Here is a 144,179-nt window from a genome sequence, read left to right on the forward strand (position 1 = left end):
GGCTGAGATAAACTCTGCATTCTTGACTGCAGATCGGCAGTTCCAAACGCTGCCAGAGACCAGGAATTGCACATGGGTTGTGCGAGCAGGGTACACTAAATTAGAAGGGTTGCAGCCAAGGGGTGGGGAGCGTCTGTAAAGCCTACAGGGAGAGGAGTGAACAGGTATAGAAAACACACACATAGTTGCCAAAGCTTCAAAAGAGCAAAATGAGATCTGGAAATAACTAGGTAAGATACTAAAGTGAGGGTCTCCAGAGTGGCGCAGCGGTCTAAGGCACTGCATCGCAGTGTTTGAGGCGTCACTACAGACCCGGGTTCAATCCAGGGCCCAGTGTCGTCCGGGTTAGGGGAGGGTTTGGCTGGCTGGGGTGACCTTGTCCCACCGCACTCTAGTGACTCCTGTGGCGGGCCAGGCGCATGCACAGTTGCCAGTTGTACGGTGATTCCTCCGACACATTGGTGCGGCTGGCTTCCGGGTTAAGCGAGCAGTGTGTCAAGAAGCAGTGTGGCTTGGCAGGGTTGTGTTTCGGAGGATGCATGGCTCTCGACCTTTGCCTCTCCCAAATCCGTACGGGAGTTACAGCGATGGGACAAGACTGTAACTACCAATTGGATATCGAGGAAATGGGCAAAAAAAAGAAATACAAAATTAATAAAAATATACTAAAGTGAGAGAGTTCTCTCTTTCCTTCCACGAATAGCTATGCAGAACCGTCTTTATTTCGGCAACAGTATTAGTTTTGCGATGAGATCGCCGTTGACACGACTGCCGCTTACAGCTGCGAAAACAGGAGACTGAAGTACTAATTTAATTGCTAATTGCCTTGCAAAGGTGAAGCACAAAAAATACAAATAAATAAATAATAAAACGCTTGCCTTTCTTTCACTAACACACATACTTGTCTTTTCTTACTAGCACTGACTTTGCTGATAGCTATACTTTACAGAGGAAAAATGTACTTACTATAACTGTGAAAGGTGGTTGTCTCTCCTAGCTACCTTGACTATAAGTCGCTCCCCACTGCGCACAGACGTCAGTTCAATGTCTAGTTTTGATTTACATTTGGTTGAGCTGTCAACTATTGTGAATTCAATGTAAAATCAACAAAAAATGGCACAGTGTCATTGGATTTATACTGAACTAAAATATAAAACGCAACATGCAACAATTTCAACAATTTTACTGATATACAGTTTATATAAGGAACTCAGTCAATTAAAATAAACTCATTAGGCCCTAATCAATTGATTTCACATTGCTGGGCAGGGCCGCAGCCATTGGTGGGCCTGGGAGGGCACAGGCACACCCTTTTGAGAGCCAGGTCCACCCACTGGGGAGCCAGGCACAGCTAATCAGAATGAATTTTTCCACACAAAAGGGTTTTATTACAGACAGAAATACTCCTCAGTTTCATCAGCTGTCCGGTCGCTGGTCTCAGACGATCCCGCAGGTGAAGATGCCGGATGTGGAGGTCCTGGGCTGGCATGGTTACACGTGGTCTGCGGTTGTGAGGCTGGTTGGACGTACTGCCAAATTCTCTAAAACAACTTTGGAGGCGGCTTATGGTAGAAAACATTAAATTATCTGGCAACAGCTCTGGTGGACATTCCTGCAGTCTGCATGCCAATTGCACGCTCCCTCAAAACTTGAGACATCTGTGGCATTGTGTTGTTTGACAAAACTGCACATTTTAGAGTGGACTTTTATTGTCCCCAGCACAAGGTGCACCTGTGTAATGATCATGCTGTTTAATCAGCTTCTTGATATGCCTCACCTGTCAGTTGGATGGATTATCTTGGCAAAGGAGAAATACTCACTATCGAGGATGTAAACACATTTGTGCACAAAATTTGAGAGAAATAAGCTTTTTGTGCATATAGAAAATATCTGGGATCTTCTATTTCAGCTCATGAAACATGGGACTAACACTTTACATGTTGCGTTTATATTTTTGTTCAGTATAGGTTAAAAGCTAGTTGAAAAAAATATGAAAAGCCATTACGTTGATGACCTTTTGCAAATCAAATACGTTTTCCACATTAATTCAAAGTCATCACGTTGATTCAACCAGTCTTTGCTCAGTGGGTGTGGATAAGAGCGGCTGCTAAATTACTCAAATGTAAACATACTTCTACCCCCATCCAAAACCTCTCACCACTTTCTCACTGTTACGTCTCCAACAGAATCATGTCATAGCTTCCCGATCTGTGACAAAGGACAAAAAGGACTCCTTATCAATAGCTATCATACACAGGCCTGTGAATGTGTGCAACTAGATAGGGATGGCTTGCTATCGTCCCTATAATCATGCTTCTGTGTTAGGTCAGTGTGGCTCTGCGGGACCTGCAGGGACAGGGCTTGATAAAGTCCCAGGCAGAGTGACCCTCCCCCGGGCACAGCGACCTCCTGATTGTCCCGGCTGAAGAATCCCATTTACAGCTAATAATGAACAATTTGATGATCTGGTTGCTGTGAGAGAGGTATTGACAATAGCAGCACCTGTCCTCTCTTTTATTTTCCACTCTCTCTTGCTTTCTCTATGACCCCTGTAGTGCAGTAGCTAATGTACTCTGCACTGTCTCTAACCAGTGCCAAATCAAAGGGGGAGAGGGATGGTTGGTAGGGAGGGGGTTGAGTGTAGTGCCGTTCAGTCTGCACGTGTCTGTGTGTGTTTAGGGAAGAGGTGGCAGGTCACAAACGTCACACTGTTGCCGGGTGGGTGGCAGGAGGGAGTGAGTCTGTGGGTATCAGTACGCTTGGAGCATTAGAAATACAGAATATTGCTCATGGCTCTCAGTCAATCTCCGTTCCCTTCCTCTCCCTCTCCCTCTGTCTTCTACTTCTCCCTTTATCTATCATTCTGTTTATATCTCTTTTTGAGCATAAGCTCTCCTTATCCCCTTCCTCTGTCTGACCGATCAGCTCAGATGAACAAAGTTTATAATCTCGTTTTGCCCAATCTCTACTGGTCTTCTGGTTGTGATGAAGAACATTCACAAACAAACTGACCTTCTTAAAGTGAAACCGACCATCTTGCATGGCAGGATGTTAGTTTGCCTGATGTCTGAAAATGTACATACATTATGAGAAAACGTGTAGGAAATTATCAGACTTAATTGTAGTGTATAGGCTTCTTCAATTACTAGTTTTAGGATACACAGTACCGTAGGTAACTATCATTAATTGCTGTGCATTCATCCTTTTAAATGGAAAGAGGTACTGCATACAGATCATATGCTCAGAGACAAATTAAGATTTCTCTAGGAAATAGTATTTGCTTTGTTCCCTTTTCTATATCTCAAGGTCTGCCATTCATGCACATCCACTCATGCACCAATCTCTCTTACAACCAATGTTCCCTCTAAGCTGCGTGCGTGTATGGCGCGCAGTAGTCACCCCTGGGACTGCTGCACAGAGAGCAGAAGAAGAAATATCAGCCCAAGGAGAGAAACATGAGATTGAACTTCAGTCAACTTTCTAGAGTTTTCCCTGTTAGTTAACACTATCAATGTTTTTCTTTACTGTGGCAATGGTGATTGAATCAATGCAATATTAGCCACTTTCAACGCAACATACCGAAACAAAACAAACTATGCAAGAGATTTTGTTGAAGGCACAACTCTACTCTACACAGATTGATGCGGCATAACCAACCAGAGCTGCAGTAGGCCTATATGCAAATAGTCCATTGCCATATATGGATCTGTGCCATTTACTTTGAACTGGACTGTGTTTACAGCTGTGGTCGTGAGTAGATGTGCTTGTTCTGAGATCAAAGCGAGAGCTGCATGTAACCATGTGTGCATATTTTGTTCATATCCTTTGCTAGTTAGTGGGTTATTAGCTCGTTTATAGATAATTTGTAGTCAGCAATAGGGGAGTGATTGCTTCCTACAAGAGCACAAGTGAGTCAGGTAAAAATGTTTTTTTTTGTCTTAAAGGGGCAGTGTTGTATTTTGAGACAGGCTTGAATAAGCTAAGTAGCCAATAGTTAGAGGGTTGTATATTTTGTCTGATTCTCTGTAATAATGGTATGGGAATAATAATACATTTTATTTTGAAAATTAGTTTTTTGCATAAAACAACATTACATTTTTCACTCACCTCCTTGTCTGAAGAACAAGTGGATAAACAGGTTAATGTCAAGCCCTGCATGTTTTTTTCAAAAGTCTCATGGAATGTAGGCCTACATTGAACACCACACATTGGCTGTTACTGTAGGCTGAATGATAGAACAGCTATTTCCATGTTAAGATGTTATGGGATGCATTTTCTCCATTGTTTTTGATGGTAGGCCGCTCTGATAGGCCTACATTATGATTAAATAGCCAAATAGCCTACTTGGCCACTGATAACACTGTAACTTAAAACGGGTACAGCCTCAGTGTTCACAGTAAATGCGCACTGGAAGTTGCACAGAATTTTCACAACGTTCAAGTTCATTGCATCAGTAGACCTGAAATTTGCTCAGTGCTGAAACAAATAAGAGGGAACACTGCTTACAACCCTCTGTGACTTGTCCCCACATGTTTCGATCATAGTCACTCCATGTCGTCGTGTCATGTTGAGTCCCTCAATGCCATGACGTGCTTCCACATAGCCTAAACAACATTGTAGCACTTCCGTCCTATAAGCATAGCATCTTTCCGAACACATGCAGTGTACAGTGTACAGGCTACCACATGTCTTTTCGTGTTCACAAAGTTTTCTCACGATTACACCTGTTAAGTTTCACTCTTGGTGCACATGTTATAAACCGTGACTGATCTCCAGTTCAAAGAGCAAGACACAAAAATAAAAACACTAACAATGAATAAATAATAACAACATTAAAACGAAAAGGTCATCGACCTTCACATCACCTCTAATGGATGCCTATAGCTACAGTGCCTTGCAAAAGTATTCATCCCCCGTGCCATTTTTCCTATTTTGTTGCATTACAACCTGTAATTTAAATGGATTTTTATTTGGATTTCATATAATGGACATACACTAAATAGTCCAAATTTATCCAAATTTATCCGAAACTTTGAACACCCACGGAGCACCATTAAATCCATTATTAAAAAATTGAAAGAATATGGCACCACAACAAACCTGCCAAGAGAGGGCCGCCCACCAAAACTCACGGACCAGGCAAGGAGGGCATTAATCAGAGAGGCAACAAAGAGACCAAAGATAACCCTGAAGGAGCTGCAAAGCTCCACAGCGGAGATTAGAGTATCTGTCCATAGGACCAGTTTAAGCCGTACACTCCACAGAGCTGGGCTTTACGGAAGAGTGGCCAGAGAAAAGCCATTGCTTAAAGAAGAAAATAAGCAAACACGTTTGGTGATCGCCAAAAGGCATGTGGGAGACTCCCCAAACATATGGAAGAAGCTTTTTGGCCATCAAGGAAAATGCTATGTCTGAAGCAAACCCAACACCTCTCATCACCCAGAGAACACCATCCCCACAGTGAAGCATGTTGGTGGCAGCATCATGCTGTGGGGATGTTTTTCATCGGCAGGGACTGGGAAACTGGTCAGAATTGAAGGAATGATGGATGGCGCTAAATACAGGGAAATTCTTGAGGGAAACCTGTTTCAGTCTTCCAGAGATTTGAGACTGGGACGGAGGTTCACCTTCCAGCAGGACAATGACCCTAAGCATACTGCTAAAGCAACACTTGAGTGGTTTAAGGGGAAACATTAAAATGTCTTGGAATGGCCTAGTCAAAGCCCAGACGTCAATCCAATTGAGAATCTGTGGTATGACTTAAAGATTGCTGTACAATCCAACTTGAAGGAGCTGGAGCAGTTTTGCCTTGAAGAATGGGCAAAAATCCCAGTGGCTAGATGTGCCAAGCTTATAGAGACATACCCCAAGAGACTTGCAGCTGTAATTGCTGCAAAAGGTGGCTCTACAAAGTATTGACTTTAGGGGGGTGAATAGTTATGCACGCTCAAGTTTTTGTTTTGTTTTTTGTCTTATTTCACAATAAAAAATATTTTGCATCTTCAAAGTGGTAGGCATGTTGTGTAAATCAAATTATACAACCCCCCAAAAATCAATTTACATTTCAGGTTGTAAGGCAACCAAATAGGAAACATGCCAAGGGGGGTGAACACTTTCGCAAGCCACTGTATACGAATGTAATAATGGAAGGTGTTGATAGAAGTGTGCTCTGAGAAACATTTCCCCACTCATCAAACAGGATGTGCTATAGGATACTTTCTCAGGTGAAAAGAAAGAACATGTAGGAGGCAGCTACCTCAGAAAACCTTGAAGATGTTGATGAGTGAACACTCAGTCAGTAATGCTGGAAAGGTGAGTTGAGGTAAACGGAGGAAGAGGAAGTGGAAGACTGTCCTAATGACATCCCCTGTGGTTAGTCAGTGTGCTCTGGCCAGATGATCCCTGAAGATGATTAAGAAGATCATACCGTAAATGGCTAACTGACTTTAGTATCAGCATGGCGTCAGATGGGGGATGGTGAGACAATCAGTAACGTTACAGGGCTTTGGCTAGAGATATGGGATCACGGCTCTGTTGCTTTCTTAACGTAATCGTCCAGGGAAAATCAGTTCATTCTTTTATCATCATCCTCTGTGCCTATCCACATCTCATCCTGTCTACACCTACTGTCAATGCATATAGTGTCAAAGCCTGTTGACGTTTGTGGTCCTGTGTGGCTCAGTCTGTAGTGAATGGCACTTGCAACGCCAATGGTTGTGGGTTCGATTTCCGCTGGAGCCACCCATACGTAAAAAAAAATTTATGCACGCATGACTGTAAGTTGCTTTGGATAAAAGCGTTTGGTAAATGGCTTACCTTCTATGATTGTATACTGTATTATTTAGCCTCTGGGACTTACCTACAGTGCATTCGGAAAGTATTAAGACCCCTTCACTTTTTCCACATTTTGTTATGTTACAGTCTTATTCTAAAATGGATTAAATTACTTTTTTCCCTCATCAATCTACACACAATACCCGATAATGATTAAGCCAAAAAAAAAAGGGTTTTAGACATTTTAGCAAATGTATAAAAAATAAAAAAGACCTTTTGCCATGAGACTCAAAATTGAGCTCAGGTGCATCCTGTTTCCATTGATCATCCTTGAGATGTTTCTACAACTTGATTGGAGTCCACCTGTGGTAAATTAAATTGATTGGACATGATTTGGAAAGGCACATACCTGTCTATATACTGTAAGTTCCCACAGTTGACAGTGCATTTCAGAGCAAAAACCAAGCCATGAGGTTGAAGGAATTGTCTGTAGAGCTCCGAGGCAGGATTTTGTCGAGGCACATCTGGGGAAGGGTACCAAAAAATGTATGCAGCATTGAAGGTCCCAAGACTCTTTCTAGAGCTGGTCGCCCGGCTAAACTGAGCAATCGGGGGAGAAGGGCCTTGGTCAGGGAAGTGACCAAGAACCCAATGGTCACTCTGACAGCGCTCCAGAGTTCCTCTGTGGAGATGGGAGAACCTTCCAGAAGGACAACCATCTCTGCAGCACTCCACCAGTCAGGTCTTTATGGTAGAGTGGCCAGACGGAAGCCACTCCTCAGTAAACGGCACATGACAGCCCGCTTGGAGTTTGCCAAAAGGCACCACAAGGACTCTCAGACCATGAGAAACAAGATTCTCTGGTCTGATGAAACCAAGATTGAACTCTTTGGCCTGAATGCCAAGCGTCATGTCTGGAGGAAACCAGGCACCGCTCATCACCTGTCAAATACCATCCCTACGGTGAAGCATGGTGGTGGCAGCATCATGCTGTGGCTATATTTTTCAATGGAAGGGACTGGGAGTCTGGATCGAGGGAAAGATGAACGGAGCAAAGTATAGAGAGATCCTTGATGAAAACCTGCTCCAGAGCGTTCAGGACTTCAGACTGGGGCGAAGGTTCATCTTCCAACAGGACAACGACCCTAAGCACACAGCCAAGACAACACAGGAGTGGCTTCGGGACATGTCTCTGAATGTCCTTGAGTGGCCCAGCCAGAGCCCGGACTTGAACACGATCGAACATCTCTGGAGAGATCTGAAAATAGCTGAGCAGGGACGCTCCCTATCCAACCTGACAGAGCTTGAGAGGATCTGCAGAGAAGAATGGGAGAAACTCCCCAAATACAGGTGTGCCAAGCTTTTAGCGTCATACCCAAGAACACTCGAGGCTGTAATCGCTGCCAAAGGTGCTTCAACAAAGTACTGAGTAAAGGGTCTGAATACTTATGTAAATGTGTAATTTTCCGTTTTGTATTTTTATAAATTAGCAAACATTTCTAAAAACCTGTTTTTGCTTTGTCATTATGGGGTATTGTGTGTAGATTGATGAGGGGGAACAATTGAATCAATTTTAGAATAAGGCTGTAACGTAACAAAATGTGGAAAAAATGAAGGGGTCTGAATACTTTCCGAATGTACTGTAGGTTGTCTTGATACACAACTCAGCCCTTCTACCCAACTATATACTGCTGATGATGTTCACAGTACACTGCTCTCGTCTACTTGCATTCCAGGGTAAATTGTCATGAGAATGGGGCATCTGTTGACATGAAGGTACGGTCACACAACCTAGCAAATATGACCCAAATGGGTCATCCTTAGTTCTCCGCACATGGGGCCCGATCCCAACTTAGAAATGTATTACTTTCCTACGCACTCCTTCCTACGCACTTCTCAGTATTTGGCATTCAGACCTTTTTCAGTCACGTAACATGCTCTGCAGGTGCGGCTACCTTGCACGCTCTGAATAAATGTCATTCAACCGCTGAAAACCCTCCCACTAAAAACGTGGAATTCAACTGATTAACACAATGGAAAAATAGAATGATTTAATATTGAAATAGCATGGGCAACTGAGAAAAACAAATTGATACAATATAAGGCCAAGTGACAAACAATAATGCAGGCAGTAGGGATGGGGGTGTGAGCATGCGGGCCTGGGCAGATGAGATGTAGTCATTGTTTGTGTGCGTCTGTAAGTTGTTCGTATGTTTTTGACAACCCTGCACTTACTGGCCAACCGATTTTCTCGTGGAGTTTTCATTCAATGGGGTTTTCAATACATTTATCTTAAACCATCCCTTTAAATACGGTGTACCTTTAATTAGACATTTGTCTACAGACTCAATAGAATACATCAAGATAACGGGGTCATAATATCGGGATCAATGAAAGAAAGCCATCTATGCATATTTATCTCCATTTCAGCACCAACTGGTACATTTAAAAATACTATGATTTTGTAGATTATTTAGGCACATTTTGGGGTTAGGAAAGTCTGTATAAATACATTTTTAAAAACGGTTTGGAGAGTCTTTACGCACAAAATATATTGATGAATAAAAAAATAGTGGTTTGATTCATCCTGAAAGTAGTCATATTCAACTTCAATCCATAAAATATTGGAAGGTGGAAAGAAGTGTACAATAGGGGTTGAACAATAATCCTACAAATCTACCCTAATTCTCACTAATCATGGAACATGACAATGGTCCAGTCGTCGTGAATCGTGCGCCAGGCTCCAAGTTTAAACTGCTGCATGTGGTCTGCGTTCCATAATGAAAAGGGGCCGCAATACATCTCATGTTGATATGGTTTTCAGTTTACTTCCATATGGCTGGTTTCACATTCGTCTCCAGGGATCATAAGGAGAAATCATCTAAAACAATTGCTATGTGTATTTACAATCCCCTTCTCCAATCAGATTACTTATTTACCTAGGTCTTATCAATAGATCTTAACAATATATAAATTACAGTGCATGGAGAATGCTGTTATTTCTATCAGAAAAAATAAAGTATATGCTTTTTCCACTTGGAACCAGCAGGTTCACTTGACCTTATTCATGGTTTCCTCGCGCGTAAAGGTGATGGCATTATGAGGGAATTCAGTCAAGGTCAGAATACGCCCCTCCTTCATTTATTTGAGCTCCAACTCAAACGAATAGTGGGTGAATAGCATGCTATTTTCATGCTTATGTTCAAGGTCAGAATAGGCATAGAAAGAAAAGTGCATAAAAAATTATGTTCCATTTACGCACGCTCAACTCGGGTCGGAATCGGGACCATGATGATGAGCAGAGAGAGAGGAGTTCACGGGAACCAATTGAAGGTATCAGATAAGCTTTCATCCAGCATGTTTACCCATTGTTCTCTGAGAGATGCATTTTTCTGCTTGTTCCGGGCCATTAGGAATAAAATAAAGATGACTTTACCAGAGTGATAAATATACTGTTGCTATGCTACTGAATGTCATATTATTTGGAGCTTGCAAGAAAGGCATTTCACTGTACTTGTGCACGTGACATTAAAACTTGAAACTTCTTGTCCCCACATGTTTAGATCCCAGTCACTCCATGTTGTCGTGTCATTTTGAATCCCTCAATGCCATGACATGTGCTTCTATGTCCTGATCGTACCGTGAATGGTTAACTGCCAGTTCAGTATCAGGGGGTCAGATGGGGGATGGTGAGACAATCAGTGACATGTTCCCTGGCTACCCAGACTCCTTGCTCTGGCCAAACCCTACGCCACGCCCACGTAGCAAATGACAGAGCAGTGGAAGAATTGAGTGTGAGTCGTCAGGCTAAGAGCTATGGGATCATGCCTCTGTTGATTTCTTAATGTAATCATATAAATATCAATACATTTATTCATTTATCCATCATTGATTGATTGATTTTTATTTGCCAGTTAAAAAATTACATATACAGTACATTCATTTTTTTAAAGTGACCAGGATAGCACAATAAAGTCAGAGACTTATTTCCATTGTGGTCCCATTCATCCTCTGTTTGCCCATTCAGATCTAATCATGATTCACTGTCTACTTTAAATGCATGTAGTGTCAAAGCCTGTTGATTTTTCCTGCGAGCACTAATGGCAGTTGGCTAGATGGCAGTAGTGAGATCCAGATAATGTTTTTAGTAATAGCAATGCGAGTTATACAGCAAAGTGTTACATTGTGTCTGTCTACAGAACAATGGGTTTCATACTAAAAGGTTGGTCATTGAAACAGTGATTCTGGTAGATATATGGCCTACCTGGTTGTGTCGCGCGGTTCTGTCTTTCGTTACTCAATGATGATGACCTTTGAACCACGTTACCCAGAAAACACCGCGCTGTCGGCTTCAGTAGGTTCGAGTTGGCTGTCGAATGTGTTCTACTACCACTAATCTTGGTTAAGATGTTGTCATACATTTGGGTCAGTTATTGTGAAATGCGTTGCTATCAGCACATATAAAGCATTCACGTTCTCAGTCAGTCGTTCTTTCTACGGTGGTGTGTGTATGAGCGGCGTTGCCGACGAGAGAAATCCCGTGCTGGATTGTTGCGGAGGGCTGAATAACGTGGATTACAGTAAGGTACACGAGTGAGTGGTTGATAAATATGGCACTCGATTGTGCGCATGACATTCAGAGAGCGTAACAATTGGGATGGTCTACTCTACAACTATCGTTGTTTTGTTGTCTCAGGTTCAAATCTTTCAAGCGTCAAGCTTTAGACAAAGAATGTATCGAAACGAATTAATTGCCACACAACCGCTATAACGTGACATCGACCATTATTATCCATGACAGCGACAATGTGCAGTGAACACTGCGCAGTGTTGCATTCCGTGAGTGTCTGTGAGATGTGACCGAGTTGGCTTCTTAACAACACAACGCAATGCATAACACTTTTAGGTAGTAGGCTACGGTGTCGCCATGGTGTAGAGTCAAGCTGCTGGAAAGAGAGTTGTGGGTCTGACAGATCACACAAATAATATTGTAGCCTACTGCTTCTGAATGCTGCTGGAGCCTGCATGGCTGGAAAGTCTCTGGGTATCACTTTGCAACCTGGACTCAGGGGTAGACGTAACATAGTAAATCGGGGACACTCAAATTAGTATGGTATATTATGTTTGGTGTGGTAGGTATTAAAGGTAATGTGATATGTTCTAAATTGCAATTCGTACAATATGGTACAAATTTGCAATACGTATGATCAAATAAAAACGTATTTGTCAAATGTGCCGAATACAACAGGTGTTAACCTTACTGTGAAATACTTACTTACAAACCCGTAACCAACAATGCAGTTCAAGAAATAGAGTTAAGAAAATATTTGTAAAAAAAAAGAAACACAATAAAATAACAATAACGAGGCTATATACAGGGGGTACCGGTACCGAGTCAATGTGCGGGGGTACAGGTTAGTCGAGGTCATTTGTACACATTGGTAGGGGTAAAGTGACTATGCATAGATAATAAACAGCGAGTAGCAGCAGCGTAGAAACAATGTAAATAGTCCAGGTGGCCATTTGATCAGCAGTCTTATGGCTTGGGGGTAGAAGCTGTTAAGGAGCCTTTTGGACCTAGACTTGGCTCTCCGGTACCATTTGCTGTGCGGTAGCAGAGAGAACAGTCTATGACTTGGGTGACTGGAGTCTTTGACACTTTTTTGGGCCTTCCTCTGACACCGCCTAGTATATAGGTCCTGGATGTCAGGAAGCTTGGCCCCAGTGATGTACTGGGCTGTATGCACTACCCTCTATGTTACGAATTCCAATTTGTTGTGGCTAATGCTAATGTTAGCTAGGTGGCTAACATTAGCTATGCTATGGGTTAGGGGTTAAGGTTAGGGTTAGGGGAAAAGTTAGCTAACATGCTAAGTAGTTGAAAAGTAGCTAAAAAGTAGTAAGTAGTTGCTAATTAGCTAAAATGCTAAAGTTGTCCGTGATGAGATTCGAACACAAAACCTTTGGGTTGCTAGACGTTCGCATTATACCCTCACCCATCCACCCCGACCAACCACCCTCCTGACGTTCGCGTTATACGCTCACCCCAACCTTCTGTCTTTTGTAACCATACCAAACGTAACATGTCATACTAATTTGAGTGTCCTGGATTTTCATTTAAGATGTTACGTCTAGCCTATGAGACCAGCCTGTACTTTAGCCAGTAAGGTCTACTTATAAACTGCCTAGAACATAGCCTACCTAGCCTCTTACATGATTAACAAAGGATACTGTCCTTCATAATACAATGGTTTCGGATCTTGTTACTGAATAACAAGTGATATCTAGACTAATGTTTTACAAACAATCAGTGGATAAGAAATATCTGATAATGGTTTGGTTATAAGCAGACCTTGAAGTGAAGTATTAGCCCACCTGCTTAGAGCATGTTGGAAATGTAGGCTACATTTATTAGTACAAATTATAGCAGGTGTTTGACAGACAGTCAAACCCAGTAACACGTGCCAGTGGGTACACATGGTAAACTGATGTACTGTAGGCTACTCAAGTCAGTATCACCAAAGAGTAGACTAGGACATGACCAGTTCAAGTGGTTTGCCGGTCTTTCTTTGCAGGCTAGGTCATTGTGTGTGGGTGTCAAAAGCTCTTCTCAAAATGAAACATAAAGCTTTTGCCTTGTGGTAATGGAACTCTAAACGTTACTGAACCATGGTCCCTCTCCTCCCCCAGTCCAAGCCCATTTCAAAGACATATCTAAAAGCAACAAGTATCAGGTAAAGAATGCGCTATGCCTCACAGTGTGGGGAATCTCAAACAAGCAGAGACGTGGGTTCATGTTTGAGTTGGAGGTGGACATTGTGTCACTACTGAGTCGTGCAAGGGTCTTGGGTTTGCAATAAAAAAATAACAAATATTTTATTGTCACATACACCGGATAGGTGCAGTGAAATGTGTTTTACAGGGTATAGTAGTACGGCGCCCCTGGAGCAAATTAGGGTTAAAGGCCTTGCCCAAGGGCACATCGACCCAATGCTCTAACCGCTAGGCTACCTGCCGCCCTATAAATATACTGCATAAAGCCGTGAATGATATCCAAAACGTATCACTTAAGCCATATCAGTCATATTAAAATCAGTTATCAGTCATTATTTAATACTCTGACCAAATTAAAATATCTACAGTTAATTTTCTCTTCTAGAATAGGCCTACATCTCTGTTCATATACTGAAAGAAAACCTCTCTAGGCACTCATCAGTTAAAAACTCCAAAGTTCAAAGTGAAACTGTCTTTTGAACTTTGACATATCGTCTGAACATAGAATTATAATTCTATTTCTGTGCTTCTGACATTTCTTTGTTTCTATGTCTGTCAGGTGGACATGTCAGTAATGGAGGAGATTCTGAAGCACATAGACCTCTATGACCCCAGGTTCTGTGTTGCTGTCATCGCCATCATCTTCAACCCTTTCTTCTGGAACGTGGTGAGTAATCAAAGCATAGAAGTAACATTAATAGAACAGACATTATTTCCATTCAAATTAATATTGATGAGTAATGAGTAGCCAATGCATAGAAATATAATTCATAGAACGGACCATCACATTCAAATTCATGTTTAGTGGCTGTTCTGGCGTAATTCTATTTATCAAATAACTAGAGAGCAGTGTTTCCCGACTCCGGTCCTCGAGTACCCCCAACAGTACATATTTAAAATCAAAGTTTATTGGTCGCGTATACAGTTTAACAGATATTATAGCGGGGGCAGCGAAATGCTTATGTTACTAGCTCTTTACAACTAGCTCTCTAATATGAACCATCCAAATAAATAATTCCATAGTCTCCTTTTGTCCTCACAACGGCTATTCAAATGATGGTAGTCCAAAACACTGCAGCTATTGATTATCCCAGGTGATCATAATCACGTATAGCTTATCTATAATCTATAGGCTACACGACTTGCAAGGAGATGGGTGTTTGATCCAAACAAAGAAGTATACATTTTCCATTATCCAAAATTACATTATCACATTGACAACGCTCGCTCGCTGGCTCAAGGATGTTTTTCCCTGGCTTGGAAACTACTTGCATAATTTTCTAAAATGATAAAACTGTTAGACATTTAGTCTAACGAGTTAGTAATTTGAACATGTAGGCCATAAATGTAGGCTAATAATATGATATTAGTGCCCAACAAAAAATTGGACAGCGAACATAGTATTTACTAGAGGACTGAGCATGCCCCCATTCTCATCGACGGGACTGTAGTGGAACAGGTTGAGAGCTTCAAGTTCCTTGGTGTCCACATCACCAACAAACTATCAAACACACCAAGACAGTAGTGAAGAGGGCACGACAAAGCCTATTCCCTCTCAGGAGACTGAAAAGATTTGGCATGGGTCCTCAGATCCTCAAAAAGTTATACAGCTGCACCATCGAGAGCAACCTGACTGGTTGCATCACCGCCTGGTATGGCAACTGCTCGGCCTCCAACCGCAAGGCACTACAGAGGGTAGTGCGTATGGCCCAGTACATCACTGGGGCCAAGCTTCCTGCCATCCAGGACCACTATACCAGGCGGTGTCAGAGGAAGGCCCTATAAATTGTCAAAGACTCCAGCCACCCTAGTCATAGACTGTTCTCTCTGCTACTGCACGGCAAGCGGTACCGGAGCGCCAAGTCTAGGTCCAAAATGCTTCTCAACAGCTTCTACCCCCAAGCCATAAGACTCCTGAACAGCTAATCATGGCTACCCAGACCACCCTTCCCCATCCCCCTCTTTTACGCTGCTGCTACTCTGTTTATTATTTATGCATAGTCACTTTAACTCTAGCCACATGTACATATTACCTCAATTACCTCGACTAGCCGGTGCCCCCTCACATTGACTCTGTACCGGTACCCCCTGTATATAGCCTCCCTACTGTTATTTTACATGGACTCTGTACCGGTACCCCCCTGTATATAGCCTCCCTACTGTTATTTCACATTGACTCTGTACCGGTACCCCCCTGTATATAGCCTCCCTACTGTTATTTCACATTGACTCTGTACCGGTACCCCCCTGTATATAGCCTCCCTACTGTTATTTTACTTTACTGCTGCTCTTTAGTTATTTGCTTTTATTTCTTTTACTTAACACTTTTTTCTTTTACTTTTTTCTTTTTAAAAAACAACTGAATTGTTGGTTAAGCGCTTGTAAATAAGCATTTCACTGTAATGTCTACACCTGTTGTATTCGGCGCATGTGGCAAATAAAATTTGATTTGATTTGAGTTCAGGTGGGCCTTCGCACCTCAGCAATCATTAGTCCTTTTGGAATCCTTTTGGAAGTTTTTCTTGGTAAGCCCTTCTCATAGTATTTAGTAGTTTATTAGGATCCCCATTAGCTACTACTAAAGCAGCAGCTACTCTTCCTATATAAATCGCATTTCAATAGCTGCATGCATCAATATCTATTGGAACAGGTAAATTATTTTGAGGATGATTGTTTTTGTTCGCTGGCGGTTGTGGCATCTAGCCTTGTGAAAAATATGGGTAATACATTCTTTGAACAAATAATTCCTTTTAGCCTATATTTGTCATCCTATGAAATCTATCTGATTTTATTATATTTAATCAGTAGCCTACAGGAACCTTACCTGAAGGGCAGTGTTGATTGGCAGGTTGGATCATGTCCAATGAGGTTGCAAGGTAAAAGTGGGAGGTGGGATCAGGTCCAATGAGGTTGCAGGATGGGCCCAAGCACATGAATACCACGGAGTAAAAAAAATAAAATAACATTTTTCCATGTGCACATGCTGCAGGGCTTAAGAACAATGGGCCTCATTCACCAACCGTTCTTACGAAGTAATGTGTTCTTAAACCCCACTTACGCACTTTTTACGAAGATTCTGACATTCACTAATGTTTTCTCATCTTGGATTTGTTCTTAGCTAAGAACAAAATCCACGCACACTTGAGCATTCTTACGCACATTTGAGTGATGACAGTTTGCTCCAAATAATTGGTTACTGCATTTCATTTAATTCTACATTACAATGATAGTATTTTAGTGTAATGTATTTATGATCGTTTGTTGAAAAGAAAATCATAGTATGCAAAGAAACACTAACACTGCAATTTACATCAGCAATTAAGCTGATTAAATCCTGCATTATGTGGTGATTGATCGCGCTATTTATAGGGCCAAATTGGCCCTGTATCTGCACATCAGGCGTGCTATCAAAATGGCACATCTACTGCTGCTTGACAACATTGCCGAGCGTGCTCTGAGAAGGGAACGCATCTTTGAGGCTCACGTTGATTTATTTGCAGAGACTGACGAGTACTTGATCGGACGGTTTAGACTTCCAAGACACGTTTTAATGGAGCTGTGTGATACTTTGGAGCCAGCGCTGCGAAGCCATACCCAACTGTCCAATCCCGTACCACCTCATGTGCAGGTACTCTCCACCTTGGGATTTTTAGCCACTGGGACATCTCAGCGGGAGTTAGCAGACCGGGTGGGGCATATCACAGCCATCCATCAGCCGCGCTCTCCCACGAGTTGTGGATGGAATAAATCAACTGGCCACACAATATATTTTCTTCCCCTACACAGCGCAACAGCTGCCGGCCAAGAGAGGGTTCTACTCTATTGCGGGTCTGCACAACGTAATCGGGGCAATAGACTGCACTCACGTGCGCATTAAGGCACCCTCACCAGACCCATTCCCATACCTCAACCGCAAGCAATATCACTCAATGTACAAGTCATCTGCGACTCCGACAACCATCTCTTGAACGTGGTCTCCCGCTTCCCAGGAGGTGCACATGACTCTTATATTTTGCAGAACAGTTCTGTGGGAATGCGCCTGGAACAAGGAGCTGCTGGAGACGCATGGCTCATTGGTAAGAATCGTTCAGTCACTTCAAATTCCAATTGTTGGTTTCAAAAAGTGGGTTTCTTCATTAATGACTTGTTTCATGAGGAGATCGGGGTATGCCCTTGCGCCCTGGCTAATGACGCCACTAACAAACCCTCAGACGCACCAAGAGGCCTCTTATAGCCACGCACGCACCCGCTCCACCATTGAGCGAACCATTGGTATTCTGAAGGGACGCTGGATGTGCTTGGACACAGCAGGGGGTAAGCTGCTTTACAAGCCAGAGAAGGTGAGTAGGACTAGTTGTTTTATTCAGGTTTGAAAAATGGAGAACATGTTGTAGAATAATCTAATTCCAACAATTCATTTAGTTTTTCTAGCTTTTGATCATCTTTATACCGTTTTTAGGTTTGCAGAATAATCATGGCCTGTTGTGGGTTACACGACATCGCTATGAAGCGTGGTGTTCCACTTCCACTTCAGCCACCACACCAGGATGTGCATCCTGACCCATTGCTGGGACCAGACAACCGACTTGGCGTGGAAGTCAGACAACAAATCATTTCTCGTTTTTGATTTGTTTTGTCCTTTAAATACCACGAATTAAACACATGAAATGACAGAGGTTTCAGTGCGCGTTCTTTATATTTTTAAATGTGTGTTTGTCTTTGAGTGTTTCTGATATTGTGGCCAGAGTAGAAGCGATTTCACAGAGACTTTGCGCAATCCGCTCCTGGTTATCCAAGACCGCATCGGAGATGACACGTGCAGTTTGACGGGACCTGGGGGCACGTACAGAGGCAGGCCTACTGCAGGAAGGCCGAATGGTGTCAGGTTCCTCTTCACAGAGGGGTTGCCTGGATTGGAGATCTGTAAATAACAAAAAATTATACTGAAAGTAAAACAGTCACAGTGCACTGATTTTTTTTTCTTCTTTTAGATGTTTGTTTGTTCAATATAGGCCTACTGCAGAAGGAATAGGATTTCAAACTGAATAAACTAGGAATTCAGGTGAGGACTCATTCACGGTCACATAGGCCCACATTTGATTTGACCAACTGGTGTAAAATTCCTTTCCAATGGTTTCACCGTTGCTTTCAGTTAAATTATGGCATGAAATTGCATAAATTCAGAAAGACTTGCTTACCGTCTGATTCACTGGTGGGAGATGGCCTTGGAGGATATGAAGCGGTTGATATAGGGCCCTGGTCAGTGTCCAGTTGCTCCGCTGATGGCACACCTGAGAGTGCCGTCTCACCAATAATGGCCCCGATGCGCTGGTCAATCTCAGATAACTCAGGGCCTGCATGCCCCCCTCCAGTGGTCAGCATGTCTCTTATGTTTGCCAATTGATTTTTTGGTCTCTGATTTTAAGTCAAACTATTTCTTTTTTACATCTTCAATTGAGCGACGTTGTCCAGAAACAGAGTTCACGGAATCCGTGATCTCCTTCCATGCCTCCGTTTTGTTGGTGGCTTTAAAACCACTGGAAACACTACTAAATATTATGCCTTGTTTGGCATTTACCTGTTGCAGTAGAATTTATATTTCAGAATTACTGAAGTTCCTTTTTCGTTTGGTGATCGGTGGACCACCACCGTCTGTGCGTCTTTTGGACATTCTCCAACTTTTCTTGCACACGGCCCTGAAGTGTCATGTCCTTATATGGGAATTTGCGGGGCGTTTTCTTATGCTAATTAGGAACAACTGGCACACGCTTTCAATTACGAAGACGTGGGATTCATTAATCCTAAGAACACAGGTGCGAACAATTCTGTTGTTTAAGAACGTGTCATGAATCTGACGTATACTTTTCTTAGGGAGTTTATTAAGAACAAAGTTTAGAAAATTCTTAGGTAGATATTGGTGAATGAGGCCCAATGACATACTACACATATATGACATAGTACCCAATTCTCAGGGACCCGTTTTTCCTCTTGAGCACTGATTTCAGATCTACTGACTTAAAAGTGTACATAACCTTAAATAATTCAAGATATGAAACCTCCCAATTTTTCCATCACCTCCAAAAAAAATGCTATGAAATCTCAAGATTCCCACATGTTGAATTCAGACAACACCTCTCTCCATTGTACTGAGGTGACGGCTTCATCATCCTTAACTGTAGATAATGGTTGCTGAGGTGTAGAAGTGATTATTCATAATGTGTTGGTCTTGTTTGGTATTGTGTTGTGGAAAACATAGGCTCCATCTATTAATTTAGGATCTTTGGTGTCACCGGTACTTTCCCCTTTCCCCTACTTTCCCCTTTCCCCTATTTTAGAGAGAGAAAGAAGGATAAAGAGAGAGATAGGGAGGGAGAGAGTGATTCATAGGGAATTCAGGTCACTGGGGTCCTGCGTGTTTGCCTGTGGAGTCTGGGTTGCCCTCTGACGCTCGCTAATCTATGCTATACATATGGTACTGTAGAGACGTATGTCCAAATACACACGTAAATAGAACCCCTCATGGCCCATTGACTGAATGGCCTTCCACTGCCTCACTGAATAATCTCCAGCGTTGCTTAGCAGAGAGAGACCTTTTCCATCACTTTTCTCCCCTCCGTCTTTACCTCTCCAAGTACATCTTATATTTTCCTCTGTTCCCTGCAGGTGATACAGTGGGGAGAACAAGTATTTGATACACTGCCGATTTTGCAGGTTTTCCTACTTACAAAGCATGTAGAGGTCTGTAATTTTTATCATAGGTACACTTCCACTGTGAGAGACGGAATCTAAAAAAATCCAGAAAATCACATTATATGAGTTTTAAGTAATTAATTTGCATTTTATTGCATGACATAAGTATTTGATACATCAGAAAAGCAGAACTTAATATTTGGTACAGAAACCTTTGTTTGCAATTACAGAGATCATACGTTTCCTGTAGGTCTTGACCAGGTTTGCACACACTGCAGCAGGGATTTTGGCCCACTCCTCCATACAGACCTTCTCCAGGCAATACGGACTTTCAGCTCCCTCCAAATATTTTCTATTGGGTTCAGGTCTGGAGACTGGCTAGGCCACTCCAGGACCTTGAGATGCTTCTTACGGAGCCACTCCTTAGTTGCCCTGGCTGTGTGTTTCGGGTCGTTGTCATGCTGGAAGACCCAGCCACGACCCATCTTCAATGCTCTTACTGAGGGAAGGAGGTTGTTGGCCAAGATCTCGCGATACATGGCCCCATCCATCCTCCCCTCAATACGGTGCAGTCGTCCTGTCCCCTTTGCAGAAAAGCATCCCCAAAGAATTATGTTTCCACCACCATGCTTCACGGTTGGGATGGTGTTCTTGGGGTTGTACTTATCCTTCTTCTTCCTCCAAACACGGCGAGTGGAGTTTAGACCAAAAAGCTATATTTTGTCTCATCAGACCACATGACCTTCTCCCATTCCTCCTCTGGATCATCCAGATGGTCATTGGCAAACTTCAGACGGGCCTGGACATGCGCTGGCTTGAGCAGGGGGACATTGCGTGCGCTGCAGGATTTTAATCCATGACGGCGTAGTGTGTTACTAATGGTTTTCTTTGAGACTGTGGTCCCAGCTCTCTTCAGGTCATTGACCAGGTCCTGCCGTGTAGTTCTGGGCTGATCCCTCACCTTCCTCATGATCATTGATGCCCCACGAGGTGAGATCTTGCATGGAGCCCCAGACCGAGGGTGATTGACCGTCATCTTGAACTTCTTCCATTTTCTAATAATTGCGCCAACAGTTGTTGCCTTCTCACCAAGCTGCTTGCCTATTGTCCTGTAGCCCATCCCAGCCTTGTGCAGGTCTACAATTCTATCCCTGATGTCCCTTACACAGCTCTCTGGTCTTGGCCATTGTGGAGAGGTTGGAGTCTGTTTGATTGAGTGTGTGGACAGGTGTCTTTTATACAGGTAACGAGTTCAAACAGGTGCAGTTAATACAGGTAATGAGTGGAGAACAGAAGGGGCTTCTTAAAGAAAAACTAACAGGTCTGTGAGAGCCGGAATTCTTACTGGTTGGTAGGTGATCAAATACTTATGTCATGCAATAAAATGCAAATTAATTACTTAAAAAGCATACAATGTGATGTTCTGGATTTTTGTTTTAGATTCCGTCTCTCACAGTTGAAGTGTACCTAGGATAAAAATTACAGACCTCTACATGCTTTGTAAGTAGGAAAACCTGCAAAATCGGCAGTGTATCAAATACTTGTTATCCCCACTGTAGGAAATGAGGTAGCAGGGTAAAATGCATTGCGAGTCATATTCCCCAATATATATATATATATAGCCTGGTTAAAATGTCCTAAGATTTAAGGTACAGAGACAAATAAAGAGCATGTAGTGAGTTCTATTGAGCAAGCTCCTTCTCTTTCTCGTAATGGTACATCCTGATCCGTGTATTTACATGGCTTTGGGTACAAGCTGTCTTGAGAAATCTCCATCCTTTCACCAATCCTGATTGCTATGTCATGTTATCTATCCACCATGGCCCACTGTGACACAGGCTCAGAGACAGAGGAGTCTCTCAGGGTGAGGGTGACGTTTGTGTGTGTCCACATTTTTGCGTGCATGCCTGTGTGTGTGCGAGTCTATCCAGCCAGGGAACACTTGTGCCTCTCTGTTAATCATGGGGTGGGCGGGGGCAGAAAAGCAAAGGTACAGTAACACTGTGATCCTTGTATCGTACTGCGAGACTTCTGGAGCCTTGTCGTCCTGCACGGCGGTGCTCGTTGCATAACGACTAACGAGGGTGAGCACAGAACGCTGTGTTCCCCCCTGAAACCAAGACATGGAGAGATGTTTTCTTCTGGACACCCCTTGTGTATCTCAATATACTTTACAGATGCATGAAGATGCACCAATACACATAAATAAAAACATGATATACAAGCACAGAACACACATGTAAACTCATGGGCTCACACACACTCGCTCTCTAGCGAAGTCAGGACGTACCCAACCCCACCTAGCTATCACTGATGGCTGACCTTTTTACACTGTGCAGGGTGCACCATGTGTACATACAAGGCCCTCTCCTTCCCCACCCCCTGTCCCTGCCACCAACAGCTGGGAGAATGGTCTGGCTGGTCCTCAGTTTTCTGAGCAGCGGTTGTACTATTCAGGGTTGTGATATTCTTGGCGTACCACATCAAAGCTGATGTTTTGGCTTAGCTCATCAAAGCAGCACGTTGAGCTCCTTTATCTTGTCTCTCTACCAGAGGGTTAGGGTTACTGTGAATGGAAGGTGAGACCCCCCCCAGCCGCACCGCCGTAATAGGTGTGTGTGTGTGCGTGCGTGTTTCAAAGAGTTATCACGGTTAGGCGGAGTGCCACTTATTTCTTTAAAAAACTACACTGAACAAAAATATACACACAACATGTAAAGTGTTGGTCCCATGTTTCATGAGCTGAAATAAAAGATACCAGAAATGTTCCATAAGCATAAAAAGCTTATTTCTCTCAAATTTTGTGCACAAATCTGTTTACATCCCTGTTAGTGAGCATTTCTCCTTTGCCAAGATAATCCATCCACCTGACAGGTGTGGCATATCAAGAAGCTGATTAAACAGCATGATCATTACACAGGTGCACGTTGTGCTGGGAACATTAAAAGGCCACTCTGAAATGTGCAGTTTTGTAACAGAACACAATGCCACAGATGTCTCAAGTTTTGAGGGAGCGTGCAATTGGCATGCTGACTGCAGGAATGTCCACAAGAGCTGTTGCCAGAGAATTGAATGTTAATTTCTCTACCATAAGCCGCCTCCAACGTCGTTTTAGAGAATTTGGCAGTACTTCCAACTGTCACGCCCTGGCTCTGGGGACTCTTAAATGTTGAGCCAGGGTGTGTAGTGTCTATGTTGTATTTTCTATGTTGTTGATCTAGATCGTGGTGATCTATGTTGGCCAGGGTGGTTCCCAATCAGAGGCAGCTGTTTCACGTTGTCTCTCATTGGGGACCATACTTAGGCAGCATGTTTGGCACTAGTCATTGTGGGATCTTGTTCCGTATGGTTTGTTTTGGTGTTAACCTAGGACTTCACGTATCGTTTGGTTTGTTGTTTTTGTTTGTGTGTTAAGTACGTTAATTAAATAAAATGTACGCTTACCACGCTGCGCCTTGGTCCGCTTCATCTAACGACGATCGTGACAGCCTCACAACTGCAGACCACTGCTCCCCTGCCCAGTCATGTGAAATCCATAGATTAGGGCCTAATGAATTTATTTCAGTTTACTTATTTCCTTACGTGAACCTATGATTGGGTTTTTATGTCCCTTGTCTTTTGCTTTTACCAATCTTCCGCCCTCTGTATCATGTTGCAATAGGAGAGAATAAGTTAGGAGAATGTGCCTCACACCCGATTAAAGCTGAGGTGCAGGAGATGAAGAGTAATACTGTAATGGAATAAAGTCTCCGCACACTCAGGATCAATGCACACATTTCATTTAATTAGGCTAAGCTTTCTGTCACAAGACTTTCATCAGAGCATATATTATGATGTCTTATCAATGATTTTCTGAGAGAGAGAGAGAGAGAGAGAGGGAGAGAGAACGAAGCCTGGGTCTTATTCTCTTTTGAGGGGTTTGTTCTCTTCAAAAGCTCTCCTGGTCTTGACACTGAAATCCTTTCTTAAAGAGTCATACTCCTCTCTGTCATCTTAACAGGAGAAGGATGCTGCCGGATGAAATGAGTGGATGACGCATTACTCCTTTGCTCTGTCTTCCTTTATGTTACCCTGCCTCTTTTTTTATCTGTCCTCTCTCACTTTCCTCTGACCATTCTTTTTATCCTCACTCCTCTTTTCCGCCTCTTAGTTACCATGTTTCCATCCAACTATTTTATGCGGATGAATTACCTGACTCGTGAAAAAAAGCACAACAGGCGCCATGGAAACAGCAAATTGTCAGTAAATGTTCCTAAATGTCGACAACGCAAAATAGGCTAGACGAGGGTGGATAATTATTTTGTCGATTAATGAGATTATGTGACAAATTGCGGCGGAAACGCTTTTATAAGCAAATATGAATAGAGTTGGGAGTCACGCGTTGTTGTGTTGTCCTCCTATTACGTTGGAAAGCATAAACAGTATATCAGTCTTCAGATTAAATAAATGATGATGAACCTCACAAGGTGGTGAAAGTGCACGGTGATGAGCTTGATGCTAATTTTCATATAAATATCGAGGGTATTATTCATATAGGCTAGTTGTGACGATGATCGATGCTTGGCTGCCAATTGACAAATACAAATGATCTTGTTCTTATCCATAAATCCTCATCATGTTGGCTATCCTCCAATTTATCTCTGAATTGTTGTGTGTGCCCTGCCCAGACTGGATCTGAAGTTTGCTATTTATTACAACACTTCTGTGGCCCAAAAAAAAGTGGGTATATGGCTTATACCGGCGTATACCCTCCACTACACCACTGGCCCTTTTTGTTTTACAAAATGTGCACTCTCCTACATGAGTGCGCTGGTTTTTCGGTTGCTGTCCTTTCAGAATCACAAACCTGTCACACACTGAAGGAATATACACTGCTCAAAAAAATAAAGGGAACACTTAAACAACACAATGTAACTCCAAGTCAATCACACTTCTGTGAAATCAAACTGTCCACTTAGGAAGCAACACTGATTGACAATACATTTCACAGGCTGTTGTGCAAATGGAATAGACAACAGGTGGAAATTATAGGCAATTAGCAAGACATCCCCAATAAAGGACTGGTTTTGCAGGTGGTGACCACAGACCACTTCTCAGTTCCTATGCTTCCTGGCTGATTTTTTGGTCACTTTTGAATGCTGGCGGTGCTTTCACTCTAGTGGTAGCATGAGACGGAGTCTACAACCCACACAAGTGGCTCAGGTAGTGCAGCTCATCCAGGATGGCACATCAATGCGAGCTGTGGCAAGAAGGTTTTCTGTGTCTGTCAGCGTATCGTCCAGAGCATGGAGGCGCTACCAGGAGACAGGCCAGTACATCAGGAGACGTGGAGGAGGCCGTAGGAGGGCAACAACCCAGCAGCAGGACTGCTACCTCCGCCTTTGTGCAAGGAGGAGCAGGAGGAGCACTGCCAGAGCCCTGCAAAATGACCTCCAGCAGGCCACAAATGTGCATGTGTCTGCTCAAGCGGTCAGAAACAGACTCCATGAGGGTGGTATGAGGGCCCGACGTCCACAGGTGGGGGTTGTGCTTACAGCCCAACACCGTGCAGGACGTTTGGCATTTGCCAGAGAACACCAAGATTGGCAAATTCGCCACTGGCGCCCTGTGCTCTTCACAGATGAAAGCAGGTTCACACTGAGCACGTGACAGACGTGACAGAGTCTGGAGACGCCGTGGAGAACGTTCTGCTGCCTGCAACATCCTCCAGCATGACTGGTTTGGCGGTGGGTCAGTCATGGTGTGGGGTGGCATTTCTTTGGGAGGCCGAACAGCCTTCCATGTGCTCGCCAGAGGTAGCCTGACTGCCATTAGGTACCGAGATGAGATCCTCAGACCCCTTGTGAGACCATATGCTGGTGCGGTTGGCCCTGTGTTCCTCCTAATACAAGACAATGCTAGACCTCATGTGGCTAGAGTGTGTCAGCAGTTCCTGCAAGAGGAAGGCATTGATGCTATGGACTGGCCCGCCCGTTCCCCAGACCTGAATCCAATTGAGCACATCAGGGACATCATGTCTCGCTCCATCCACCAACGCCACGTTGCACCACAGACTGTCCAGGAGTTGGCGGATGCTTTAGTCCAGGTCTGGGAGGAGATCCCTCAGGAGACCATCCGCCACCTCATCAGGAGCATGCCCAGGCGTTGTAGGAAGGTCATACAGGCACGTGGAGGCCACACACACTACTGAGCCTCATTTTGTTTTAAGGACATTACATCAAATTTGGATCAGCCTGTAGTGTGGTTTTCCACTTTAATTTTGAGGGTGACTCCAAATCCAGACCTCTATGGGTTGATCAATTTGATTTCCATTGATAATTTTTGTGTGATTTTGTTGTCAGCACATTCAACTAAGTATTTAATAAGATTATTTCATTCATTCAGATCTAGGATGTGTTATTTTAGTGTTCCCTTTATTTTTTTGAGCAGTGTAGGTTCGCCACTGTGCAAATATGTCTATAATAGATATAAAGGCTGTTAAGATCATGTTTCAAGAAAGGAGTGTATATATCTGGCCTGACGGAGCAGTTTTATGCTCTGACTGAATGGAAGCTGATAATTATTAGTTTTTTACTCCACTGGTCTCGGCTAGTCTCGGGAACAATTGATGAGCCTTCACTGTCCGACACTGGTCTCGAGTACTACAACACTGATTATGTATACCATCTAGTTAAAAGCCTCTCTCACAACACTGATTCTGTAAACCATCTAGTTAAAAGCCTCTCCCACAACACTGATTCTGTATACCATCTAGTTAAAAGCCTCTCCCACAACACTGTTTCTGTATACCATCTAGTTAAAAGCCTCTCCCATCTTCTCTCTGTTACTCGCCTGTTTCTCCAGCCCTTCCCCTCCTCTCTTCGCTCTGTCCTTCTCCCTCGATTTCTCCCAACCCTCTCTTCTCCCCACTCCGTCTTTCTCTCTGTCTCTCTCTCTCTCTCTCTCTGTCTGTCTCTCTGTCTCTCTGTCTCTTTGTCTGTCTCTCTCTCTCTCTCGCCCTCTCGCTCTGTCTCTCTCTCGCCGTCTCTCTCTCTCTCTCTGTCTCTCTCTCTCTCTGTCTCTCACTCTCGCCGTCTCTCTCTCTCGCCGTCTCTCTCTGTCCCTCTCTCTGTCTGTCTGTCTGTCTGTCATGTGTTGTATCTTAGCAACACTCTGCACAGTGGGTTGTGTTATGTTGTTTTGTGTCGCCTCGTGGCTTTGGGACAAAACAAGGAGCCTCATGGGTAATGCTGTACACAAACCTGTTTTTCCACCATATTAGCACGTTCTGTTCCGGACTCACTCCACATTTGTCACTGCTGTAATTTACTGTGACCAATATTTATTTCACAGTTCCTTTTCACATATCAAAGCAATCAGTATGGATAACATGGTGAAATAAATCATCTGTTTTTAAGGGCATTCCTTCCACACATTTGCAGAGACAGAGTATCTGCCCCAGGTTTTGCAGTTACAAGGACAACATGACACTTTTATCTGGGCTGGTTATGTAAATGCAAGCCCTTAACATGCATTATCAGTTGATTATATAACACTTTTACCTTTTAGACTCAAATGTAATATTGAAACACCAAAACAATATTGACTTTGAGTGATTTCCCCCATCAATTGGTTGATAACAATAACGCTTGGCACACTAAATGTCATGAAAGCAGTCATATTTTATAGGCATTTCTGTTTTGTAGCAACCAATGGTATTATTCTAATATTAGAGTAGAGAGTTTCGGGCTAGCAACACCAAGACCTGGTGGTCTCTGAAGTTTGCAGGCTTTTTCCAGTTCGTCTGGTCTTTTTTGTGGGTCACTCAGATCTTTTTTGCCAGTCATTCAGATCTGTTGTTGTTCAGAAACTCTTAACACAAGAAACAAAGTCAGAGAAACACTCACCATAAGGAGAGACTAAGGAAGACAAAGGGGTAGAGAAATATCGACCAACTCTAAAGGCTCAGACTGTGAGAGAACAGCCTTAGAAGTATAGAATTCTATTGAATCGGTACAGCACATGTGTCCTCACTCTCTGTGTAAGAATAACCTAAAAGCATTCTAGTGGGGCTGCGAGAAAGAGGAAAATGAAAACTCAGACAGAGAGGCTATTCAAGAGATCTTTCATATAATTTTGGAGAAAAGGGTAGAGCTTTTTTCACAAACATCTTACCTACAGTTGAAGTTGGAAGTTTACATACACCTTTGCCAAATACATTTAAACTCAATTTTTCACAATTCCTGATATTTAATCCTAGTAAAAATTCCCTGTCTTAGGTCAGTTAGGATCACCACTTTATTTTAAGAATGTGAAATATCAGAATAATAGTAGAGAGAATGATTTATTTCAGGTTTTATTTTTTTCATCACATTCCCAGTGGGTCAGAAGTTTACATACACTCAGTTAGTATTTGGTAGCATTGCCTTTAAATTATTTAACTTGGGTCAAACGTTTCGGGTAGCCTTCCACAAGCTTCCCACAGTAAGTTTGGTGAATTTTGGCCCATTCCTCCTGACAGAGCTGGTGTAACTGAGTCAGGTTTGTATGCCTCCTTGCTCGCACACGCCTTTTCAGTTCTGCCCACAAATGTTCTATAGGATTGAGGTCAGGGCTTTGTGATGGCCACTCCAATACCTTTACTTTGTTGTCCTTAAGCCATTTTGCCACAACTTTGGAAGTATGCTTGGGGTCATTGTCCATACTTTTTCTTCCAAAAACAACGATGGTCATTATGGCCAAACAGTTTATTTTTGTTTCATCAGACCAGAGGACATTTCTCCAAAAAGTACGATCTTTGTCCCAATGTGCAGTTGCAAACCTTAGTCTGGCTTTTTTATGGCAGTTTTGGAGCAGTGGCTTCTTCCTTGCTGAGCGGCCTTTCAGGTTATGTCAATATAGCACTCGTTTACTGTGGATATAGATACTTTTGTACCTGTTTCCACCAGCATCTTCACAAGGTCCTTTGATGTTGTTCTGGGATTGATTTGCACTTTTCGCACCAAAGTACATTCATCTCTAGGAGACAGAACGCATCTCCTTCCTGAGCAATATGACAGCTGCGTGGTCCCATGATGTTTATACTTGCTTACTATTGTTTGTACAGATGAACGTGGTACCTTCAGGCGTTTGGAAATTGCTCCCAAGGTTGAACCAGACTTGTGGAGGTCTACAATTTTTTTTCTGAGGTCTTGGCTGATTTTCTTTTGATTTTCCCATGATGTAAAGCAAAGAGGCACTGAGTTTGAAGGTAGGCCTTGAAATACATCCACAGGTACACCTCCAATTGACTCAAATGATGTCAATTAGCCTATCAAAAGCTTCTAAATCCATGACATCATTTTCTGGAATTTTCCAAGGTGTTTAAAGGCACAGTCAACTTAGCGTATGTATGTAAACTTCTGGAATTGTGATACAGTGAATTATAAGTGAAATAATCTGTATGTAAACATTGTTGGAAAGATTACTTGTGTCTTGCACAAAGTAGATGTCCTAACCGACTTGCCAAAACTATAGTTTGTTAACAAGAAATTTGTGGAGTGGTTGAAAAACAAGTTTTAATGACTCCAACCTAAGTGTATGTAAACTTCCGACTTTAACTTGTCTTTAGGACCGTTCTGTGTGTCTTTTAGCTATGCCCGCCCTGCCCTTTAATGTAGAACTAGCTCACATTCCTCTGCAGTGTGCTCAGTCAGCCATGTTGACATTGAGGCAGGGTCAGCCTGTTCCTCTTCTTGTCTCATCTCTCTGACTCTGCGGCTAGCTGGCGGCACTAACGTCAACCAGATTACTCAATACTTTTACTGATTACACTCGGGTTACAGTGTCAACAAAGCTAGATTCACAACCTAGCATTAGACAATGTTGCCCTTTGCCCCAAAATGACTTTCTACACTGACCGTACAGCAGGGTTTCCCAAACTCGGTCCTCGGGAACCAAAGGGGTGCACGTTTTGGTTTTTGCCCCAGCACTACCCAGCTGATTCAAATAATCAACTAATCATCAAATAAAATGAAATAAAATTGTATTTGCCACATGCGCCGAATACAACAGGTGTAGACCTTACAGTGAAATGCTTACTTACAAGCCCTTAACCAACAATGCAGTTTTAAGAAAAAAAGTGTTAAGTAAAAAATAGATCAGTAAAAAAAAGAGCAGCAGTAAAATAACAGTAGGGAGGCTATATACAGGGGGTACCGGTACAGAGTCAATGTGAAATAACAGTAGGGAGGCTATATACAGGGGGTACCGGTACAGAGTCAATGTGCGGGGGTACCGGTTAGTAGAGGTAATTGAGGTAATCTGTACATTCTTTGAATCATCTGTGTAGCACTAGGGCAAAAACCAAAACATGCACCCCTTGGGGTCCCCAGGACCGAGTTTGGGAAACGCTGCCATACAGTAACAGCACAGCTTCTCCCACCAAGTTGAAGTACAGCTTCTACCATCAAGTTGAAGCATGAACTGCTACTGCACATGCTACATATGGTTCCTGCACATGCTGCACAAGGCTCCTGCACAACCAATGAAAGAAAAACATTAAATCACCCTAAAGGACCCTCTACATTTATACAGTAATTGCTGAAAAAGCAACATACACTCTGGTACAGCATGCCTTTTCACCCACACAGCGTCCAACACCTCACTAGCACAATAGCATACACACCCTTGTGGAGTTTTTGACATGACAGTTTTCACTCATTCTATAAGGTGAATGAGGAGGCTCGATGTAAAGTGGTGGGCGGCGGTGGTAGCATTGGAGTTATCAATGGGTGTTGATGAAAAACAACGTTGACGAAAAACTGCAGTCAAACCTCTCTCCCATCCACCTTACTACCACCACAGGTGCCTCACTCCTATCTCCATTTGAATAAGCAGCCTCTCAGGCCCAGAGATGGAAGTAGCCACTTGGGTAGAATGGGTGCCACGCCAGCCAGCCAATTAGCCAGCAGGGCCTAGTTACATAAGGACCCTTTTTCCCCCATCGGATGTCTTATAGAGTGCCTGAGTAGGCCTTATGCGCCATAGCCCAAAACAATCAGCCAGAGCATGAGTCAGCAAGAAAGAGAGGAGCTTAGGAGAACTAGCTGACAAAGGATTTAGAAAGGAGGGGTGCGGGGGTGAAGAGATAAGAGGAGAAGCACAATATGATAAAAGGCTAGCAGGGAGACTAAATGAAAATGTGGGCAGGTCAAAAATACGAAGAAATAATGAAGAATGACATGGTGGGTTTGACGGGGGGAATAGAAAGGAAGTAAGATTACTTTTCATTTCAGTGGAAAGAAGGGAAATAGAGGGGGGGAGAAGGGCGAGGGAAGCAAAAAAAATTCTAACAAAATTGAAGAGAAACATGATGGGGATTCTGCTTGAAGCCTCACATGTAATCGCCTGGTCTTCAAGGTTCCACCTGTGCTCATCTGAATGAATAGTTTGAAATCAGAGTTTTCACTGTAAAAGAGACATTGAGCAACTCTTCATCTTAGATGGTAGCTACTCCATGTCTTTCTATTGGCTGCCGATGTAACAGTCTATTCGTTGTATTAGTGCCAAGGTTACTTTGTAACTACTTCAGACTGTCAAGTGGACCAGGGACATTGTTTAGATTATTGTTGAATTTAATGGGGCAATCTGCAGTTCAAACAACAAGAAAGTGACCACCCCGCCAGTGTTTTGGTAAATAGCTGAGGGATGGGGCTGGAGAAATGTAATCACTCTCAAATTCATAGACAGAGCTATGAATGCAAGGACTGACTATCCATGAGATCAAAATTATAGTTTTAACCATGTTTTGAGGCTATACAGTGTTTGTTTACAATTTAATTATTTACATGGGGTAAAACAAGCTTATATTTTGGGTTCTTATGGGATACAACAATTGATCTAAACTCACAAGTTATATTCTGCAATAATCAATACCATTAATATACCATTAATTTAACAGTCCAAAAATGGATGCAGCAATCGCAGATATGTTGCAGCGATCACAATCACAAAAATATATTATAATGCGCAGCCACACTATACAGTCCTTTGCATATAATTGGGCCACCATGATCTTGTTGTCTTACAGCTAAAACGTAATTAGTTATATTTAGCCTAATGTATTAGCTAGGATGTTAGCGTTCCTTTAGATACGACAGCTATGGAGCATGTGTATGTGTGTACAAATTTTTAGCAGCTACCTCCGAACTCAGCCACACATGCACACACATGAACTCATGCGCACACACACACACACACCCACAGGTTTTTTTCTTGATCAAAAAGGGGCTTAAGTGGTGGGCGTGGCGGGGGCGTGGCAATGAGCGTGGTCAGCCCGTCGGCGTGGACAAGAACATTTTTGAGGCCCCCATCTTGCGGGCTAAGATCATTTTTGTGTTTTACAGCCAATTTCCTGCAATTCCCAAAATTAAATCATGGAGGTTAGAGAACTTTTGCAGTTTTAAAGCTCATTTCCTGCAATTCTACACATTTTACCATGGAGCTGAGATAAATTAAGCAGTTTTTTTAGCTATATTCCTGCAATTCTATACATTCTATGTTTTTATTCAAAAACATTACAACCAAATCAATACTACTGAATTAGTTTTTGTCTAGCTTCTATTTCAGTGATTGTTAGTTCTCAAGTATGTATTATAAAAAAAATATATAGGTCCATTATCTTTTCGACATACTTTATATCTGGTTTAAGTCGTTTAAGATAACACTTAAACAATTTTTCCATTCCAAAATTAATTTAAAATGTAATAAAAAAAAAAAAAAACTTTTGTTTAGTTTTTCACTGTTGGAACATAGGCGGCCCGAAAAACGTCCTTAGGCGGTCTGCCCAATACTTTTTTATGCAGAAAAAACCCTACACACACATGCACACACACATGCACCATCCTAACCCTGAAGGACTCCTTATTGAACTAGTGTCATGTCGGAACATAGCAAATAGCTGACATGGTTACCAAGTGGATCTGGTCATCAATAGTGTCCCTAGGCAACCTCCCACATTAACAATGTTCCGACATACAGTGAGGGAAAAAAGTATTTGATCCCCTGCTGATTTTGTATGTTTGCCCACCGACAAAGACATGATCAGTCTATAATTTTAATGGTAGGTTTATTTGAACAGTGAGAGACAGAATAACAACAAAAAAATCCAGAAAAATGCATGTCAAAAATGTTATAAATTGATTTGCATTTTAATGAGGGAAATAAGTATTTGACCCCTCTGCAAAACATGACTTAGTACTTGGTGGCAAAACCCTTGTTGGCAATCACAGAGGTCAGACGTTTCTTGTAGTTGGCCACCAGGTTTGCACACATCTCAGGAGGGATTTTGTTCCACTCCTTTTTGCAGATCTTCTCCAAGTCATTAAGGTTTCGAGGCTGATGTTTAGCAACTCGAAACTTCAGCTCCCTCCACAGATTTTCTATGGGATTAAGGTCTGGAGACTGGCTAGGCCACTCCAGGACCTTAATGTGCTTCTTCTTGAGCCACTCCTTTGTTGCCTTGGCCTGTGTTTTGGGTCATTGTCATGCTGGAATACCCATCCACGACCCATTGTCAATGCCCTGGCTGAGGGAAGGAGGTTCTCACCCAAGATTTGACGGTACATGGCCCCGTCCATCGTCCCTTTGATGCGGTGAAGTTGTCCTGTCCCCTTAGCAGAAAAACACCCCCAAAGCATAATGTTTCCACCTCCATGTTTGACGGTGGGGATGGTGTTCTTGGGGTCACAGGCAGCATTCCTCCTCCTCCAAACACGGCGAGTTGAGTTGATGCCAAAGAGCTCGATTTTGGTCTCACCTGACCACAACACTTTCACACAGTTCTCCTCTGAATCATTCAGATGTTAATTGGCAAACTTCAGACGGCCCTGTATATGTGCTTTCTTGAGCAGGGGGACCTTGCGGGCGCTGCAGGATTTCAGTCCTTCACGGCGTAGTGTGTTACCAATTGTTTTCTTGGTGACTATGGTCCCAGCTGCCTTGAGATCATTGACAAGATCCTCCCGTGTAGTTCTGGGCTGATTCCTCACCGTTCTCATGATCATTGCAACTCCACGAGGTGAGATCTTGCATGGAGCCCCAGGCCGAGGGAGATTGACAGTTCTTTTGTGTTTCTTTTGTATCCATTTGCGAATAATCGCACCAACTGTTGTCACCTTCTCACCAAGTCTTGTAGCCCATTCCAGCCTTGTGTAGGTCTACAATCTTGTCCCTGACATCCTTGGAGAGCTCTTTGGTCTTGGCCATGGTGGAGAGTTTGGAATCTGATTGATTGCTTCTGTGGACAGGTGTCTTTTATACAGGTAACAAGCTGAGATTAGGAGCACACCCATTAGGAGCACACCCACTAATCTCAGCTTGTTACCTGTATAAAAGACACCTGGGAGACAGAAATCTTTCTGATTGAGAGAGGGTCAAATACTTATTTCCCTCCTTAAAATGCAAAAATCAATTTATAACATTTTTGACATGCGTTTTTCTGGATTTTTTTGTTGTTATTCTGTCTCTCACTGTTCAAATAAACCTACCATTAAAATTATAGACTGATCATTTCCTTGTCAGTGGGCAAACGTACAAAATCAGCAGGGGATCAAATACTTTTTTCCCTCATTGTACACGTCTGCTGGTAATACGAGCGTCAAAATGGGACGCGCACTCGCGCTGGAAATCCAGCCTCCAGAGCTTTATCCCTATTTGCCCTGGCGTGAACATCCCCACCGGACACAATTAGTAGCTAGCTAGATGGAGCTCACAGAGGATATTTTCAATGAGTGTATTCAACTTTGTTTTCTATTCACCCAAGTTCACCCATATTAATTCCTCCATGACCGAGATGTCAAACTTAATCACGTCCGTCCATCACCAATGCACTGTATGCATTTTTACATAACATACATATATCCTACAACCAGATGCAGTGGGTTTAGAGCTAGACCGGTTTTTCAGGGTTTCCTATGAATTAGGAACTCACCTGGATAAACAAGCTAATGTTAAAGACCAGATGCAGTATGTTCGTGTCACGCTCGTTGAGTACAGGATTGGACCAAGGTGCAGCGTGGAATGCATACATGTTTATTAACTCAGTTAACACACGACAAAACAACGAAAGCAACGTAACGTGAGGCTCACAATGGCTACACACAAACAAGAGTCAAGATCCCACAACATAGGCAGGCAAAATGGCTACCTAAGTATGATCCCCAATCAGAGACAACGATCGACAGTTGCCTCTGATTGGGAACCACACCCGGCCAACATAGATCTAAACATACTAGATCTACACATAGATATACACATTACATAGATACTCACACCCTGACCAAACCAACTAGCAAACTCTATGTCAGGACGTGACAGTTCGCCTCAATGCCCATCCTATCTGTTCATTGATTCAATAAGTGATCGCCGATTGTGAGAATCTGCATTACTTATATGGATAATTAAAATGCTTTAGATTCATGATTTCACTCTTGATTTTAAAAGGATTACGGATGGATTACAGATTGATAGTCTCTATCCCCTACACAAATATTACAGTGCTTGTCTCCATAGCTGATTATTTTTCAGGATAGCCAGTGGAGTCATAATGTAGTAGCACAGACAACGGTTTGCATTCAGTCCTTCTGTGTCGTCGAGTGGGGATAAGGTCAAGGCTCTCTCTCTCTCAAGGCTCTCTCTCTCTCAAGGCTCTCGCTCTCAAGGCGCTCTCGCTCTCAAGGCGCTCTCGCTCTCAAGGCGCTCTCGCTCTCAAGGCTCTCTCTCTCTGTCTGTGTCTGTCTGTCTGTGTCTGTGTGTGTGTGTGTGTGTGTGTGTGTGTGTTTCATGACCATTTTATCTATGGCCCAGACAATTATAAACTATGCAGTGTACATTTATTATTTTTCCCAAGTCTTTGACTAGTCAGGGCTGCGTAGCATAGGTAGCCTAGTGGTTAAGGGCGTTGGGCCAGTAACCGAAAGGTCGCTAGTTCGAATCCCTGAACCGACTAGCTGAAAAATCTGTCTGTGCCCTTGAGCAAGGCACTTAACCCTAATTGTTCCTGTAAATTGCTCTGGATAAGAGTGTCTGCTAAATGACTAAAATAGAAATGTCTAGTGGAACAAAGGTCACGGTGTGATATAGATGAGGTTCACCTTGACGGGGGAGAAGGTAGTAGCATCGCTTTTTATACAGACAAAACAGTAATGGTATTGTCTTTGGTTGTTTAGTTAACACTATATATCAACTGTGCATCTAGGGGGGAGTTCTGTGTATCCTGTTATGCATGTCATTAGAGCATGTTCTGTTCCCTCTGTTTCCCTGGGCTGGGGACAGGGACGGCGCGCGGCCGTGCATTAATACGGGGCATGTGGTGATTACGCTGGTTCTAGGGCCCTGTCAGAGAACCGTGCCCCAGGGGACAGAGCCTGCACCCACTAAGACACTCAGTACATCTGTAGTATAGCCCACAAACACACATTTAAGAGCTCCTAATGCATCATATCAGAGGCGAGCCAGGACCTTGTTGTCAGAATTACATCCGTGGTAAGTAACTGGATGGAGTGGCCTGTCCAGGCTGTTACCTAAGCCTTGATTGAATCTGTGAAGGGTGCTGGCACAGAATGCATTCACATAGTGTGGTAATGCTTTGATCTACCTTTGTATTTATAGTACCTTCTGTCATAGAGCATACAGTGAGGGAAAAAAGTATTTGATCCCCTGCTGATTTTGTACGTTTGCCCACTGACAAAATGATCAGTCTATAATTTTACTGGTAGGTTTATTTGAACAGTGAGAGACAGAATAACAACAACAAATCGAGCTCTTTGGCATCAACTCAACTCGCCTTCTTTGGAGGAGGAGGAATGCTGCCTATGACCCCAAGAACACCATCCCCACCGTCAAACATGGAGGTGGAAACATTATGCTTTGGGGGTGTTTTTCTGCTAAGGGGACAGGACAACTTCACTGCATCAAAGGGACGATGGATGGGGCCATGTACTGTCAAATCTTGGGTGAGAACCTCCTTCCCTCAGCCAGGGCATTGAAAATGGGTCGTGGATGGGTATTCCAGCATGACAATGACCCAAAACACACGGCCAAGGCAACAAAGGAGTGGCTCAAGAAGAAGCACATTAAGGTCCTGGAATGGCCTAGCCAGTCTCCAGACCTTAATCCCATAGAAAATCTGTGGAGGGAGCTGAAAGTTCGAGTTGCCAAACGTCAGCCTCGAAACCTTAATGACTTGGAGAAGATCTGCAAAGAGGAGTGGAACAAAATCCCTCCTGAGATGTGTGCAAACCTGGTGGCCAACTACAAGAAACGTCTGACCTCTGTGATTGCCAACAAGGGTTTTGCCATCAAGTACTAAGTCATGTTTTGCAGAGTGGTCAAATACTTATTTCCCTCATTAAAATGCAAATCAATTGATAACATTTTTGAAATGTGTTTTTCTGGATTTTTTTGTTGTTATTCTGTCTCTCACTGTTCAAATAAACCTACCATTAAAATTATAGACTGATCATGTCTTTGTCAGTGGGCAAACGTACAAAATCAGCAGGGGATCAAATACTTTTTTCCCTCACTGTAAGTATTCACCATCCCATGTCTTTTCATCCTGAAAAACTCCCCAGTCTTTGTCGATGTCAAGCATATCCATACCATGATGCAGCCACTACCATGCTTGAAATTAAGTAGGCAGTTACTCAGTGATGTGTTGTGTTGGATTTGCCACAAACATAAGGCTTTGCATTTAGGCCAAAAAGTGTATTTCTTTGCTGTGTTTTTTTTGCAGTATTACTTTAGTGCCTTATTGCATACATACAGTGCCTTCAGAAAGTATTTACAACCATTTACTTTTTCCCACATTTTGTTGTGTGACAGCCTGAATTTAAAATGTATTAAATTGAGTTTTTTTTTTTTGTCACTGGCCTACAACCAATACCCCATATTGTCAAAGTGGACTCATGTTCAACAATATTGTAGTTACTCCACAATACTTACTGTAATGAATACTCGGACAGAGTGGTAAGATCCAATCGCAGAATAGCGATGCTTTATTAGAGTACAGACAAGGGAATAGCTTAATCGTGGTCGGGCGGGCTGGGGTCAAAACCGGGCCAGGCATATACAGGCAGAGGTACCAATGGAGCGGGCTTAGTCGTAGTCGGGGGCACAGGCACAGGATCAGAGAACGGTAATCACTGGGGTAGACAAGCAGAGGATTAAGCAATTTGGGGAGTCAAACAACAAGGCACAGGTCGGATACACGGGTAATCAAAAACAACAAACTCTCTCTCTCTCTCGGAACAAAACGCTTAGCAAGTCACAAAGGAACAATACCTCGCGCCGACTGAGCTTCTGAGCACACCTTAAATCCTACACTAATTACTGTCAGGTGTGCTCAGAACTCAGGTGAACCAGATCGAGTCTGATGACTCCCCCTCTCTGTAGATCGGGGAAGTGTCAGACTCTGTCTAGACCCTGCCAACCCCCGATCCCTTACACTTACCTAATTGACAGAGTGAAAATAAGGAAGCCTGTACAGAATAAAAATATCTCAAAACATACATCCTGTTTGCAATAAGACTGCAAATAATGTGGCAAAGAAATAAACTTTATGTCCTGAATACAAAGCGTTATGTTTGGGGCAAATCCAACACAACACATCACTGAGTACCACTCTTCATATTTCCAAGCATGGTGGTGGCTGCATCATGTTATGGGTATGCTTGTCATCGGCAAGGACTAGGGAGTTTTTGTAAATTTATTTTTATTCTCCCCAATTTCGTGATTACGATGTTGTGTCATCGCTGCAACTCCCCAACGGGCTCAGGAGAGGCGAAGGTCGAGTCATGTGTCCTCCGAAACATGACCCTCCAAAACGCGCTTTTTAACACCCGCTCACTTAACCTGGAAGCCAGCTGCACCAATGTGTCGGAGGAAACAACGTTCAACTGACGACCGAAGTCAGCCTTCAGGCGCCCAGCCCGCCACAAGGAGTTGCTAGAGCGCGATGAGCCAAGTAAAGCCCCCCTGGCCAAACCCTCCCCTAACCCGGACGACGCTGGGCCAATTGTGCGCCGCCCTATGGGACTCCCGGTCACGGCCGGTAATGACACTGGGATCGAACCCCAGGCTGTAGTGACGCTGCAACATTGCAATGCAGTGCCTTAGACTACGACTATGGAGTTTTTTATGATAAAAAGAAACGGAATAGGCAAACTCCTAGTGGAAAACCTGGTTGTCTGCTTTCCAACAGACACTGGGCGACAAATTCACCTTTCAGCAAGACAATAACCTAAAACACAAGGCCAAATCTACACTGGAGTTGCTTACCAAGACGACGTTGAATGTTCCTGAGTGGCCTAGTTACAGTTTTGACTTAAATTGGCTTGAAAATCTATGGCAAGACTTGAAAATGGCTGCCAATAGTGATTCTAATATCAAATCAAATCAAATCAAATCAAATTTTATTGGTCACATGCGCCGAATACAACAGGTGCAGACATTACAGTGAAATGCTTACTTACAGCCCTTAACCAACAGTGCATTTATTTTAAACAAAAAAGTAAGAATAAAACAACAACAAAAAAGTGTTGAGAAAAAAGAGCAGAAGTAAAAATAAAGTGACAGTAGGGGAGGGCTATATATACAATAGAATAAAGTGACAGTAGGAGGCTATAGCATAGGGGTACCGTTGCATAGTCAATGTGCGGCACCGGCTGGAGGTTGAGGAATATGTACATGTGGGTAGAGTTAAAGTGACTATGCATAAATACTTAACAGAGTAGCAGCAGCGTAAAAAGGGATGGGGTGGGGGGCAGTGCAAATAGTCCGGGCAGTTATGATTAGCTGTTCAGGAGTCTTATGGCTTGGGGGTAGAAGCTGTTGCGAAGGTCTTTTGGACCTAGACTTGGCTCTCGGTACCGCTTGCCGTGCGGTAGCAGAGAGAACAGTCTATGACTAGGGTGACTGGAGTCTTTGACAATTTTGAGGGCCTTCCTCTGACACCGGTAAGAGGTCCTGGATGGCAGGGAGCTTTGCCCCAGTGATGTACTGGGCCGTACGCACTACCCTCTGTAGTGCCTTGCGGTCAGAGGCCAAGCAGTTGCCATACCAGGCGGTGATGCAACCAGTCAGGATGCTTTCGATGGTGCAGCTGTAGAATTTTTTGAGGATCTGAGGACCCATGCCAAATCTTTTTAGTCTCCTGAGGGAGGATAGGCTTTGTCGTTGCCCTCTTCACGACTGTCTTGGTGTGTTTGGACCATGATAGTTTGTTGGTGATGTGGACACCAAGGAACCTGAAGCTCTCAACCTGTTCCACTACAGCCCGTCGATGAGAATGGGGGCGTGCTCAGTCCTCTTTTTTTTCCTGTAGTCCACAATCATCTCCTTTGTCTTGGTCACGTTGAGGGAGGGGTTGTTGTCCTGGCACCACACGGCCAGATCTCTGACCTCCTCCTATAGGCTGTCTCATCGTTGTCGGTGATCAGGCCTACCACTGTTGTAGTCTCGTCGGCAAACTTAATGATGGTGTTGGAGTCGTGCCTGGCCATTGGCCGCAGTCATGGGTGAACAGAGAGTACAGGAGGGGACTGAGCACACCCCTGAGGGGCCCCGTGTTGAGGATCAGTGTGGCAGATGTGGTGCAGTTACTTACCCTTACCACCTGGGGCGCCGCTCGAGGAAGTCCAGGATCCAGTTGGCAGAGGGTGGTGTTTAGTCCCAGGATCCTTAGCTTAGTGATGAGCTTTGAGGGCACTATGGTGTTGAATGCTGAGCTGTAGTCAATGAATAGCATTCTCACGTAGGTGTTCCTCTTGTCCAGGTGGGGGGCGAGTGTGGAGTGCGATAGAGATTGCATCATCTGTGGATCTGGGCGGTATGCAAATTGGAGTGGGTCTAGGGTTTCTGGGAGTTTGCTGTGGATGTGAGCCATGACCAGTCTTTTAAAGCACTTGCCGCTACAGACGTCAGTGCCACGGGTTCGGTAGTCATTTAGGCAGGTTATCTTAGAGTTCTTGAGGGCACGGGACTATGGTGGTCTGCTTGAAACATGTTGGTATTACAGACTCAGTCAGGGACATGTTGAAAATGTCAGTGAAGACACTTGCCAGTTGGTCAGCACATGCTCGGAGTACACGTCCTGGTAATCCGTCTGGCCCTGCGGCCTTGTGAATGTTGACCTGCTTAAAAGTCTTACTCACATCGGCCACGGAGAGCGTGGATCACATAGTCGTTCGGGAACAGCTGGTGCTCTCACGGATGCTTCAGTGTTGCTTGCCTCGGCGAGCATAGAAGTGGTTTAGCTCGCCTGGTAGGCTTGTGTCACTGGGCAGCTCGCGGCTGTGCTTCCCTTTGTAGTCTGTAATAGTTTTCAAGCCCTGCCACATCCGACGAGCGTCAGAGCCAGTGTAGTATGAATTGACTCAGGGGGTTGAATACTTATCTAATCAAGATATATTAGTGTTGTATTTTTCATAATTATTTTGCAAATGTTTGAAGTTTTCTTCCAGAGTATTTAGTGTAGATCGTTGACAAAAAATGACAATTAAATCTATTTTAATTCCACTTTGAAATACAACAAAATGGGGAAAAAGTCAAGGGATGTGAATACTTTCTGAAGGCACTGTATGCATGTTTTTTCTCTTCTTTTCATGCTGTCATTTAGGTCATTATTGTGGAGTCACTACAATGTTGTTGAGCCATCCTCAGTTTTCTCCCATAACAGCCATTGAACAAGAATGGCCTCATGGTGACATCCCTAAGCAGTTTCCTTTCTGTCCTGCAGCTCAGTTCAGAACGACGACTGCATCTTTGATGTTTCTGGGTGGTTTAATACATCATCCACAGGATAATTATTAACTTGACCATGCTTAAAGATATATTCAATGTCTGATTTGTTATTCTTAGCCATCCACCAATCACTGCCCTTTTTCATGAGGCTTTCGAAAAGCTCCCTGGTCTTTGAAGTTGAATCTGTGCTTGAAATTCAATACTTGACTGAGGGACCTTACAGATGTATGTATGGGGGACAGAGGAAGGGGAGTCATAAAAAAATGTCAACCCCAATTATTTCACACATAGTGAGTCCATATAACTATGTGATTTGTTAAGCAACATTTTACTTCTGAACTAATTTAGGCTTGCCTAAACAAAAGGGCTGAATACTTACGCAACATCTATATTTTAGTTATTACATTTGTGTTAATATGTAGAACTTTCTTTTCACTTTGACATTATGGAGTATTTTGTGTAGATCAATGACATTTTACAATTAAATCTAATTTTGTAACGCAACAACGTGAAAAAAGTTGATGGGGTGTAGACTTTCGCACTGTAAGCGCAGTATACAGTTAAAGGAGGAAGGGTGCCAAAAATACATTTCTATGCAAATCCACAATAAAGTATCGTATGGTATCATATCGTAAAAACTCTGTAATGCCTCGAGTTAACATCTCGCATTCACGTCTTACTCCTTCCTGCACGTGGAGCCATAGCCGAGAGATGAGATGAGTCTATTCCCACCAGAATTGGAGCCATAGTTCACTCAGCAAAAACCACATTGTCAAATACAAAATCTAAGTATGGGCATTATGGCTACTGTAGCATCTGGTCTGTAACTGTGATTGAGGCATGGTGCACCCATTGAACAAAGAGTCATTGTTTATTTTTCATTAGAAAAACATGGACAAAATGCTTTTAGAGAAAGAGTAAGAATAGTCACACAGATAAACCAAATTGCATATGCACCTCAACCTGACCGTCATAAACCCAATGAATATGGACTGACCATCTCAACCCAATGACCATGCTCTCTCTGACCACCTCAACCTGACCGTCATAAACCCAATGAATATGGACTGACCATCTCAACCCAATGACCATGCTCTGTCTGACCACCTCAACCTGATCATTATAAACTGAATGGCCATGCCTTCTCTGACCACCTCAACCTGACCTTCATAAACCCAATGAATATGGACTGACCATCTCAACCCAATGACCAGAGAGAGAGAGAGAGAGGGAGACAAAGTCACATTCCTTCTTCATGTGTGAGTGCAGCTATTATACCGTAAATACCATAGTATATAGACAAACAAAATAAGGATAGCTATTCAAACAACACAGGAGCTTCTCATCTAAACCATATTGCACATAGTGTGGCACACTATGCAATGATTCACAAATGTGTGGATCTTTTAAAAGCCTTTAATTTTGCTAACAGAGCAAAAATGCTGTCTACTGGTATTAAGGTAATTCTTGCAAGGACATGTGGTGTGGGAGAGGTGTTGTCGTTACACTAACTAGAGTTGCAAAGCTACCGGTAATTTACCAAAGTCTTCAGTCATTTCGGAAATTAAATCTATTGTAACTTTGGTAATTTATACTTGAATAAAAAATTGTATTCATATATATTATTAATTCATTATATCAGTGTCCATATTGCCCATTAGTTTCTAGTAGATAGACCATATGGTTCAGGGCGGCAGGTAGCTTAGTGGTTAAGAGTGTTGTGCCAGTAACAGAAAGGTCGCTGGTTCTAATCCCCAAGCCGACTAGGTGAAAAATCTGTCGATGTGCCCTTGAGCAAGGCACTTAACCCTAATTGTTCCTGTAAGTTGCTCTGGATAAGAGTGTCTACTAAATGACAAAACAATTTTAAAAAATAATCAAGAGAAAATAGCCTAATTAATGCAAAACGCATCGAATCAACAATGGCATTATTTTCAATTAACTCTGCAACTCTTCCAACTATTGACTTTTTTCCCAACTGCCACCAGTTTGACACCATAACATTGACAACAAATACAAATTGGCACAGTATATAAATATTAATGCTGAAACCCTCATATTAAACACCAATGGTATTCACAAAATTGATGGTTTATATTTAGGATAATGTTTTACAGCTTTGTCATTCTATTATTTTTTTTTTTTCATTTTATAATCATCTTATTTAATGATTTCATATATTCCACATGTGATAAGGCCACAGTGATGCTACAGATAATTGATGAACACTGCATTAGAAAGGAAAGAGAGAGCAGAGGAGGGATGGAGACAGCCAGGATGGAGACAGCCAAGATGGAGACAGACAGGATGGAGACAGTCAGAATAGAGACAGACAGGATAGATGGAGAGACCCGTTTCTGAGCCTTAAAAGTGCAAGCGTGGATGAGGAGCCTTTGTACTATACTGGCACCATAGAGCGAGTGCTCTCAAGCTTCTAAAAGGTTGGTGTTACTATAGAGAAATGAAGAGAGGATTTCAAATTATAGGGGAGGGATAAATCGAATGTATGTGGACATTTAGAGTGGAATTTAGAATGTGTGACATCTGATGATGAGGATGGAAGAAAACGTCAAGTGTTTGACAGATGGAACCAATCACACAATCAAATGATAATGGCATGAGGGATAATGGCCATCTCCTATCTCTCTTACATTTACATTTAAGTAATTTAGCAGACGCTCTTATCCAGAGCGATTTACAAATTGGTGCATTCAACTTAGGATAGCCAGTGGGACAACCACATCTTGATCACAGTAAGTACATTTCTTTAAACAAGTCAGTGCTAGCAGGTGAAATAAGTCAGGTGTTAGTTTAGACAAAAGACAATGATAGTAAAGGGGGGGTAGAATAATTATTATTATCCTATCCCATGTATTCCTTAAAGAGGTAGGGTTTCAAGTGTCTCTGGAAGGTGGTCAGTGACTCTACTGTCCTGGCGTCGTGGGGGAGCTTGTTCCACCATTGGGGTGCCAGAGCAGCGAATAGCTTCGACTGGGCTGAGCGGGAACTGTGCTTCTGTAGAGGTAGGGGGGCTAGCAGGCCAGAGGTGGATGAACGTAGTGCCCTCGTTTGGGTGTATGGTCTGATCAGAGCCTGAAGGTAAGGAGGTGCCGTTCCCCTCACAGCTCCGTAGGCAAGCACCAGTGGAGTGTGCAGAGGAGCGGGGTGACGTGAGAGAACTTGGGAAGGTTGAACACCAGACGGGCTGCAGCATTCTGGATAAGTTGCATGGGTTTAATGGCACAGGCAGGGAGCTCAGCCAACATCAAGTTGCAGTAATCCAGACGGGAGATGACAAGTGCCTGGATTAGGACCTGTGCCACTTTCTGTGTAAGGTAGGGTCGTACTCTGCGAATGTTGTAGAGCATGAACCTGCAGGATCGGGTCACCGCTTTTATGTTAGTGGAGAACGACAGGGTGTTGTCCAGGGTCACGCCAAGGTTCTTTGCACTCTGGGAGGAGGACACAATGGAGTTGTCAACCGTGATGGCGAGATCATGGAGCAGGCAGTCCTTCCTCGGGAGGAAGAGCAGCTCCGTCTTGCCGAGGTTCAGCTTGAGGTGGTGATCCGACATCCACACTGATATGTCTGCCAGAGATGCGATTCGCCACCTGGTTATCAGAAGGGGGAAAGGAGAAAATGAATTGTGTGTCGCAACTCAATATTTATATTTATTTATATAATAGACTGAATGTGAACCTGGTTACCTTTTGTGATTGAATAGGGTTGAGCGGTCCATAGTGTACAGAAAAGTACCAGACTCAATTGAAAAGGTCCATAGTGTAATAATAGCATGCTGACATCTGTGTGTTGTGGTTTGTTCCACGAACAATAGTGAGTGCCTTTTATGTCCTTGTGACAATATGTGTGTTCGTTTTGATAAAACACTCAATTTAACCGTTGGATCACATATATCTAAAGTACGCTCTAACGAAACTAAATCATGTTAGTAATTCCAATAGTAGTATGTTTAAAAAAATGTCATGTTTGTCCGACTTCTAGGAATATTTTAACCCACTTAACCTCAACATTTCCCCAAGTTTTCAACATACAGTGCCTTCAGAAAGTATTCACATCCGTTAACTTTTTCCACTTTTTGTTGTGTTACAGCCTGAGATGTTGTGCCTAAACACAATACCCCATAATGTCACATTTTTACCAAACAATCCAGCACAACACATCACTGAGTACCACTCTTCATATTTTCAAGCATTGTGGTGGCTGCATCATGTTATGGGTATGCTTGACATCGGACTAGGGAGATTTTTTGGGATAAAAATAAACAGAATATAGCTAAGCACATGCAAAATCCTAGAGGAAAGCCTGGTTCAGTCTGCTTTCCAACAGACACTGGGAGACAAATTCACCTTTCAGCAGGACAATAACCTACAGCACAAGGCCAAATATACACTGGAGTTGCTTACCAAGAAGACAGTGGATGTTCCTGAGTGGCCAAGTTACAGTTTTAACTTAAATCATTGCTGTGCAGCCATGAGCACCAACATCTTGACAGAGCTTGAATAATTTTTTAAGAATAAAGGGCTAATGTTGCACAATCCAGGTGTGTAAAGCTCTTAGAGACTTACCCAAGAAGACTCACCACTGTAATCGCTGCCAACAGTGTTTCTAACATGTATTGATTCAGGGAGCTGAATATTTATACATTACTATATTTTAGTTATTTAATTTCTATCAATCTAAAAAAATGTTTTTACAAAAATAGACATCTTCCACTTTGACATTATAATATTTTGTGTAGATTGTTGACAAAAAAAGAAAATTAAATCCATTTCAATCCCACTTTGTAACAACAAAATGTGAATAAATCCAAGGGGTATGAATACTTTTGCAAGGCACTGTAGTTTCAGTGCCAATAATGAGTTTAAGTACTTTCTGAATACCTGTTCAGAAGAGTGCAGAGAAAGTTGACAATGATAACGATTGTTTATTGCACAGCTGAGGAACATGCTTCATGAGAGTATACTTTTTCATATTTAACTTAAATGTCCACAGAATATATTTGAAGCATACAGGAAAAACGCATGTCAAAAATTGTATTAATTGATTTGCATTTTAATGAGGGAAATAAGTATTTGACCCCCTCTCAATCAGAAAGATTTCTGGCTCCCAGGTGTCTTTTATACAGGTAACGAGCTGAGATTAGGAGCACACTCTTAAAGGGAGTGCTCTAATCTCAGTTTGTTACCTGTATAAAAGACACCTGCCACAAAAGCAATCAATCAATCAGATTCCAAACTCTCCACCATGGCCAAGACCAAAGAGCTCTCCAAGGATGTCAGGGACAAGAATGTAGACCTACACAAGGCTGGAATGGGCTACAAGACCATCGCCAAGCAGCTTGGTGAGAAGGTGACAATAGTTGGTGCGATTATTCGCAAATGGAAGAAACACAAAACAACTGTCAATCTCCCTCGGCCTGGGGCTCCATGCAAAATCTCACCTCGTGGAGTTGCAATGATCATGAGAACGGTGAGGAATCAACCCAGAACTACACGGGAGGATCTTGTCAATGATCTCAAGGCAGCTGGGACCATAGTCACCAAGAAAACAATTGGTAATACACTACGCCGCAAAGGACTGAAATCCTGCAGTGCCCGCAAGGTCCCCCTGCTCAAGAAAGCACATATACATGCCCATCTGAAGTTTGCCAATGTACATCCGAATGATTCAGAGGAGAACTGGGTGAAAGTGTTGTGGTCAGATGAGACCAAAATGGAGCTCTTTGGCATCAACTCAACTCGCCGTGTTTGGAGGAGGAGGAATGCTGCCTATGACCCCAAGAACACCATCCCCACCGTCAAACATGGAGGTGGAAACATTATGCTTTGGGGGGGTTTTTCTGCTAAGGGCACAGGACAACTTCACCGCATCAAAGGGACGATGGACGGGGCCATGTACCGTCAAATCTTGGATGAGAACCTCCCTCAGCCAGGGCATTGAAAATGGGTCGTGGATGGGTATTCCAGCATGACAATGACCCAAAACACACGGCCAAGGCAACAGAGGAGTGGCTCAAGAAGAAGCACATTAAGGTTCTGGAGTGGCCCAGCCAGTCTCCAGACCTTAATCCCATAGAAAATCTGTGGAGGGAGCTGAACGTTCGAGTTGCCAAACGTCAGCCTCGAAACCTTAATGACTTGGAGAATATCTGCAGAGAGGAGTGGGACAAAATCCCTCCTGAGATGTGTGCAAACCTGGTGGCCAACTACAAGAAACGTCTGATATCTGTGATGGCCAACAAGGGTTTTTCCACCAAGTACTAAGTCATGTTTTGCAGAGGGGTCAAATACTTATTTCCCTCATTAAAATGAAAATCAATTTACAGTGGGGGAAAAAAGGATTTAGTCAGCCAACAATTGTGCAAGTTCTCCCACTTAAAAAGATGAGAGAGGCCTGTAATTTTCATCATAGGTACACGTCAACTATGACAGACAAATTGAGATTTTTTCCCCCAGAAAATCACATTGTAGGATTTTTTATGAATTTATTTGCAAATTATGGTGGAAAATAAGTATTTGGTCACCTACAAACAAGCAAGATTTCTGGCTCTCACAGACCTGTAACTTCTTCTTTAAGAGGCTCCTCTGTCCTCCACTCGTTACCTGTATTAATGGCACCTGTTTGAACTTGTTATCAGTATAAAAGACACCTGTCCACAACCTCAAACAGTCACACTCCAAACTCCACTATGGCCAAGACCAAAGAGCTGTCAAAGGACACCAGAAACAAAATTGTAGACCTGCACCAGGCTGGGAAGACTGAATCTGCAATAGGTAAGCAGCTTGGTTTTAAGAAATCAACTGTGGGAGCAATTATTTAGGAAATGGAAGACATACAAGACCACTGATAATCTCCCTCGATCTGGGGCTCCACGCAAGATCTCACCCCGTTGGGTCAAAATGATCACAAGAACGGTGAGCAAAAATCCCAGAACCACACGGGGGGACCTAGTGAATGACCTGCAGAGAGCTGGGACCAAAGTAACAAAGCCTACCATCAGTAACACACTACGCCGCCAGGGACTCAAATCCTGCAGTGCCAGACGTGTCCCCCTGCTTAAGCCAGTACATGTCCAGGCCCGTCTGAAGTTTGCTAGAGTGCTTTTGGATGATCCAGAAGAGGATTGGGAGAATGTCATATGGTCAGATGAAACCAAAATATAACATTTTGGTAAAAACTCAACTCGTCGTGTTTGGAGGACAAAGAATGCTGAGTTGCATCCAAAGAACACCATACATACTGTGAAGCATGGGGGTGGAAACATCATGCTTTGGGGCTGTTTTTCTGCAAAGGGACCAGGACGACTGATCCGTGTAAAGGAAAGAATGAATGGGGCCATGTATCGTGAGATTTTGAGTGAAAACCTCCTTCCATCACCAAGGGCATTGAAGATGAAACGTGGCTGGGTCTTTCAGCATGACAATGATCCCAAACACACCGCCCGGGCAACGATGGAGTGGCTTCGTAAGAAGCATTTCAAGGTCCTGGAGTGGCCTAGCCAGTCTCCAGATCTCAACCCCATAGAAAATCTTTCGAGGAAGTTGAAAGTCCGTGTTGCCCAGCGACAGCCCCAAAACATCACTGCTCTAGAGGAGATCTGCATGTAGGAATGGGCCAAAATACCAGCAACAGTGTGTGAAAACCTTGTGAAGACTTACAGAAAACGTTTGACCTGTGTCATTGCCAACAAAGGGTATATAACAAAGTATTGAGAAACTTTTGTTATTGACCAAATACTTATTTTCCACCATAATCAGCAAATAAATTCATAAAAAATCCTACAATGTGATTTTCAGCATTTTTTTCTCATTTTGTCTGTCATAGTTGACGTGTACCTATGATGAAAATTACAGGCCTCTCTCATCTTTTTAAGTGGGAGAACTTGCACAATTGGTGGCTGAAGCATGCATGAGAGCACCAGCTGTTCCGGATGACTATGTGATCACGCTCTCCGTAGCCGATGTGAGTAAGACTTTTAAGCAGGTCAACATTCACAAGGCCGCAGGGCCAGACGGATTACCAGGACGTGTACTCCGAGCATGTGCTGACCAACTGGCAAGTGTCTTCACTGACATTTTCAACATGTCCCTGACTGAGTCTGTAATACCAACATGTTTCAAGCAGACCACCATAGTCCCCGTGCCCAAGAACTCTAAGATAACCTGCCTAAATGACTACCGACCCGTAGCACTGACGTCTGTAGCCATGAAGTGCTTTGAAAGACTGGTCATGGCTCACATCAACAGCATAATCCCAGAAACCCTAGACCCACTCCAATTTGCATACCGCCCCAACAGATTCACAGATGATGCAATCTCTATCGCACTCCACACTGCCCTTTCCCACCTGGACAAGAGGAACACCTACGAGAGAATGCTATTCATTGACTACAGCTCAGCATTCAACACCATAGTGCCCTCTAAGCTCATCACTAAGCTAAGGATCCTGGGACTAAACACCTCCCTCTGCAACTGGATCCTGGACTTCCTGACGGGCCGCCCCCAGGTGGTAAGGGTAGGTAACAACACATCTGCCACACTGATCCTCAACACGGGGGCCTCTCAGGGGTGCGTGCTCAGTCCCCTCCTGTACTCTCTGTTCACCCATGACTGCATGGCCAGGCACGACTCCAACACCATCATTAAGTTTGCCGACGACACAACAGTGATAGGCCTGATCACCGACAACGATGAGACAGCCTATAGGGAGGAGGTCAGAGATCTGGCCGTGTGGTGCCAGGACAACAACCTCTCCCTCAACGTGACCAAGACAAAGGGAGATGATTGTGGACTACAGGAAAAAAAAGAGGACTGAGCACGCCCCCATTCTCATCGACGGGGCTGTAGTGGAACAGGTTGAGAGCTTCAAGTTCCTTGGTGTCCACATCACCAACGAACTATCATGGTCCAAACACACCAAGACAGTCGTGAAGAGGGCACGACAAAGCCTATTCCCCCTCAGGAGACTAAAAGATTTGGCATGGGTCCTCAGATCCTCAAAAAATTATACAGCTGCACCATCGAGAGCATCCTGACTGGTTGCATCACCGCCTGGTATGGCAACTGCTTGGCCTCTGACCGCAAGGCACTACAGAGGGTAGTGCGTACGGCCCAGTACATCACTGGGGCAAAGCTTCCTGCCATCCAGAACCTCTATACCAGGCGGTGTCAGAGGAAGGCCCTCAAAATTGTCAAAGACTCCAGCCACCCTAGTCATAGACTGTTCTCTCTGCTACCGCACGGCAAGCGGTACCGGAGTGCCAAGTCTAGGTCCAAAAGACTTCTCAACAGCTTCTACCCCCAAGCCATAATACTCCTGAACAGCTAATCATGGCTACCCGGACTATTTGCACTGCCCCCCCACCCCATCCTTTTTACGCTGCTGCTACTCTGTTAAGTATTTATGCATAGTCACTTTAACTCTACCCACATGTACATATTACCTCAACTACCTCAACTAGCCGGTGCCCCCGCACATTGACTCTGCAACGGTACCCCCCTGTATATATAGCCTCCCTACTGTCACTTTATTTTACTTCTGCTCTTTTTTTCTCAACACTTTTTTTGTTGTTGTTTTATTCTTACTTTTTTTGTTTAAAATAAATGCACTGTTGGTTAAGGGCTGTAAGTAAGCATTTCACTGTAATGTCTGCACCTGTTGTATTCGGCGCATGTGACCAATAAAATTTGATTTGATTTGACTAAATACTTTTTTCCCCCACTGTATAACATTTTTGACATGCGTTTTTCTGTTTTTTTTTGTTGTTATTCTGTCTCTCACTGTTCAAATAAACCTACCATTAGAATTATAGACTGATCATTTCTTTGTCAGTGGGCAAACGTCCAAAATCAGCAGGGGATCAAATACTTTTTTCCCTCACTGTACTTTCAAAAATGCATGAGCACAAACATTTGCATTTTCCCCAGCATCCTTTTCTGGAGTTGAAGTTTTTATTTATAATATGATATTGTTCCTAATATTTAGCTTATTGAAATGTTTTGATGTTCATTTTCAAACTCAATAATGTTGTACTTTTAATTACACATTACATATTATGCATTACACATTTTATTGAAATGTTAATTTATTACCGTAATGTGAACAACTAAAGTGTGAAATGCCAATGGTGCATAGTTCTCAAAAGTGTTATTTGTAAATTGCATGTTAACATTGGCTGAGAAGATGCCTTGGTCAATCAAGGTAATCTTTACATGGCTAAGTATAATAGCTAATGTGGTTAATGAGTAGAAGTGTACTTGTAAAAGTATGCTTGAAACACATTATAAATACACTTTTTTTTGTAAAGAAAATAGAGTAATTCTAAATCAAATACATTTTAGTATAGTTCTAATTTATGAGAAATATACGTACATAAAATGTACTTAAGTTGTATTTCAAAGTATATTTGTTTTGCACTTTATCTAATATACTTAGAATATACTTAAGTACAAAAAAATTGTTCCAATTTAGATAATTTTAAATACTTATGTAAATATAATATTTTGCAAAAATGTCAAAAAACATGTTTTTGAATTCAGGCTATAACTCTAGAAAATGCGTAATAAGTCAAGGGGTACCAATACTTTCTGAAGGCACTGTAATTGTTAAGCCCGAGTTATTGTTTTGCTTTGACAAAGTCATTTCTGAAGATATTTATTGATTTGATGTTTTGTGGTGGAAAACTGAGTGTGTCGAGCATAACACGTCAAACCTCTTGCCCATAGATAGGAAATGTTTTAACAAGTTCACATGTTCTTGTTTGCATTCAATTGCCCCTCCCTGTTGCACACAACAAGCTTCCATTCCCCGTGTCACAAGGGGAGTTGTGGCTGATTTAAGAAGACATTGTCAACCCTGTTAGAGACAACCCAGTCACTTTAATTGTCACCTTTTTATAGTAATTTTTTATTTAATCTCCGGAGATGGGAAAACATATTTGTTATTAAGTTGAACATATGCTTTTTATAACAAAATGTTGACATTTTGTGAAATAAATGGTTATTTTGACAAAATTACACGACCAAAAAGGCACTTTATTTGTGAAATGACACTTGTGTTGTGTGTTCCAGGTGGCGCGTTGGGAGCATCGTACGAGAGGTCTGACCAGACTGTTTGGGGGTCCCTATCTGGCCTGCTACTGCCTAGGCACCCTCATCATCCTCCTCAACGTCTACCGCAGCCACAGGTTGGTGCCCATCTCTAGTCTCTCTCTCTCTCTCTCTCTCTCTCTCTCTCTCTCTCTCTCTCGCTCTTTATCTCTCTCTCGCTCTCTCTTCCCCTCTTTTTCTCCTCTCCTCCTCTGTCTCTCTGTCACGCACTTTGCTATCCTCCTTGTTTTCTTTAAAGACCGGTGGGGGTTGGGTTTACTTGCGTTCGTTTGTGCATTTGTGTGTGTAGTAGTAGATCACTTCAATTTCCACTGTGACCAGTCGTGTCAAATCCACCATATGGTCAGTCTTATGGCTGAAGGCTTTACTACAGTAACTTTTTGTAGTGGAGACCTGTAACTGCTGATGATTTTCTGTCATGGTGATGCACATTTTAGTTCTAAATCACTGTATATTTCTGAAATATGTTGTAGTACAAGTGTGGCTCAAGGCTGTGGCTCCCAAGACAAAGTAATCTTAAGTTATAGCTAATACCATATATGTCTTTATCAAGTGTCACATGAAACAACATAGTATTGGCACAAAGTGTAGAGACTTCTAGGGATTTTCCTTTGTCTATTCCTTTATTCCAAATAATCTGCATATATGTCTATTATGATTGATGTGGAAAATGCTCTTTGGAAAATATACAACTTTCATTGAAATGAATGGAGCTCTCAGCTCCTCTCCATATTTGGACAGTATGACCAACAGTTTACTGCTGCTGGTATTTTCCTGTTTATGGGGAGTAATCCACAACTTTCCATTCATAGAGAGATACTCGTCTGACTTAGTCCATCAGTTTAGACAGACAGGCCCATTTTTACCTCACACCTTAGTGGAACTAAATGTTGCATAAGTTACTTATAGTTTCCTGGAATGAATGGCTTTCCCACCCAAAGACTGTCCTTGCACTAACCTGGTCGTGGGGGGTGAGTAGGGGTAGGGGTGGAGGGTGTGCCCCTTTTCCTGTTAGGCAGAGCTGGTTTTGAAAGACGTATTCAGCAAGTACCCGACACCAAGTCATCTGACAGTTTCAATTTCAAGCCTCCACCCTCCATCTCTCCCTGGCTGGCAGCACATGTAGACATAAATTAAATGTGTGAATATAAATATATATATAATATACATTTATAAATTGAGCTCTCAGAGGTGTGGGAAATAGAAGGGAGGAGGAACACAGCTTTTTTGCATTTGTTTGTAACCTGCCTTCACCTCTGACGCACTGAATGAACAGAGATTGACAGACGGTGTAGTGCGTTCAGTGTGTTAAATCCTTTAGTTAGAGCAGCGTGACCTGACCTCTTCTATTGCACAATATACTCACTCGCCAGCTCACCTCATGGCTTAGTCTGTCACTGGCATAACCCTTCTGTCCCAGCATGGTGCGTCTGAGCTCTGAGTATCCTAGAGTTAGAATGTTAGTTTGTCTACATTCACAATGACCACGGACATGCACAGCTTACAGTATATGAACATAAACACGCATGCACGCACACGCACACACACACACAACAAGATTGTGAATAATTGTGTGAATGCCATGCTAATTTTCTAAATGCCATGCCGGTCCCTCTTGCCCACGACGCCACAGCTATTTTCTCACCTCCTCCCTGTGGGCACAAGTCAACAATAATAGCACAGACAGAGCCTTGGAGAACTTCATAAATTAGCATTTTTTAATGAAAACATTTGTGAATAATTGTTCCCTCTGACCTTTAGGGATGAGGTAGGACTAAATTAGATACATAAAATAAAAGCTCATCAATGCCTATGAACAGCACTATAATTATCTAAGAGTTCTAGCCTTCGACTCCCTTGATGATGACTCACTTGAAGTGTCTGGATTATTAGTACTTGTGAAGAGGGATAGAAAAAGGAGGAATAGATGGAGAGATCTACACCCGTTTATGAGCCCTAAAAGCTCAAGTGAGGATGAGGGAGCCTTTGTACCGTACTGGCACCATAGAGAGAGTGCTCTCAAGTTTTTATAAGCATTTACACTGCGTTCGGAAAGTATTCAGGCCCCTTGACTTTTTCTAAAATGGATTAAATGGTTTTTCCCCCTCATTAATCTACACACAATACCCCATAATGACAAAGCAAAAACTGTTTTTTAGACCCTTTACTCAGTACTTTGTTGAAGCACCTTTGGCAGCGATTTACAACCTTGAGTCTTCTTGGATTTGACGCTACAAGCTTGGCACACCTGTATTTGGGGAGTTTCTCCCATTTTTTGGAACCCTTCCCCAGATCTGTGCCTTGACAGAATCCTGTCTCAGAGCTCTACGGACAATGCCTTCGACCTCATGGCTTGGTTTTTGCTCTGACATGCACTGTCAACTGTGGGACCTTATATAGGCAGGTGTGTGCCTTTCCAAATCATGTCCAATCAATTTAATTTACCACAGGTGGACTCCAATCAAGTTGTAGAAACATCTCAAGGATGATCAATGGAAACAGGATGCACCTGAGCTCAATTTTGAGTCTCATAGCAAAGGGTCTGAATACTTACGTAAATAAGGTATTTCTGTTTTCTATTTTTAATACATTTGCAAAAATATCTAATAACCTGTTTTTGGCTTTGTCATAATGGGGTATTGTGTGTAGATTAAATGTCATTTAATCCATTTTAGAATAAGGCTGTATGGTAACAAAATGTGGAAAAGGGGAAGGGGTCTGAATACTTCCCGAATGCACCGTATAATTCAACATGTGTGTGCTTGTGCGTCTATCTGTGCATGTGCAACGATACAACACTACGTCACATTTATAACACAGAGAAACCTGATTGGTCTTTGTGCTTCCAATGTGGACCGCAATAAACCAGAAACCCCCCCCCCCTCAATCCACCTCTCTGAATAGTGTATACAGGTATAGCTGTCTTAAATGATTAAATTAAGCTATTCAAGGGTCTGGTTATAAGAAGCAATTGTGGTAATAGTTGTATAGAGGCTTTGGTTATAATAATGTTTGTAGATGCTTCAGTATTTGATAGTGTTTTGTCATTTTTTTCTGAAGCCCTTAACATCATATGAGGTTGAATAATCACATCCCACCACATGAGGTTGGTGGCACCTTAATTGGGGAGGATGGGCTCGTGGTATTTGTATTTGTATTTATTATGGATCCAAGGCAGCAGCTACTCTTCCTGGGGTCCAGCAAAATTAAGGCAGTTATACATTTTAAAAAACATTACAATACATTCATAACAGATTTCACAGCACACTATGTGTGCCCTCAGGCCCCTACTCCACTACCACATTTCTACAACACAGAATCCATGGGTACGTGTGTGTATAGTGCGTATGTTATCATGTGTTTATGCATGTGTATGTGCCTATGTTTGTGTTGCTTCACAGTGCCCGCTGTTCCATAAGGTGTGTTTTTATCTGTTTTTAAAATCTTGCATCAGTTACCTGATGTGGAATAGAGTTCCATGTAGCAATGGCTCTATGTAGTACTGTGCACCTCCCATAGTCTGTTCTGGACTTGGGGACTGTGAAGAGACCGCTGGTGGCATGTCTTGTGGGGTATGCATGGGTGTCTGGGCTGTGTGCCAGTCGTTCAGACAGACAGCTCAGTGCTTTGAACGTCATCACCTCTCACAAACACAAGCAGTGATGAAGTCAATCTCTCCTCCACTTTGAGCCAGGAGAGATTGACATGCATATTATTAATGTTTGTGTACATCCAAGGGCCAGCCGTGCTGCCCTGTTTTGAGCCAATTGCCCTCTTTGTGGCACCTGACCACATGACTGAACAGTAGTCCAGGTGCGATCAAACTAGAGCCTGTAGGACCTGCCTTGTTGATAGTGCTGTTAAGAAGGTAGAGCAGTGCTTTGTTATGGACAGACTTCTCCCCATCTTAGCTACTGTTGTATCAATATATTTTGACCATGACAGTCTACAATCCAGGGTTGCTCCAAGCAGTTTAGTCACCTCAACTTGCTCAATCTCCACAATATTTATTACAAGATTTAATTGAGGTTTGGAGTTTAGTGAATGATTTATTCCAAATACAATGCTTTTAGTTTTAGAAATATTTAGGACTAACTTATTCCTTGCCACCCACTCTGAAACTAAGTGCAACTCTTTTTTAAGTTTTGCAGTCATTTCAGTCGCTGTAGTAGCTGACATATATAGTGTTGAGTCATCCGCATACATAGACACACTGGCTTTACTCAAAGCCAGTGACATGTCATTAGTAAAGATTACAAAAAGTAATGGGCCTAGACAGCTGCCCTGGGAATTCCTGATCCTACCTGGATTATGTTGGAGTGGCTTCCATTAAAGAACACCCTCTGAATTATGTTAGACAGGTAACTCTGTATTCACGATATAGCAGGTGGAGTAAAGCCTTAACACATACGTTTTTCCAGCAGCAGACTGATCGATAATGTCAAAAGCCGCACTGAAGTCTAACAAAACAGCCCCCACAATATTTTTATCATACATTTCTCTCAGCCAATCATCAGTCATTTGTGTAAGTGCTGTGCTTGTTGAATGTCCTTCTCTATAAGCATGCTGAAGGCTTGTTGTCAATTTGTTTACTGTAAAATAGCATTGTATCTGGTCAAACACCATTTTTTCCAATAGTTTACTAAGGGTTGGTAACAGGCTAATTGGTTGGCTATTTGAGCAAGTAAAGGGGTTGTACTGTTCTTAGGTAGCGGAATGACTTTTGCTTCCCTCCAAGCCTGGGGTCACACACATTCTAGTAGGCTTAAATTGAAAATATGGCAAATAGGACTGGCAATATCGTCCGCTATTATCCTCAGTAATTTTCCATCCAAGTTGTCAGACCCAGGTGGCTTGTCATTGTTGATAGACAACAATATTTATTTCACCTCTTCCACACTCACTTTACGGAATTCAAAATTACAACGTTTGCCTTTCATAATTTGGTCAGATATACTTGGATGTGTAGTGTCAGCAATTGTTGCTGGCATGTCATGCCTAAATTTGCTAATCTTGCCAATGAAAAAATAATTAAAGTAGTTGGCAATATCAGTTGGTTTTGTGATGAATGAGCCATCTGATTCAATGAATGATTGCATTCTTTCCCAAAATGTCATTTAAGGTGCTCCAAACTTTTTACTGTCATTCTTTGTCATTTATCTTTGTTTCATAGTGTAGTTTCTTCTTCTTTTTATTTAGTTTAGTCACATGACTTCTCAATTTGCAATACGTTTGCAATACTTATCCCTCTCAACCATACCATTTTTCAATTCCTCATCAATCCACAGGGACTTAACTGTTTTTACAGTCATTTTCTTAATGGGTGCATGCTTATTAGTAACTGGAATAAGCAATTTCAGAAATGTGTCAACTGCAGTGTCTGTTTGATCCTCATTCCACACCACGGACCAACATATATTATTTACATCAACAACACAGGAATCACTACAAAACTTATTGTATGACCTCTTATACACAATATTAGACCCAGCCTTTGGAACTTTGGTTTTCCTAGTAATGGTAATGTTTGCGTGGTAATGTTTGATGCCATTCCGTTTGCTCTGTTCCGGCCATTATTATGAGCCATCCAGCCCCCAGTAGCAACAGTGTTCTGTGTCTAAATGAAAACCCTGCTGTCCTCATCAAAGAGAAGCTATTCTCCCCAAACTAACTCAGCCTCTCCTGGCCATTATGGCGTCTGTATTTCTCTAACTAACAGGAAGCATTTGACGCAAGTGAAACGATAAATCAATAAAGCAATCAATGAATCCCTTCCTTCATGGGATAGGGGTTCTTTTTCCTCAATCTCCACTGTTCGTTCACGTCAATAGACAGGCTATGCTCGCTCTCAGTCTCTCATGATGGGACCGAAAAATGGAAGGTTCTCTTGAACCGTTGAAAGTACTGCATGTATCTCAATGTCAGGGGGATAAAAATCACTACTTACCTTCTCGACATCCCAGTTTCCTTCAGATGCTGCTTCAAGATGCTGTTATAATCAGGTCTAACTTTTTAACTATCACATATTGTTGCAGTATGATGACTCATTTTCTTAAGCAAATCTGTCATGTTTATCACCTAAGGTACCATGACAACTTTCTGTGCCTTAGGAGACCCTATTCAGTCAACCAAGTGACAGGAGTCTCTCAAGCTGTGAGAGTGCCTTGTAAAAGTATCGAGTGCCTTACAAAAGTATTCAGACCCCTTGGATGCCTTCACATTTTGTGTTACAAAGTGGGATTAAAATGGATGTAATTGTCATTTTTTTGTTAACAATCTACGCAAAATACTCTAATGTCAAAGTGGAAGAAAAACAATATATATATATATATATATTATATTATATATATATATATATATATATATATATATTAGATTAATAAATATGTAATAAATACAATATAATCATTGCATAAGTATTCAGGTCCCTGAGTCCATACATGTTAAACTCCTTTGGCAGCGATTACAGCTGTGAGTCTTTCTGGGTAATAAGTCTCTAAGAGCTTTGGACACCTGGATTGTGGAATATTAGCCTATTATTCTTTTCAAAATTCTTCAAGCTCTGTCAAGGTGTTGGGGATCATGGCTAGACAGCAATTTCCAAGTCTTGCCAAAGTATCTCAAGCAGATTTAAGTCAAAACTGCCACTCAGGAATATTCACTGTCTTCTTGGTAAGCAACTCCAGTGTAGATTTAGCTGTGTGTTGTAGGTTAATATCCTGTTGAAAGGTGAATTACCCTCCCAGTGTCTGGTGTAAAGCAGACTGAAGTAGGTTTTGCTCTACGATTTTGCCTGTGCTTAGCCCTATCCCGTTTCTTTTTATCCTGAAAAACTCCTCAGTATTTGCCAATGTCAAGCATACCCATAACATGATGCAGCCACCACCGTGCTTGAAAATAATGAGGCAGTTACTCCCCAAACATAGGGCTTTGCATTTAGGCCCAAAAAAAGTATTATTTTGCCATATTTGTTTTTGCATTATTACTTTGCATGTTTTGGAATATTTACATTTTGTATATTTGTGTTCTTCTTTTCACTGTCATTTAGGTCATTATTGTGGAGTCATTACAATGTTGTTGATCATCCTCAGTTCTCTCCCATCACAGCCATTGAACTCTGTAGCTGTTTTAAAATCACCAATGGCCTCATGGTAACATCCCAGAGCAGTTTCATTCCTTTCCAGCAGCTCAGTTCAGAAGGACGACTGTATCTTTGGGGTGTCTGGGTGGTTTAATACATAATGCACAGCATACTTATTAACTAAACCATGCTTAAAGAGATATTCAATGTCTGATTTGTTGTTGTTACCTATCTACCAATCACTGCCCTTCTTTATGAGGCTTTCGAAAAGCTCCCTGGTCTTTGTACACTGAACAAAAATATAAACGCAACATGTAAAGTGTTGGTCCCATGTTTCATGAGTTGAAATAGAAGATCCCAGAAATATTCCGTACGCACAAAAAGCTTATTTCTCTCAAATTTTGTGCACAGATTTGTTTACATCCCTGTTAGTGAGCGTTTCTCCTTTGCCAAGATAATCCATCCACCTGACAGGTGTGGCATATCAAGAAGCTGATTAAACAGCATGATCATTACACAGGTGCACCTTGTGCTGGGGACAATAAAAGGCCACTAAAATATACAGTTTTGTCAAACACAAATGTCTCAAGTTTTGAGGGAGCGTGCAATTGGCATGCTGACTGTAGGAATGTCCACCAGAGCTGTTGCCAGAGAATTGAATGTTAATTTCTCTACCATAAGCCGCCTCCAACGTCGTTTTAGAGAATTTGGCAGGACATCCAACCGGCCTCAGAACCGCAGACCGTGTATGGCGTCATGTGGGCGAGCGGTTTGCTGATGTCAACGCTGTGAACAGAGTGCCCCAGGGTGGCGGTGGGGTTATGGTTTGGGCAGGCATAAGCTACTTACAATGAACACAATTACATTTTGTCGATGGCATTTCATTTGAATGCATAGAGATAACGTGACGAGATCCTAAGGCCCATTGCTGTGCCATTCCTCCCCGCCGTCACCTCATGTTTCAGCATGATAATGCAGGGTGCGATGTCGCAAGGATCTGTACACAATTCCTGAATGCTGAAAATGTCCCAGTTCTTCCATGGTCTTCATGCTCACCAGACATGTCACCCATTGAGCATGTTAGGGATGCTCTGGATTGACGTGTACGACAGTGTGTTCCAGTTTCCATCAATATCCAGCAACTTCGCACAGCCATTGAAGAGGACTGGGACAACATTCCACAGGTCAAAATCAACAGCCTGATCAACTATATGCAAAGGAGATGTGTCGCGCTGCCTTAGGCAAATGGTGGTCACACCAGATACTGACTGGTTTTCTGATCCACGCCCCTACTTTTTTTTATGTATCTGTGACCAACAGATGCATATCTGTATTCCCAGTCATGTGAAATCCATAGAATTCCTAATTTATTTATTTCAATTGATTGGTTTTCTTATATACATTTTAACTCAGTAAAATCTTTAGAATTGTTGCATGTTGCGTTTTATATTTTTGTTCGGTATAGTTGAATCTGTGCTTGAAGTTCAATACTTCACTGAGGGACCTTACAGATATCAGAGGAAGAGTTAGTAATTTAATGATCATGTCAACCCCCAGTCCATGTAACTTCTTATGTGATTTGTTAAGCCAAACTGTACTCCTGAACTAATTTAGGCTCGCTTAAACAAATGGGCTCATAACTTATGCAACGATTATATTTTATTTATTTAATTTTATTTCCACTTTGACATTACAGAGTATTTTGTGTATATTGTTGGTAAAAAAATGACAAAGCCATTTTCATCCCACTTTGTAACACAATATAATGTGAAGAAATCCAAGGGGTCTGGATACTTTTGCAAGGCACTCAAGTCTCTTTTTATTTCACACAGTAAAACATTTTAGGATAAATTATATCTCTAAGCACGGAAAGCCAGAACGCGTCGTGACCAATCACAACACTCAGTTTGACCCACATCGTCGGTGTGCGTGGGTGGTCCTCTGCAATTCAGAGAGTTTTGTCCTACTGACCAACTTTCCAATTGTGAAATTTGTCCTATTAAACAACACCACCCACTGACCGACATCAACAGAAATGGCCTCTCTCTCACGTCGCCATAAGGCAACAACCATCGTCAAAATCGCAGGTGAAATTGGGGTGAATTGTTACAGCCTGTCTCTCTTGAATGGTCCCTCTTTTCCCTCCTGTAATGACGAACTGTGGACAGCTGTTTTTGTGAGTGGTTTTCTCTGATGTCACAGCCTCTACCTGAACCTCTGCTGGTGCCCATGTTATGGCGTAGGGCCTATGGTGTGACTTTGTCATCGGTGTCCCCGCCATTCAGCCAGTTAGAGTTGTGAACCTGACAAGTAAAATGGGATAAACATTGAATTAGAGTGAAACCAGGCTCACCACATCCAGTTTGTGAAATTAGTAATATCACTGTCATCAAGTTTTCAAGATACAGTGGGGAGAACAAGTATTTGATGCACTGCCGATTTTGCAGGTTTTCCTACTTACAAAGCATGTAGAGGTCTGTAATTTTTTTATAATAGGTACACTTCAACTGTGAGAGACGGAATCTAAAACAAAAATCCAAAAAAATCACATTGTATGATTTTTAAGTAATTAATTTGCATTTTATTGCAATTGAGGCTGTTCTGAGGGCAAAAGGGGTGTGTTTTGTACACTCAGTGTATATGGTGTAGGTAGAATAGCCCACAATTATTATTAGTCAAATATGCCAGCTCTGATATTTTCTTCAAGAACAGAAACAGTTGCGATGAAAATCAATACACTGCACGAAAACAGGTCCCTTTTCAGTTAAATAATTTGCTTGGATTGTCTTGTTATTGATCATGTCTGTTGTGTTCTATAGCTGTGTAATAGTAAGAGTGAAAACTTGCTGTGTCGATGAGGACTCATACAGTATGTGTTGTCTTGTCTGATGTCTTGTCTCTGCCTGTGTTCTAAGTGGTTTGGAGTGGGTTTAATTAGCTTTTTTATTCATAATGGCTCCAAGCTGACATAGTCTTCCAGAGACCTAGAAAAGAGGAGATTGAAGCAACTGACTCTTCTCTATGAATCTGGAGATTCGTCATTCCTTCCGTTTCTTAGTGCCCTCCATTCCACACCTACAGGCGGTCCATTCACAAAGCTTTTTATCAGGGCCAAAGTTGGAAAACAATTACCTGTTTTCAGCCTTTTGAGCAAACATAAAGTGTTTAATGTTGAAGCACCAACATAAAGTGTCTTAATAGGGCGTTGGGCCACCACAAGTTGCCAGAACAGCTTCAATGCGCCTTGGCATAGACTCTATAAGTGTCTGGAACTCTATTGGAGGGATGCGACACCATTCCTCCACAAGGGATTCCATCATTTGGTGTTTTGTTGATGATGGTGGAAAACGCTGTCTCAGGTGCAGCTCCAGAATCTCCTATAAGTGTTCAATTGGGTTGAGATCTGGTGACTGAGACACACACACACCCCTTAAACCCCCTATACTCCTTTGAGACCCCTCTTTCAATGTCACTGAGATCTCTTCTAGCCATGGTAGCCAAAATAATGGGCAACTGGGCATTTTTATACATGACGCTAAGCATGAGGGGATGTTAATTGCTTAATTAACTCAGAAACCACACCTTTGTGGAAGCACCTGCTTTCAATATACTTTGTATCCCTCATTTACTCAAGTGTTTATTTTATTTTGGCAGTTACCTTAGCAACGTGTCTGTAACTTATCTTCTCAATTAACCTTACCAGAGAGTTATGTTAATTGCTTAATAAACTCAGGAACCTGCTTTCAATTAACTTTGTATCCTTCATTTACTGAAGTGTTTCCTTTATTTTGGCAGTTACCTGCAGGGCTCTACAGTGCGACCATTTTAGTCGCATATGCTCCAAAATATGTTTTACTGTGCTCCTCAATTTCTTTGTGTGTGCCTACATTTTTCAACTTAGGCGCACGCGGGCTCTTTGTAAAAAAAAAGGTCAGCGTAGAGTACTGACCTGTATGTGTGTGCGCTCATAGCTTTTGTTTGTGTATGTGTACATTATGTATGGAAGACTGTGCCAGACCAGAAGGGGAAACGTGGTTGGTATTAGAAGAAAACTAGGTTAGTGTCACGGTTTCGGCCGGTCCATCCTAAATTCGAGACGCCGGATGGGGGGTCTCCAATATCTCGTGGAGTGGGAGGGGTACGGCCCGGAGGAGCGGTGCTGGGTGCCGAGGAGGGACATCCTAGACCCGTCTCTTCTGACCGAGTTCCATCGTGGTCATCCCACGCGCCCTGCTCCGCGTCTTCCTGGTCGTCCTCGAGGCCGGGGTCGGCGCACGGCTGGAGCCGCGCGTCAAGGTGGGGGTACTGTCACGGTTTCGGCCGAGGCTGCTCCTTCTCCTTGTTCGGGCAGGCTTCGGCGGTCGTCGTCTCCGGAGAACTAGCTGCCACCGTTCTATGTTTCGATGTTTGATTGGTTTTGTCTGTTTTGTTACACCTGTTCCTTGTTAGTGTTCATTATGCGTCCTATAAGTTCTCTTGAGTTTTGTCATGTGTTGTGTGTAATTGTTCGTTGTCACTGTGGTATGCTAGTTCGTTTTTGTCTCTCTGTTCGGTGTAGTAGAGAGCTCCGCACTTTTGTGCCTTTGTATGTACTTTACCGGTGTGCGTAAAGTTCGCTTGCCTGCCAGGTTGTATGTAGCCGTGTTTGGCTTGTTCTTTTTGTCTTCACTAAAGAAGTCAGTGCGAAGCCTCTGTGTGTCCTGCGCTTGATTCCACACCACTTCTACACTCAACTGTGACAGAATTACACACCTTTACTATGGAATCAGCAGGAGCAGCCGCACCTACCGAGATTATTGAGGAGCGCCTTCGTGGACAGGAGGACAGGATCAACCAGATCGGGCACGCTCTGGATAGGGTGATGAACACCCTCCATCGATGGGAGGCCAGCGGGGTACCCACGCCCCCACCTACCACACCATCACCATCGGTCAGTCCACCTGTCCAACTTCCGGAACCCAGTGGGATTCGGCTCTCGCTCCCGAGGGCGTACGACGGCACCGCGGCCTGGTGTCAGGGTTTCCTGTTGCAAATCGAACTCTACCTTGGCACCGTACACCCGGTGCCCTCGGGACACGAGAGCGTTTCTGCCCTCATCTCCTGTCTCACCGGCAAGGCGTTGGAGTGGGCCAACGCCGAATGGAGGAGGATAGACGCCGCAACGATCACCTATGCGGAGTTCTCCCGCCGCTTCCGGGCAGTGTTCGACCATCCACCTGAGGGGAAGGCGGCGGGGGAGCGTCTATTCTACCTCCGGCAGGGGATGAGGAGCGCTCAAGAGTTTGCACTGGAGTTCCGGACTCTAGCGGCAGATGCAGGGTGGAATGAGCGGGCCCTCATAGATCACTTCCGCTGCAGCCTCAGGGAGGACGTCCGTAGCGAGTTGGCGTGCAGGGACACCACTCTTTCGTTTGACCAATTGGTTGACATGGCCATTCGGCTAGACACCCTGCTCGCCACCCGCGGACGTCCTGGGTGGGGGTCGCCCATTCCACCCTCCAGCACCTCCGAGCCAAGTCCTATGGAGCTCGGGGGTGCTGGCGCTAGAGAACGGAGGAGAAGGAGCCCGAGGGGGGCCGTCCCCTGCACCAACTGTGGCCGTGGAGGGCACACCGCGGCTAGGTGCTGGGGAGGGTCTCCTGGAGGAAGAGACAGCAGGCCACACATTGGGGAGTCCTCCCAGGTGAGTAGGCGCCCCACTTACCCAGAGCTTTCTGTCGTGCACATAACCATACCTGTTTGTTTTCCACAGGTTGCACCTCGTTCCCAGCATAAGGCACTAGTAGATTCAGGCGCAGCTGGGAATTTTGTAGATCGTAAATGTTGTATAGAGTTAGGGATCCCTCTCCTACCGGTTAATAATCCCTTCCCTGTACATGCCCTAGATAGCCGTCCGTTAGGATCCGGGTTGATCAGGGAGGTCACAGTGCCACTTAGGATGGAGACGCAGGGGGGTCATGAGGAGATGATTCAGCTATACCTGATTGACTCTCCTGCGTATCCGGTGGTGCTGGGGCTTCCCTGGTTGATTACTCACGATCCTACCATTTCGTGGCGAGAGAAGGCTCTTAAGGGGTGGTCTGCCCAGTGTGTGGGGCTATGTCTGGGTTTTTCCGTAGGGGCGACCTCGGTGGAGAGTCCAAACCAAATGCCCGCAATGCATGTTCCCCCCCGAGTATGAGGATTTAGCACTCGTGTTTAGCAAGGCGAGGGCGGCGCGATTGCCACCTCATAGACGGGGGGATTGTGCGATAGACCTCCAGGCAGGAGCTGCGCTCCCACGGAGCCATGTGTATCCTTTGTCACAAGAGGAGAAGAGGGCAATGGAGACATACATTTGCTGAGTCTCTGAGACAGGGATACATACGGCCCTCCACTTCCCCTGCGTCCTCGAGCTTCTTTTTTGTGAAGAAAAAAGATGGAGGTTTGCGCCCGTGTATCGATTACCGCGGTCTCAATCAGATTACTGTGAAATATAGTTATCCACTCCCTCTGATTGCGACTATGACGGAGTCATTACACGGGGCACGGTTCTTCACAAAATTGGACCTCAGGAGCGCATACAACTTGGTGCGCATTAGAGAGGGCGATGAATGGAAGACAGCATTTAGTACTACCTCGGGTCATTACGAGGATCTCGTCATGCCATACGGGTTAATGAATGCTCCATCAGTCTTCCAATCCTTTGTGGATGAGATCTTCCGGGACATGCAGGGGCAGGGAGTGGTCATGTACATAGACGATATTCTAGTGTACAGTTCTACCCGAGCCGAGCATGTAGCCCTGGTGCGCCGAGTGTTGAGGAGGCTGTTGGAGCATGACCTGTATGTCAAGGCAGAGAAATGTCTGTTCTTCCAGGAATTCGTCTCCTTTTTGGGTTATCAGTTGTCCGCGTCAGGGGTGAAGATGGAGGTTGACCGTGTGTCAGCCGTGCGTAATTGGCAAACCCCAACCACAGTGAAAGAGGTGCAGCAGTTCTTGGGCTTTGCGAATTACTACCGGAGGTTTATCCGGGGTTTTGGACAGGTGGCAGCTCCCATAACGTCCCTTCTGAAGGGGGGTCCGGTGCGCTTGCGGTGGTCAGCGGAGGCGAACAGGGCTTTTGGGAGACTGAAGGACCTGTTTACTTGGCCCGTGCTGGCGCATCCGGATCCCGCTTTACCATTCCAAGTGGAGGTGGACGCGTCAGAAGCCGGTATCGGGGCCGTTCTCTCGCAACGGTCCGGCACACCACCTAAACTCCGCCCCTGTGCTTTTTACTCGAAAAAGCTCAGTCCGGCGGAGCGAAATTATGACGTAGGGGACAGGGAGCTGTTAGCCGTGGTACAGGCCCTAAAGGTGTGGAGGCATTGGCTTGAGGGGGCTCAACACCCTTTTCTCATTTTGACTGACCACCGTAACCTGGAATACATTCGGGCAGCTAGGAGACTAAATCCTCGCCAGGCTCGGTGGACTATGTTTCTAGCCCGGTTCGTGTTTAAGATCACTTACATCCCTGGGTCCCAGAACGAGAAGGCAGACGCCCTGTCTCGGCGGTATGACACAGAGGAGAGGTCCGTTGAGCCCACTCCCATACTACCTGAGTCTTGTCTGGTGGCACCGGTGGTGTGGGAGGTCGATACGGAGATCGAGCGGGCGTTACGCACCGACCCTAGCCCTCCACAGTGTCCGGTTGATCGGACGTACGTCCCGCTCGAGGTCCGGGATCGACTCATTTATTGGGCTCACGTCACCCTCCTTTGGGCATCCAGGTATTGGCCGGACAGTGCACTGCCTTAGCACAAAGTACTGGTGGCCAACGTTAGCCAGGGATGTGAGGATTTATGTCTCCTCCTGCTCGGTGTGTGCCCAGTGTAAGGCGCCCAGACACTTGCCCAGGGGTAAGCTACAACCCCTGCCCGTTCCACAACGACCCTGGTCTCACCTCTCGGTGGATTTTGTTACAGACCTTCCCCCCTCACAGGGGAATACCACCATCCTGGTCGTTGTGGATCGGTTCTCGAAGGCCTTTCGTCTCCTTCCCATGCCGGGTCTTCCTACTGCCCTACAGACCGCTGAGGCTCTATTCACCCACGTCTTCCGGCATTACGGGGTACCCGAGGATATAGTGTCTGATCGAGGCCCCCAGTTTACCTCCAGAGTCTGGAGAGCGTTTATGGAGCGTTTGGGGGTTTCGGTGAGCCTTACCTCGGGTTACCACCCGGAGAGTAATGGGCAGGTTGAACGTGTCAACCAGGATGTGGGTAGGTTTCTAAGGTCGTATTGCCAGGGCCGGCCGGAGGAGTGGGCGAGGTATGTTCCCTGGGCCGAGATGGCACAGAACTCTCTCCGCCACTCCTCCACTAAACTAACTCCTTTCCAGTGTGTGTTAGGGTACCAGCCGGCTCTGGCACCTTGGCATCAGAGCCAGATCGAGGCCCCTGCGGTGGATGAGTGGGTGCGGCGCTCGGAGGAGACGTGGAACGCTGCACACATCCATCTGCAGCGAGCCATCCGTCGACATAAGACGAGCGCCGATCTCCACCACAGTGAGGGGCCAGTGTACGCACCTGGAGATCGAGTCTGGCTCTCGACCAGAAACCTGCCCCTCCGCCTGCCCTGCCGGAAGCTGGGTCGGCGGTTTGTGGGGCCTTTTAAAGTCCTGAGGAGATTGAACGAGGTGTGTTACAGGTTACAACTGCCAATTGATTACAAGAATATTAACCCCTCGTTCCATGTGTCTCTCCTCAGGCCGGTGGTAGCTGGTCCACTCCAGGACTATGAGATAGAAGAGACTCCTCCGCCCCCGCTGGACATCGAGGGGGCTCCGGCGTACACTGTTCGGTCCATCCTAGATTCGAGACGCCGGATGGGGGGTCTCCAATATCTCGTGGAGTGGGAGGGGTACGGCCCGGTGTGCGTAAAGTTCGCTTGCCTGCCAGGTTGTATGTAGCCGTGTTTGGCTTGTTCTTTTTGTCTTCACTAAAGACGTCAGTACGAAGCCTCTGTGTGTCCTGCGCTTGATTCCACACCACTTCTACACTCAACTGTGACAGTTAGGAAAGCTGGCAGGAGGGTCTTTGTTGTGATTCGCACATTTCTGTAGCATTACATTCAACTTCAACGGCAGACTACCAGGCATTGTGTGTGGGTGCTGGTGACCTGGTAGGAACACTGAAGACCCACTGTGGCAGCTGGGAATGAGATGGGAGGGGAGGAGTGACTCACTGTTTTTGTAATTCTCTGGTACTGTCATTTTCATTGGTCATTGTTCATTATTTTTGCACCAGTTGAATGTGCAACATATTTTTTGTTGTTGTGTGTGTGAAAATAACTACAAAAATGAATGTCAACTTTAAATTCTGTCTGGTTAACATAAACTCAGGGAGATCGTTCAAGATTGACGTCGAATTTGGTGGCTATCCATGTCCTGAGGATGTCGGGAAATGCATTCAAAACTGGTCAATAGGGGCAACAGTGAGCGCTATTACCATCAAATAGGCTTGGGTTTTGCTAGGGCGTTGTGGATGGGGGTGGTGGATGGGCGTAATCCTATGATCCCAGTCATGGACACTGCTTTTACATTTTTTGTTTTAACCATATTCCAAACCTTAACCCTTACCTTAACCATTCAGAATGAGTGCCTAAACTTAACGTTTAACTTTGACGTTTGGAGCACTTCGAAATCTCTTGTTTGGAAAAAGTGGATGAAGGTCTAATTCTGAAGAGAGACTGTGAGAGCTTGTTGCATAGTGTCCATGACAACAGCAAAGAAATCACAACCAAATAAAGTCATGGGAAACTTTTCCTATCAGATCATGGGTTAAGTTGGGAGTCCTTCAAAGTTTTACAGTATAAATAAAATGAAATCAATATCTTTCTCCGTTATATCGCTGGTGTTCCCTGATCATTTATCATGAAACTCTAAACATGTTATGGGTATTACGTGCAGAGGGCTTAGAGTATACACAGTATCTGTGTTTTTCAATCTAAATCCCTGGGAAAGTTTACTTTTCGCCATCATTATCAGATAAATAGTTTAAATAGTTTGTGTTTGCTCTTCTCAACAAAACATTTCCCCACGTTTCATTTCAGTAATGCGTTGACCTTAAGAAACTAGGCCAGCTTTGTGTACTTCATTGGCATACATGTTGAATCATCTCTCCTGTTTCATATGTATGATTGTTAACAAAAACAATGCTGCCTGCCTGCTTATTTCTAACCTTATCTCCCCTTTCCCTCTTCTCCTCTGTTCTTCCTCCCCTGCTCCTCTATTCTTCCTCTCCTTCTCTCTTCTCCCTTCTATTCTCTATGTTCTTTCATCTCCTCTTTTCCTCCTCTCCATCTGCACCTTTACCTCTCCCCATCTATTCCACCTTTCTCTTCCTATCCCTCAATCCTCCCCTCCCACCACCTTCTCCTCCCCCACGCCCCTTCCCTCTCTCCAGTATGACCGTGGCGATGAAGGCCCAGGCGAGGTGGGAGGTGATGGCCAGCCCAGAGGTGTTCTACGCGGGGGCAGCTCTCATGGCCCTGGGCTCTATCTTGGTGGTCACCAGCTTCCTGGCTCTCGGATTCACTGGGACCTTCCTGGGTGGGTCTTAAAGTTTCACTCCACTGCTTTTCAGAATATATTATAGTCGTATTAAGTTTCTTAAATTTGTTTTTCATTAGTTTGAATTAAAAGTATTTCATTTGTTTTTATTGTGCTAACGTTTGTGCAAATGCTGTGATGAAGGCAGAACGGTTGAAACGTTAGCAAAGTAAATACGTGAGACTTAGAAAGTGCAGTGTGTGTGAGTTTCTTTTGATACATATACACTGAGTGTACAAAACATTAGGAACACCTTTCTTATATTGAGTCGCACCCCCTTTTGCACTCAGACCTGCCTCAATTCATCAGGGCATGGACTCTAAAAGGTGTTGAAAGCATTCCACAGGGCCCATCTTGACTCCAATGCTGTCCTTTGGGTGGTGGACCATTCTTGATACACACAGTAAACTGTTGAGCGTGAAAAACCCAGCAGCGTTGTAGTTCTTGTGCCTGGCACCTACTACCAATATTCCCGCTAAGCCGTGGGCATGCAGCTCCCCTCGGACTGCCGCGCAGAATAAATATCAGCCCGCGCAGAGAAGCACTAGATTGAACTTCACTCAACTTTCTAGAGTTATCCCCTTTAGTTAACACTATCAACGTTTTGCTCAACTGTTGGAATTGTGATCGAATTAACTCAGTATTAGCCACTTTCAATGTAACATACTGAAACAAAACTAACTTTGCAAGAGATTGTCTTGTAGGCAGAGCGCATTGGAGTAGGATTCTATTGCATGAACAAAAGCTGAAGAACATACGCCCATCCAGGTATGTTTAGCAGGTGCTGGAGTTGTAGGTGAATTCATGAAAAATATAAAGGAAAACGCTGCACAACGCTGCACAATTTACCCCATATGTAACTCTGTGTTGTTGTTTTTATCGCACTGCTTTGCTTTATCTTGGCCAGGTCGCAGTTGTAAATGAGAACTTGTTCTCAACTGGTTTACCTGGTTAAATAAAGGTGAAATAAATAAATAAATAAAAAATGCTGATCATGCTATTATAATGTTTCGAACCTTAGGTCTTCATCAGGCATCCATATCCCAGGTGGGAGTGGAAGGTCCTATATATAGGGGCAGCACTCAGTGACATCACTTCCAGAAACAGGAAATAACAGAAAATATATAACATAGGTTCACAATATCAACATTCAGTGTATTGAAATATATGACCATACACAAGGAATGTGATCAATATTTACAGTAGTTATCATAAAATCACCTGGGAGCATGACCGGTGCACCATAACCAATCAGAGTTGCATTCGGCCTATATTCAAATAGCCATTGCCATATATGGGTCTGTGCCATTCACTTTGAACTGGACTGTGTTTAGGCTTCAGTGTTAGCTGTCGTGAGTAGATGTGCTTGTTTTGAGATCAAAGCGCGAGCTCCATGTAGCCACTTAAGCACATTTGTTCATATCGTTTGCTAGTTAGTGAGTTATTAGCCCAGTTATAGCTAATTTCTAGTCAACAATGGGGGAGTGGTTGCTTCCAACAAGAGCACAGAATGTGTGCATTTCTAGCCATCTTTGAAAAGCGAGTCAGGTAAACAGCTTTTTGATGTCTTAAAGGGGCAGTGTTGTATTTTGAGACAGTCTTGAATAAGCTGTACAGTAGCTTGTGAAAGTATTCACCCCCCTTGGCATTTTTCCTATTTTGTTACCGTACAACCTGGAATTAAAATTGATTTTTTGGCGGGGTTTGTATCATTTTATTTACACAACATGCCTACCACTTTGAAGATGTAAAATACATTTTCTTGTGAAACAAACAAGAAATAAGACACAAAAAAAACAGGAAATTTGAGCGTGCATAACTATTCACCCCCCCAAAGTCAATACTTTGTAGAGCCACCTTTTGCAGCAATTACAGCTGCAAGTCTCTTGTGGTATGTCTCTATAAGCTTGGCACATCTAGCCACTGGGATTTTTGCCCATTCTTCAAGGCAAAACTGCTCCAGCTCCTTCAAGTTGGATGGGTTCCGCTGGTGTACAGCAATCTTTAATTCATAACACACATTCTCAATTGGATTGAGGTCTGGGCTTTGACTAGGCCATTCCAAGACATTTAAATGTTTCCCCTTAAACCACTCAAGTGTTGCTTTAGCAGTATGCTTAGGGTCATTGTCCTGCTGGAAGGTGAACCTCCGTCCCAGTCTCAAATCTCTGGAAGACTGAAACCGGTTTCCCTCAAGAATTTCCCTGTATTTAGCGCCATCCATCATTCCTTCAATTCTGACCAGTTTGCCAGGCCCTGCCGATGGAAAAACATCCCCACAGCAGGATGGTGTTCTTGGGGTGATGAGAGGTGTTGGGTTTGCGCCAGACATTTTCTTTGATGGCCAAAAAGCTCAATTTTAGTCTCAGAGCCCAGCTCTGTGGAGTGTACGGCTTAAAGTGGTCCTATGGACAGATACTCCAAAGGGTTATCTTTGGTCTCTTTGTTGCCTCTCTGATTAATGCCGTCCTTGCCTGGTCCGTGAGTTTTGGTGGGTGGCCCTCTCTTGGCATGTTTGTTGTGCTCCGTGGGATGTTCAAAGTATATTTTTTTATAACCCAACCCTGATCTTGTCAGGCAGTCAGTGTGATGCGGTAGGACGAAGTCAGGCGCAGGACACAGAGCTAATCGAAAACGTACTTTACTCGTAGGTAACGTAAATAACATAACCTCCATGCAGGGAGGAACAAACCCGCTCACCAGACGACAACCAAACATGAACAAACACGCACACAACACAGTGGGAGCCAGAGGGTTAAATAGGAAATAAAACATAGACATAATGGGAACCAGGTGTGTACAATGAAGACAAAACAAGTAGAACACAGAAACATAGATCGGTGGCAGCTAGTACTCCGGTGACGACGAACACCAAAGCCTGCCCGAGCAAGTAGGAGGAGCAGCCTCGGCTGAATCTGTTACAGTACACCCCCCTTGACGCGCGGCTCCAGCCGTGCGCCGACACCGGCCTCGGGGACGGCCAGGAGGACGCGGCGCAGGGCAAGTCGGATGACGACGGTGGAAATCCCTCAACATGGAGGGATCGAGGATGTCCCTCCTAGGGACCCAGCACCGTTCCTCTGGACCGTAACCCTCACACTCCACGAGATACTGCAGGCCCCCCACCCGATGCCTCAAATCCAGGATGGAACGGACCGAGTACGCCGGTGCCCCCTCGATGTCCAGTGGGGGCGGAGGAACCTCCCGTATCTCAGACTCCTGGAGTGGACCAGCTACCACCGGTCTGAGGAGAGAGACATGGAACGAGGGGTTAATACGATACTCAGGAGGAAGCTGTAACCTATAACAAACCTCGTTCAATATCCTCAGGACTTTAAATGGCCCCACAAACCGCCGACCCAGCTTCCGGCAGGGCAGACAAAGGGCAGGTTTCGGGTCGAGAGCTAGACCCGGTCCCCCGGTGCATACGCCTCACTGCGGTGGCGGTCGGTGCTCGCCTTTTGTCGCCTGATGGCCCATTGCAGGCATACATGGCCAGCGTTCCAGGTCTCCTCCGAGCGCCGAAACCATTCATCCACCGCAGATGCCTCGATCTGGCTCTGATTCCATGGTGCCAGGACCGGCTGATAACCTAATACACACTGAAATGGAGAAAGGTTAGTGGAGGAGTGGCGGAGGGAATTTTGGGCCATCTCTGCCCAGGGGATGAAAACCGACCACTCCCCCGGCCGGTCCTGGCAATAGGACCGCAGAAACCTACCCACATCCTGGTTTACTCTTTCCACCTGCCCATTACTCTGGGGGGGAAACCCTGAAGTAAGGCTGACCGAGACCACCAGACGTTCCATGAACGCCCTCCAGACCTTTGAGGTGAACTGGGAACCCCAATCAGACACTATATCCTCAGGTACCCCGTAGTGCCGGAAGACATGTGTAAATAGGGCCTCCGCAGTCTGTAGGGCCGTAGGGAGACTGGGCATAGGAATGAGACGGCAGGACTTAGAAAACCAATCCACAACGACCAGGATTGTGGTGTTCCCTTGAGACGGGGGAAGGTCCGTAACAAAAGCCACCGATAGGTGGGACCACGGCCGTTGTGGAACGGGTAGGGTTTGTAATTTACCTCTGGGCAGGTATCTAGGTGCCTTACACTGAGCGCACACCGAGCAGGAGGAAACATAAACCCTCACGTCCTTGGCTAAAGTGGGCCAACAGTATTTCCCACTAAGTGCACTGTCCGACCGATGCCAGGATGACCAGAGGAGGGTGACGTGTGAGCCCAATAGATCAATCGATCGCGGACCTCTAACGGCACGTGCATACGACCCTCTGGACACTGGGGGGGAGTGGGCTCTGTACGTAACGCCCGCTTGATGTCCGCGTCAACCTCTCACACCACCGGTGCCACCAGACACGACGCCGGAAGTATGGGAGTGGGCTCAATGGACCTCTCCTCTGTGTCATACAGTCGGGACAGGGCGTCTGCCTTAGCATTCTGGGAACCTGGTCTGTATGAAAGGGTGAACACAAAACAAGTGAAAAACATGGCGCACCTTGCCTGGCGAGGGTTCAATCTCCTCGCCGCCCGGATGTACTCCAGATTGCGGTGGTCAGTCAAAATGAGAAAAGGGTGTTTAGCCCCCTCAAGCCAATGCCTCCACACTTTCAGAGCTTTAACCACAGCTAACAGCTCCCGGTCCCCCACATCATAGTTGCGCTCCGCCGGGCTGAGCTTCTTCGAAAAGAAAGCACGGGGCGGAGTTTTGGTGGCGTACCCGAGCGCTGAGACATTACAGCTCCTATCCCAGCCTCGGATGCGTCTACCTCTACCGTGAATGCTAAGGAGGGATCCGGATGAGCCAGCACTGGAGCCGAGGTAAACAGGTCCTTCAGGTGACCAAACGCCCTGTCCGCCTCGGCTGACCACTGCAGTCGCACTGGTCCCCCCTTCAGCAAGGAGGTAATGGGATCAGCTACCTGACCAAAGCCCCGGATAAACCTCCGGTAGTAGTTGGCAAACCCTAAGAATCGCTGCACCTCCTTAACCGTGGTTGGAGTCTGCCAATTACACAAGGCCGAAATGTGGTCAATCTCCATCTCCACCCCTGACGCGGACAGGCGGTGCCCTAGGAAGGAGACAGACTTTTGAAAGAACAGACATTTCTCCGCCTTGACGTACAGGTCATGTTCAGGGTACAGGGATTTTACTGCTGAGGGCTGAGGTAGTCATTTTCTCTGATTAATTCCCTTTCTGATTGTTTGGGGCATCCGGAAAAAAGCTTGTCCGGAGAAGACAAGGTGAGCACTACTATCAGTCCTGTGTTATGCCAACAGTAAAGCATCCTGAGACCATTCATGTGTGGGGTTGCTTCTCAGCCAAGAGAGTGGGCTCACTCACAATTTTGCCTAAGAACACAGCCATGAATAAAGAATGGTACCAACACATCCTCCGAGAGCAACTTCTCCCAACCATCCAAGAACAGTTTGGTGACGACCAATGCCTTTTCCAGCATGATGGAGCACCTTGCCATAAGGCAAAAGTGATAACTAAGTGGCTCGGGGAACAAAACATCGACATTTTGGGTCCATGGCCAGGAAACTGAGACCGTGAATGGTCCCCAGACCTTAATCCCATTGAGAACTTGTGGTCGATCCTCAAGAGGCGAGTGGACAAACAAAACCCCAGAAATTCTGACAAACTCCAAGCATTGATTATGCAAGAATGGGTTGCCATCAGTCAGGATGTGGCCCAGAAGTTAATTGACAGCATTCCAGGGTGGATTGCAGAGGTCTTGAAAAAGAAGGGTCAACACTGCAAATATTGACTCTTTGCATAAACCTAATGTAATTGTCAATAAAAGCCTTTGACACTTATGGAATGCTTGTAATTATACTTCAGTATAACATAGAATCATCTGACAAAAATATCTAAAAACCCTGAAGCAGCAAACTTTGTGAAGACCAATACTTGTGTAATTCTCAAAACTTTTGACCACGACTGTATATACTGTAGATAATACATACATAATCTGCTGTAAAGTATGGCCTACCGGACTACCAACCCCAGTACCCTTTATTTTAATTCCACCGACGCAAACAAACACTTATATCAACAATGAACAGAAAACTGAATATCACCAGCTGTACGTCTTTTCAAGGTCAAACCCCTCACTATCTTCTATTTGTCATTCCCTATTCTGCCATTTTAGTACTGTTGCAAGGTATGGCCGATCAGACTACCAGCCCCATTATCCTACATTTTAAGTCCAACTGCGCAAACAAACACACTCGTATCAACAACGAACAAATATCAGAATATGACCCCAGCTGGGCTTGTTTTCAAGGTCGACCCCCTCACCATCTGCTTTGAGAGCCAGACTGATCACGCGAGCTTCATGAAATGTCGCTACACCGAAACATTGATGATAGGGTAATCAGTCTGGTATGTACTATATCTTTTTAAAACATTTTAGACATTTAGCAGATGCTCTTATCCAAATCGATTTAAAGGAGCAATTAGGGTTAAGTGCCTTGCTCAGGGGAACATCGATAGATTTTTCACCTAATCGGCTCAGGGATTCGAACCAGCGACTTTTCGGTTACTGGCCCAACACTCTTAAGCACTAGGCTACATGCTGCCCTATGATTTATGCATTGTTATGATTTGGTATGAAACATCCATAGGGCTCAGCTGCTTACTCAGCATCTGTTTACTCTCAATCTGTTGTCCTCCTAAGGCCTATTGTTGTTGTTTAAGTTTTTCCTATTGCTCAGGTTCCTCTTTCTCCCTGCCTGTGAGCTTTTTTGAAAATAACTATAAATCAATGTTGATTCACTCTGAGTCCCACAATGTTTTGATGCTCCTGGGCTTCAATAGGGCCTGAAAGAAGATAAAGGTGTAAACATTACGCTTGGAATAATCGAATCATGCAGCAGTTACTTGTGTTTACTGCCATAAGGTGTGAGTGGGTAACTGTGATTTAGAATGAGCTACAGTGCCATACCTTCTATAGTAAACCAAGCCCATTGGCTGTGGAGCAGCAACGTGAACAATGATTGCTGTTTATGAAGTTAGTGTTTATCCTCATAACGGGGATTTTAGGTGGGTAGACAAGGAGGAATAACATCCCAATTGACATGAGGGGAGGTAAACACCTGAGGAGTGTGTTTGAGGTGATTCCGAAGAGAAAAAGTGTTTGTGGGGCCTCCAAGCCTCTAAAAAGGTAATGTTGGATGTGTGCAGCTACACAGTTCGATATTGTTTTCATAAGAGTGGGGATGATCAACAGAAAATGATTGTGCTGACCGAACCGACCACTTACCGAGGATATCAGTAAATATAAATAATTACCTATACAGAAATGTGATGTTTGAAATGAAATAGGTCTGCTAATATGGTCAATTGCTAACGGGTATGTTGAAAGCTATGACATTCAAAGTAGTAGTAGTTTTAAGGGTAATATAAATAAGTCACGGAGGTGCACATTACTGTTATAAACGTATCGTTCTATGGGTTTTTGTCCATATTCCCCAGCTCTAGTGTTCATGTTTTTCTCTGAAACTCTCTTTATCTATCAGGTAGACAGAGAACATGAGCTTACTACTTACAATGCATTAGGAAAGTATTCAGACCCCTTGACTTTTGTTACGTTACAGCCTTATTCTATCTACATACAATACCCCATAATGACAAAGATAAAACAGGTTTTTAGAATTTTTTAGAATTTATTCAAAATAACCTTAAATATCACATTTACATAAGTATTCAGACCCTTTACTCAAGACTTTGTTGAAGCACCTTTGGCAGCGATTACAGCCTCGAGTCTTCTTGGGTATGACGCTACAAGCTTGGCACACCTGTATTTGGTGGGTTTCTCCCATTCTTCTCTGCAGATCCTCAAGTTTTGTCAGGTTGGATGGGGAGCGTCGCTGCACAGCTATTATCAGGTCTCTTCAGAGATGTTCGATCAGGTTCAAGTCCGGGCTCTGGCTGGGCCACTCAAGGACATTCAGAGACTTGTCCCGAAGCCACTCCTGCGTTGTCTTGTCTGTGTGTTTAACCTTCGCCCTAGTCTGAGGTCCTGAGCGCAGGTTTTCATCAAGGATCTCTCTGTACTTTGCTCCGTTCAGCTTTCCCTCGATCCTGACTAGTCTCCCAGTCCCTGCCGCTGAAATACATCCCCACAGCATGATGCTACCACCACCATGCTTCATCGTAGGGATGGTGTCAGGTTTCCTCCAGACGTGAGGCTTGGCATTCAGGCCAAAGAGTTCAATTTTGGTTTCGTCAGACCAGAGAATCTTGTTTCTAATGGTCTGAGAGTCTTTAGGTGCCTTTTGGCAAACTCCAAGCGGGCTGTCATGTGCCTTTTACTGAGGAGTGGCTTCCGTCTGGCCACTGTACCATAAAGGCCCCTTTGGTGGAGTGCTGCAGAGATGGTTGTCCTTCTGGAAGATTCTCCCATTTCCACAGAAGAACTCAGGAGCTCTGTCAGATTGACCATCGGGTTCTTGGTCTCCTCCCTGACCAAGGCCTTTCTCCCCCGATTGCTCAGTTTGGCTGTGCGGCTAGCTCTAGGAAGAGTCTTGGTGGTTCCAAACTTCTTCCGTTTAAGAATAATGGAGGCCACTGTGTTCTTGGGGACCTTCAATGCTGCAGACATTTTTTGGTACCCTTCCCCAGATCTGTGCCTCGACACAATCCTGTCTCAGAGCTCTACGGTCAATTCCTTCAATCTCATGGCTTGGTTTTTGCTCTGACATGCACTGTCAACTGTGGGACCTTATATAGACCGGTGTGTGCCTTTCCAAATCATGTCCAATCAATTGAATTTACCACAGGTGGACTCCAGTCAAGTTGTAGAAACATCTCAACATCTGTATATGTTTCACCTGTAACCATCATGTGAATGCTGAGTGTCATTGTTTTTTTGAATGTCAGAGACCGGTATTTCCAAGACTCAAAGAATACATGAAGCAGAGGCACATGAGTTTGGTGGGGGGGCTTGAGGTCCCTAAATAATTGAGTGTACTGTAAAGAAGCCCTCCTTCAATGGCTTTGGTCATTTGTCAACAAATCCGGGTTTGAAGTTTCCTAACCAAATTGAAAAAGATAATTCTCTTTTAAAGTGATGCAGGGACAGTAAATGTAGCTTACCATGGTTTTGTTATGACGCCCAAAAAGCCAGGTTTCTATTCAGCAAAGATTTGTTGATGTAAGTCTATGACACTTTGCCATTTAACAGACTACATAATGTAACCCATTGTATAAAAAAAATGTATTTACTTGCCTCTTCTTATGTTTGCCATTTAAAGAGAAAATGAAAATGGCCATCTCTGTGAATTAGAAAAGTTCAATTTGTGTGTTTTGCTTTGAGAGAGCGAGAAAGAGAGATGTTTGTATGGGAAAGAACTCACACTGCAGTCGAAGCCGTGCAGGTTCTCCAGTTACACTGAGCTATGCCTCAGCCTACACCTTACTTTAGCTTAACTTCCATCCTCCACCTTTCACCTACCAAACAGCTGAGGGGTATACTACAAAGCGGAATAGAGGAGTTGGCAAGGTAAACTAAATTCAGAGTTCAACTCGGGATAACTGTTGCCACGAAGGTGGCTCACCTTTTAGCCAGAAATCAGATTCTCTCCCTCTCGCAAAAATTACATCATCATCCCTTTCATTTGAGGAAGACAACTGATTTCAATATTTTATTAATCAAATGCTATTTTGTGTTAAAAATATTTATATTAAAATACCTATCAAACTGCAGATTTAGCAATGGCATTTTTGTATGACCATTATTTGATCAATCTGATTGGAAAAAAGGGTGCCTGTTTGTTGATAAGACACCATTAACGTAATTAGAGCAGTAAAAAGAAATGTTTTGTCATACCCATGGTACAGTGAGGGAAAAAAGTATTTGATCCCCTGCTGATTTTGTAAGTTTGCCCACTGACAAAGAAATGATAAGTCTATCATTTTAATGGTAGGTTTATTTGAACAGTGAGAGACAGAATAACAACAACAAAATCCAGAAAAACGCATGTCAAAAATGTTATAAATTGATTTGCATTTTAATGAGGGAAATAAGTATTTGACCCCCTCTCAATCAGAAAGATTTCTGTCTCCCAGGTGTCTTTTATACAGGTAACGAGCTGAGATTAGGAGCACACTCTTAAAGGGAGTGCTCCTAATCTCATCTTGTTACCTGTATAAAAGACACCTGTCCACAGAAGCAATCAATCAATCAGATTCCGAACTCTCCACCATGGCCAAGACCAAAGAGCTCTCCAAGGATGTCAGGGACAAGATTGTAGACCTACACAAGGCTGGAATGGGCTACAAGACCATCGCCAAGCAGCTTGGTGAGAAGGTGACAACAGTTGGTGCGATTATTCGCAAATGGAAGAATCACAAAATAAATGTAAATCTCCCTTGGCCTGGGCTCCATGCAAGATCTCACCTCGTGGAGTTGCAATGATCATGAGAACGGTGAGGAATCAGCCCAGAACTACACGGGAGGATCTTGTCAATGATCTCAAGGCAGCTGGGACCATAGTCACCAAGAAAACAATTGGTAACACACTACGCCGTGAAGGACTGAAATCCTGCAGCGCCCGCAAGGTCCCCCTGCTCAAGAAAGGACATATACATGCCCGTCTGAAGTTTGCCAATGAACATCTGAATGATTCTGAAAGAGGAACTTGGTGAAAGTGTTGTGGTCAGATGAGCCCAAAATCGAGCTCTTTGGCATCAACTCAACTCGCCGTGTTTGGAGGAGGAGGAATGCTGCCTATGACCCCAAGAACACCATCAACACCGTCAAACATGGAGGTGGAAACATTATGCTTTGAGGGTGTTTTTCTGCTAAGGGGACAGGACAACTTCACTGCATCAAAGGGACGATGGACGGGGCCATGTACCGTCAAATCTTGGGTGAGAACCTCCTTCCCTCAGCCAGGGCATTGAAAATGGGTCGTGGATGGGTATTCCAGCATGACAATGACCCAAAACACACGGCCAAGGCAACAAAGGAGTGGCTCAAGAAGAAGCTCATTAAGGTCCTGGAGTGGCCTAGCCAGTCTCCAGACCTTAATCCCATAGAAAATCTGTGGAGGGAGCTGAAGGTTCGAGTTGCCAAACGTCAGCCTCGAAACCTTAATGACTTGAAGAAGATCTGCAAAGAGGAGTAGGACAAAATCCCTCCTGAGATGTGTGCAAACCTGGTGGCCAACTATAAGAAACGTCTGACCTCTGATTGCCAACAAGGGTTTTGCCACCAAGTACTAAGTCATGTTTTGCAGAGGGGTCAAATACTTATTTCCCTCATTAAAATGCAAATCAATTTATAACATTTTTGACATGTGTTTTTCTGGATTTTTTTGTTGTTATTCTGTCTCTCACTGTTCAAATAAACCTACCATTCAAATTATAGACTGATCATTTCTTTGTCAGTGGGCAAACATACAAAATCAGCAGGGGATCAAATAATTTTTTCCCTCACTGTATATGGTCTGATATACCACGTCTTTCAGCCAATTAGCATTCAGGGCTCGAACCACCCAGTTTATACAGTGGGGAGAACAAGTATTCAATACACTGCCGATTTTGCAGGTTTTCCTACTTACAAAGCATGTAGAGGTCTGTAATTTTTATCATAGGTACACTTCAACTGTGAGATACGGAATCTAAAACAAAAATCCAGAAAATCACATTTTATGATTTTTAAGTAATTAATTTGCATTTTATTGCATGACATAAGTATTTGATCACCTACCAACCAGTAAGAATTCCGTTTCTCACAGACCTGTTAGTTTTTCTTTAAGAAGCCCTCCTGTTCTCCACTCATTACCTGTATTAACTGCACCTGTTTGAACTCGTTACCTGTATAAAAGACACCTGTCCACACACTCAATCAAACAGACTCCAACCTCTCCACAATGGCCAAGACCAGAGAGCTGTGTAAGGACATCAGGGATAAAATTGTAGACCTGCACAAGGCTGGGGTGGGCTACAGGACAATAGGCAAGCAGCTTGGTGAGAAGGCAACAACTGTTGGCGCAATTATTAGAAAATGGAAGAAGTTCAAGATGACGGTCAATCACCCTCGGTCTGGGGCTCCATGCAAGATCTCACCTCGTGGGGCATCAATGATCATGAGGAAGGTGAGGGATCAGCCCAGAACTACACGGCAGGACCTGGTCAATGACCTGAAGAGAGCTGGGACCACAGTCTCAAAGAAAACCATTAGCAACACACTACGCCGTCATGGATTAAAATCCTGCAGCGCACGCAAGGTCCCCCTGCTCAAGCCAGCGCATGTCCAGGACCGTCTGAAGTTTGCCAATGACCATCTGGATGATCCAGAGGAGGAATGGGAGAATTTAATGTGTTCTGATGAGACAAAAATAGAGGTTTTTGGTCTAAACTCCACTCGCCGTGTTTGGAGGAAGAAGAAGGATGAGTACAACCCCAAGAACACCATCCCAACCGTGAAGCATGGAGGTGGAAACATCATTCTTTGGGGATGCTTTTCTGCAAAGGGGACAGAACGACTGCACCGTATTGAGGGGAGGATGGATGGGGCCATGTATCGCGAGATCTTGGCCAACAACCTCCTTCCCTCAGTAAGAGCATTGAAGATAGGTCGTGGCTGGGTCTTCCAGCATGACAACGACCCAAAACACACAGCCAGGGCAACTAAGGAGTGGCTCCGTAAGAAGCATCTCAAGGTCCTGGAGTGGCCTAGCCAGTCTCCAGACCTGAACCCAATAGAAAATCTTTGGAGGGAGCTGAAAGTCCGTATTGCCCAGCGACAGCCCCGAAACCTGAAGGATCTGGAGAAGGTCTGTATGGAGGAGTGGGCCAAAATCCCTGCTGCAGTGTGTGCAAACCTGGTCAAGACCTACAGGAAACGTATGATCTCTGTAATTGCAAACAAAGGTTTCTGTACCAAATATTAAGTTCTGCTTTTCTGATGTATCAAATACTTATGTCATGCAATAAAATGCAAATTAATTACTTAAAAATCATACAATGTGATTTTCTGGATTTTTGTTTTAGATTCCGTCTCTCACAGTTGAAGTGTACCTATGATAAAAATTACAGACCTCTACATGCTTTGTAAGTAGGAAAACCTGCAAAATCTGCAGTGTATCAAATACTTGTTCTCCACCATAATTTGCAAATAAATTCATAAAAAATCCTACAATGTGATTTTCTGGATTTTTCTTTCTTATTTTGTCTGTCATAGTTGACGTGTACCTATGATGAAAATTACAGTCCTCTCTCATCTTTTTAAGTGGGAGAACTTGCACAATTGGTGGCTGACTAAATACTTTTTTCCCCCACTGTAACTCTGCAAAAAGCACTGTTGGGTGATTTGAAAAGTCATAGTCAATCGACCAATAATATAATACTACTCTTAGCAAAAATATTTATCTTTAATTTTCAATCTGTAGAAACTATGAGAATAGAAAGGTTCAGAACTTTTGTGAAACAGCACAGTGGAAAATATGTGTATGGCAGCTAGAAATCAAAACTTCAGAGATAGAAGGGAGGGGTTGAGTGTAGCTGAAGGCTGGGACTAAAAACAAACAAAATATAACTAATGTAAAATATACTGTCTGTAAAATGTATATAGTATTTATAAGTAGAAACCTAAGTATTGTTGTCCATTAGTTTACTCCAATTAGGGGAGGGGGTGGTAGGGTTAGTGGAAAATAATAAAGAAGGAACATATATTTAATTAGTTTACTCCAATTAGGGGAGGGGGTGGTAGGGTTAGTGGAAAATAATAAAGAAGGAACATATATTTAATTTGTTTACTCCAATTAGGGGAAGGGTGGTAGGGTTAGTGGAAAATAATAAAGAAGGAACATATATTTTAAAAATATATATACAGTATTTAAAATAATATATTTGTACAAAATATATTTACAAAAAAAATACTGAACAAAAATATAAACGCTACATGCAACAATTTCAATTTTTTTACTTAGTTGAAGTTCATATAAGGAAATCAGTCAATTGAAATAAATAAATTAGTCCCTAATCTATGGATTTCACATGACTGGGCAAGGGCGCAGCCTTGGGTGGGCCTGGGAGGGCATAGACCCACCCACTTGGGAGCCTGGCCCACCCACTGAGGAGCCAGGCCCAGCCAATTGGAATGAGTTTTTCCCCACAAAGGACTATATTACAGAAATACTCCTCAGTTTCATCAGCTGTCCAGGTGGCTGGTCTCGTACGATCCCGCAGGTGAAGAAGCCGGATGTGGAGGTCCTGGGCTGGGGTGGTTTCACGTGGTCTGCGGTTGTGAGGCCGGTTGGACCTACTGCCAAATTCTCTAAAACGACATTGGAGGCGGCTTATGGTAGAGAAATGAACATTAAATTCTCTGGCAACAGCTCTGGTGGACATTCCTGCAGTCAGCATGCCAATTGCACACTCCTTCAAAACTTGAGACATCTGTGGCATTGTGTTGCGTGACAAAACTGCACATTTTATAGTGGCTTTTTATTGTCCCCAGCACAAGGTGCACCTTTGTAATGATAAGGTTGTTTAATCAACTTCTTGATATGCCACACCTGTCAGGTGGATGGATTATCTTGGCAAAGCAGAAATGCTCACTAACAGGAATGTAACAAATTTGTGCGCAAACTTTTTGGGATCTTTTTTCAGCTCATGAAACATGGGACCAACACTTTACATGTTGCGTTTATATTTTTGTTCAGTGTATATGGGGGATTGGAAATTATGCAGACAATTAGATTGATAGAAGCCACTATCTATCTGCAATATTAAAGCTGATCTACACTCCCCTCCCCCCCAGAAAAAAATGTATAAATGAATGATCACTTCTCTTGGACATAATGACATTAATGCAGTGTGCCTTGTGAGGGTAGTGGTGGGTAATGTATCTAGTCACCTGTAGTGAGATGTATTGAATATCTTGTTATGTATGTGTGTTTCTTCCAGGTGACTATTTTGGGATCCTGATGGAAAAGAAGGTGACAGGTTTCCCATTCAATGTAACTGAGAACCCTATGTACTGGGGCAGCACTGCCAACTACCTGGGTCTCGCACTCATGTAAGTATTTTTGTGTGTGTGCATGTGTTTGAGAGAGAGAGAAAGAGAGAGAGAGAGAGAGACAGAGATAGATACAGAGAGAGAGAGAGACAGAGAGAGAGACAGAGAGAGAGACAGAGAGAGAGAGAATTTGAGTATATGTTTATCTGTGCGTGTGCGTGCTAGGTGTGTGCGTTGGTTTGTTTGTGGCTAGCGGAACACCCATAATTCTCCTGTCTCAGCCTGTCTATCCCAAACCCACTGACACTGTCTGATTGGCCAGACATAATGACAGCACTTCACTTTGTAGTGAAGTAATATTCATCATATATGTATAATATACACTACATGATCAGAAGTATGTGGACACCTGAACATCTCATTCCAAAATCATGGGCATTAGTATGGAGTTGGTCCCCCCTTTGCTGCTCTAACAGCCTCCACTCTTCTGGGAAGGCGTTCCACTAGATGTTGGAACATTGCTGCGGGGACTTGCTTCCATTCAGCCAAAAGAGCATTAGTGAGCTCAGGCACTGATTTTGGGCGATTAGGCCTGGCTCGCAGTCGGCTTTCCAATTCATCCCAAAGGTGTTCGAAGGGGTTGAGGTCAGGGCTCTGTGCAGGGCAGTCTAGTTCTTCCACACCGATCTTGACGAACCATTTCTGTATGGACCTCACTTTGTGCACGGGGGCATTGTGGTCCTCTGTAGCTCAATTGTCACGATTCAGACAGACGACCAGAGGACCACAATTGCGTCACACCAGAAAGTTTATTAAACTTAAGGGAAAAGGGAAGTAGGGAGTGAATGAAGGCTCCAGGGGTAACAGGGATCCCGTCCAATGCGCTGGGTCTGTGCCCCCCCCAGTGGCAGCGATGCGTCCTATGAAGCCGGTGGTGGGTGGTCCAGAAGTCCTGGGGGGGGGAGACACAGACACAACAGGGCGGAATGAAACCAGGCAGCAGTACAGTTCAAGGGAAATCCAAAATACGTAGTAGCAAGGCAGAAGGCTGGTCAGAGTTACCGGGATTGAAGAGTAGTCAGGAGTCGTAATGGCAGAAGCAGGTCTGGATCTCCTGAGGCAGAAGAGTATCCAATAAACAGGCAGGTCCGGGGGTCACAAAACCAGGGTGAGCCAGAAGCGCGAGCAAACAGGTTCCGGGTGTGAGCTTTGCAGACGATCTGACACCGGAGAGCTGAAAGACAGGGCCTTAAATACTGGGAGAGGTAGTGGGTAATGCAGCGCAGCTGGCAGAGTAATTAGAGCAGAGCAGAGCAGGGACAGGTGGAGCTAGTTAGGCTGAGTAGAGAGAGTGGTGAGCAGAGTGGAAGAAAATTAAGGTGGTAACCCGGTGGAGTGAGAGGCCCATGACAGAACCCCCCCAAGGGACGGCCCCAGAAGTCCCAAGAGCAACACCACGCCGGGCGGGAGGAGGGGAGCCGGAGGAGGGCTAGAACTCCTCCGAACGGTCCGAGTGAACGTCCTCATCCTCGGAGGAAGCCGGAGGGCCGTGGTCGGGGAGATGGGACAGGTCCCGAGACAGGATCAGGCACAGGACAGGAAGCCGAGCGGGCCGGACGGTTAGGGACCCCTCTGGGCGGCCCCTACGGATTGCAGGTTGATCAGGATGCCGTTGGTGGAAAGCGGTGATGAGAGTCCTATCCACAATCCGACTAGCTGGCACCCAGGTCCTTTCTTCAGGTCCATAGCCCTCCCAGTCAATGAGGTACTGGAGACCCCTACCCCTCCGTCTGGACCGAAGCAGGCGGCGGACGGTGTAAACCAGACCACCATCGACGAGCCGTGGAGGAGGAGGACCAGGCGCAGCAGGGACCAGCGGACTCTCATGGATGGGCTTAATCTTAGACACATGGAAAGTGGGGTGCACCCTCAGGGAATTAGGCAGTTGGAGCCGGACAGCAGTTGGGCTAATCACTCTTATGATAGGGAATGGGCCAATGAACCGAGGTGCCAGCTTCTGCGACTCCACCCTGAGTGGCAGGTTCTTCGATGACAACCACACCCTTTGACCAACATGGTAGGTGGGAGCAGGAATTCTCCGACGGTTGGCCCCGGTAGTGTAGCTGGCAACGGACCTGAGGAGTGTGGCTCGGGCTTGTGACCAGGTGCGGCGACATCGACGGGCAAAAGCAAGTGCAGATGGGCAAGTAACCTCCTCCTCCTGGCTGGCAAACAGAGGAGGCTGGTATCCATAAACACATTGGAAAGGGGACATACCGATGGCAGAGCAGGTCAGAGAATTGTGTGCGTACTCCACCCATGTCAATTGCTGCGACCAGGAGTGGGGGTTGCGTGAAGTCATGCATCGCAGTGCCTTCTCGAGCTCCTGATTAGCCCGCTCTGACTGCCCATTGGATTGGGGATGGAATCCGGAAGTCAGACTGACTGTGGCTCCCAGCAGGTGACAGAACTCCTTCCAAAAAGCGGAGGAGAATTGTGGACCACGGTCAGAAACAACATCCTTTGGCAGTCCGTGGATCCGGAAGACGTGTTCCAGGACCACCTGGGCGGTCTCCTTGGCGGTTGGGAGCTTGGGGAGGGAATGAAGTGTGCCATCTTGCTGAAACGGTCAACGATGGTGAGAATGACGGTCATGCCACTTGAAGGGGGCAGCCCCGTGACAAAGTCAAGGGCGATGTGAGACCAGGGACGTCTGGGCACAGGCAGGGGCTGCAGCAATCCGGCTGGGGGCTGGCAGGACGACTTGTGTTGGTTGCAGATGGGGCAGGCTTGGACGAATTCCCGTACATCCTTCCTCAGAGAGGGCCACCAGAACCTCTGGGCGAGCAGGTTGTAAGTGCGGGTGGAGCCAGGGTGACAAGCTAGGCGGGAGTCATGTCCCCACTGAATGACCTGGGACCTCAGGCCTTCGGGGACAAAAAGGCGGTCAGCTGGGCAAGTGCTGGGACCTGGCTGGTTACGGAGAGCCTCCAGCACCTGTTCCTCAACAGCCCAGGTCAGAGCTGCAACGATGCAGGGACTTGGCAGAATCGACACAGGGTCCTTGGAGGGGGTGTCATCCTTCTGGAATTGACGGGAGAGGGCGTCTGGCTTGGTGTTGCGTGATCCAGGCCGGTATGACAGAGTGAAATTAAACCTGGTGAAGAACAGGGCCCAGCGGGACTGCCTGGAGTTCAACCGTTTGGCCGTGCGGATGTACTCCAAGTTCTTATGATCGGTCCAAACGAGAAATGGAATGGTGGACCCCTCCAGCCAGTGACGCCACTCCTCCAAGGCAAGCTTCACAGCCAGCAGCTCACGGTTCCCTATGTCGTAATTGCACTCAGAGGGGGACAACCGACGTGAGAAAAAGGCACAGGGATGGAGCTTCCTATCCTCCGCAGCCCACTGAGAAATCACAGCACCAACTCCCACATCCGAGGCGTCCACCTCCACAATGAATTGCCGGTCCACATCAGGCATCTGGAGGATGGGAGCGGAGGTGAACCTCACCTTGAGGGTACTGAAGGCTTTGTCGGCTGCTGGGGTCCAGGTGAAGGGGTTGCTTGGTGCTGGTTAGAGCAGTGAGAGGGGCAGCAACGGTACTGTAGTTCCGGATAAACTTCCTATAGAAGTTAGCAAACCCCAGAAACTGTTGCAGCTTCTTTCTGTTCTCCGGAACTGGCCATGAAGTGACTGCTGATACTTTGGCAGGATCCATTTGGATACTTCCCTCTGCCACTATGTACCCCAGGAAGGCCACTGTCTTGACGTGAAACTCACATTTCTCTGCCTTGGCGTAGAGGGAATTCTCCAGAAGACGATGAAGGACTTGCTGGACATGGCGGGTGTGTTCAGACAGGTTTCTGGAGTAAATTAAGATGTCATCCAGGTAAACGAAGACAAACTTGTTTAACATGTCCCGCAGTACATCATTCACTAGAGCCTGGAACACAGCAGGAGCATTGGTGAGGCCAAAAGGCATAACCAGATACTCGTAGTGGCCTGTTGGTGTATTGAATGCGGTTTTCCATTCATCTCCCTCCCGGATCCGCACTAGGTGGTAAGCGTTTCTGAGATCCAACTTGGTAAAAACAGTGGCTCCCTGGAGCAACTCAAAAGCAGAGGTGAGCAGAGGCAGAGGGTAACGGTTTTCACTGTGATGTCGTTGAGTCCCCTGTAGTCGATGCAGGGGCGAAGAGATCCGTCCTTCTTCCCCACAAAGAAGAAGCCAGCACCAGCAGGAGATGAAGATGAACGGATTAATCCTGCGGACAGCGAGCCATTGATGTAGTCCTCCATGGACTTTCTTTCAGGAGCCGACAACGAATAAAGACTGACCCCTTGGAGGAGCTGTTCCAGGGAGGAGGTCGATGGCACAGTCGTACGGTCGGTGAGGGGGCAGAGATGTGGCTCTTGCTTTGTTAAACACCTCCCTGAGACCATGGTAGCATTCTGGGACATTGGAGAGGTCAGGAGCGGAGTTAGTAGGTACTGGCCGAGGGGGTAGTGCGGCAGCAAGCAGGCAGGTTCGGTGGCAGTCCTCTCCCCACTCCCTGATCACCCCGGTCACCCAGTCGAGCTGAGGGTTGTGCCGGGCGGAGCCATGGGTAACCCAGGATGAGGGGTTGGCCTGGAGAGGGGAGCAGGTGAAACTGGATAGTTTCTTGATGGTTTCCGGACAGACCCATCGAGACCGGGGCCGTGACATGAGTGACCGATCCGAGTAAGTGTCCGTCCAGTGCCCGGGCAGGAATAGGAGGTGTCAAACGGAGGTTCTCCAGTCCCAGTTGGCGTGCCAGCTTGATGTCCATTATGTTGGCTTCGGGCGCCAGAATCCACCAGAGCAGCCAGGGTGTGAGTTGAGTCAGAGAGGCGGAGGTGAACTTGCAGCAGGGGTTTGCGGTCGGAGGACTGGATGGTCATTGAACTCAACCGGACTCCCCCTACGCCCGGTGAGCTTCGGCCCTTTAAAGGGCAGGTTACCACACGATGTCCATCACCTCCACAATAGAGGCAGAGGTTTGAGGTGAAGCGGCGCTGGCGCTCTGCAGGAGTGAGGGAGGCTCGCCCAATCTCCATAGGCTCAGACTGATCAAGCTGACCTGGGTGAGTGGCAGTAGATGACAGGAGCCCAGTCGGATCTCTCCGAATGCCGGTAGTAGGTGGACCTTGGCGCCCCCCTCTCACGACGACGGGTCTGTATCCTTCTGTCGATCCTGACAGTCAGTGCGATGGCTTCATCAAGAGTGGAAGGCAGTTCATGGGAGACCAACTCGTCCTTGATATAGTCAGCCAAACTATGGAAGAACGCGTCCACCAACGATGGTGTGTTCCAAGAACTTCGTCTAGCCAGGGTTCGGAAGTCGATGGAATGGTCTGCGACTGTACGTCTGCCTTGTCGAATACTGAACAGTTCACGAGACGCCTCTGCGGTGGGTGAATCCAGGTCAAACACCTTCAGCATCTCCTCAGCAAACAGGTCGAAGGTTGCACATGCGGGGGTTTGACGTTCGAACTCTGCTGTTCCCCAGAGTCGAGCTCGGCCCGTCAGGTGAGTGATGGCATACCCAACTTTAGCCCCCTCCGTGGCGAAGGTCCTTGGCTGCAAGGAGAACTGAAGTCGGCAGCTAGTCAGGAATGGCCGGACCTGGGTTGAATCGCCGTTGAACCGCTCGGGGTTTCCAATCTTGGGTTCCGGGCAGCGGCTGCAATGACCGGGGCAGGTAACTCGGGGGCTGGGCTGGTGGGCAGACTGGCTGGGGTAAGGTTGGTGAGGAGTTGAATGATCATGGCGAGTTGTTGTTGCTGCTGCTGGAACTGCTGCTCATGCTCATCGGTTTCCATGTCGGGGAAAGTGTGCGCTGAGTCCATAAGGGTCAGATCGTACTGTCACGATTCAGACAGACGACCAGAGGACCACAATTGCGTCACACCAGAAAGTTTATTAAACTTAAGGGAAAAGGGAAGTAGGGAGTGAATGAAGGCTCCAGGGGTAACAGGGATCCCGTCCAATGCGCTGGGTCTGTGCCCCCCAGTGGCAGCGATGCGTCCCTATGAAGCCGGTGGTGGGTGGTCCAGAAGTCCTGGGGGAGACACAGACACAACAGGGCGGAATGAAACCAGGCAGCAGTACAGTTCAAGGGAAATCCAAAATACGTAGTAGCAAGGCAGAAGGCTGGTCAGAGTTACCGGGATTGAAGAGTAGTCGGGAGTCGTAATGGCAGAAGCAGGTCTGGATCTCCTGAGGCAGAAGAGTATCCAATAAACAGGCAGGTCCGGGGTCACAAAACCAGGGTGAGCCAGAAGCGCGAGCAAACAGGTTCCGGGTGTGAGCTTTGCAGACGATCTGACACCGGAGAGCTGAAAGACAGGGCCTTAAATACTGGGAGAGGTAGTGGGTAATGCAGCGCAGCTGGCAGAGTAATTAGAGCAGAGCAGAGCAGGGACAGGTGGAGCTAGTTAGGCTGAGTAGAGAGAGTGGTGAGCAGAGTGGAAGAAAATTAAGGTGGTAACCCGGTGGAGTGAGAGGCCCATGACATCAATTGGTAGAGCGGCGCATGTAACGCCAGGATAGTGGGTTCGATCCCCGGGACCACCCATACGTAAAAATGTATGCACACATGACTGTAAGTCGCTTTGGATAAAAGCTTCTGCTAAATGGCGTATTATTATATTATTATTATTATTATTATTATTATTATTATTGTCATGCTGATACAGGAACGGACCTTCCCCAAACTGTTGCCACAACGTTGGAAGCACAGAATCGACTAGAATGTCATTGTATGCTGTAGCGTTAAGATTTCCCTTCACTGGATCTAAGGGGCCTAGCCTGAACCATGAAAACAGCCCCAGACCAGTATTCCTCCTCCACCAAACTTTACAGTTGGCACTATCCTTTGGGGCAGGTAGCGTTCTCCTGGTATCTGCCAAACTCAGATTAGTCCGTCGGACTGCCAGGTGGTGAAGCATGATTCATCACTCCAGAGAACGCGTTTCCACTGCTCCAGAGTCCAATGGCGGCGATCTTTACACCACTCCAGCCGACGCTTGGCATTGCGCATGGTGATCTTAGGCTTGTGTGCGGCTGCTCGTCATGGAAACCCATTTCATGAAGCTTCTGACGAAGAGTTCTTGTGCTGACGTTGCTTCCAGAAGCAGTTTGGAACTCGGCAGTGAGTGTTACAACTGAGGACAGACGTTTTTTACGCGCTTCAGCACTCAGCGGTCCCGTTCTGTGAGCTTGTGTGGCCTACCACTTCGTGGCTGAGCCGTTGTTTGATTTGATTTGATACACCTGTTAGCAACAGGTGTGGCTGAAATAGCCGAATCCACTAATTTGAAGGGCCGTCCACATACATTTTGTATATAAAGTGTATATATCTCACTTGCAATCTGTAATAAGACTATGCAATTAATATGAACAAAGTGTATTCAAACGTTTATCTGACTCCATAAAGATGAGTTAGCAATATGCAAGCAGGACTATTGTTGAGTTACAGAAATAGGCTATCAAGAAAGGGCTGAGAGTTGACTACTAAATGCAAGTATTTAATGGCATTGGTATGCTTGTAATACCAATTTAATGACATTGTAAAATGCATGCTTCACATACAAGGTATAAGCTTAAGTTACAAGGCATTAACCAGGTGAGAGAGACATTTCTTTCCTCTTGATGGGAGAAGGGCTGACTGGCCCTCAAGCATTGTCCTTGTGTTCCTGGGCCATTTGCTATGCAGCCCCAGGTGTAGTCCTGTGTAGCTCAGTTGGTAGAGCATGGCGCTTGCAAAGGCAGGATTGTCGGTTTGATTCCCACGGGGGACCAGTATGAAAATGTATGCACTCACTACTGTAAGTCGCTGGATAAGAGCGTCTGCTAAATGACTCAGATGTAAATGTATGAAAATTGTACAGGAAGCACATGAGATGGGGGGGGGGGGGCAACATCTTCTCCACTCAAGAGCCAGAGCAGGAAGGCCAAAATTACCCCTAATGGAGGTCTCCGTGTGTACTAGGGCTCAGTTGGTAACCTAGACTGCAGCTCCAAATCAGCCTGCACTCTCAGCCTAAAATACAACATAGTGTCTGCTCTTGCTCTTTCCGCTGTCGTTCGTTCCTGCACACTGTCCTGTACTCTCATTAGATGGAATTAGTTTGATGATGTGATAAACGGTTTGTTCTCCTGTCATTAGGATGTTATTTCAGAGTGTCCGTGCAGGACACAAAAAACTCTACCTGCAGGAAAGAAACAATTTGCATTTCGGTAGATGATTAAACATAGGGATTCAAAACCTTGAGGGAATTGCTTCTAATCTTTATAAATAAAGACTCGATTAGATGTACATTTAGGAGCTGGTGAATGATGACGGGCACATGTCAAACGTCACTCTCCGTGTATTACTGTTTACGAGTTTCGAATCACTTCTCCTTCAAGAGCGGAAAACTGTGTGTTTGTATGTGTGTTTGGTCTCCATGACAACAGTGACCAAACCACTGGTGAGTGGCTTGGCGCTGTTGCTGGGCAGACACAGCAGGAGAGAGTAGCCTATCGCTGCAAACTATTATCCTTCTTTCCTGTAGTTCCCTTTCTTCCTTACTTCTCCCCCTGCACTCCCTCTCTTTCCCTCCATTTTCAAATGGATTGAGCTGCTAGGCAGTAGTATCGCCCCTGTGCCGTTCCAGCAACCCCCCCCTCCAGTGATGAAAGTGCTACAGTCGGACCATGAGGTGTGCCGGCCACTCATATATGAACTGGTGACCCCCACATGCACGTGAGGTGCACATGTAGCTCAGTGGTCAGATACTGGATTCGAAAGGCTGTTTAGTCACACAACCTATAGCACTGTACCATTGCATCAATGATGCAGACTGATACAGTACTGCAGATATTGCATTACTGCATGTTCATTCATTTCATAACGTGACATGACCGTTCTACAGTTATGAAGCTTCATAACAGGCATCTCCTAGGATCATTCTTAACAGGTGCATGGTGCCCCTCCACACACACACACCCAACTGCACCCCCCTCACAAACACACACACATCCACTTACTCTACCTCCGTCCATCCCTACATCCCATGACCTGAAGGAGATGAGCAGATACATTGAGACTGATGCAGTATTGTCACGAGTAGGCCTTATCACTTTACCTGCTCTCCATATACATCTGGCTCTAACAGAGAGACCTCCCTCATTCACCAGCACCTGGAAACCGTCCACCTGTGTTTGTCAACCCCAAATACACTCTCGCCATCATCACCGTATAACATCCTTCACACCTCCTCCTTCTCCTCTCTATCCTTTTCCCTCCCACTCCTAATATCCTCCCTGACTCTGCAGGAAGGATATTCAGACCCCTTCACTTTTTCCACATTTTGTTACGTTACAGCCTTATTCATCAATCTACACACAATACCCCATAATGACAAAGCAAAAACAGGTTTTTAGAAATATTTGCTAATTTATTAAAAAGAAAAAACGGAAATACTACATTTACATAAGTATTCAGACCCTTTCCTCAGTACTTTGTTGAAGCACCTTTGCCAGCGATTACATCATCGAGTCTTCTTGGGTATGACGCAGAAAGCTTGGCACACCTGTATTTGGGGAGTTTCTTCCATTCTTCTCTGCAGATCCTCTCAAACTCTGTCAGGTTGGATGGGGAGCGTCACTATTTACAGGCCTCTCCAAAGATGTTCGATTGGGTTCAAGTCCGGGCTCTGGCTGGGCCTCTCAAGGACATTCAGAGACTTGTCCCGAAGCCACTCCTGCGTTGTCTTGGCTGTGTGCTTAGGGTCATTGTCCTGTTGGAAAGTGAACCTTCGCCCCAGTCTGAGGTCCTGAGCGCTCTGGAGCAGGTTTTCATCAAGGATCTCTCTGTACTTTGCTCCATTCATCTTTGTCAATCCTGACTAGTCTCCCAGTCCGTGCCGCTGAAAAACATCCCCACAGCATGATGCTGCAACCACCATGCTTCTCCATGGGGATGGTGCCAGGTTTCCTCTAGACGTGACGCTTGGCATTCAGGCCAAAGAGTTCAATCTTGATTTCATCAGACCAGAGAATCTTGTTTCTAATAATGTTTCTGAGAGTCTTTAGGTGCCTTTTGGCAAACTCCAAGCGGGCTGTCATGTGCCTTTTACTGAGGAGTGGCTTCCGTCTGGCCACTCTACCATAAAGGCCTGATTGGTGGAGTACTGCAGAGATGGTTGTCCTTCTGGAAAGTTCTCCCATCTCCACAGAGGAACTCTAGAGCTCTGTCAGCGTGACCATCGGGTTCTTGGTTACCTTCCTGACCAAGGCCCTTCTCCCCCGATTGCTCAGTTTGGCCGGGCGGCCAGCTCTAGGAAGAGTCTTGGTAGTTCCAAACTTCTTCCATTTAAGAATGATGGAGGCCACTGTGTTCTTGGGTACCTTCAATGCTGCAGACATTTTTCGTACCTTTCCCTAGATCTGTGCCTCGACACAATCTTGTCTCTGAGCTCTACGGACAATTCCTTCGACCTCATGGCTTAGTTTTTGCTCTGACGTGCACTGTCAACTGTGTGTGCCTTTCCAAATCATGTCCAATCAATAGAATTTACCACAGGTGGACACCAATCAAGTTGTAGAAACATCTTAAGGATGATCAATGGAAACAGGATGCACCTGAGCTCAATTTTGAGTCTCATAGCAAAGGGTCTGAATTCTTATGTAAATAAGGTATTTCTGTTTTTTATTTTTAATACATTTGCAAACATTTCTAAAAACCTGTTTTCGCTTTGTCATTATGGGGTATTGTGTGTAGATTGCTGAGGATTTTATTTATTTAATCCATGTTAGAATAAGGCTGTAACGTAACAAAATGTGGAAAAAGTCAAGGGGTCTGAATACCTTCCGAAGTGCCTTCAGAAAGACTTATTCCACATTTTGTTGTGTTACAGCCTGAATTCAAAATTGATTAAATTGCTTTTTTTCTCTCACCCATATACACACAATACCCCATAATGAAAAGTGAAAACATGTTTTTAGAAATGTTTGCAAATTTATTGAAAAGGAAATACAGCATTACATTTTAGTCTTTTAGCAGACGCTCTTATCCAGAGCGACTTACAGGAGCAATTAGGGTTAAGTGCCTTGCTCAAGGGCACATCGACAGATTTTTCACCTAGTAGGCTCAGGGATTAGAACCAGCGACCTTTCGGTTACTGGCACAACGCTCTTAACCACTAAGCTACCTGCCGCCCCATGAAATACAGAAATATCTAATTTACGTAAGTATTCACACCCCTGAGTGAATACTTTGTAGAAGCACCTTTGGCAGCGATTACAGCTATGAATCTTTCTGGATAAGTTTCTAAGAGCTTTCCACACCTGGATTGTGCAACATTTGCCCATTATTATTTTCAAAATGTTTCGAGCTCTGTCAAATGGTTGTTGATCATTGATAGACAACCATCTTCAGGTCTTGCCATATATTTTAAAGTAGATTTAAGTTTTAAAAAGTAACTCGGCCACTCAGGAACATTCACTGTCTTCTTGGTAAGCAACTCCAGTGTAGATTTGGCCTTGTGTTTTAGGTTATTGTCCTGCTGAAAGGTGAATTCCTCTCCCAGTGTCTGGTGGAAAGCAGACTGAACCAGGTTTTCCTCTGCAGTTTTTGCAGTATTACTTTAGTACCTTGTTGCAAACAGGATGCATGTTTTGGAATATTTGTATTCTGTACAGTCTTCCTTCTTTTCACACTGTCAATTAGGTTAGTATTATGGAGTAACTACAATGTTGATGATCCATCCTCAGTTTTCTGCTATCACAACCATTCAACTCTGTAACTGTTTTAAAGTAACCATTGGCCTCATGGTGAAATCCCAGAGCGGTTTCCTTCCTCTCCGGCAACTGAGTTAGGAAGGATGCCTGTATCTTTGTAGTGACTGGATGTATTGATACACAATCCAAAGTGTAATTAATAACTTCACCATGCTCCAAGGGATATTCAATGTCTGCTTTCTTAATTTGTTTTACCCATCTACCAATAGGTGCTCTTCTTTGCAAGGCATTAGTAAACCTCCCTGGTCTTTGTGGTTGAATCTGTTTGAAATGCACTGCTCGACTGAGGGACCTTACAGATACAGTGAGGGAAAAAAGTATTTGATCCCCTGCTGATTTTGTATGTTTGCCCACTGACAAAGACATGATCAGTCTATAATTTTAATGGTAGGTTTATTTGAACAGTGAGAGAAAGAATAACAACAACAAAATCCAGAAAAACGCATGTCAAAAATGTTATAAATTGATTTGCATTTTAATGAGGGAAATAAGTATTTGACCCATCTGCAAAACATGACTTAGTACTTGGTGGCAAAACCCTTGTTGGCAATCACAGAGGTCAGACGTTTCTTGTAGTTGGCCACCAGGTTTGCACACATCTCAGGAGGGGTTTTGTCCCACTCCTCTTTGCAGATCTTCTCCAAGTCATTAAGGTTTCGAGGCTGACGTTTGGCAACTCAAACCTTCAGCTCCCTCCACAGATTTTCTATGGGATTAAGGTCTGGAGACTGGCTAGGCCACTCCAGGACCTTAATGTGCTTCTTCTTGAGCCACTCCTTTGTTGCCTTGGCCGTGTGTTTTGGGTCATTGTCATGCTGGAATACCCATCCACGACCCATTTTCAATGCCCTGGCTGAGGGAAGGAGGTTCTCACCCAAGATTTGACGGTATATGGCCCTGTCCATCGTCCCTTTATGCGGTGAAGTTGTCCTGTCCCCTTAGCAGAAAAACACCCCCAAACCTCCATGTTTGACGGTGGGGATGGTGTTCTTGGGGTCATAGGCAGCATTCCTCCTCCTCCAAACACGGCGAGTTGAGTTGATGCCAAAGAGCTCAATTTTGGTCTCATCTGACCACAACACTTTCACCCAGTTCTCCTCTGAATCATTCAGATGTTCATTGGCAAACTTCAGACGGGCCTGTATATGTGCTTTCTTGAGCAGGGGGACCTTGCGGGCACTGCAGGATTTTAGTCCTTCACGGCGTAGTGTGTTACCAATTGTTTTCTTGGTGACTATGGTCCCAGCTGCCTTGAGATCATTGACAAGATCCCCCGTGTAGTTCTGGGCTGATTCCTCACCGTTCTCATGATCATTGCAACTCCACGAGGTGAGATCTGGCATGGAGCCCCAGGCCAAGGGAGATTGACAGTTATTTTGTGTTTCTTCCATTTGCGAATAATCGCACCAACTGTTGTCACCTTCTCACCAAGCTGCTTGCCGATGGTCTTGTAGCCCATTCCAGCCTTGTGTAGGTCTACAATCTTGTCCCTGACATCCTTGGAGAGCTCTTTGGTCTTGGCCATGGTGGAGAGTTTGGAATCTGATTGAGATTGATTGCTTCTGTGGACAGGTGTCTTTTATACAGGTAACAAGCTGAGATTAGGAGCACTCCCTTTAAGAGTGTGCTCCTAGTCTCAGTTTGTTACCTGTATAAAAGACACCTGGGAGCCAGAAATCTTTCTGATTGAGAGGGTGATCAAATATTTTTTCCCTCATTAAAAAATGCAAATCAATTTATAAATTTTTTGACATTGGTTTTTCTGGATTTTGTTGTTGTTATTCTGTCTCTCACTGTTCAAATAAACCTACCATTAAAATTATAGACTGATAATTTATTTGTCAGTGGGCAAACGTACAAAATCAGCAGGGGATCAAATACTTTTTTCCCTCACTGTAATTGTGTGTGTGGGGTACAGAGATGAGGTAGTCGTTCAAAAATCATGTTAAACACTATTATTGCACACCGGACCCTGAACAGCTTCTACCAAGACATAAGACTGCTAAATAGTTATTTAAATTGTTAACGAACAGCTACCCGGACTATCTGCATTGACCCTTTTTGCACTAACTCTTTTGACTCATCACATACGCTGCTGCTACTGTTTATTATCTATCCTGTTGCCTAGTCACTTTACCCCTACCTACAGTATACGTACATATCTAAACACAATTACCTTGTACCCCTGGACATCGACTCGGTATTGGTACCCCGTGTATATAGCCATCCCCTAGCATATTATCTAGGTTTTATTTTGGTCTTAAATCCCCTAAATGTAGGTTTTATTTTGGTCTTAAATCCCCTAGTATATCATCTAGGTTTTATTTAGGTCTCAAATCCCACAGGTAGCCCTTCCATTCACGTCTCAATCCCTCTGTTACCGTCTCCTCCTTCCTAACCGCTCCTCTCTCTCCTGTGGTCGTCCTGGAGCCCTGACGTTGCTATCCTAGCCAGCTGTCCCTGACTGTGGCCTTTCTCCCTGCCTCCCTGCCTGCATGGTGGATGGACAAGTATTGAACAGAATGGAGAATAGGTCCTTATTGAGCGTTAGCATGAGTCACTCAGCCAGCGATCTGGTCTGCAGCGACAACACAGACAACCTGTCGCCCTGTTCCCTCGCCCGAATCTCATTGACCTACTTTCTGCTGTTCAATTTGTGATGACTCCACTTTCCCTAGGTGACGGCCATTGTGTGTGTGGGGGAGCTGTGTGTGTTTGGTGGAGGGGGGTCAAGTGTTTGCACTCGCTTTTCTGTAGTGATAGTACATGTGAGTGCAAAGGCGTTTGTTAGATTAGCTCTTGTTCTGAATTTTGAATCTATATTCTTTGTCATTTTGCCACAATAAGTTCAGTATGTTTTGCAAAATGGGTAACTTCAGTAGGTTGTGAAGCAAAACAGAGGACCAAAACAATTCCCAAGTAGTCACCATCTATGAACGTTTGAACATCTTGGAGAAAAATCTGGCCTTAATGGCCATGTACTGTTATAATCTCCACCCGGCACAGCCAGAAAGGGACTGGCCACCCCTCAGAGCCTGGTTCCTCTCTAGGCTTCTTCCTATGTTTCTGCCTTTCTATGGAGTTTTTCCTAGCCACCGTGTTTCTACATCTGCATTGCTTGCTGTTTGGGGTTTCTGTATAGCACTGCTGATGTAAATGTATTTATAGATTAATTTGGTTGATTGATTGATTGGTTCTCATACAGTTATTCTGAATTCACCTCTGTGTGTGTGTGTGGGGGCATACACATGAATTTGCAGTTTCTGAGTATGTGAGGATATGCGAACTGAATATGCATACACGTTTGTTGTATTCAAGAGGTGGGTGGCTTGGTCACATGTCATCGGACAAAAAGTTTCCTTCAGGTGTGTCGTGGTCACCTTGACCCAAGAATCCAAACCTCCTGCTCATTTACCCACTGACTTTCATTCACTCTCATCATCTCTCCCTCTTAAGTTTACATAAACTAAGTTGACTGTGCCTTTGAACAGCTTGGAAAATTCCAGAAAATGATGTCATGGCTTTAGAAGCTTCTGATAGGCTAATTGACATCATTTGAATCAATTGGAGGTGTACCTGTCAATGTATGTCACGCCCTGGCCTTGAGAGGCCTGTTGTCTTTAGTTGGTTTGGTTAGAATTTCTATGTTTAGGATCTAGATGTGTAATTCTAGGTTTGGCCGGGTGTGATTCCCAATCAGAGGCAGCTGTCGCTCGTTGTCTCTGATTGGGGATCATACTTAAGTAGCCTGTTTGCCTACCTTAGTTGTGGGATCTTGTTCCGTGTTAGGCTTGTATGTGTTTAGCCTGAGGACTTCACGTTACGTTTTTTCTTGTTTTGTTTATGTTTATTGAGTTTAATAAACATGTTTGCATATCATGCTGCACCTTGGTCTGACCCGTCTCTCAACGATTGTGACAATGTATTTCAAGGCCTACCTTCAAACTCAGTACCTCTTTGCTTGACATCATGGGAAAATCAAAAGAAATCAGCCAAGACCTCAGAAAAAAATGGTACACCTCCACATGTCTGGTTCATCCTTGGGAGCAATTTCCAAACGCCTGAAGGTACCACGTTCATCTGTACAAACAATAGTACGCAAGTATAAACACCATGGGACCACGCAGCCGTCATACCACTCAGGAAGGAGACGTTCTGTCTCCTAGAGATGAACGTACTTTGGTGCAAAAAGTGCAAATCAATCCCAGAACAACAGCAAAGGACCTTGTGAAGATGCTGGAGGAGACAGGTACAAAAGTATCTATATCCACATTAAAACAAGTCCTATATCGACATAACCTGAAAGGACGCTCAGCAAGGAAGAAGCCACTGCTCCAAAACCGCCATAAAAAAGCCAGACTACGGTTTGCAACTGCACATGGGGACAAAGATTGTACTTTTTGGAGAAATGTCCTCTGGTCTGATGAAACAAAAATAGAACTGTTTGGCCATAATGACCATCGTTATGTTTGGAGGAAAAAGGGGGTAGCTTGCAGGCCGAAGAACACCATCCCAACCGTGAAGCACTGGGGTGGTAGCATCATGCTGTGGGGGTGCTTTGCTGCAGGAGGGACTGGTGCACCTCACAAAATAGATGGCATCATGAGGAAGGAAAATTATGTGGATATATTGAAGCAACATCTCAAGACATCAGTCAGGAAGTTAAAGCTTGGTCGCAAATGGGTCTCCCAAATGGACAATGACCCCAAGCATACATCCAAAGTTGTGGAAAAATGGCTTAAGGACAACAAAGTCAAGGTATTGGAGTGGCCATCACAAAGCCTTGGCCTCAATCCTATAGAAAATATATGGTCAGAATTGAAAAAGCGTGTGCGAGCAACGAGGCCTACAAACCTGACTCTGTTACACCTGCTCTGTCAGGAGGAATGGGTCAAAATTCACGCAACTTATTGTGGAAATCTTGTGGAAAGCTACCCGAAACGTTAGACCCAACTTAAACAATTTAAAGGCAATGCCACCAAATACTAATTGAGTGTATGTAAACTCCTGACCTACTGGGAATGTGATGAAATAAATAAAAGCTGAAATAATTCATTCTCTCTACTATTATTCTGACATTTCACATTTTGGTGATTCTAACTGACCTAAATCAGGGAATTTTTACTAGGATTAAATGTCAGGAATTGTGAAAAACTGAGTTTAAATGTATTTGGCTAAGGTGTACAGTGGGGAAAAAAAGTATTTAGTCAGCCACCAATTGTGCAAGTTCTCCCACTTAAAAAGATGAGAGAGGCCTGTAATTTACATCATAGGTACACGTCAACTATGACAGACAAATTGAGGAAAAAAAATCCAGAAAATCACATTGTAGGATTTTTTATGAATTTATTTGCAAATTATGGTGGAAAATAAGTATTTGGTCACCTACAAACAAGCAAGATTTCTGGCTCTCACAGACCTGTAACTTCTTCTTTAAGAGGCTCCTCTGTCCTCCACTCGTTACCTGTATTAATGGCACCTGTTTGAACTTGTTATCAGTATAAAGACACCTGTCCCAACCTCAAACAGTCACACTCCAAACTCCACTATGGCCAAGACCAAAGAGCTGTCAAAGGACACCAGAAACAAAATTGTAGACCTGCACCAGGCTGGGAAGACTGAATCTGCAATAGGTAAGCAGCTTGGTTTGAAGAAATCAACTGTGGGAGCAATTATTAGGCAATGGAAGACATACAAGACCACTGATAATCTCCCTCGATCTGGGGCTCCACGCAAGATCTCACCCGTGGGGTCAAAATGATCACAAGAACGGTGAGCAAAAATCCCAGAACCACACGGGGGGACCTAGTGAATGACCTGCAGAGAGCTGGGACCAAAGTAACAAAGCCTACCATCAGTAACACACTACGCCGCCAGGGACTCAAATCCTGCAGTGCAAGACGTGTCCCCCTGCTTAAGCCAGTACATGTCCAGGCCCGTCTGAAGTTTGATAGAGTGCATTTGGATGATCCAGAAGAGGATTGGGAGAATGTCATATGGTCAGATGAAACCAAAATAGAACTTTTGGTAAAAACTCAACTCGGTCGTGTTTGGAGGACAAAGAATGCTGAGTTGCATTCAAAGAACACCATACCTACTGTGAAGCGTGGGGGTGGAAACATCATGCTTTGGGGCTGTTTTTCTGCAAAGGGACCAGGACGACTGATCCGTGTAAAGGAAAGAATGAATGGGGCCATGTATCGTGAGATTTTGAGTGAAAACCTCCTTCCATCAGCGAGGGCATTGAAGATGAAACGTGGCTGGGTCTTTCAGCATGACAATGATCCCAAACACACCGCCCGGGCAACGAAGGAGTGGCTTCGTAAGAAGCATTCCAAGGTCCTGGAGTGGCCTAGCCAGTCTCCAGATCTCAACCCCATAGAAAATCTTTGGAGGGAGTTGAAAGTCTGTGTTGCCCAGCGACAGCCCCAAAACATCACTGCTCTAGAGGAGATCTGTATGGAGGAATGGGCCAAAATACCAGCAACAGTGTGTGAAAACCTTGTGAAGACTTACAGAAAACGTTTGACCTGTGTCATTGCCAACAAAGGGTATATAACAAAGTATTGAGAAACTTTTGTTATTGACCAAATACTTATTTTCCACCATAATTTGCAAATAAATTCATTAAAAATCCTACAATGTGATTTTCTGGATTTTTTTTCCTCGTTTTGTCTGTCATAGTTGACGTGTACCTATGATGAAAATTACAGGCCTCTCTCATCTTTTTAAGTGGGAGAACTTGCACAATTGGTGGCTGACTAAATACTTTTTTTCCCCACTGTATGTAAACTTCCGACTTCAACTGTACATAGACATGGAACACTGGTCTCTTTGGTGTTTTAAAAAAAAAATAATGTTTACGTACTGTTTTACCCATTTCATATGTAATACTGTATTCTAGTCAAGGCCAGCCTATTAAACTATTGCTGTACATATACTATTCTATCCACGTATTCTTCAGATATACTATATATTCTATTCACATACTGTCCATAATGTCTATACATCCCATCACACACATACTGTATATATATATATATATATATATATATATATATATATATATATATATATATATGAGGGAAAAAAGTATTTGATCCCCTGCTGATTTTGTACGTTTGCCCACTGACAAAGAAATGATCAGTCTATAATTTTAATGGTAGGTTTATTTGAACAGTGAGAGACAGAAGAACAAAACAAAAATCCAGAAAAACGCATGTCAAAAATGTTATAAATTGATTTGCATTTTAATGACGGAAATAAGTATTTGACCCCTCTGCAAAACATGACTTAGTACTTGGTGGCAAAACCCTTGTTGGCAATCACAGAGGTCAGACGTTTCTTGTAGTTGGCCACCAGGTTTGCACACATCTCAGGAGGGATTTTGTCCCACGCCTCTTTGCAGATCTTCTCCAAGTCATTAAGGTTTCAAGGCTGACATTTGGCAACTCAAACCTTCAGCTCCCTCCACAGATTTTCTATGGGTTAAGGTCTGGAGACTGGCTAGGCCACTCCAGGACCATAATGTGCTTCTTCTTGAGCCACTCCTTTGTTGCCTTGGCCGTGTGTTTTGGGTCAATGTCATGCTGGAATACCCATCCACAAACCATTTTCAATGCCCTGGCTGAGGGAAGGAGGTTCTCACCCAAGATTTGATGGTACATGGCCCCGTCCATCGTCCCTTTGATGCGGTGAAGTTGTCCTGTCCCCTTAGCAGAAAAACACCCCCAAAGCATAATGTTTCCACCTCCATGTTTGACGGTGGGGATGGTGTTCTTGGGGTCATAGGCAGCATTCCTCCTCCTCCAAACACGGCGAGTTGAGTCGATGCCAAAGAGCTCCATTTTGGTCTCATCTGACCACAACACTTTCACCCAGTTCTCCTCTGAATCATTCAGATGTTCATTGGCAAACTTCAGACGGGCATGTATATGTGCTTTCTTGAGCAGGGGGACCTTGCGGGCGCTGCAGGATTTCAGTCCTTTGCGGCGTAGTGTGTTACCAATTGTTTTCTTGGTGACTATGGTCCCAGCTGCCTTGAGATCATTGACAAGATCCTCCCGTGTAGTTCTGGGCTGATTCCTCACCGTTCTCATGATCATTGCAACTCCACGAGGTGAGATCTTGCATGGAGCCCCAGGCCGAGGGAGATTGACAGTTATTTTGTGTATCTTCCATTTGCAAATAATCGCACCAACTGTTGTCATCTTCTTCCCAAGCTGCTTGGCGATGGTCTTGTAGCCCATTCCAGCCTTGTGTAGGTCTACAATCCCTGACATCATTGGAGAGCTCTTTGGTCTTGGCCATGGTGGAGAGTTTGGAATCTGATTGATTGATTGCTTCTGTGGACAGGTGTCTTTTATACAGGTAACAATCTGAGATTAGGAGCACTCCCTTTAAGAGTGTGCTCCTAATCTCAGTTTGTTACCTGTATAAAAGACACCTGGGAGCCAGAAATATTTCTGATTGAGAGGGGGTGAAATACTTAATTCCCTCATTAAAATGCAAATCAATTTATAACATTTTTTACATGCATTTTTCTGGATGTTTTTGTTGTTATTCTGTCTCTCACTGTTCAAATAAACCTACCATTAAAATTATAGACTGATCATTTCTTTGTCAGTGGGCAAACGTACAAAATCAGCAGGGGATCAAATACTTTTTTCCTCACTGTATATTTATAAATACAGTGGGGAGAACAAGTATTTGATACACTGCCGATTTTGCAGGTTTTCCTACTTACAAAGCATGTAGAGGTCTGTAATTTTTATCATAGGTACACTTCAACTGTGAGAGACGTAATCTAAAACAAAAATCCAGAAAATCACATTGTATGATTTTTAAGTAATTAATTTGCATTTTATTGCATGACATAAGTATTTGATCACCTACCAACCAGTAAGAATTCCGGCTCTCACAGACCTGTTAGTTTTTCTTTAAGAAGCCCTCCTGTTCTCCACTCATTACCTGTATTAACTGCACCTGTTTGAACTTGTTACCTGTATAAAAGACACCTGTCCACACCAGAGCATATGAGCGGAGTGGAGCGAGAGCGAGCATGGAGCGTGAGCGGACGGATTTTGAACAGAGCGCAGAGCGCCATTTTTAAAAGGACGGAGCGTCCCCCTATGTTCCTCTCCAATTTCGCTCGCTCACACCACGAGTCTGAAGCATGCTCAAGCCTGACCCAGAATCCATCTGTTTAATTTAATTTGTGTCGTCCATGAATTTTCTATTTTATAGAGCGAGAGGAGCAGCAGCAGCAACAAGAGAAAAGGGTTGAGGAATTCAAAAGTTTATTCACTGCACGCAATGGCCCAACCATAACAAGGGAGAGAAAAAGAGAGCTGGATGTAGCATTTTTTGAAATGATTTTCATGGACTATGAACCGCTGGGTAAAGGAGAATGCGAAGGGATGCAACACTTCGCCAGCGCAGCTCAACCGGGCTACACCCCCCCCCAAGAAACTATGATAAATCAGTACTTTACTTTGTCAAATTTACATCTGAGATGCCCCATTCACATGCTTCAGCTGGCGATCAAAAATGCTGTCAACAAGCATGACAACATTAATAGGCTGTTAGTGAAAGTCGGGCACCTGGTGAAAAGTGTACGCAAGAGCACAGAGGAAACCGACCAATTAGGTGTCCGCCCCACAAATGCCTGCGCCATTCGATGGAGCAGCCAGCTGCGGATGATTCAGTCGTTCATCTGGTTGTTCCAAAAAGACCCATTATGGCAAAACAAACTCAAGTCTAATGTTGCTAACATCACCCTGAATCAAGTACGGCAGCTGACGCACCTTGTCAGTGTGCTGACACCACTAGCAGACCTCACAGACAAAATGCAGAAGGAGCTGGGGAACCTGGGGATGATCCTCCCTGCTGTCACAGAAATCAAATCCCTGCTCACCGATTACACTCACGCTGCACTTCCAATGGGCATCGCAGCTTTTGCAGAAACATTGGCAAACAACGTGTCAATTCGCTATGGAATATACTATACTGATTAACGTCTCTTTTTAGCGTCAGTGTTAGATCCCCGTTTCAAGACAGAATGGATAATCCGAGATGAGTCTGTATGCAACAAATTCGGGGAGATAAAGTAAGGCTGTGGTTTAAGCTAAAAGTGAAATACATGCAGATTTTGTTCCTTTTTTGGAGTGAGCGGGGGGCGATTTGAGTGGAGCGCGATGCAAACTGCGTTGAGCGCTGAGCGATAATGAGCGGACTGGCCTGATGTGGCTTTGAGCGGGGGGAGCGGAGGGGTGAACAGCTCCGTGAGCGAGGAGCTGAGATTCTCACCGCTCCACTCCGCTCATATGCTCTGGTCCACACACTCAATCAAGCAGACTCCAACCTCTCCACAATGGCCAAGACCAGAGAGCTGTGTAAGGACATCAGGGATAAAATTGTAGACCTGCACAAGGCTGGGATGGGTTACAGGACAATAGGCAAGCAGCTTAGTGAGAAGGCAACAACTGTTGGCGCAATTATTAGAAAATGGAAGAAGTTCAAGATGACGGTCAATCACCCTCGGTCTGGGGCTCCATGCAAGATCTCACCTCGTGGGGCATCAATGATCATGAGGAAGGTGAGGGATCAGCCCAGAACTACACGGCAGGACCTGGTCAATGACCTGAAGAGAGCTGGGACCACAGTCTCAAAGAAAACCATTAGTAACACACTACGCCGTCATGGATTAAAATCCTGCAGCGCACGCAAGGTCCCCCTGCTCAAGCCAGCGCATGTCCCGTCTGAAGTTTGCCAATGACCATTTGGATGATCCAGAGGAGGAATGGGAGAAGGTCATGTAGTCTGATGAGACAAAAATATAGTTTTTTGGTCTAAACTCCACTTGCCGTGTTTGGAGGAAGAAGAAGGATGAGTACAACCCCAAGAACACCATCCCATCATTCCAGGGTTTTCCTTTATTTTTTACTATTTTCTACATTATAGAATAATAGTGAAGACATCAAAACTATGAAATAACACATATAGAATCATGTAGTAACCAAAAAAGTGTTAAACTAATATATGTTATATTTGAGATTCTCCAAATAGCCACCCTTTGCCTTGATGACAGCTTTGCACACTCTTGGCATTCTCTCAACCAGCTTCACCTGGAATGCTTTTCTCACAAAGCCACGGCGGTTGGAACCATAAATCTCCAATTTGGACTCCAGACCAAAGGACAAATTTCCACCTGTCTAATGTCCATTGCTTGTGTGTCTTGGGCCAAGCAAGTCTCTTCTTCTTATTGGTGTCCTTTAGTAGTAGTTTTTTTGCAGCAATTCAACCATGACGGCCTGATTCACACAGTCCCCTCTGAACAGTTGATGTTGAGATGTGTCTTTTACTTGAACTCTGTAAAGCATTTATTTGGGCTGCAATTTCGGAGGCTGGTAACTCTAATGAACTTATCCTCTGCAGCAGAGGTAACTCTGGGTCTTCTATTACTGTGGTGGTCCTCATGAGAGCCAGTTTAATCATAGCACTTGATGTTTTTTGCGACTGCACTTGATAAAACTTTCAAAGTTCTTGAAATGTTCCGTATTGACTGACCTTCATGTCTTAAAGTAATTACCAAAATATGGACTTGGTCTTGTACCAAATAGGGCTATCTGCTGTATACCCCCCAACCTTGTCACAACACAGCTGATTGGCTCAAACGCATTAAGAAGGAAATCAATTCCAAAAATTTACTTTTAAGAAGGCATGAAGCTGGTTGAGTGAATGCCAAGCGTGTGCAAAGCTGTCATCAAGGCAAAGGGTGGCTATTTGAAGAATCTCAAATATAAAATTAATTTTGATTTGTTTAACACTTTTTTGGTTACTACATGATTACGTATGTGTTATTTCATAGTTTTGATTTCTTCACTATTATTCTACAATGTAAAAAATAGTAAAAATAAAGAAAAAACGTTGAATGAGTAGGTGTGTCCAAACTTTTGACTGGCAGTGTATGTATTCAGACCCCTCTACTTTTTCCACATTTTGTTACGTTTCAGCCTTATTCTAAAATGGATTATATAAACAATTTGTTCAACAATCTACAAACATAACCCTATAATGACAAAGCGAAAACGGGTTATTAGAATTTTTGCTAATTTATTTTTAACAAAAAACAGATACCTTATTTACATAAGTATTCAGACCCTGTGCTATGAGACTCTGAATTTAGCTCAGGTGCATCCTGTTTCCATTGATCATCCTGTGGTAAATTCAACTGATTGGACATGATTTGGAAAGGCACACATCTGTCTATATAAGGTCCCAGGGTTGACAGTGCATGTCAGAGCAAAAACCAAGCCATGAGGTCGAAGGAATTGTCTGCAGAGCTCCGAGACAGGATTGTGTCGAGGGTACCAAAACATTTCTGCAGCATTAAAGGTCCCCAAGAACACAGTGGCTTCCATCATTCTTAATTGGAAGAAGTTTGGAACCACCAAGACTCTTCCTAGAGCTGGCCGCCTGGCCAAATTGAGCAATCGGGGGAGAAGGGCCTTGGTGAGGGAGGTGACCAAGAACCTGATGGTCACGCTGAGCTCTAGAGTTCCCCTGTGGAGATGGGAGAAGATTCCAGAAGGACATCCATCTCTGCAGCACTCCACCAATTAGGCCTTTATGGTACAGTGGCCAGACGGAAGCCACTCCTCAGTAAAAGGCACATGACACCCCGCTTGGAGTTTGCCAAAAGGCACCTAAAGACTCTCAGACCATGAGAAACAAGATTCCTTGGTCTGATGAAACCAAGATTGAACTCTTTGGCCTGAATGCCAAGCGTCAAGTCTGGAGGAAACTTGAAGTACGGTGAAGCATGGTGGTGGCAGCATCATGCTGTGGGGATGTTTTTCAGCGGCACGGACTGGGAGACTAGTCAGGATCAAGGCAAAGATGAATGGAACAAAGTACAGAGAGTTTCTTGATGAAAACCTGCTCCAGAGTGCTCAGGACCTCAGACTGGGGCGAAGGTTCACCTTCCAACAGGACAACGACCCTAAGCACACAGCCAAGACAACGCAGGAGTGGCATCGGGACAAGTCTCTGAATGTCTTTGAGTGGCCCAGCCAGAGCCTGGACTTGAATCCAATCGAACATCTAAGGAGAGACCTGAAAATAGTTGTTTAGCAACGCTCCCCATCCAACCTGACAGAGCTTGAGAGGATGGAAGAAACTCCCCAAATACAGGTGTGCCAAGCTTGTAGCGTCATACCCAAGAAGACTCGAGGCTGTAATCGCTTCCAAAGGTGCTTCAACAAAGTACTGTGTAAAGGGTCTGAATACTTATGTAAATGTCATATTTCCGTTTAAATTTCTAAAAACCAGTTTTTGCTTTGTCATTATGGGGTATTGTGTGTAGATTGATGTGGGGAAAAAAACTATTTAATCCATTTTAGAATAAGGCAGTAACCTAACAAAATGTGGAAAAAGTCAAGGGGTCTGAAAAGTTTCCAAAGGCATTTATACTCCGGACTCCGATATTGCTTGTCCTAATATTTCCATATTTCTTCATTCCTTTCTTTTACTTTTAGATTTGTGTCTATTGTTGTGTATTGTTAGATATTACTTAGCTGTTGGATCTGGGAACACTAGAAGTTCGCTACACCCGCAATAACATCTGCTAAACATTTTATTTGAATAGAGCCCCACAGTGTCATAATACCCATAAAACCTAGCAGTCAAACAGGGAAATGGTTTCAATCGTTTTTCCACCATTCATTTTTCCCATAGGGAAGTTTAGAAAGACTTAAATAAGGCTTACCCTGGCGATATTTTGATAACCATGTAAATCTCTCTTGGACAAGGACAAGGTGACTTCAATATATTCGGCTCTATTTACTCTCAGATCAGAAAATGATAATTAGCATCAAAGTAGACATCATGCAAGACTACAAATCCCTGCAAGCTCCTGCACATCATCTCTAGCTGATACCTTTGCTAACAGGCATTGTGTCAATTTAAAACTTGCTCAAGACAGTTCACAGAATTGTCAATTTAAAGAAATGTAGCCAATTTATTCATTACTAAATTTAGCTAACATTAGTTAATCCAGAGATTCTTACCCTTGCTTCGATTTTGCAGTATCGTCCAGATCATCATGGCATTTGTAGTTCTTTATGATAGCCACATTAGCAGCTAATTAGCGTTTCATGTTTGGGGGGTAAATACAGTTGAATATATTGATAAAAGTCACCTTTTCCTAGAGAGATTTTCACGGTTATCAAAACGTCACGCAAAGGTAAGCCTACATGAAACACAGCCCTTATTTTAAGTGTTTCTAAAATCCCCTATGGGATAAATGAATGGTGGAAAAACGATTGGAACCATTTCCTTGTTTGACCATTAGGTTTTATGGGTATTATGATTCATACTGTGGTACTCTATGCACCCCAGATCTATATGTGTTTTAGCCAACTTTGACCATAACTCTGTCCGTATGATATGACAACAAAAGGCAAAAGTTGTCTAAAGATTGTATACAAACCAGTACACCTTATTCTCTATAAAAGTTCACTACTTTTGACCAAAGTCACATAAGGCGACAGTCTAAAAGTAGTACACTAGAGGGAATGTCATTTGACATGTAACCACAGTCTGTTGTAGAGGCCCGACAAACAGCTCATACGAATATGCAGGCCAAGTTGTGTGCCATTTAGTCACATCCAGACTGGGTGAGTCTGACACATGCTGTTGTTCTGAGTCAGTGAAAAGCTCTAGTTACAGTACTTTACGTGTCTGGCTCTGCACGGCCAATTCACGGCCCATGTAATGTAGAACAGTGTGGGATGTAGGGCAATGGGGATGTCAAACTATAGTTAGTGACCCATATTAGCAAGTGGGTTTTGTCAGCTGCAAAGAATAGAGGCATATTTATTTGATCTGTATAATGAATGTGGTATCCACTAGTTCATTTGACTCTGGGGAAGTAGGTAAAGGGCCTCATTGCCAAAATCCTGAAGTATCCCTTAAACTTCACCTTTATTTCACCTTTTGTTCAAACTTTTAGCTATGTTTTATACCCACTGCAAAATAATGAGTACAGACTTTCCACAGAAGCATAACACTTGATAAATGATGACAGCTGTTTTGGTTAGGCTGGATTACTCATGGTGACGCTGTGTCTTACAATTGTAAAAGCAAAGCAGTGCGATAAAAACAACAACAACACAGAGTTACACATGGGATAAACAAAACATACAGTCAATAATACAATAGAACATCTATATACAGTGTGTGCAAATGTAGTAAGTTATGGAGGTAAGGCAATAAATCGGCCATAGTGCAAAATAATTACAATTTAGTATTAACATTACATTTACATTTCAGTAATTTAAAAGACGCTCTTATCCAGAGCGACTTACAGTTAGTGAATGCATACGTTTTTTTTATTTTTTTTATACTGGCCCCCCGTGGGAAACGGGCAATAAGAATGCGGGGATTGACGGAGTCAAAAGCCTTGGCCAGGTCGATGAAGACGGCTGCACAGTACTGTCTTTTATCGATCGTGGTTATAATATCGTTTAGGACCTTGAGCGTGGCTGAGGTGCACCCATGACCAGCTCGGAAACCAGATTGCATAGCGGAGAAGGTACGGTGTGATTCGAAATGGTTGGTGATCTGTTTGTTAACTTGGCTTTCAAATACTTTCGAAAGGCAGGGCAGGATGGATATAGGTCTGTAACAGTTTGGATCTACAGTGTCATCCCCTTTTGAAGAGTGGGATGACTGCGGCAGCTTTCCAATCTCTGGCGATCTCAGTGTAGCTCAGTTGGTAGAGCATGGCGCTTGCAACGCCAGGGTTGTGGGTTCGTTTCCCACGGGGGGCCAGTATGAAAATGTATGCACTCACTAACTGTAAGTCGCTCTGGATAAGAGCGTCTGCTAAATGACTAAAATGTAAATGTGTCCAGGGCACAGCTGAGGGGGGTCTGTAGCAAGCGGCAACAGTGAGAGACTTATTTCTGGAAAGGTGGATTTTTAGAAGTAGAAGCTCAAACTGTTTGGGCACAGACCTGGATAGTATGATAGAGCTCTGCAGGCTATCTCTACAGTAGATTGCAACTCCGCCCCCTTTGGCAGTTCTATCTAGACGGAAAACGTTGTAGTTGGGAATTGAAATGTCTGAATCTTTGGTGGCCGTCCTAAGCAAGGATTCATACACTGCTAGAACATCAGGGTTGGCGGAGTGTGCTAACGCAGTGAATAACTCAAACTTAGGGAGGAGGCTTCTGATGTTAACATGCAAGAAACCAAGGCTTTTGCGGTTACAGAAGTCCTCTGTAGCTCAGCTGGTAGAGCACGGCGCTTGTAACGCCAAGGTAGTGGGTTCGATCCCCGGGACCACCCATACACAAAAGATTTATGCATGCATGACTGTAAGTCGCTTTGGATAAAAGCGTCTGCTAAATGGCATATTATTATTATTATTATTATTATTAAGTCAACAAATGATAGCGCTTGGGGAGTAGGAGTGATACTGGGGGCTACAGGGCCTGGGTTAACCTCTACATCACCAGAGGAACAGAGGAGGAATAGAATAAGGATACGGCTAAAGGCTTTAAGAACTGGTCTTCTAGTGCGTTGGGTACAGAGAATAAAAGGGGCAGATTTCCGGGAGTTGTAGAATAGATTCAGGGCATTATGTACAGACAAGGATAGGGAAGGATATGAGTACAGTGGAGGTAAACCTAAGCGTTGGGTAACGATGAAAGAGATAGTATCACTGGAGGCACCGATTGAGCCGGTCTCCGCGTGTGTGGGGGGTGGGACAAATGAGCTATCAGAGGCAGGTTGAGCGGGACTGGGGGCTCTACAGTAAAAAGTACAGTTGTCTCTGAATAAAATACAATGGAAAAAGGCACTTTGACCAACAATGCCCATGTTTCGTTTAGCCCCCACCAGACCTTGAACCACGTCAAGAGAAGTTAGACAGCGTGTGTGTGTGTGTGTGTGTTTGTGTGTGTGTGTGTGTGTGTGCGCCTTCCATTTCATTCCCAAAAGCCTTCCATATCTCATACCTCACTGTAAATGCTACTGCTGCACAATATGAGTGTGACTAGTGCCTAATAGAGTCCACAGGAAGCGTGGCCAGACTCCATCTGAAAGCGGAGTGGTCATTTGCTTCCTTAGTAATTGCTAGTGCGGAAAAAAAGTATTCGGTTGTTCCCAAACCAGGTCAAAAGATATTACATTTTAGTCATTTAGCAGACGCGCTTATCCAGAGCGACTTACAGTTAAGTGAGTGCATACATTTTTCATACTGGCCCCCCGTGGGAATCGAACCCACAACCCTGGCGTTGCAAGCGCCATGCTCTACCAACTGAGCTACGGGAGGCCCTGTAGATACAGTGGGGGAAAAAAGTATTTAGTCAGCCACCAATTGTGCAAGTTCTCCCACTTAAAAAGATGAGAGAGGCCTGTAATTTTCATCATAGGTAAACGTCAACTATGACAGACAAAATGAGGAAAAAAAATCCAGAAAATCACATTGTAGGATTTTTAATGAATTTATTTGCAAATTATGGTGGAAAATAAGTATTTGGTCAATAACAAAAGTTTCTCAATACTTTGTTATATACCCTTTGTTGGCAATGACACAGGTCAAACGTTTTCTGTAAGTCTTCACAAGGTTTTCACACACTGTTGCTGGTATTTTGGCCCATTCCTCCATGCAGATCTCCTCTAGAGCAGTGATGTTTTGGGGCTGTCGCTGGGCAACACAGACTTTCAACTCCCTCCAAAGATTTTCTATGGGGTTGAGATCTGTAGACTGGCTAGGCCACTCCAGGACTTTGAAATGCTTCTTACGAAGCCACTCCTTCGTTGCCCGGGCGGTGTGTTTGGGATCATTGTCATGCTAAAAGACCCAGCCACGTTTCATCTTCAATGCCCTTGCTGATGGAAGGAGGTTTTCACTCAAAATCTCACGATACATGGCCCCATTCATTCTTTCCTTTACACGGATCAGTCGTCCTGGTCCCTTTGCAGAAAAACAGCCCCAAAGCATGATGTTTCCACCCCCATGCTTCACAGTAGGTATGGTGTTCTTTGGATGCAACTCAGCATTCTTTGTCCTCCAAACACGACGAGTTGAGTTTTTACCAAAAAGTTATATTTTGGTTTCATCTGACCATATGACATTCTCCCAATCCTCTTCTGGATCATCCAAATGCACTCTAGCAAACTTCAGACGGGCCTGGACATGTACTGGCTTAAGCAGGGGGACACGTCTTGCACTGCAGGATTTGAGTCCCTGGCGGCGTAGTGTGTTACTGATGGTAGGCTTTGTTACTTTGGTCCCAGCTCTCTGCAGGTCATTCACTAGGTCCCCCCGTGTGGTTCTGGGATTTTTGCTCACCGTTCTTGTGATCATTTTGACCCCACGGGGTGAGATCTTGCGTGGAGCCCCAGATCGGGGAGATTATCAGTGGCCTTGTATGTCTTCCATTTCCTAATAATTGCTCCCACAGTTGATTTCTTCAAACCAAGCTGCTTACCTATTGCAGATTCAGTCTTCCCAGCCTGGTGCAGGTCTACAATTTTGTTTCTGGTGTCCTTTGACAGCTCTTTGGTCTTGGCCATAGTGGAGTTTGGAGTGTGACTGTTTGAGGTTGTGGACAGGTGTCTTTTATACTGATAACAAGTTCAAACAGGTGCCATTAATACAGGTAACGAGTGGAGGACAGAGGAGCCTCTTAAAGAAGAAGTTACAGGTCTGTGAGAGCCAGAAATCTTGCTTGTTTGTAGGTGACCAAATACTTATTTTCCACCATAATTTGCAAATAAATTCATAAAAAATCCTACAATGTGATTTTCTGGATTTTTTTTTCTCAATTTGTCTGTAATAGTTGACGTGTACCTATGATGAAAATTACAGGCATCTCTCATCTTTTTAAGTGGGAGAACTTGCACAATTGGTGGCTGACTAAATACTTTTTCCCCCCACTGTATCTTATAAATAGAGGATATGTAAGCCCTAGTAACTCTCTCTCTCTCAATCTCTATCTCGCTGTATGTCTCTCTCACTTCCTCTCTTGTTGTCCAGCTCGTTACGATTTCTTTCAGCTTTGTCCATATCCTCTATAATTACTATAATTGCCCATCTCACAAGCACCTGAAATTGACATCCGACTACAAAACACAGGGCTTGAATCCAGCCTGATCATGTCCTGTTGTTTGTCGTCCCAATGATCCTACAACTCCATACATTCACACTCCCCCTTTAAAAACACTTTATATAATCAGCTATTATCATTAAAGTATCATCTACATAATCAGATTGTATCATTTTCCAGTGGAATAATATATTTACTTTATGAATAAATATACATACTGTGAAACATATTATAATGCTCCTCTCCCTCCTCCAGGAATGCCAGTCCGGTGGGGTTGGTGCTGACAGCAGTGGTAGCCATCTCATACCAAGTGGCCATCATCTTTGAGGGGTAAGCATCTGTCTTGTTTCCTTTCTGTTCACTGCAGAGATCTTATCACACTCTTCTGTCTCAGCAGTGAATGGGGTTAGTAGCCTTGAGAGGCGTTGAACAAAGCTGGCTGCGTAAATGCAGACACTATCAGATCACATCCAGTTAAATGGACTAACACGTACAGGGCGGCAGGTAGCCTAGTTAAGAGTGTTGGGCCAGTAACGGAAAGGTCTCTGGTTCGAATCCCCCGAGCCAACTAATTGAAAAATCTGCCCTTGAGCAAGGCACTTAACCCTAATTGCTCCTGTAAGTCGCTCTGGATAAGAGCGTCTGCTAAATCAGCGATTCTCAAATGGTGGGTCGCGACCCACATTTTTGAATGGGTCGCGGGTGTCTTGAGTAAAAAATTATTATAAAAACATCTGGTGAAGAAATAATCCAGTCTGAACTTAAACAACTTAAACCAGGTAGAAAGTGTGTAGAAATGAAAATGAACTTACATTTTTTAATAATTTAATATCAGAAAAGTGTTTCTTCAATCACAGTATTTTCAATATAGCGCTATTAGCAGCACTATTTTGGTTGATTTTGTGGTCTCAAGCCAGTGAGTTTATTAAAATTTTTCATCAAGAGTATGAGCAAAATTGTATTATTGACAATGAAAGAGGTGGGGATGTTGTTCTCTTGTCATATAATTGCTACATTTACTATCAACATAGCATAACAAATTATTTTCCATATTTTGGCAATTATTTTCCACGAAACAACCTAGTTCAATTTGGGTCCCGAAGCAAAACCAGTTGAGAATCACTGTGCTAAATGATAAGAAGTTACATGTTGATCTCCTTGATTGGCCTTGGCCTTGTTAAGTTTGGTTGTTTCTTAGCATGTGTTGCATCAGATCGATGTGATTTAAATCTAGCCTCCCTATGGGGTTTGTCCTCAATGCTTACAATGACAGAAGTTTAAATTTACAGTCACAGTTTAGAGTTACGAGTGACAGAAGTGTTTCTCTAACAGTTCTTACACTGTTAGTAGACCAAGGTCTGTCTATCAGTGCTGAGTCACATCAAGCCCATACAAATCCACACTCCCTTGTGCGGCACACATGAAAGGATTGCTGAGTGAGGATAAAGAGAAAAGTTGGGATGGAAAGATTTGTCTTCCTGTCTCTCTTGTTATCAAACTCCCCCACACATGTTCTTAAATGTTATCTTAGTGAGAGAGGGAGCGAGCAGAAAGAGAGGGGGGAGCGAGAGAGAGAGAGAGGGAATTAAAGGAATTACTTTCTTCTCAGTTCATTATAACTACTTCGTAGACCTTAATCTTGGTGAGAGGAGGGAGAGGGGGAGTTGAGAGAGAAGAGGGGGAGTTGAGAATAAAGTAAACAAGTGTGTTTTCTTTCCGAGCGCATCATTAAGGCCTCCCGAGTGGCGCTGTGCCACTAGAGATCCTGGTTCGAATCCAGGCTCTGTCGTAGCCGGCCGCGACCGGGAGACCCATGGGGCGGCGCACAATTGGACCAGCGTCGTCCAGGGTAGGGGAGGGAATGGCCGGCAGGGATGTTCAGTTGGTAGAGCATGGCGTTTGCAACGCCAGGGTTGTGGGTTCGAATCCCACGGGGGTATGATTTTTATTTTTTTTATAAAATAATGTATGCACTCACTAACTGTAAGTCGCTCTGGATAAGAGTGTCTGCTAAATGACTAAAATGTAAAATGTAATAGTGGAGGATGGTGAGAGGTAAAGGGGTCAACCCACACACAGTCTTCTCTTCCACCATTAAGTGTGGCCTATCTTTAACTTACAATCTGTAGATACTATGCAATACTATCCATATATGTTATTTCATAGTTGTGATGTCTTCACTATTATTCTACAATATAGAAAATAGTAAAAATCTTGAAAAACCCATTGCATTCCCTCTCAAGGCGTTCACAGATATTTGTGTTATCACATTGAATTTAAATAAGTATTGTTGTTAACATACATTTGCAAGCTCAATTTTCATCCCAAACATCCCTCAATATTTGATGTCCTACCTCCTCCCACTCCTTTACAGACTAGTAAAAAAAATAGGTAGCTCTGTTTACTGTACCTGCCCCTGTCTTTCCCACTCAAAACATATCCCTCTCCAGTCTCCACCTACCTATTGCCAGTCCATTGGTAGGGAGGGAGAGAGGGAGAGTGTCCCAGCAGTCAGCTTTTTGTACAGGACGTGGCTTTAGAGGGAGGCTCAATGGTGCAGAAAACTGTACATCAATGGATAACAGCCAGGATGAGGGACACCTTTTACAGACACACACAGGGCTCCAGGCACGGGTTGGTACGGTGGAGGGGCCATAATACACTCTTCCCCCATTTATGTGTTTTTTTTCTCTGGTTTTTGCAGACCTTTCACAGAGGACATCTATCGACAGAGAGCACAGTGCTGCAAGCACAAATAAAGAGGAAGGACGGACTGTGTTTGTCCAAGGATCATATCTACAGATCAGAGACTACCAGACTGACTACCAGGCCACACCACGTCAGCCTGCTACACAGAGCACGAGAGGGTGGGCTAGAGAGAGAGAGAGAGAGGGGATTGGGGGTGTTTTTGCCTTTCTTGCAAAGATCAAGTACACAGTCTTCCTCCTGGCCCAATTCCAAGATATTCTACTTCTCTTTTTTAAAAACTTTGATCCCTGCTTGCAGTATTTTAATAGCAAGTCCTAACAAAGCAAGGGCTGGATCAATCATTTTCAGCTTTTAAAGGGCCCATTGAATGCTCTGTAGTTTTCATATTTCACACTATTTAGTCCAACAATATTCTGAGAGTTTACGTAGCTAGCGTGTAGCTATTATCTCAAAAGCCGATGACAATCATTCCATAAAATGTTCTGCATGGCTATGTTTGCAGATTCCCATGTATCTTAATGAAACTGTAAATACAGATCTGATCCCATAACTCTCTTAACTGATGTTTCATCGCTTGTCTGTCTTGTGTTCTGTGTCAGTGTTCTGTGTTGTTGATCCACATACCCTCTCCATTAAAAACGAAGTATATGTTTTATATAGCACCATATCCCCTATTTAATGCACTACTTTTGACCAGAGACCTTTGTTGCTTATATTTAGCCTACCAATGCTAGGATCGGTGAGAAGCTCACTTACTCATAGAGGTTTTAAATGGACCTGTGTGAAGCGGCCACTGATTAAAGGGCAAAGTCATATAGTTAGGTCAATGTGAGGCTGTGGTCAGACAGATGTTTCTGCTTTTTCATCTCAAGTATGGATGGAGAGACTTTTACTGTGGCCAATTCAGGCTCACTCTGGAAGAGAGAGTGACCGATGGGGAGGGAGCGAGAGAGAAAGAGAGGAGAAAATGTACAATTAAAATTGACCATTTACAGAGCTGTAGTTCCCCTGCGGTGCAGCACTGGATCCCTGGGGGAGTTGACATTGCCATTGGATGCACCGAGTCGTTCCGAACTTCTTACGTGGGTGGGATATAAGGACAGGTGTGGTTTCCGTGACAATGACCACAACAGCAGCTGGTCACTGATTTGACAGCTCCAACACAGTTACGCCTCCGACACCTCCGAAACAAGTATACCAGACCATTTATTAGCCAGTCTGTCTACAATCACACTGAGAAGTCTGATTAATGAAGGCTCTCCCAGACGCTCTTAAGCACACTTACAAGATTGATTGCTTGATTGATGTTGTTATGTTATTACTAGTCTGCTTGTTATTTAGTTCATTGGGTTACGAGTGTGACCAGGTAGTCACACACAGTCAGACTCGTTGCTATGCAAACCCTTAATAAACATTGATGAAACAGCAGCACTGCCATGAGTCATGGTCTCGGGTTCTGGCTGGAAGGGATGTGTGGGTGCAGGGAAGGTATAACTAGACCCTAAAAACTACCAAAAAGGTATAACCACACTAGAAACTACCAGATATATACTAGCATGCCTTCAGTCATTGTTTGGGGTTAGAACTAGACACTAAAAACTACTAGATGCATGAACGTTCACGTAACCAATGGCCTTAAGGTGTTTGAACATGTCTGGAAGAGGTGAATGCAGAGAAGGTATAGCAGACACTAGAATCTATTACAAAACTGATTGTGTAAGTTGTCTTACACCAGGGCTCTCCAACCCTTTTCCTGTTCACTCCAACCCTAATCTAGCGCACCTGATTCTAATAATTAGCTGGTTGATCAGCTGAATCAGGTTAGTTAAAACTGGGGTTGATGTGAAAACTAGGAGGAGGGTAGCTCCCCAGGAAAAGGGTTGGAGAGCCCTGTGACTTACAGGATGACATCTGCTTACAAAGAACTGTCTCAAACACCAGAACAACACACCTGCATCCAGCAGCTGGCCAATGTTAATAGGTTTAACATGCACTCTGGACACCATGTTTTGCAGCTTGTGGGAACCATGTTTGTACAGAGCAACTTCCCAGTATGAGTGTTGTATTCCCATCACTGTCTGTGTAGCAATCCTCCAGCATGGCTGCAGCTGCTGATGCACCAAGCTGTGTGTCCCCTGCCTGCCTCTGCTTCTCTCTCAGTCCCACACACATCCAGAGTCCTTTGTAACCCGGCTGTTTGAAGTCCTCTATTTGCTTTGGTGTTCCACATTGTTCTCCTCTGTCGCCTCTGGACCAGTAACCAGTTATCTGCATCATTGTCTTCCCCTATCACAGATCGTTATCTGACACTAAAATGGCCTAATAGTCATTATTTTTTATATGTGTGTTTCGTGGTCTCGCTCCCTGCGTTTTTTCACAATCACAGGGAAAGTAAATGTATGTCATTTTTTCCTCTCATTGGTAATGTGAAACGAGGGTGTGAGGTGAAGGATGGATGCAGCAGTGGAAAATTGGACCCTGTCTTTCATGTCTGGGCACTGTCTCCTGCCCTGGTTCCCTCCTACAGTGTTAGAGATCACCTCTCTCCTTCTCTCTGTGTCGATGTTCCATCTCATCCCTTTGTCTTAGCTCTGTGTAAAGGCCCTCTGTGTCCACCGTTACCTAACCGGTTATAACACAGTTATTTTTAACTCCATTTTAATGTGTCATGTCTTGTCTGCATTCACTGTCATTTCTAGGAAATCCTTCACCATGCTATTGTAAATTGATCTTTTATTTAGCTTGAATATCTCTTCTGCAGCCTCTCTCACACACACAATATCATATTTGTACAGTAGATATAAAGTATATTGTGTTAAATAAACATGTATAATGCATCATGATTAAAAGGTTCACTTTCTTCTGCTGTTTCCTTGGAGCCATTGGCACTGAGTGTGTTCCATTGCTATGTGCCTGTATTGCTTTAAAGCAGGGCTGCCCAACCCTCTTCCTGGAGATCTACCGTCCTGTGGGTTTTCAGTCCAACCCTAATTTAACACACCTGATTCTACTTATTAGCTGCTCAACAAGACCTTAACTAGCTGAATCAGATACGCTAAATTAGGGTTGGACTGAAAACCTATAGGACAGTAGATCTCCAGGAAGAGGTTGGGCAGCCCTGCTTTAGAGACAAGGGCGTAACTTTTAATTGCAATTTGGGGGTTGTTTCTGGTGCATTTTTAAGGGAAAAAACATCCAAAATGTCCTGATAATTTGGTCAATATACCCCAATCACAACTGAAATACCAATATTTTCTATATTACTTTAAACTGTGTTCTTACTCTTAAAGGCCCAAATTCTGTTTTTCCTGTGTTTTGTTTAATATTGTACAACAGCTGATGAAACTAAGGGCTCTATTGAATCCGCATTGCGGAAGTTCAGCTTTACAGCGTGATTTAAATTTAAAGGCAATGTTCCCGCTTTAGCGGAGACTGCATTCACCGTAAACGCTCAATTAGAAATTAACTTTCAATTTCTATCGTGAAATCTGTAACGCTTTAACTTTACAGATTGAATAGAGCCCTAACACTGTAAAAGTGTGTCATTTTAAATCATTTTTTATCATTGTTATTTCCTGATAGTTGCTGGTTGAAAATGCAATCTACACAGGACCTTCTAATCAGCCTGTTTGAATGGGCGGGAGTTTTGGCTTGCCTGGTGACATCACCAGGCGGAAAATTGGTTAATAGACCAACAACAAAGACAGTTCCAAACCTCTCTGCCAATAACAGCTAGTTTTAAGTTTTCCCCTCCCCACTCAGACTACTCCCAGACAGTCCTAGCAAAATTCTTGCTTGAGAAATAGTTTTTTGTTAAAAAGCTATTTTTGTCAATTTTATTGGAAAAGTATTACCTTAAGGTACTTAGTTGTTACCCAGAAATGATTTGATATTCATATAAAAACGGGGCATTGAGCCTTTAAAGACATGCTCCAGAACTTTGGCAACTAATAAATATTTTTTAAACCTCCCACTTTGTACTGGATGTGTCAATGTGTAGTTCATACTTGCATAATCTATGAGCAGAATGACTGTCTTACCTCAATTAGCCACAAAATCCCTAGTTTAAAAGCGACTGTTTTTCTGGAAGCTGTGCTGCGCCATTTTCCCTATATTTTCCCCCACGTAGGCCAGCCCCCTAGCAATTCCAGTTTCAGCCAATGAGCTTCAGCCCCTCGCCATTTGAGTGACATCTAGCAAGATGCACCAACAGAAGTGCGAGAGAGCGAGCAATGACTTGGTGCACATATCTGAACATATGTGACAATACGCAATTTTCGGGGACCACTTTCGGCTCATGAGCGCTACTTTCAGAACTACTGGCTAAAAATTATAGAAAAAAATATATTTAACAGTTCAGAAAGTCCCCACCACACCCCATCTTTATACATGTAGGCCTAGATCCAATCAGATCAAGCCTTAACCAGTAATAGCAGACACCCGGATGTTTTGGCAGTGTCAGACGTTGGAGCCGTCCAATCGGTGAGCAGCTGCTCTCGCGATCAATGTCACGAAGCTACACCCACCCCACTCCTGTTATTAGTTCAGAACGAGAAAGTGTAGGCTATATAGAAATAATGACGCTCAAATTGAAAAATCATTAAATGAAATAATTAGGATTTCTGTCACCCTAATCGAGCTGTAGGTTACATCTGACATTCCGGTGTTTGTAAACAAGGCTGCATGGGACTTCTGGCAATGGAAGGTGAACCGTCGCCCCAGTCTAAGGTCCTGAATGCTCTGGAGCAGGTTTTCATCAAGGATCTCTGTGTACTTAGCTCCGTTCATCTTTCCCTCGATCCTGACTAGTCTCCCAGTCCCTGCCGCTGAAAAACATCCCCAAAGCATGATGCTGCCACCATGCTTCACCGTGGGGATGGTGCCAGATTTCCTCCAGATGTGACGCTTGGTATTCAGGCCAAAGAGTTCAATCTTGGTTTCATCAGACCAGAGAATCTTCTTTCTCATGGTCTGAGAGTCCTTTAGGTGCTTTTTGGCAAACTCCAAGCGGGCTGCCATGTGGCTTTTACTGAGGAGTGGCTTCCGTCTGGTCACTCTACCATAAAGGCCTGATTGGTGGAGTACTGCAGAGATGGTTGTCCTTCTGGAAGGTTCTCCCATCTCCACAGAGGAACTCTAGAGCTCTGTCAGCGTGACCATCAGGTTCTTGGTCACCTTCCTGACCAAGGCCCTTCTCCCTCGATTGCACAGTTTGGCCGGTCGGCCAGCTCTAGGAAGAGTCTTGATGGTTCCAAACTTCTTCCATTTAAGAATGATGGAGGCCACTGTGTTCTTGGGGACCTTCAATGCTGCAGACATTTTTGGTACCCTTCCCCAGATCTGTGCCTCGACACAATCTTGTCTCTGAGCTCTACGGACAATTCCTTCGACCTCATGGCTTGGTTTTTGCTCTGACCTGCACTGTCAACTGTGGGATCATATATAGGCAGGTGCGTGCCTTTCCAAATCATGTCCAATCAATTGAATTTACCACAGATGGACTCCAATCAAGTTGTAGAAACATCTCAAGGATGATCAATGGAAACAGGATGCACCTGAGCTCAATTTCGAGTCTCATAGCAAAGAGTCTGAATACTTATGTACATGTGATATTTCCGTTTTTTATTTTTAATAAATGTGCAACCCCGTATAACCTGTTTTCGCTTTGTCATTATGGAGTATTGTGAGGATTTTAGAATAAGGCTGTAACAAACAAAATGTTTAAAAAAAGGGAAGTGGTCTGAATACTTTCTGAATGCACTGTAGCTACCTCTCCTCAGCAAACACCACAAAGAGAAAGAGTGATAGCGGTTAGTGCGCTGTTACTGCAGACCAGAGCAATACATCACAGACCGATGAAAAGGGAAAGCGAGGATAAATTGCAGGGAAAGAGAGGTTCAATTCCTTTTTCCCGTTCTCCTTACAAGCTGTGCTCAACTATTTTCCCCTTTACCACGAACCGGCCATGTGCCTCTGGGGACCGGGCACAATCAAAAGCTATTTGGCAGCGGGGGGGGGGAAACAAATCATAAAATTAGGAACTGAGGAGCACTCTGGTGCGAAGCCACATTAAGCCAGTAGCTGCCTGACGCTTTACAGTGGGGATTTTTTTTCAATCAATCAAACTCATCATGGGGGGGGGGGGGTCAAATTGACCTGTTTTGTAATATTTGGTCATGACCCCCATCCCTCCGCAAGTGACGTGCCTGATTTAGAGACCTGTGCACCAAGCTCAGGGTCAGAGAGACCCTGGGTAAGTCATCACGAACAGATCGTGGGTACATTGTGTCACAGTACCTCTGGCTTTTCTCTGTTTCACAACCCACCAGGGGTTTCTCTGCGATGCCGGCACACGTCCCATTTGGAAGTCCACTTCAGTGAGTCAGCCAGCGGGGTTGCCTCTGACCCCACTCCACCTCAGGGAGGCTTGAAGTTACATACTGATTACTAGGCTAGTGACCAATCATCAAAAACACCTGTCCATGATAGGCTCACTCCACTAGTCAACATTTTCAGCAGTATTGGCTTGCATGAGCTTATGTGGCCCATCCCTTCTCGAGCCAGGCATATTCTGCACTTTTTGAGTTTAGGGGGTGTGTCACAATATCTACCAATTGAACCACTTTTGCATAAAATATTTCTACACAACCATCCATTTCATTTATGGGAGACATTAGAGATGTGAAAAAACATGGTTATGTTTTGTTCTACCTCAGGTAGGGGTATCTAAAAAATGTGGGGGCCTTGCCATTAGCCTATACCTAATATCTCGTGGACCGATGTACGTAACAGGATGGTATTGTAGCTACGACTAACAAAGAACTTTGTTCCGGTGCACAGATTCTTTCACCGTTGATCATTTGGACAAATCACGATTTGGTGTTCGCATATTTTGAATTTCGGAAAGGGGAGGGTATATTTGGCCCATGCTTTGGGCACGTTCCTCTGCCCAGGCATTGCTGACGCATGCCAGATCTTACAACGCCTTGATAGTTATTTTACGTATCAGCTAACCACATCATATGTTATAGCAATCTGTCAGTCGATGACAGTCGATGACATGGCACGCAAGTATTGGTTGAGGCATGCAACGTCTGAGCAGGGAGAGCGGGTTCTTTGGCTGAGAGTTCTTTGGTGGAGACTTCACTACCATCTTTTCTCATACATCTCATTAACCTAATCCAGCATCTGACGCAATTACGCAAGATTTTAGTTTTGGGCTTCCGAGATTTCTGATTATAGGGTTTTCAAACATTAGTACACAATTTCCTTGAGCAGGTGCAGGTTTAAATAGTCATGAGGACACAGGTACATGCTTGCTTACTGGGGGGCAGTTAGAATGTTGGGCCGGTAACTGAAAGGTTGCTAGTTCGAATCCCTGAGCTGACAAGGTGAAACAAAATCTGTTGATCTGCCCTTGAGTAAGGCACTTAACCCTAATTACACCAGGGTTGCTGTCAACAATGGCTGATTCTTGGCTGTGACCCTAGTCTCAGAGGGAGTTGGGATATGCAAAAAACACATTTCCACCTCACACTTGTGAAACAGGACAAATATAAGCACCCCCTATATACAAGAATGCAGATGTGTGTGTGCAGACAACGGCTATGCATTATGCAGCCACACACTGAGGGAACCATCTCTAAATACTGCTTCTATGATTAATGATCACACAAAGCATGTGTTTGCCAAAGCCCCTGTGTGGGTCAAAACATGAGTGCCCCCTTGTGGTAGATATTGTAAATACACATAAATGTTCTCTGTGCATAACACCACTTTTATGACAGGCTTCTTTCAACTGGTGCCTTGAATTAAGAGCTATTACATTTGTTGATACTTTTAGGATGAATTGGACATGAAGCCCGAAAATACTATTATAGGTACCATTGACTTGCATTGGATTTGTGCCACAAATGCTAAACAGTTAGCATTTGAAACAGTGGCCAGGTAAACAAAACCCAAGCATGGATTGCTGTCATACCTTATCCATAGACTGCTTACAGGGTAAGGAAATCAATATGTCCCTTTAACAAAACATATTAGTGTTAGCTTAATAGTAATCAACTGAGTGCACTGTTGAATAACACTAGGCTACGTTTTGTTACACTTGAATTAAATTACTTCAGTGCAATGTCTGGAAGTACAATTTAATTTCCACCTGTCTGAATGTGCATAATCAAACAAACGACCTAAAACAGTTAAATGGTAAAGGACAGATTGTGTAGACACACTGCTCTGAAGCATAGGAAATGCCTGCTATGGAGAGGGTTATTTTAAGTCACATTATCTACAAGTCCTCATTTCCGTTCTGTAGATTTAGTATTACTAAAGTTGTCCAAGGTCCAACATCATTCCAAACAGAATGTCACAGAGTAGTCTAAATGACGGAAAGACTGTAATTTATTAACAAAGTATTATTGCAGAAAGCGGGCATTACACACAATAATACTAACAATATACAGTGGGGAAAAAAAGTATTTAGTCAGCCACCAATTGTGCAAGTTCTCCCACTTAAAAAGATGAGAGAGGCCTGTAATTTTCATCATAGGTACACGTCAACTATGACAGACAAATTGAGAAGACAAAAATCCAGAAAATCACATTGTAGGATTTTTTATGAATTTATTTGCAAATTATGGTGGAAAATAAGTATTTGGTCACCTACAAACAAGCAAGATTTCTGGCTCTCACAGACCTGTAACTTCTCCTTTAAGAGGCTCCTCTGTCCTCCACTCGTTACCTGTATTAATGGCACCTGTTTGAACTTGTTATCAGTATAAAAGACACCTGTCCACAACCTCAAACAGTCACACTCCAAACTCCACTATGGCCAAGACCAAAGAGCTGTCAAAGGACACCAGAAACAAAATTGTAGACCTGCACCAGGCTGGGAAGACTGAATCTGCAATAGGTAAGCAGCTTGGTTTGAAGAAATCAACTGTGGGAGCAATTATTAGGAAATGGAAGACATACAAGACCACTGATAATCTCCCTCGATCTGGGGGCTCCACGCAAGATCTCACCCTGTGGGGGTCAAAATGATCACAAGAAAGGTGAGCAAAAATCCCAGAACCACACAGGGGGACCTAGTGAATGACCTGCAGAGAGCTGGGACCAAAGTAACAAAGCCTACCATCAGTAACACACTACGCCGCCAGGGACTCAAATCCTGCAGTGCCAGACGTGTCCCCCTGCTTAAGCCAGTACATGTCCAGGCCCGTCTGAAGTTTGCTAGAGTGCATTTGGATGATCCAGAAGAGGATTGGGAGAATGTCATATGGTCAGATGAAACCAAAATAAAACTTTTTTGGTAAAAACTCAACTCGTCGTGTTTGAAGGACAAAGAATGCTGAGTTGCATCCAAAGAACACCATACCTACTGTGAAGCATGGGGGGTGGAAACATCATGCTTTGGGGCTGTTTTTCTGCAAAGGGACCAGGACGACTGATCCGTGTAAAGGAAAGAATGAATGGGGCCATGTATCGTGAGATTTTGAGTGAAAACCTCCTTCCATCAGCAAGGGCATTGAAGATGAAACGTGGCTGGGTCTTTCAGCATGACAATGATCCCAAACACACCGCCCGGGCAACGAAGGAGTGGCTTCGTAAGAAGCATTTCAAGGTCCTGGAGTGGCCTAGACAGTCTCCAGATCTCAACCCCATAGAAAATCTTTGGAGGGAGTTGAAAGTCCGTGTTGCCCAGCGACAGCCCCAAAACATCACTGCTCTAGAGGAGATCTGAATGGAGGAATGGGACAAAATACCAGCAACAGTGTGTGAAAACCTTGTGAAGACTTACAGAAAACGTTTGACCTGTGTCATTGCCAACAAAGGGTATATAACAAAGTATTGAGAAACTTTTGTTATTGACCAAATACTTATTTTCCACCATAATTTGCATATAAATTCATTATTTTTTTCCCCTCATTTTTGTCTGTCATAGTTGACGTGTACCTATGATGAAAATTACAGGCCTCTCTCATCTTTTTAAGTGGGAGAACTTGCACAATTGGTGGCTGACTAAATACTTTTTTCCCCCACATTGATAAATATGCGGATACCCAACTGTCATAGTCGAGTCCATGCTTTGTTTATCTCCGTTTTCTCATGTGCTTTAAGCTACAATGCTTAGCTGTCCGAGTCCCCAAGGTAGTTAGTTGATAAAGCCGTTCTCAAAGACTCCGACTGGAACTGACTGATGCATCAGCGGGCACCTATGACATTTTACCTTCTGCTCTATGAGGCACTGAGTACCGTGACGTCCTGAGAGGGAGGGCTCAGCTTTCAGCTTAAATATCCGGCGCTCTCCATAGTTCAGACAGACGCAACAGAGCGCACTGAGAAATACTGAACGATAGCCTACTGTTGAATCCAACTTTGGCTGAATCTATCAAACGAAACGAAGAGTCCGCACACATTGAACTCACTCTAAGCAACTGTTTAGGCTACTTTATAATCATGATCAAGAAAACGTCCCCTTCAGATAACGATTTCGATATCCCGGCGAAGAATTGCTGTAGGATGGTGATTTTGGGATCCACCAAGGTGGGCAAAACAGCCATCGTGTCCCGGTTTCTGAACGGTAGATTCGATGAGGAGCAGTACACGCCGACCATCGAGGACTTTCACAGGAAACTGTATAGCATTAAGGGAGATGTATACCAACTGGACATATTGGATACCTCAGGCAACCACCCGTTCCCTGCTATGAGGAGACTATCCATACTGACAGGTAAATATTCCATCTCCAGTTATTGCGACTCAAAGCGTGCATGTCCAATAGCAATCTGCAGTCGTGCATTTTAGTAACCTCAAGGGTGTGTGCACTGTGCGCGCATTTTGCATTGGCTGCACAACGCGCCACAGGTGCCATTACGCATGGAAATACTGTAGCCTATGTCAATGTGTTTCTTAGAAGCTCTGATACTAAATGCGTTGCTCCTCTTGTTTCCCTTCAGGTGATGTCTTTATCCTGGTATTCAGCATAGACAACAGAGACTCTTTCCAGGAGGTGCAGAGGCTCAAGCAACAGATAGTTGAGACCAAATCGTGCCTGAAAAACAAGACCAAGGAGAAGATTGACGTTCCTCTGGTTATCTGCGGAAACAAGGGCGACCGGGAGTTTTACCGGGAGGTGCAGAATGAAGAGATTGAGCAGTTGGTGGCGGGAGACGAGCACTGCGCATACTTTGAGATCTCAGCCAAGCGCAACACCAACGTGGACCAAATGTTCCAGACCCTATTCACCATGGCCAAGCTACCCAATGAGATGAGCCCGGACCTCCACCGTAAGGTCTCGGTGCAGTACTGCGACATGCTTCGCAGTAAGTCCCTGAAAAATAAGAACAAGAAGAACAATGGAGACGCGTACGGCGTCGTGGCGCCATTAGCTCGGCGCCCGAGCGTCCACAGTGACTTGATGTACATAAAGGAGAAGGCGATCGGTGGGCAGGGAAAGGATAAAGAGAGATGTACTATCAGCTAAGACTGTGAGATGAATCTTATGGAATATCTTGAAACCGAAAAGGATATGCTTCATTTGTGATGCACCTGAAAGACGGGGCTTGGGGGCGCAAGGCTGCCCATGCGGCTTACCGTCGCTCGGTAGTGGGGACACTTGAGACAGCGATGCGGAGAGCCGATGTGCTCCGGGCGCAATGACACTGTCTAGATTCAGACACTCCGCACACGTGGAAGTGCATGTCCACGAGACTTTTAAGAATGTTACTTTGTTCTGTTAAGAGCCTTATGTGATGTGGCTTAAAATCTTGTGATATTGTTCACAGATGCGTAAAATGTGTTGTTTTGACATCTACCTTTACAGACTGGCGAGAAACGAGACTCTTGGCGTGTACAATGTTAAGAATATTGTTTACATTATGTTATACATTTTATAACAGATAATTAAACTTGAATGTTGCAATCTGAACAATTTTATATTGTGAATGTATATTTTGTGTCAGTCAACTTTTGCAAAAAAAAGAAAATAACTGAAATAAATAAATACAAATAATCTGAATCTTCCGTTTCTTCATGTTTTTCTTACAAGTGTTTTGAAATGGCCCACTCATCACTCCCTACACCTAGTAGTAGGTTTAGAGATCAAGGGAAACTACCTAGGCTAAGCATAAATTAATGACATAAGCTTCAATGAGCAGTTTAGCGTTAAAGACTATTGCTAGCCAAATGGTCCCCTTCCATACCACATGTTTACTGATTGATGAATAATTTAGCCTAATTGATGTCAGAACTATAATTACCCAGTGATGGAACATACACTACACAGCCAAAAGTATATGGCCACCTGCTCATCGAACAGCTCATCCCAAAATCATTGGCATTAATATGGAATTGGTCCCCCATTTGCTGCTATAACAGCTCGCAGTCGACGTTCCAATTCATCCCTAAGGTGTTCGATGGGGTTGAGATCAGGGCTCTGTTATGGCCAGTGAAGTTCTTCCACACTGATCTCGACAAACCATTTCTGTATTGACCTCGCTTTGTGCACTGGGGCATTGTTATGCTGAAACAGGAAAGGGCCTTCCCAAAACTGTTGCCACAAAGTTGGAAGCACAGAATCGTATAGAATGTCGTTGTATGCCATAGCATTAAGATTTCCCTTCACTGGAACTAAGGAGCCTAGCCCGAACCATGAAAACAGTCCCAGACCATTTGTATTTGTATTTATTATGGAACCCTATTAGCTAGGGGTGTAACGATCCATCTACTACATCGATGTATCGATTTATATTCCTATGATCCAACTACATCGATCTGTGCTCGGCGAGTTGGCCTTTTGGACAACATATATCAATCTAACATCGTTTTAAAATGTAATAAATCGATTGTATCGATACTAGGAAATAACCCATTGGATTTAAGCACGTCAGACTTTATATGGATGTTTTTTCTTAGCACTTTTAATGATAAAGGCTTTAAACATTACTCGATTCAGTCTGCCTATCCGTGACGTCATCGCCCCGCGCCAGCAGCAGCGCAAAGGCGCAAAGACAACAAAACATAGCATGGCGGACGACAGAGGAGAAGCCGACGAGCGAGAAATTATCAAGCCACCATTGCGGTCCTTACAAGAAACAGGAATCTAGGAAACTTCACCTGCACTGTCCAGTATCCAGGTATTTATTTCAGTCACACTGGTTGAATTTTTCGCTAAAAGGTTACTGAATTGATTTCAAGTCACTGAATCGTTTCGGATCGTATCATTCTAAATGAACCAATATCGTCCTTGAATCGTATCGACAACCACGAATCGTGATACAAATCGAATCGTTGTTAAAACGAATCGTTACACCCCTACTATTAGCTGCTGCCAAGACAGCAGCTACTCTTCCTGGGGTCCAGCAAAATTAAGGCAGATATACATTTTCAAACATTACAATACATTCATAACAGATTTCGCAACATATTAAGTGTGTGCCCTCAGGCCTCTACTCTACTACCACATATCTATAACTCAAAATCCATGTGTACATGTGTGTATAGTGCATATGTTATCGTGTGTTTGTATTCATGTGTCTATGTTTGTGTTGCTTCACAGTCCCCGCTGTTCCATAAGGTGTGTTTTTATCTGTTTTTTAAATCTAATTTTACTGCTGGCATGAGTTACTTGATGTGGAATATAGTTAAATGTAGTCATGGCTCTATGTAGTACTGTGTGCCTCCCATACTCTGTTCTTGATTTCGGGACTGTGAAGAGACCTCTGGTGGCATGTCTTGTGGGGTATGCATGGGTGTCCGAGCTGTGTGCCAGTAGTTCAAACAGACAGCTCGGTGCATTCAACATGTAAATACCTCTCACAAATACAAGTAGTGATGAAGTCAATCTCTCCTCTTCTTGGAGCCAGGAGAGATTTACTTGCATATTATTAATGTTAGCTCTCTGTGTACATCCAAGAGCCAGCCATGCTGCCCTGTTCTGAGCCAATTGCAATTTTCCTAAGTCCCTCTTTGTGGCACCTGACCACACGACTGAACAGTAGTCCAGGTGCGACAAAACTAGGGCCTGTAGGACCTGCCTTGTTGATAGTGCTGTTAAGAATGCAGAGCAGCGCTTTATCATAGACAGACTTCTCCCCATCCTAGCTAGCTAGTGTTGTATCAATATGTTTTGACCATGACAGTTTACGATCCAGGGTTACTCCAAGCAATTTAGTCTCAACTTGCTCAATTTCCACATTATTCATTACAAGATTTAGTTGTTATTCCTCCTCCACCAAACTTTACAGTTGTCTCTATCCATTCGGGCAGGTACCGTTCTCCTGGCATCCGCCAAACACAGATTTGTCTGTCGGACTGTCAGATGGTGAAGCGTGATTCATCACTCCAGAGAATGTGTTTCCACTGCTCCACAGTCCAATGGTGGCAAGCTTTACACCACTCCAGCCAACGCTTGGCATTGCGCATGGTGATCTTAGGCTTGTGTGCGGCTGCTCGGATATGGAAACAGGCGATTTTTACACGGGACGCGCTTCAGCACTCAACGGTCCCGTTCTGTGAGCTTGTGTGGCCTACCACTTCGCCGTTGTTGCTCCTAGACGTTTCCACCTCACAATAACAGCACTGACAGTTGACTGGGGCAGCTCTAGCAGGGCACAAATTTGACGAACTGACTTGTTGGAAAGGTGGCATCCTATGACGGTGCCACGTTGAAAGTCACTGAGCTCTTAAGTACGGGCCATTCTACTGCCAATGTTTGTGTATGGAGATTGCATGGCTGTGTGCTCGATTTTATACACCTGTCAGCAACGGATGTGGCTGAAATAGCCAAATCCACTAATTTGAATTGTTTTTAAAGGGACATGCACTTTCCCAGCTTTTTTCACCTTTTGCTTTTTTTTAAATAGGCCTACATACTAGAATAAATATATGTTTTTTATAGGCCTACATACCACAATTGTAACAATGTACGCTGGGAGTCGGGAAGCAAGTACAGGGAGTGCATTTAATGATAAATAAACATGGAACAAAACAAGAGTAGCGTCCAGACAGGAACAGAGTAACAGAATCAATAACGCCTGGGGAAGGAACCAAAGGGAGTGACATATGTAGGGGAGGTAATCAGGAAGGTGATGGAGTCCAGGTGAGTCTGATGAGGCGCTGGTGCGCGTAACGATGGTGACAGGTGAGCGTAATAAAGAGCAGCCTGGTGACCTAGAGGCCAGAGGGGGAGTATACGTGACAACGATAAATATATATTTTTTATAGGCCTACATACAACAATAACTACTTGTTTCTTATAAGCCTACATACAACAATAAATACAGTGCCATGAAAAAGTTTTTGCCCCCTTTCAAAATTTCTCTACTTTTGCATATTTGTGATACTGAATGTTATCAGATCTTCAACCAAAACCAAATATTAGATAAAGGGAACATAAGTGAACAAATAACACAACAATTACATATTTATTTCATTTATTTCATAAACAAAGTTATGCAACACCCAATTCCCCTGTGTGAAAAGTAATTGGCCCCTTACACTCAATAACTGGTTGTGCCACCATTTGCTGCAATGACTCCAACCAAATGCTTCCTGTAGTTGTTGATCAGTCTCTCACGTCGCTGTGGAGGAACTTTGGCCCACTCTTCCATGCAGAACTGCTTTAACTCAGTGATGTGTGGGTTTTCAAGCATGAACTGCTCGTTTCAAATCCTGCCACAACATCTCAATTGGGATTAGGTCTGGACTTTGACTAGGCCATTCCAAAACTTCCAATTTGTTGCTTTTTAGCAATTTTCATGTAGACTTGATTGTGTGTTTTGGGTCATTGTCTTGCTGCATGACCCAGCTGCGCTTCAGCTTCAGCTTACAGACGGATGGTCTGACATTCTCCTGTAGAATTCTCTGATACAGAGCAGAATTCATGGTTCCTTCTATTAAGGCAAGTCGTCCAGGTCCTGAGGCAGCAAAGCATCCCCAAACCATCACCACCACCACCATGCTTGACCTTTGGTATGATGTTCTTACTGTGGAATGCAGTGTTTGGTTTTTGCCAGGCATAATGGGACCCATCTCGTCCAAAAAGTTGACTCAAGTTTGCCAAAAAGCACCTGGATGATCATCAAGACGTTCTATGGACAGATGATTCAAAAGTATAACTTTTTGGACGACATGGTTCCAGTAATGCCTGGCGTTAGTTAGTCAGTGGATTGTTCAGAGTTGGAGTACGTCCTATGTTGCCAGTAAAAGGTGTGACATTTATAATGGGCAACGATATTGCCGGAGGAAAGGTGATACCCGTATTGGATAAAAGTGACCAGTCTCTCTCCGAGGAGCTGGCACAGGGTTATCCAGATGTGTTCCCCGCTTGTGCTGTCACACGTGCTCAAGCACGACAAGTGGGTGAAGTGATAGATTTGTCGAACACGATTCTATTCAGAGAGTGTGACCCAGAGGATAGTTCGGGTGCTACCTCTGGTAAGCTGGTGCAGTCTGACCAACAGTCCAGAGAAAGGAAGAAGGATGTGGAACTTGTTGCTGAGGCAATACAGTTACCAGTCACTCGTGAGCAGCTGATCGCTAACCAAAAGGTTGACATTAGCCTGGCTAAATGTTTTTCTAGTGTTGTCTCAGAGGAGGAGCTAAAGAAGAAAAACATGGCATACTTCATTGATGGTAATCTCCTCATGCGTAAATGGACATCCCATGTTGACGCTGCCGGAGATTGGAATGCTGTTTACCAAATAGTGATTCCTACAGCCTTTCGACAAAATGTTTTATCCCTCGCTCATGATCACCAGTGGTCCGGACATCTGGGAGTCACCAAGACTTATGATCAAGTTTTGCGACATTTCTTTTGGCCTGGTTTAAAACAAGATGTGGCTCAGTTCTGTCGGACTTGCCACACCTGTCAAGTAACTGGGAAACCGAACCAGGTTATTTCCCCCGCGCCTCTTTGTCCCATACCGGCCATAGGTGAACCATTCGAACATGTGATGGTTGATTGTGTTGGACCATTACCAAAGACACAATCTGGTAACCAGTTTATGTTGACGATTATGTGTGTGGCCACCAGGTACCCAGAGGCCATTCCTCTGCGAAGGATTACTGCTCCGGTGGTGAGTAAAGCGTTGATCAAATTCTTCTCAACTTTTGGGTTACCTAAGGTGATACAAACTGATCAGGGTACGAATTTCCTTTCTAAACTTTTCAAACAAGTGTTAAAATCCTTGTCAGTTACACACCATGTATCAAGCGCATATCACCCAGAGTCTCAGGGTGCGCTTGAACGTTGGCATCAGACACTGAAGTCTATGCTCCGTAAATATTGCTTGGAATCTGAGAAGGATTGGGATGAGGGAGTTCCTCTAGTTTTGTTTGCTGTCCGTGAGACAGTACAGGAATCCTTAGGGTTCAGCCCAGCTGAACTGGTGTTTGGACACACCATGAGAGGACCTATGAAAGTCCTTAAGGATCAGTTTTTATCACAAGAGTTGTATGTGAAAGAAATTGTGTTGGACTACGTTAGTCGCTTTCGTGAGCGCCTACATGGTGCCTGTGCTCTACCAAAGGAAGCGCTGTCTTCCTCACAGAGACGGATGAAACGGCAATATGACACTCAGGCTGTTTCTCGTTCACTGCAGCCAGGTGACCAAGTTCTTGTATTGTTGCCAGTGCCAGGAGCGTCATTGTCAGCACGTTTCTCTGGTCCTTATGTAATTGAAAAGAAACTAAGTGAAACTGACTACGTGATACAGACTCCTGATAGAAAACGCCAATCTCGTGTGTGCCACGTTAACATGTTGAAGACATACCACACCAGACCCGTCACTCAGATAGACTGTCCAGAGAAACTGGCCGAGTCGGCTGTCTCTATTGCTGCTACGGCTGTAGTGGGAGGTCATGTTACTGATGTGGACGGAGATGGTTTGGAGTTGCGCAATACTCAGCAGCAGTGTGCTAGGTTGCCCAATTCAGAGATGCTGCTGTCTCTCCCGTCAAGCCTGATTCATTTAACGGACGGACAGTCAGATGATATTGTGAGACTATTACACAGCTTTCCATGTCTTTTTAATGATGTTCCTACATGCACAAAAGTGTTAGAACATGACATTAATGTTGGAAACGCTGCACCTATCAAGCAACATGCTTATCGTGTCAACGTCTCTAAAAGAAAGTTAATGAGGGATGAGATCGGTTATTTGCTGGAGAATAACCTGGCTATGCCAAGTTCAAGTCCTTGGAGTTCTCCGTGCATTCTGGTTCCTAAACCTGATGGGACATCCAGATTATGTACTGTGATGTCACGAGAGGCTGTGTCCTGGAGGGACGTTACATCCCCCTGAGGTGGCTGCAAACCCAGACAGCTATGGCTCCATCTGCTGGTATGGTCGGGAACTCCACCCCTCTATGGCCAATCTTCCCACGCAGCTGAAACAAATGAGGAGCTGATGAGCTGAAGGTTTGGGAAGGGAAGAGACACACTGAGGGAGTGTGTGGGGGGTGAAGAGACACAGTCTCCAACCTGGGCTCTCTGGAGGACAAGAGTGCTGCACGTCCACTTCCATGAGGAATATAAGGATTTGGAGATACTTACCTTTGGGAAATACTCACCTTTGGATATATGCACCTGTGGAAATACGTGTGGGACATTTGGAAGGACGTTTTGCTGGGTTGGCCACTAGCTGCAACGTGGAATACAGTAAGACTGGGGAAAAGTTATTTGAGCGAGGGAGAGTTATGATTTTGGATGTGGAAGAGACATCCCTGAACTGTTAACCCTTAAAGAGCCACCAGAGAACAGAATTGTGTTATACTTTCGTTAGTTTCCCAAGACCTTTAATAAAATCCTTGTTTTGTTTGAACCTTGTCTCCTTGCACTACTTGAGCAATCCCGCTGAAAGCTGTGTAGCCTCTCGTGACGTCACAGATGGTGGAGAATACGGGCACGCTCAAGCGTTAATAGTGCATGTCAGAGGAGGATATCGAAGGTTTGATCACCCAGTTTTCCAAGTTGGCCGTAGGCTCCCCGCCGACTGAAATGGAGGACATATTGAAAGCCCTTGTTGCTGGCCAGCACGCCCAGATGCAAGCAAACGTGGCTCTCTTGGAGGAGCAAAAGAAAGCCAACCTTCTGAAGGCAGAGGAATTGCAGTTGCAGAGACAGAGGGTTGTCCAAAATACCCGCCCAATAAAGGCAAGTGACTTTATATCTAAGATGGGAGCTACCGATGACATTGAGGCATACCTGCATGCATTTGAGGCCACGGCCACTAGGGAAGCCTGGCCCAAGCAACAGTGGGTTGGTCTGTTAGCCCCCCTTTCTAACCGGGGAATCGCTGAATGCTGTCCGGGACCTGGGCCCTGACCAGGTTACTGACTATGATGCCCTGAAGTCTGAGATCCTCAGCAGATATGGACTCACAAAGTTTGGTATGGCCCAGCGCTTTCACAGCTGGACCTTCCAACCAGACCAACCTCCTCGGGCGCAGATGCATGAACTTGTCCGAATCGCAAGGAAATGGCTGGATCCGCAGAGGAATACAGCAGCGGCGGTGGTGGAGGCCGTGGTGGTGGATCGTTACCTACGCGCCCTGCCTTATGAGGCAAAACGGTTCATCAGTCAACAGGCCTTGACCACGGCTGATCTGACCGTGGAAGCTGTGGAAAAGTACCAGGCCACAGCGGAGATGCTGAATGCTTCCCGAAAAGACCCCAGGAGTGCGGCCCCACCACAAATGGGAAGAACCCGTCCAAAGGACCCCAAGGTCTCGAACCCAGCCACGTCAGGACTTATCCCGGCTCCAGGGGGGGCCAGAAACCAGGCGGGTCCAAGAAGAGTACACCAGGAGGGGGAAACTCGACAGTGTTACCGGTGTGGGGAGATGGGACATATCTCCTGGCAGTGTGGGAAACCAGCCGATGAACCTATGCCCACTGCGGAGTCCTCCAGCTCAGCACCCACACACCGTTTTGCCTCGCTCTTGGGAGTCGTAGATGGCGGCCCAGATCGACCCCCCCACCTGCCCGGTAACTGTGAATCACCATGATGTGGAGGCCTTACTGGATTCTGGTAGCCGGGCCACCCTGGTGCGTAAGGATTTGGTGGGCCCAACGTGTCTGACCCCGGGGAAAGTCCTCCCAGTTTCCTGTGTCCATGGGGACACCAGAGAATACCCCATTACTGAACTTACAATGACCAGCACACGGGGAACCATACACACGACGGCGGGGGTGGTTGATTCCCTCCCCGTCCCTGTCCTAATTGGACGAGACTGCCCAGCCTTTTACCCACTCTGGAGAGAGTCTCAGGAGAGGATAACCCGAGTACCTCGGAAACGGAGAGGCAAGACTCATCCTGGGAAGGCTCCGGTGCAATCCTCCGAGTTACTCACTCCCGCCCGGGCTCTGATAGGGATGGCAGGTGCCCAGACCGACACAGAGACGGAGCTACAGAATCTGGACAAAGAACTGTCTGGTCTGAAGGGGACCGCTGAGAGGTATCGTTTGTTAAAGCAACAGTTAGACATGAAGACAGAAGAGTTAGATATCCTCCAGGCTAAACTCCAACAGAGCTCCTTCCCTAAGCAACAGGAGGAGCTGGAGAGGCTGCGCAGGACCATCGAGGAGTGTGAGGAGACCCTGCGCAGTAGTAAGGAGGTCCAGAAGAAGGCAGAGGAGAAGTACAAGGTGTTGGAGAACAAGATGAAGAATGCGGAGGCAGAGAGAGAGAAGGAACTGAAAGCGGCTCAACAGAAGCTAAACTCTGCTAAAACCAAGGCTGATGCGTTCAGTAAGAAACTCAAGGAGAGACAACAGGAGGCTGAGTCCCTGGTCCTAGAGTTGGAGGAGTTGAAGAGAGAGCAGTCTGGCAAGCACCACGGCAATGCGGACGCCCTCTCCCGGCGTGATGCCTTCTTCGCTGCCTTTACCCGACGAGGACGTCGGTCCCGAGGAGGGGGATGTGTGATGTCACGAGAGGCTGTGTCCTGGAGGGACGTTACATCCCCCTGAGGTGGCTGCAAACCCAGACAGCTATGGCTCCATCTGCTGGTATGGTCGGGAACTCCACCCCTCTATGGCCAATCTTCCCACGCAGCTGAAACAAATGAGGAGCTGATGAGCTGAAGGTTTGGAAAGGGAAGAGACACACTGAGGGAGTGTGGGGGGGTGAAGAGACACAGTCTCCAACCTGGGCTCTCTGGAGGACAAGAGTGCTGCACGTCCACTTCCATGAGGAATATAAGGATTTGGAGATACTTACCTTTGGGAAATACTCACCTTTGGATATATGCACCTGTGGAAATACGTGTGGGACATTTGGAAGGACGTTTTGCTGGGTTGGCCACTAGCTGCAACGTGGAATACAGTAAGACTGGGGAAAAGTTATTTGAGCGAGGGAGAGTTATGATTTTGGATGTGGAAGAGACATCCCTGAACTGTTAACCCTTAAAGAGCCACCAGAGAACAGAATTGTGTTATACTTTCGTTAGTTTCCCAAGACCTTTAATAAAATCCTTGTTTTGTTTGAACCTTGTCTCCTTGCACTACTTGAGCAATCCCGCTGAAAGCTGTGTAGCCTCTCGTGACGTCACAGTACGGACTATCGGAAGGTCAATGCTGTCACAGTGCCCGACTCGTTCCCGTTACCCAGATTGGATGACTGTATTGATACTGTTGGTGCTGCTACTTATGTAACCAAACTAGATCTTTCTAAAAGGTTACTGGCAGGTGCCGTTAACCTCACGTTCCTCCGACATCTCTGCCTTTGTGACCCCAGATCACTTCCTACAATATGCTGTCATGGCATTTGGGATGCGGAACACACCAGCCACTTTCCAATGCCTGGTTAACACAGTATTGGCTGGAGTTCCTAATTGTAGTGCTTACCTTGATGATCTGGTAATTTATTCAACTGAGTGGTCTGATCATGTTAACACTCTAAGGGTAGTGTGTGAACGTCTAGCAGCCGCTTCTCTAACCCTGAATTTAGCAAAGTGCGAGTTTGGGAAGGCCACTGTTACTTATCTCGGTAAACAGGTCGGCCATGGTCAGGTGCGCCCTGTAGATGCCAAGGTCTCAGCTATAAATGCATTTCCCGCACCTACCACCAGAAGAGAGCTATGCCGCTTTTTAGGGATGGTTGGCTACTACCGTAGTTTCTGTAAAAATGTCTCTGCGGTAGTTGCTCCATTAACGGATTTGCTCAGTCCGACGAGAAAATGTGTATGGTCTGAAGATTGTCGTACTGTTTTCAACACTGCTAAAGCACTCTTATGTAGTACTCCTGTTCTTGCTGCGCCAGATTTTGAACGACCGTTTAAACTGGAGGTAGATGCAAGTGCCAGAGGTGCTGGTGCTGTTCTACTGCAGCAGGACCAGAGTGGAGTGGACCATCCTGTCTGTTATTTTTCACGGAAATTTAACAAATGTCAGACAAACTATTCCACCATTGAACAAGAAGCTCTAGCTTTGTTGTTAGCTCTGCAGTACTTTGAAGTTTATGTTGGTTGCAGTGCATTACCAGTGATAGTGTATACTGACCATAACCCCTTAGTTTTTCTCCACCGGATGTACAACCAGAACCAACGCCTTATGAGTTGGGCACTTGTAGTGCAAAATTATAATTTGGAGATCCGCCACAAAAAGGGGTCGGATAATGTGTTGGCAGATGCTTTGTCTCGTGTTTAAAGATCTCGTTTTTTTTTGTTATCCCGTCAGGATGCTGTTGATCTTTGAATTTTGGGTGTTGTGATGGTACTTGTGTCGCAAACCATTGTGGTTTGCTCTTTTAAGGGTGGGAGTGTTACGGATACAAGTATCCTGTGTCTTTTTGTGTTTTTCCTCTCCTTCTGCCCTAATCACAGGTGTCCTGTATGTTCCTGATTGCTAAGGTGGACCAATCAGTGAATATTCCTCTGCATTGCACCACCTGTTTCTGGTTTTTCAATCACACATCCCATTGTTTAAAAGCCGGTCAGTTGTGTTTGTTAGTAGAGACTATTTCCGTATGTGAGTATGGATACTGTGGTGTCCTGTGTTTTGTTTACTCACTAAGTTGCTGGTTACTCTGTTTGGTAACTTTGTTAGACTATTTTCCGTATGTGAGTATGGATACTGTGGTGTCCTGTGTTTTGTTTACTCACTAAGTTGCTGGTTACTCTGTTTGGTAATTTTGTTAGAGACTATTTTCCGTATGTGAGTATGGATACTGTGGTGTCCTGTGTTTTGTTTACTCACTAAGTTGCTGGTTACTCTGTTTGGTAATTTTGTTAGAGACTATTTTCCGTATGTGAGTATGGATACTGTGGTGTCCTGTGTTTTGTTTACTCACTAAGTTGCTGGTTACTCTGTTTGGTAACTTTGTGTGTTTCTGGGAAAAGCGGAATTTAAGCAAGTTGCCCTTGGGCGTACATTACCCGTAGGAAGAAAACTGTCTAAAAACACTAGTTAGACCTGAGTGGACCACCCACTGTAATTTTTGTATGATTAGCAGTAGCTTAGCAGTTCTTGAGGCAGGCAAGATCAGTTTAGGGGTGTTTTACACTATTGTTTCCTTTCTTGGGTCCTGCTCAGCCCTTTTTCCCAAACCTTTACCGTGTGTTCAAAAATAAACCTTTTATATTTGACAGTAGTTTATGGTTGTCGTGTAGTTTTTGTTCTCACTGTTCCATGTCACGCTTATAATTTGCATGAATTATGTTACGGGTCTCATGTCCATCCACCCTAGACGTTTAAAGCCACGGGGTTCGTAACAATTTGGTTGGAGTCATTGCAGCTAAAAATGGCACAACCAGTTATTGAGTGTAAGGGGGCAATTACTTTTTCACACAGGGGAATTGGGTGTTGCATAACTTTGTTTATGAAATAAATATGTAATTGTTGTGTTATTTGTCCACTTATGTTCCCTTTATCTAATATTAGGTTTTGGTTGAAGATCTGATAACATTCAGTATCACAAATATGCAAAAGTAGAGAAAATTAGAAAGGGGGCAAATACTTTTTCATAGCACTGTATATTTTGTATAGGCCTACATACTACAATAAATATATATTTTTTTATAGACTTCTGAGTTCAAAGGTGAACTTTGCACTGTGCAGATGGCTCTCTCCTTGGGGCCAAACACAAACGTGAAATTTCACACAATAAAGCATGGAAATAATATAAAGCCTAGAACAGCGGAATTCAACTCTTACCCAATGAGGTCCGGAGCCTGCTGGCTCTATTCTACCTGAGTAGCACCCTGCTGGTGTCCCAGGTCTAAATCAGTCCCTTATTAGATATGGGAAAATAAAAAGAGTGGAACTGGCTTCAAGGTCCAGAGTTGAATTTGAGGGGCCTAGACCTACATGCCACTGCCCACACCATGGCACAGAAAACATAACAGGTACATGTTATCTCCTACAAAAGAACAGAAACAAGACTTTCCTACCAGATTAAAGCACATACTGTAGTCCTGTTCTAAACCGACATCCAACCAGAAACATCTCAACACTTCAAATTCAGCCTGATCCTGTGTATCCTGTAAATTCATACAAAAGAACGGTGACGTATTGATTATCCTACGAAGACTGGGACATGATCTTCTATAACCGTTCCAACAAAATAATCCCCCTGCCTTCTGTAACATTCTGTTCATCCCTCTGGTTTAATGGCTGAAATACATTATTACAACGCTGATTAATATGCACTGTTCTGTCTTGCAGGTGACTGCTTTGTGTTTGCCAATATTATTTAGCGCTCTATGACGCCTTCTCATAGGACACAAGCAGGCTGTACTATTGGCCAACTGCCCAGAACCAATAT

At 44.3% G+C, this 144,179-nt stretch overlaps 2 protein-coding genes across 4 annotated transcripts; both read left to right on the forward strand.

Annotated features, from left to right (window-relative positions):
* Positions 1-11,110: 11,110 nt before the first annotated feature.
* pemt (phosphatidylethanolamine N-methyltransferase) lies at positions 11,111-119,972 on the forward strand. 3 transcript variants are annotated; one of them, XM_041864627.1, is made up of 7 exons: positions 11,111-11,359; positions 14,108-14,215; positions 53,089-53,204; positions 70,636-70,781; positions 85,720-85,831; positions 116,960-117,034; positions 119,409-119,972. In XM_041864627.1, exons 1-7 carry the CDS (start codon positions 11,285-11,287, stop codon positions 119,461-119,463), a joined length of 687 nt encoding a protein of 228 aa, XP_041720561.1. In that variant the 5' UTR covers positions 11,111-11,284; the 3' UTR covers positions 119,464-119,972. The 3 variants fall into 3 exon arrangements, with proteins under 3 accessions (XP_041720561.1, XP_041720672.1, XP_041720638.1); XM_041864738.1 differs by having other exon boundaries at positions 11,268-11,354; XM_041864704.1 differs by having other exon boundaries at positions 11,283-11,367.
* Positions 119,973-129,752: 9,780 nt separating this feature from the next.
* Positions 129,753-131,403, forward strand: LOC121582191 (dexamethasone-induced Ras-related protein 1-like). Its single transcript, XM_041897834.2, has 2 exons — positions 129,753-130,145; positions 130,372-131,403. Exons 1-2 carry the CDS (start codon positions 129,872-129,874, stop codon positions 130,896-130,898), a joined length of 801 nt encoding a protein of 266 aa, XP_041753768.1. The 5' UTR covers positions 129,753-129,871; the 3' UTR covers positions 130,899-131,403.
* Positions 131,404-144,179: the final 12,776 nt, after the last annotated feature.

This window comes from Coregonus clupeaformis, chromosome 1 (assembly GCF_020615455.1).
Source record: "Coregonus clupeaformis isolate EN_2021a chromosome 1, ASM2061545v1, whole genome shotgun sequence".
NCBI classification, from domain to species: Eukaryota; Metazoa; Chordata; class Actinopteri; order Salmoniformes; family Salmonidae; genus Coregonus; species Coregonus clupeaformis.

Excerpts from the sequence above, each read along its gene's own strand:
- pemt (XM_041864627.1), top strand. The coding sequence starts at position 11,285 with ATGAGCGGCGTTGCCGACGAGAGAAATCCCGTGCTGGATTGTTGCGGA. Across the intron at positions 14,216-53,088 it reads ACCCTTTCTTCTGGAACGTG|GTGGCGCGTTGGGAGCATCG; the intron begins GTGAGTAATCAA and ends TGTGTGTTCCAG. Across the intron at positions 53,205-70,635 it reads AACGTCTACCGCAGCCACAG|TATGACCGTGGCGATGAAGG; the intron begins GTTGGTGCCCAT and ends CCCTCTCTCCAG.
- LOC121582191 (XM_041897834.2), top strand. The coding sequence starts at position 129,872 with ATGATCAAGAAAACGTCCCCTTCAGATAACGATTTCGATATCCCGGCG. Across the intron at positions 130,146-130,371 it reads GAGACTATCCATACTGACAG|GTGATGTCTTTATCCTGGTA; the intron begins GTAAATATTCCA and ends GTTTCCCTTCAG.